Source organism: Mirounga angustirostris, unplaced genomic scaffold (genome assembly GCF_029215605.1).
Source record: "Mirounga angustirostris isolate CCGP_5_RB_7025 unplaced genomic scaffold, mMirAng1.0.hap1 SCAF_9, whole genome shotgun sequence".
Taxonomy (NCBI): domain Eukaryota; kingdom Metazoa; phylum Chordata; class Mammalia; order Carnivora; family Phocidae; genus Mirounga; species Mirounga angustirostris.
The window spans coordinates 117,779,481-117,923,002 of NW_026991717.1; the positions used below are offsets into that span (position 1 = coordinate 117,779,481).

General features: G+C 42.5%; 4 protein-coding genes across 8 annotated transcripts; 1 reads left to right on the plus strand and 3 right to left on the minus strand.

The window, feature by feature from the left end:
• Positions 1-256: 256 nt before the first annotated feature.
• ACYP1 (acylphosphatase 1) lies at positions 257-14,432 on the minus strand. Of its 2 annotated transcripts, XM_045901256.2 has the most exons (4): positions 14,155-14,294; positions 8,753-8,957; positions 8,240-8,337; positions 257-669 (listed from the first exon to the last, which is right to left on the minus strand). In XM_045901256.2, the coding sequence occupies exons 3-4, from the start codon at positions 8,327-8,329 to the stop codon at positions 454-456; spliced, it is 306 nt and encodes a 101-aa protein (XP_045757212.1). In that variant the 5' UTR covers positions 8,330-8,337; positions 8,753-8,957; positions 14,155-14,294; the 3' UTR covers positions 257-453. The 2 variants fall into 2 exon arrangements, with proteins under 2 accessions (XP_045757212.1, XP_045757211.1); XM_045901255.1 differs by lacking the exon at positions 8,753-8,957 and having other exon boundaries at positions 14,155-14,432.
• Positions 14,433-14,521: 89 nt separating this feature from the next.
• ZC2HC1C (zinc finger C2HC-type containing 1C) lies at positions 14,522-34,151 on the plus strand. Of its 3 annotated transcripts, XM_064571385.1 has the most exons (4): positions 14,541-14,688; positions 15,347-15,456; positions 15,549-16,869; positions 22,976-24,288. In XM_064571385.1, exons 3-4 carry the CDS (start codon positions 15,568-15,570, stop codon positions 23,237-23,239), a joined length of 1,566 nt encoding a protein of 521 aa, XP_064427455.1. In that variant the 5' UTR covers positions 14,541-14,688; positions 15,347-15,456; positions 15,549-15,567; the 3' UTR covers positions 23,240-24,288. The 3 variants fall into 3 exon arrangements, with proteins under 3 accessions (XP_064427456.1, XP_045757214.1, XP_064427455.1); XM_064571386.1 differs by lacking the exons at positions 15,347-15,456; positions 22,976-24,288 and adding an exon at positions 34,019-34,151 and having other exon boundaries at positions 14,522-14,688; XM_045901258.3 differs by lacking the exon at positions 15,347-15,456 and having other exon boundaries at positions 14,539-14,688; positions 22,976-24,287.
• NEK9 (NIMA related kinase 9) lies at positions 26,489-63,787 on the minus strand. Of its 2 annotated transcripts, XM_045901259.2 has the most exons (22): positions 63,419-63,787; positions 60,958-61,135; positions 58,758-58,813; positions 58,153-58,223; positions 56,703-56,808; positions 54,369-54,500; positions 52,698-52,808; positions 51,798-51,862; positions 49,401-49,451; positions 48,749-48,941; positions 46,782-46,926; positions 45,627-45,827; positions 45,388-45,434; positions 44,060-44,215; positions 42,289-42,397; positions 41,241-41,402; positions 37,741-37,911; positions 36,703-36,762; positions 34,156-34,358; positions 32,900-33,061; positions 31,455-31,664; positions 26,489-29,545 (listed from the first exon to the last, which is right to left on the minus strand). In XM_045901259.2, the coding sequence occupies exons 1-22, from the start codon at positions 63,635-63,637 to the stop codon at positions 29,423-29,425; spliced, it is 2,931 nt and encodes a 976-aa protein (XP_045757215.1). In that variant the 5' UTR covers positions 63,638-63,787; the 3' UTR covers positions 26,489-29,422. The 2 variants fall into 2 exon arrangements, with proteins under 2 accessions (XP_045757215.1, XP_064427454.1); XM_064571384.1 differs by lacking the exon at positions 37,741-37,911.
• Positions 63,788-69,032: 5,245 nt separating this feature from the next.
• On the minus strand, positions 69,033-107,599 carry TMED10 (transmembrane p24 trafficking protein 10). The gene is made up of 5 exons (XM_045901260.2): positions 107,215-107,599; positions 86,961-87,072; positions 81,571-81,644; positions 72,523-72,649; positions 69,033-72,136 (listed from the first exon to the last, which is right to left on the minus strand). The coding sequence occupies exons 1-5, from the start codon at positions 107,437-107,439 to the stop codon at positions 72,015-72,017; spliced, it is 660 nt and encodes a 219-aa protein (XP_045757216.1). The 5' UTR covers positions 107,440-107,599; the 3' UTR covers positions 69,033-72,014.
• Positions 107,600-143,522: the final 35,923 nt, after the last annotated feature.

The window sequence follows — 143,522 nt, forward strand, 5'->3', positions numbered from 1 at the left end:
GGGATCGAGCCCCACATTGGGCTCCTTGCTCAGGTGGGGAGCCTGCTTCTCCCTCTCCCTCTGCCGCTCCCCCCACTTGTCCTCTGTCAAATAAATAAAATCTTAAAAAAAAAAAAGGTGATTCAAAGTAACTGTTTTCTCTTTCAGCTCTCTTTAAATTACATCAAAATTCTCTTCCCACAGATGTTTACTGAATAAATACCTCTTATTTTGCCCCAAATGAAGTTCAGCAAAGATAAAGACAGTACCCTATGCAGAAGGTTCTAATGTATTTTTATTTAGAATTGTGTAGAGTCTGTCATCTTTCTATCATACATATAATATACAGTAATATTCAAATATCTGATACTAACATAACTTACTGACCAATTCTAATACTGAACACAGACTGTTCTATAGTAACAATAAAAACAAAACCAGTGAGTTTATCTTAGAAAATTTAAATTCAGGTCATTATTTCACAATCTGGAAATCTGAGTAATCCAACTTTACGATGACTTTCTCATTCCTGAAGTTTGCTCCGTCGATGTGTGATTTGGGACTTCCTCTTGTCTCAAGCCATTCCTGCATATGACGCACTTTAGAGATGGGACCTTGCAATTGTCCTTGCACTGTGCCCTCGTCAGTGTTCTGGACCCAGCCAACCAATCCCAGCTTTTTACCCTCAGCCTAAGGGAAAGAAAAATACGAGAGAAGAATCCAGTGAGATTGAACAAAACAGTGGGACTACAATGTGTTGTCAGAATCTTGGCCTAGAATCAAGCCACTGAAACTAATTTGATGTTGTCCAGAACAGTCACAAGAGAACTACAGCAAGGAGAATCTCACTGACCTTAACATGAAGTGTTGGCCATTTGACTCCATTTCCTTTTACCCTATAAAACCTAGGCACTAGAAATTTTCACTACGTAGTCAATTTGGTTAAGTACTAAAGACTTAAGTACTAAAGTAAATCAGATGCTTTTAAAATGATTCCCTAAGGCTGATTGTTGTTAGGATCCTGGGCTGTATCTTGCTCATTTTCCCTTCTCCTAATCAAGAATCTAGTGGGTATATTAAATAGAAAAAGCATGAAGTTATCTGATCCTTCTCTGTCTTCAGCCAGGACCACACCTAAACAAATCCAGATGAATGAGTGTCCATTGTATCTTTAAAGATCATTATTTCCTGGGCAACTCATTCCTTTGTTCTCACTTTAGAAAAATTGTCTAACCCAAGGTCTTTATGATGCATCCAAAGCCCACGTTCCGTCCTCCTCCTACAGAAGGAAAAAGCATGTAGTGATCAGCCTCTGAACATCAAAGTTTCATGAGACTACATAACTATTAGGTTTTTACTTGGCTTTCTTCTCTTCTGTCTAAATAATCACACCTTTAAAGTTGAATTTATGAAGACCATCTAATCATTGTAGTTGCTTTTCTCTTAGCCTTTCCAATGTTCTTTCCTTTAAGTCATGAAACTGTGGAATGACTGAAAACTGGGAAAGGTAGCAATGTTTAGAGGTAATTTTTTTTTAGTTTGCAAGCAGAAATATTAGAAAAGTTATCATTTAAGTAACCTATCTAAATGGAAGGAATTGGATTACAAAAGAAAATGGGAGTTACCATGACTGCATGCCCAAATGCCAGAGGAGTGACCTAGTAAATATGGGAAATTGCTGCAGTTGGCCAAAGAAAATGTTATGCACAGCAAAACCATGTTTGATGAGAAACTAAAGTACCTATCAAATCAGTTATGTTCAAAACAAAGACATGCTTGTATAATGAACAAAAGAGACTGCAGTCAAATAACAATTTAAGGAATACAGAGAAAATTAAGGAAGGAAGAAAAATAGAAGATACCTATAGCACGCATTAAGTGCCAAAGATGAGGGCATAAAAAAGGATGCAGAGAATGGATTTTAAGGAAGACTACATCCAATTTACTTTGTATAACAATTGCTCTCTTCTGCTTCAAATTAACTTAGGACAGTCAGCTATCCCCAGCTCTTCCATACCTTATATGGTAACTAGCTATAATAATGATTGTATTGAGTTTTGAGCAGGAGTTTACAAAGTCAAATAAGTTTTTAAATTGCAATGTGATTTATCTGAACTCCTAAGAGTGAAAAAAACACTCCCAAATTTGATTAGTGTTGAGAATGGGAATTTCCTGTAGGTTTTATTTGTGCATTTGATTCTGTTTTTATTTTTAAATACCATAATGTTGCTGACTCATGTTCCATTTTGAGTATCTATCTAAAGAAGCAAATAGTGTTTGTTCCTAAGAAAATTCAGAAAGCTAATTCTTCCTCATAACCATATTCTGGAAACATTATTTTAAGTAATATAATCACCAACTCCAGTTTCAATCTAAAAAGAAAGTCCCTTCAGATCAATAACCTAGACTTCCAACTTAGGAAACTAGAAAAAGAAGATCAAGCCAAACTCAAAACAAGCAGAAAGGGGGCGCCTGGGTGGCTCAGTCATTAAGCGTCTGCCTTCGGCTCGGGTCATGATCTCAGGGTCCTGGGATCGGGCTCCCTGGTCCGCGGGAAGCCTGCTTCTCTTCCTCCCACTCTCCCTGCTTGTGTTCCCTCTCTCGCTATGTCTCTCTCTGTCAAATAAACAAAATCTTTGAAAGAGAAGAAAAAGAAAAAAAAAAAAAAGCAGAAAGATAAAAATAGTAAAGATTAGAAAGATCAACTAAGGGCGCCTGGGTGGCTCAGTTGGTTAAGCGACTGCCTTCGGCTCAGGTCATGATCCTGAAGTCCCTGGATCGAGTCCCGCATCGGGCTCCCTGCTGGGCAGGGAGTCTGCTTCTCCCTCTGACCCTCCCCCCTCTCATGCTCTCTCTATCTCATTGTCTCTCTCAAATAAATAAAATCTTTAAAAAAAAAAAAAAAAGAAAGATCAACTAAATTGCCAAACCTCTAGCTAGACCAATAAAGAAAAAAAGAGAGAAGGCTCAAATTACTAAAATCAGTAATTAAAGAGGGGACAGTACCACCAACCTTACAAAAATAAAAAGGATTATAAGGGAATACTATAAACAACTGTGTGCCAACATATTAGAGAACTTAGATGAAAAGGGAAGATTCCTAAAAAGACTCAAACTACTAAAACTGACTCAAGAAGAAACAGGCAATCTGAATAGGCCTACGACAAGTAAAGAGATTGAGTTAGTAATTTAAAACTTCCTACAAAGAAAAGCCCAGGACTAGATGGCTTCACAGGTGAATTATACCAAATGTTTAAATCAGACTCTTTCACCAATCCTTCACAAACTCTTCCAAAAAAACAGAAGAAAACTCTTCCCAAATCATTCTATTAAGCCAGTATTACCTTCATATCAAAACCAGGCAAAGACATCACAAGAAAACTATAAACTAGTATCACTTGTGAATATTGACGCAAAACTCAACAAAATATGAGCAAATCAAATCCAGCAACATATAAAAAGGATGGCCCACCATGAAAAACTGGGATGTATCCTAGGAATGCAAGGTTGGTTCAACATAGAAAAATCAATACACTGCAGTTTAAAAATCATATTAACTAAAACACAGTATTAATAAAATATAACAAACCATATTAATAAATAAAACAGAAACCAGATGAAAACAGATGATCAACTCATTGATGAAAAGAAATTTTGACAAAATCCAACACTCAAACTAGGAATAGAAGGAAACACACTCAACTTGATAAAAAGGCATCTGTGAGGGCACCTGGGTGGCTCAGTTGGTTAAGCAACTGCCTTCGGCTCAGGTCATGATCCTGGAGTCCCCGGATCAAGTCCCGCATCGGGCTCCCTGCTCGGCAGGGAGCCTGCTTCTCCCTCTGACCACCCCCCAAGTGCTCTTTCTCATTCTCTCTCTCTCTCAAATAAATAAATAAAATCTTAAAAAAAAAAAAAAAAAGAAAGTAAAAAGAAAACCCACAGAAGAAATATATGCAAATCTTTTAAGTAACAAGGGACTAGTATCCTGAATATACAAAAATTCTTACAATTCAACAATAAGAAGACATAGCTCACAGCAAAGGATTTAAATAGACATTTCTCCAAAAATGATATATTTTCTTTCATGTGCCAATAAACACACAAAAAGATGCTTAACATCATTAACTATTAGGAGAAGGCAAACAAAATCACATACATACACCAAGTATCTCACATACACCAGAATATTATTCAGCCTTGAAAAAGAAGGAAAATCAGATACATGCTAGTGAAATAAACCAGTCACAAAAGGACAAATACTGTATGATTTCACTTACATGAGGTACCTAGAGTAGTAATTCATAGAAACAGAAATTGTGATTACCAGGAGCTAGGTAGGGAAAGGGGGAATTAGGAGTTATTGTTTAATGGATACAGAGTTTCAGTTTTGCAAGATGAAAGAGTTCTGTGGATGGATGGTAGTGATGGGTTGCACAATGATGTGAATGTACTTAAGGTCACTGAACTGTACACTTAAAAATGGTTAAAATTATAAATTTTACATTATGTATATTTTACCACAATTTTTTTTTTTTTTTTTTTTGAGACAGAGAATGAGAGAGAGAGAGCACATGAGAGGGGGGAGGGTTCAGAGGCAGAAGCAGGCTCCCTGCCGAGCAGGGAGCCCGATGCGGGACTCAATCCAGGGACTCCAGGATCATGACCTGAGCCGAAGGCAGTCGCTTAACCAACTGAGCCACCCAGGCGCCCTATTTTACCACAATTTTTTAAGAAAGTGTTTTGCACAGTTTCCAGGTATTTGAGATTTTCTAGTTTTCTTTCTGTTATTGATTTGTAGTTTAGTTCCATTGTGGATGGAGAACACGCTTTGTATGACTTCAATCTTTTAAAATTCATTAATACCTTAAAATGAAATAAAACAACAAAAAATCACAATGACATACCACTTCATACTCACTAGAATGGCTCTAATAATAAAGATAGACAATAATTATTGACAAGGATCTGGAGAAATTGAAATTCTCATACATTATTAGTGGGAATATAAATGGTACAGCTGTTTTGAAAAATAGTTTGGCAGTTCCTCAAAAAGTTATACCTAAACTTACCAGGTGACCCAGCAATCTGCTCTTAGGTATATATGCCAAAGGGAATTGAAAACAATGTTTACATAAAAACAAATACATAAATGTTCACAGAATCATTATTCATAATAGCCTAAAAGTGGGAACAACCTAGATGTCCATCAGTTGGTGAATGGATATATAAACTGTGGTATAGCCATACAGTGACATATTATTCAGCCATAAAAAGGAATGAAGTAGGGGCGCCTGGGTGGCTCAGTTGGTTGGGCGACTGCCTTCGGCTCAGGTCATGATCCCAGGGTCCTGGGATCGAGCCCCGCATCGGGCTCCCTGCTCGGCAGGAAGCCTGCTTCTCCCTCTCCCACTTCGCTTGCTTGTGTTCCCTCTCATGCTGTCTCTCTCTCTCTCTCTCTCTCTCTGTGTCAATTAAATAAATAAATAAAATCTTTTAAAAAAAAAAGGAATGAAGTACAGTAGTCCCTCTCCATCCGTGGTTTAACTTTCCATGGTTTCAGATACCCTCAGTCAACCACAGTTCAGAAGATGATCATCCCTCTGAAGTGTCATTAGAAGGTCAGCAGTAGCCTAATGCTACATCAAAATGCCCACATCATTCATCTCAATTCATTTCATCATATAGGCATTTTATCATCTCACATCATCACAAGAAGGATGAGTATAGTAAAATATTTTGAGAGAGAGAGAAAGACTACATTTACATAACTTTTATTATAATATATTGTAATTTTTCTATTATTTTCTATTATTAGTATTGTATTTCTATTATTTTCTATTATTAGTATTAACCTCTTACTGTACCTAATTTATAAATTAAATTTTATCATTGGTAGGTCCATATAGGAAAAAGCATAGTATATATAGGGTTTGGTACTAACCACAGTTTCAGGCATCCACTGGGGGGCTTGGAATGTATTACCTGCAGATAAGGGGGACTACTACACTGATACATGCTATGATATGGATAAACCTGGAAGACACTGTTAAGTGAAAGAAGCCAAATACAAAAGACCACATATTGCATGATTCCATTTACATTAAATGTCCAGAATAGGCAAGTCCATAGAGACAGAAATGAAGTTAGTAGGGGCTGGGGGGGAATGGGATTTCTTTTTGTTCTGGAATTAGTGCACAACTTTGTGAATACACTAAACACCACTAAATTACACACTTTTATTTAAAAGCGTGAATTTTATGGGATGTCTATTATATTCCAACTTTTAAAAAAGTTCCTTGAGTACTCTCATCATTCATTCCAGGAATGAGTGATTGATGGGATTGAATTCAGAGGCCAGATGATATCAACATATAGACTGTCATGAAAGAAAACTGTTAAAATGAACACATGGTTAAATGACCGTAAGTGGTAAAGAATAAGCTACAAGTCTAATTAAGAAGAAAAAGAGAGGGGCGCCTGGGTGGCTCAGTCGGTTAAGCAACTGCCTTCGGCTCAGGTCATGATCCTGGAGTCCTGGGATCGAGTCCCGCATCGGGCTCCCTGCTCGGCAGGGAGTCTGCTTCTCCCTCTCCCGCTCCCCCCTCTTGTGCTCTGTCTCTAAAATAAATAAATAAAATCTTTAAAAAAAAAAAAAAAAGAAGAAGAAAAAGAGATGGCATTTTTTTTTTTTTTAAGATTTTACTTATTTATTTGACAGAGAAAGAACACAAGCAAGGGGAGCAGCAAGCAGAGGGAAAGAGACAAGTAGACTCCCCGCTGAGCAGGGAGCCCAATGTGGGGCTCAATCCCAGGACCCTGGGATCATGACCTGAGCCGAAGGAAGACGCTCAACCGACTGAGCCACACAGGAGCCCAGAGATGGCATTTTCCTTGTAGTTTTCCAAATCAGTATTTGTTGTCTGTTTCTTTTATTGTCTCTCTGAACTGGGGGGTATGGGGACAGTAGAGAAAGAGATGGGCTATACTACTGTCTGGTCCTTTTCCCTCAACAACTTTAATCTCTGAAGCTGTCACCCCCATTTACTAAGTCACAGGAATTTACCCTGCATAATTGGTACCAAAGCTAAGTGCAACATAGCTCTTGCTATGATTTTTCAGCAATTCTCTTTCAACAAGCACTTCATATATGAGTATGAAACAGGAGGAAATGATTTGCAAGTGATTGGAAAAAAGAGATAATGACATGTATAATTCATTTTTCAAAGATTTCAGGATTGAATTTTATGTACCACAGTAAGGAATGTGACACTTGGAAAGTTCCGCAGTCTTAACTCATTATTTTTGGGATTGGCCATACATTGGGAAGGCAATAGCCTGATATCCCCTTAACAGAGACAGAAGGGAAATTGAGATTGCAACTGCATGTGCATGTTGTGGGAAGATTAGTGACATTAAGGCAGAGGTACAGGCTGTCCATGGTTTGTTCATCCCCACAGTTACTCCATATTACTCTAATAGGAACACTAGACTCCATGTTCAGTGTTAACCATTACTTACCCTGGAGTAAATCAACTATTTTCATGAGAAAAGCTTTAGCTTAAAGAGGTAACTCTTCTTTCAGAGCCATAATGAATAGAAAGGAATCAAGTGGGGGAATGGAGAAGGTTGAAGAAATGAAAGAGGTCTGAAGAAAATGCAGCAGCTACAGAGGAAGCAATTACGTAAATTTCATAACTATCATGAGTTCACCTAAACGCCATCTGATTGGGACACCTGAGTGGTTCAGTCGGTTAAGCGTCTGCTGTCGGCTCAGGTCATGGTGCCGGGAGCCTGGGATGGGGCCCAAAATCAGGCTCCCTGCTCAGCGGGGAGTTAGCTTCTCCCTCTCTCTCTGCCCCTCTCCCTCACTCATGCTCTCTCTCTTAAGTAAATAAATAAAATCTTTAAATGCCATCTGATCAACATTAGCCCTCCTACAAGAACTGTGATCTGGTTTGATGAGGCCACAACAGGGAGAACTGGGGAATCCCTTAATTCCCCTTGGGAAGAGAGAAGCTCATTAATATGTGTCTAGGTACCCTGGTGTCAGAAAAGAACGATAATAACAGCACATGATTCTGCCATTTACATTGTCTTTCATCCACTGCAAGGCATTTTCATTCCCATTGCTCTACAAACCACCATGCAGCTACCAAAAAGCGGGCTTCTCCCAAGGCACATTTATTCGTCAGGAACATGGTCTCTTGTTCCCCTACACGTAACCTAGGTATGTCCCCAAAGCCTGTAGGCCACATACCTGAGTGTACTTGCGGAAAAACACCCCTTGGACCTTCCCAAAAATTTCATAATCCACTGATATCAGGGTGTCCCCTTCTGCCATGTTCATGCCTACACCTGTCAGAGACCAGAAAAGTAAAGGGCTCATTATCCTATTCCAGGACCCCAAATCCCGAGGAAGAAAGGGCCAGACCCACACTTCTCCATCTGTAACCACTGCGACCTCACCCTGACATTATGGTCCTCCAACGCCAGAGCACGCAAGCGGACACGTGCAAGCCCGGGTGTGCGAAGTAACAGGAAGACACCTGGGCCAAGGAGCTTTGGGTCTCAAGTGCCCCCCAAGAGGCCCCCTTTGGGGCAATGACCTGCTTATCCAATTGCCTCCCCACACCCGTCCCCCGTCGGGCTTCCTCTCCATCCCTTCCTCTTCCCAGGGACCCAGCTTCCATTGGCCACCAGAATCCCCTTCTACTAACATTTTAGGGGTATCAAACTATGGACACGCTACGGGGCCCTATCTCAGGCTCACCCTCCTCGTCCTCCTCTCGGGCGCCCGTGATTACACCGGCGACCAGCACGCCAACGGTTCCCACAGCCGGGTAACCTCGGCGCCCGGAAGCCTAGAGAGCGGCTCCTCCTTCGCGGTCTCACGCCCATCACCTCCAGCAACCAATCAGAAATGGCGCGCTCAGCCCAGAGCCCGCCCAGAGGGTGGGATTTCCAAACGCTCTTGTCTGAAAGAAGTAGCAAGCCTCAGGTTGGGGATCTGTCCAGAGTCTTAGCTCCGATTCTACAGACCCAGGCCTCACCCCACCTCTGTCACTAAGCACATTTTTTCTCATTTTTTTCGTGGGGAGAAAGGCGTAGATGAAGAAGGACTTGAAATAAATTCAATCACTCAATAAATATTTACTGAAAGCCTTCTGTATGCCAGACACAGTTCTAGGTGGTTGACCTACATTAGTGGACAAAAAGGATCACTGGCCTGGAGGAACTTAAATTCTGGAGGTGGGAGATGGAAAATAAACATTAAATACATAAATAAATTGAATAGGACACATACAGGCATACCTTACCTTACTGCACGTCACAGATACTACGTTTTTTACAAACTGAAGGTTGGTAACCCTGCATTGATTAAGTCCAACACACCATTTTTTCCAACCACATTTGCTCATTTTGTGTCTCTGAGCTGCACTTTGGTAATTCTCACAGTATTTCAAACTTTTTCATCATTATTATATTTGTTATGGTGATGTATGATCACATTACAACTCACTGAAAGCTCAGATGATGGTTAGCATTTTTTAGCAATTTTTTTAAATTAAGGTATGTACATTTATAAAAAAAAGTATGTACTTTTTTTAGATATAATGCAAATGCATACTTAATAGATTACAATATAGTGCATGGGGAAACCAGTGCATATAAAAGCTATATTTCTGGGGCACTTCGGTGGCTCAGTTGGTTAAGTGTCTGCCTTCAGTTCAGGTCATGATCCCAGAGTCCTGGGATGGAGCCCCATATAGGGCTCCTTGCTCAGCGGGGAGCCTGCTTCTCCCTTTCCTTCTACCACTCCCCCTGCTTATACTCTCACTCTCTCTGTCAAATAAATAAATAAAAATCTTTTTTAAAAAGTTTTATTTCTATTTGACTCACTTTATTGCAGTGATTGGAACAGAGCCCACAATTTGTCTGAGGTATGCCTGTACCTTTCTGCCCTGACTTCTTTCAGTTCTCCTCAAATTTGGGGCCATGCCCCAGTCTGGAATTGGTAGCAAGGGAGATATGTGAATAGGAAGGCCCAGAGGAGGTTATTCCTCCTCCTGTGTTTCTGGAAGCTGCTCTACCTTACTAAGAAAAATCTAAATAATGCTTCTCTAAATCAATCAATCACAAGCACATGCAAAATAACCCATGGCTCCAGAATCACCATTGAATCAATTGAAGCCAAATGACCAAAATGCCTGAATTTCTTTTGAGAAAACGGAATTGTCAAGGGAATTGTGGCTGATGATTATTAAAGGTACAGTTACCTTGCAGGCATTTGAATCTAGCTACCCTTATGATTAAGAATGTATGCAGGAAAACTGTAGTATTTATTTTTCTTCTTTGAATTGCTTGTATACATTACATCCCTTCATAACATAAGGCTCCATATGTGAATATTCCAGGTGGGCAGACTTGGTGAAGTGAGATGGATTTGCAACGGAAGCCATAAAGATTAATCATTTCACTTGTTCCCCCACTGAAAAGTGAGGATCCAGAGCCTGAATAATCATATAACCTCAGTGCCAGAGTGGGGGTGGGGTGGGAAGCTGGACTGAATGTTATTCGTGGCAATATTTGAAAATAATGGCTAAACAGAGTGCCTGGCTGATGTTATTTCTTTCTCTAAAATTCACTTTTATTTTTATCTTTTTTATTTATTTATTTATTTTTAGAGGGGGAGGTGGACAGAGGGCTAGGGGGAGAGAGAATCTTAAGCAGGCTCCACATCCTGTACAGAGCCCAATTCAGGGCCTGATCTCACAACCCTGAGATCCTGACCTGAGCTGAAATCAAGAGTCCCTTATCTTTATTTTTTAAAGATTTATTTATTTTAGAGAGAGAGCACTAGCAGGAGGGGCAGAGGGAGAGGGAGAATCTCAAGCAGGCTCAATCTCTCATGACCCTGAGATCACGACCTGAGCTGAAACCAAGGTCAGACACCCATCTGACTGCGCCATCCATGTGCCCCTAAAATTCATTTTGAAAAAACAAGTTTCTTGATAGAATTAAAAAAACTATTGTCTACTACATATGAGACACTGTAGGCTATACAAAGATGAATGATATAATCTTCGTCTTCAAAGAGTTTTTTATTTAGTATAAGGGACAAATATGCATGCACATAATGACAATAAAGTACACAACATGCTAGTCAATCCCATGAACATCCATTGAGAGCTCATCATGACTCAGCCCTCTGCTACAATAAGAACAGAAAATACTTGAGAGTACAAAGGAGCAAAAAGATTCATTCTGACCGAGAAGATTGGGAAAGTGTTCTTGGAGGAAGCAGCACATTATCCAGGTTACACAACCACAACCAGTAAGTGATGGAGCTGGGATTTATTTCCAGGCAGTCTGAGTACAGAATGCACTCCCATAAATGTTATGCTCTACCACCTCCCAGTGCATGGAGCTTGGGTCAAGGTAATACCACTGAGAAGTAAGGAAGGAAGGGAGGAAGGGAGGAAGGATGGAAGGAAGGATGGAAGGATGGATGGAGGAAGGAAGAAAGGAGGAAGGGAGGAGGAAGGGAGGAAGGGAAGAAAAAGAAAGGAAGGAAGGAAGGAAGGAAGAAAGAGAAAGAGAGAAAGAAGAAAGAAAGAAAGAAAGAAAGAAAGAAAGAAAGAAAGAAAGAAAGAAAGGGAAAAGAAAAGAGAGAGAGAAAAAGAAAGGGAGAGGAAGTGCAAGCAGTCAGGTGTGGCTAGACCAGGGGTTCTCAACCCCGGCTGCACATTAGAACACTGGGGGAAGCTTTTAAAAATACCAATACCCAGGTCTCACCCCCAGAAGTTGCTTTCCAGGGAGTCCTAAAGCTCAGCTAGGGTTGATATCCACTGGACTAGACTCTGGGGAGGCAGGGCTGGAAAGGTAGGCTGGACCTAATCTGGCAGATTGAAATACCATGTTAAATTATGTGTTTCAGGGGTGCCTGGGTGGCTCAGTCGGTTGGGCGGCTGCCTTCGGCTCGGGTCGTGATCCCAGGGTCCTGGGATCGAGCCCCGCATCGGGCTCCCTGCTCAGCAGAGAGCCTGCTTCTCCCTTTCCCTCTGCCTGCCGCTCTGCCTACTTGTGCTCTCTAACTCTCTGTCAAATAAATAAATTAAAAAAAAATTATGTGTTTCAGCTTGAAAGGTAAAAGTAAAGAAGGTATAGGCAAAGAAGAAGCCACTGAGTAGGAGAATGATGGGCTCAGAGGTATTTAAGATAATTACCCTGGCAGCAGCATAAAAAATGAGCTTGGGAGCAGATGTTGAAGGCAAGAATAGCAGTTAGTAGAGTGATGCTGTCCCAAAAGAAAAGTGAGGAAGAACTCACCTAGGGCAGTAGAAATGCAAAGGAACAGTCATATATGAGACATTGCAAAGTACATTAAACAGAGCCTGCTGACTAATTGGACAGAAGGGGTGACAAAGAGAGGGAGGAGTGCAAGATGACTAATGCTTTCAGCACAAAAGAGAACACTGGACAAGGGGCACCTGGGTGGCTCAGTTGGTTGGGCGTCTGCCTTTGGCTCAGGTCATGATTACAGGGTCCTGGGATTAAGCCCTGGGCCCCACATCGGGCTCCCTGCTCAGCGGGGAGTCTGTTTCTCCCTCTGCCTTTGCCCCCCCACCCACTTGTGCTCTCTCTCTCAAATAAATAAATATCTTTTTTTTTTTTTAAACGGGAACACTGGACATGTAGATGGGGAAATGGGGAGATGATCATGAGTTTGTTTTCTGTCATATTGAGTTTGAGGTTCCTGAGGAACATTCATGTGGAGGTGCTAAATGGGCAGCTAGAAATTTGAGTCTGTAACTAAGGAGAGAGCTCTGAGTATCATTTAAACATAGGAGAGACCTGAAATTTCAGCATTTGGTTGAAATCATTAAGGAAGAGAATGTCTGGGACTGTGTGTATATGAGAAATAAGAGGGCTTTGGAGAACACCTAAATTTGGTGGGCAGGTGAGGAAAAGACATAAATGCCCGAGACCTGGAAGAAGATGGAGCAAAAACGTAAAGAAGAAACCAAGAAGGCACAGGAGCAAGTGAGAAGAGAGTTCCGAGGGAGTGAAAAATCAGTGATGGCAAATGAGTAGGCTAAAGAAATAGTAGCTTTTGTCTTTGGCCATTGGGAAGTCATCAACAGCCTGGCAGTTAAATAAAATGGAAAAGGTGGGAGCCAGACCACAGTGACTGGACACTGAGGAGCAGAGGAGGGAATGGGGACCCCAAATGCACAGTTGTCTATTAAGAAGGCTTGTGGAGAAGAGGAGAAATAAATGGGACCTTAAGATGAGAGGCAGCAGGTCACAGGAAATAAGTTTGTTTTGCAGGGGAAAGTTAAACATTTTAAAACAAAGAGAAGGGGTGTGTGGATAGATACAACTTGAAGTGAACAAGAGGGAGGGATAAAGTGATGGAGTCAATTCCTGGAGGGTAAGGGAAGGGACTAATTCAACAGAACTCACGGAAAGAGGAAGATTCTTTTTCCTCGGATACAAGAGGGAAGGAATTCAAGATGCAGGGAGGCATTCTGGGGAATTCAGCCAGATTGGAGGGGAGCTGCAGGAGTTGATGACAGGCAGGCCAGATGCTGAGATAATTAGGACCTTGAGAGTGGGGGAAATGTCTGAAACTGCGTATATAGAGAAGGCGACAGAGTCAGCTAGGAAAGAAAACAAGGACTGCCCTGGAGGGCCCACCAAGGAATTTCTCTGGAACATGTAAAACTGTAATAATGACATGTTGAAGCATTAACACTGACTACTGCTGTCCACTTTATTTCCCATGTGCCTGAAGCTTCTGAGTAGTTACAGGAAAAAAGTAAACTGCCTGTTCCAAACAGCTTACACAAACGAACTAAAGCATGAAGACAAACGCTCTTCTAATGTTAACAAGTTATAGAATATTATCTAGCGTTGAAAACCAGGTTATACAGATTTTCAATCTGGTAGTTAACTTTATTATCATTACACTTGGCTGAGTCACTCTCGGGCCCCACGAAGAGACGGCCAGAGTTACCACGTGAGAGTAAAACATTGTATCAAAATAATTAGATTGGCTATAATAACTACCTCGGAAAGATACTGAGTAGCAAAACCTAGCCAAGCTGCTAAAATTTGACCGCAAGCTCCAAACTGTTGGCTAGGAAAAGCACGGAGGGACAGCCATACCTGGGGCCCGTACCAAGCAGCCGAGCGTGCTAAGAAAGGCTAGCAGGCCCACTCCCGCTAAGTGGGCGGACACCGGAATCCTGCGGCAGGACGACTCCAAGGCACATCTAGGGGCGCCGTCTTTTGCCAGAGAAGGGCACACCCCAAGGTCTGCGAGCATCGTTCTCAGAAAAATACAAGCTCTTTGATGGAGCCCCAGAAAGCCTCTCCCACCCCCTCTCCCGTTCCCCAAGGGCAGGGCGGGACCGAGCTGCAGAGTTAGCGGGACACCGGGTCAAGCGACGCTCAAACTGACCACACCCCCCTCGCGGGCGGCTCCGGACCGCGTGCGGGCTGCGCCTGCGCGCGCTTCCGGGCGGCGTTCGCGGCTACAGAAGGGGCTGGGCGCGCACGCGCTCCGTCTCCAGGCAACGAGAAAAACAGAGGCCCGCAGAGAACGCCTGGGCGGCGATCGGTTGAGGTGGGGGGAGGTCTGGTCTGGAAAACTGAGTCCTGGGGTTTTCCCTGAGCAGGAACCGTCCGCCAGAGCCTCAGGTACGCGGAAGGGGGGGGCAGACATGGGGTCAGCACCTCGACTTCCCAAGGGCCCCATGGACAGAAGAGCGAGGGCTTGTTCCCAAAGCGGAGTCCCCAGTGGGGGCGCCCCGGCTGACCCTGTGGGACAGTGCGTGACTTCAGCGTTCCGGATCTAAAAGCTGCGGCGGCCAGGTCAGCTGGCCTCCACCTCTCAGGTTACAGACCTTTCGCTCTCCGCGCCGCGGGGACTTCTTGGGTGAGGGTTTCACAGCCAGGCACCTGCTGCAGGCCACGAGCGGCCTTTGTGTTCTTTGGAGTCAAGCACGGTTCCAGCAGGAGGGAAGCTGGAGAGCTCTTTGTGCCAGTCACTTACCTCTAGGCCGCAGTTTGCTCACCTGTGAACCGATAGGGCTGGACTCAGAGTCCTAAGGTTCCTAATTGCCAGTCATGTAACTCAGCGAAACTTCAGTTTACGGGTGAAGAAACCAGCCAGGAAGGGAAAGTTGCTTGTCCTGTGTCACAGGCCTAAAACCTGACTTTCGATCCAGTAAATCTTTCCCCCACCTAGGGAGTCTGCTGTGTATGGCAGGAATATCACTGCGTATGGCAGAGACTGGTACTGGAATAAAGCTAGGTGGCAGGAACACCCGTGTCACACTCGTTTTTCTATCCTCAGGACATAATAAGCACCCACAGGAAATAATGAGCATTCACCAAATGCTTATTGAAGGAAAGCTCTGGCAGACCCAGCACCACTGTCCCTAAAAAGTTCAAGAGAATATGTAGGTAGGACAAATGTAGAAACAGTTTTACTTTAGCAGTGGGGGGGGAAACCTCAGACAAACTCCTCACATATATCTGGTTTAAATCTCCTCCAGGCTTCAGTCCAGTCCCTGAATGGCTGGCCTCCAGTTGGCACCACCTCTGCCTGTGGGCGTTATGCTTCCTTATAATAAAACAGAAGCTCCAGGGCTCCTCTCAGCTAAACAAAAGCCCTATGAAAAAGGTGACTCTCCTCAGCGGTCCTCCATGGGGCATCTGAGGAACAATTCCCGGCAGAAGCTTTTGAGCAACAAAGAGCTGACACTGGATAATCTCTACACTCACTCCAAGTGGAACACCTGCACAAAAGCCCGGAACTACTCCTATCCCCACTGTGTTGGAATCAGCCAGCAAGATTCAAGAAGCAATCCCCAGGGCCAAGCAAAGGGTTTGTTTTACTCATCAAGTCCTCAGTCCCGGTATTCCAAAGCAAATAATCAGGAATTCATCCCCTTCACAAAGAAGCAAGTTGGGGTAGACCGGGCATACCCCCTGAAACCCGTGTTCCATACGAAGTCTCATAGTACACGTGAGGCTGGCATTGATGGGGACCAGAATGTCTCTCCAAGAACCCCTGAACCAAGAGAGTTTCCATACAGCAGTTTTGATTCAAGGAACTGGGTGAATCCAGCTGTGGCTCGTGCTGTTGTTGCAAACCCCAACAGGACTGAGTGGGTGCAGATCCAAAGACTAGAAGCTGCAGGGGAGAGCTTACAGGAGGAAATCCGAAGAAAAGAGACCCTTCTAAGGGAAAAGCTGAAGAAGACAGAGGAGGAACTCAGAAGGATCCAGAAAGAAAAGAAACAGGCTAAGGAAAATGAAAAAAGAGAGCTACAGAGAATGACACTCCCCAGGAGGAGAGGTAAAGGTAATAGCAACACCACATACAAACCTACCTTCTCCCCAGAATTCGGGTCTGAGGAGGTCTTCAGTAGAGACAGGGGGGAGGATGAAACTTGGGGACGGTCTCGAGAAAATTCTAGTCCGTTTCAGCTCTCTGATTATGGAATACAGAAGCTCAAAAGGGAAAGACTGGTGGCAAGCAATTACAAAATCCGAGACCTAGTCTCAGAGCCATCAGAGGAGTGTCCTCAGTCTTCAGAAGGGCCTGGCCACGCTTTGCGGGGAGCCACCAGCAATCCTAGTTTGTCTAAGGTACCAGACTCCTCGGTTTCCAGCTGTTCCACTGAAGAGCCCGAACTTGGCGAATGTAGCCACTGTGGACGCAAGTTTCTGTTGCTCAGGCTGGAGAGACACTCCAACGTCTGCTGCAGGATGCAGGGTTCCAAGAGGAAAGTGTTTGACTCCTCCAGGGCCCGGGCCAAGGGCACAGAACTAGAGCAGTACTTGAACTGGAAGGGACCAGCCTCAGTCAAGGTAACAAGGCAAGGGCCTTATGGATTTGACTTTGAGTGGGGATCATTGTAAAGGGGATGTTGTATCAGTTTTCTTTAGAACAAATTCATGTGTCATATAGGGAGAAAGTGAGAATTAACATTTATTGATTACAGCTGTGTGCCAGTCACTGTGATGGGAGCTTTTCATAAGATCTTCACCACAACCCTGTTAGGGCTTTGTTGTCTCTTATTCAATCCATTCAAAAATCAAGTCGCAGAGAGTTTAACTTGCTTAAGATCACAAACAGCTTTAAATGGCAGAGTCGGCACATATGGGGAGCCTGGCTGGCTCAGTCAGTTAAGTGTCGGTTAAGCATCTGACTCTTGATGTTGGCTCAGGTCATGATCTTAGGGTCCTGGGATTGAGCCCCACGAACCCCACATTGGGCTCCCGCATCAGGCCCCAGCCCTACATCAGGCTCTGTGCTCAGTGGGGAATTTGTTGGAGGATTCTCTCTCTCCCTCTGCCCCTCACTCCGCTTGTGTACTCTCTCTGAAATAAGTAAGTAAATCTTTTTTTTAAAAATATTTTATTTTATTTTTTTATTCTTATGTTAATCCCCATACATTACATCATTAGTTTTAGATGAAGTGTTCCTTGATTCATTGTTTGTGCATAACACCCAGTGCTCCATGCAGAACGTGCCCTCCTCAATACCCACCACCAGGCTAACTCATTCTCCCACCCCCTCCCCTCTAGAACCCTGTTTGTTTTTCAGAGTCCATCGTCTCTCATGGTTCGTCTACCCCTCCGATTTCCCCCGCTTCATTCTTCCCCTCCCGCTACCTTCTTCTTCTTCTTTTTTTTTTCCTTAACATATATTGCATTATTTGTTTCAGAGGTACAGATCTGAGATTCAACAGTCTTGCACAATTCACAGCGCTTACCAGAGCACATACCCTCCCCAGTGTCTATCACCCAGTCACCCCATCCCTCCCATCCCACCCCCCACTCCAACAACACTCAGTTTGTTTCCTGCGATTAAGAATTCCTCATATCAGTGAGATCATATGATACATGTAGTAAGTAAATCTTTAAAAAAATAATAATAAATGGCAGAGTCAGCATATAAATCTGGGTCAGAATGACTGCAAAATCTAGACTTAAAAAATATATGTCCTATTGATTATAAAAGTAATAAATGTTTACTGTAGAAAATTAAAAAGGTTTGAAAAATATAAAGAAAAAAATGATGCAGCACTTCACCCCTGGGAGAGAGTTCCTTGCTCTTTGCAATATACTCTGCCACCTCCCAAGATCAGGATTTGTTACAACTCCTATAACTGTATCTACCTTTTCAAGATTAGCTCAATTCTGATATACCTTCTTAGTAAATACATGAAACACAATTAAGTTTGCAACCCTTTTTCTCCCCATTTAGAGTGTAAACACCTTAAAGGTAAAGGATACTATTTTTGGTTAACATTCCAGCTGCAGAAAAACTAGGTTGTAAAGACTGTGAGACACTTGCATGGTAAGTTTAGGGGTACTTCACAGGCATATTTGGACAGTCAGATCTGGAGATTGTCTCATGAATAAGTCTACCACCCTGTCAACGTTATGCCCCTTGGCTTGTAAATGAGTGTTTCTCAAAGTGCAGTTTGCTGGCAAACATTTTTTATTTTAGTAGTTTTAGTGTGTATTCGAAAAATGTAACAAGATATGAAGCCCCATGGTTTTTAGGAATCATGAACTTAAAGAAAAATATTAAGTAATTTATGGTTAGGGGGATAAAGTGAAAGTGGTATGCAAATGACCAAAGTTTGGGAAAGCCTAGAACACATGATCTCAAAGTCCCATCCAACTCTAATTTTTTTTTTAAAGATTTTATTTATTTATTTGAGACAGAGAGAATGAGAGACAGAGAGCATGAATGAGAGGGAGGAGGGTCAGAGGGAGAAGCAGACTTCCTGCCGAGCAGGGAGCCCGATGTGGGACTTGATACCGGGACTCCAGGATCATGACCTGAGCCGAAGGCAGTCGCTCAACCAACTGAGCCACCCAGGCGCCCCAACTCTAATTTTCTAACAAAATATGAGAGCATATTCTGTTTTCATTTTTTTAAAATATTTTATTTATTTATTTATTTGAGAGAGAGAGCAGGAGAGGGGGGAGGGTCAGAGGGAGAAGCAGACTCCTTGCCGAGCAGGGAGCCCGATGTGGGACTCGATCCTGGGACTCCAGGATCATGACCTGAGCTGAAGGCAGTCGCTTAACCAACTGAGCCACCCAGGCGCCCTCTGTTTTCATTTCTTTCCAATCGTCCCTATGCTGCACTAGCACCTTTTGTCCGCTAAGCACTTTACAGTTTATGGGCTACAGTACTTGCTGGGGCCTTTAAAAACCCAAATTTATATGGTGGCTGTTAGGAGAAGTTTATTGTGGTTATTTCTTTCAGTACAGTTTGGAAGATAAACACAAAAACGTCCCTTCTGTGTTCAGAGATGATCTACCTGAAGTCCAGTTTCCAACAAGAATTTAACATTCTGCTCTTGCAGATAATGATATAATCACTGGTTCCTGTTCTTTCCTGTTTGCTTTCTGGTCAACCCAATAATCCACCGGGGTCTTCTCTGTCCTACTATAGTGTGTTTCTGGCAGGCCCCTGAAAGAATCTTGTGTTTCTTAAATTCCTAAATGCAGTAACGGTGAAGCAAAGGAATTGGATTTCTGAGATCAGACGCCTGAGCTTTGTGGAAACTAGTTTTGCGGGGGAATATGATGCATTGAGGACACCGAAGCAGAAAGGATCTGGATTGAGATGCACTCCCCTCCTTGGAATGTTCTAAGTCTTATTCCAAAGCTTTGTGCCTTTGGAAGCCAAGTGGTTGTGTCTCCCTGTTATTCCTCTAGTGTATTCACAAGAACAGGTGACTTTCCTTCTGTCCTTTAATTTTCACATAGCTTCCAGCAGACTCCTAGCTCTGGTCTCATTTGAGCACAGAGACCACATCTTTGTGCTTTGTGATTATAAGTGTTAATTGAATAAGATTTCAATATGATGAATTAATAGTTCATTCAATATGATGAACTATCATATACTTTTTTTTAAAGATAAGTTGGATTTTTTCTTTCTTTTTTTTTTTAAAGATTTTATTTATTTGACAGAGAGAGACACAGCGAGAGAGGGAACACAAGCAGGGGGAGTGGGAGAGGGAGAAGCAGGCTTCCCACAGAGCAGGGAGCCAGATGCGGGGCTCGATCCCAGGACCCTGGGATCAGGACCTGAGCCGAAGGCAGATGCTTAACAAATGAGCCACCCAGGCGCCCCAACTATCATATACTTGAGGAATTTCCCCCTAATTCTTTTAAAAAATTCTTGGATACCGTCTCTAACACACAAATTCTCTTGCCTTCTTGTCTATTTCAGTAACACTCTCTCCTGAAGGATCCTTTTGCTTTGATAATATCTCTTCCTGTCATTCATCATGAATGATATCAGATCACCAAACAGCTACTTGCCTTCTTTCTTTTTTCTTTTTAAAATTCATTTTATATTAATTTAAATAATATTTGAATACATTTTAAAAATCATGTACTAAGTGACTTACAAGGGCAACGAGTAGGATCCTGCCTCACCCTTTTCCAGCCTAATCGGGCCCCCAGTGGCAGTCTTCAGTTCCTGATAGATGACTCTTCTGGTATGCGTTTCCATATTTCTCAGTAATATGCTTATTTTCTTGATTAATCAGTTTTGCACATTATCTGTTGACTTCCTCCTATGAATGCTTCGGGTTAAGCTCTCTTTCACATCTCCTCTCCTTTTACTTTTCTCCTTCCTTCTCCTTCCATTGTAGTGGAATCACAATTTTGGGTTAAACCAGTAGTCAGCTTTTACATTATAATAACCATGTAAATTTTGTTCACCGATGAGTGAACACATGTACCTGGAATTAACAGCTGACTCATGTTTTCATTTGCTTGGTTTCCTACATACCTGTCTTTAATTTTTTTTTAAATAATTTTTTTATTATGTTTTAATTTTTTTTTTTCCTAAATGATCCGTCTGATGTCAGGCACCTATTAGTGTTTTTGTAAATGCTCAAACACCTAATCCATTGGTTTGATTTTTTTTTTTTCTTGTTCTGGAAACTTCCCTCCCATCACTCCTTTCTCCTCCTGCACCAGTCTGGACTGGTTATTCTGTAGGCCTGGTGCAGACCTATTGTTTCGGGACTTCTCTTTGCTTCTTTTCTGTCTTGGGTCCTGTTTCCAGCTTCTTAGGTCTTCCTTTTTCTTGTTTTAATCCTTGCTCTGCTGAAGCTTTCAAGAAACGTGCATGGGGGGGCGCCTGGGTGGCTCAGTTGGTTGAGCGACTGCCTTCGGCTCAGATCATGATCCTGGAGTCCTGGGATCAAGTCCCGCATCGGGCTCCCCGCTCAGCGGGGGGCCTGCTTCTCCGTCTGACCCTCTTCCCTCTTGTGCTGTCTCTCATTCTCTCTCTCAAATAAATAAATAAAATCTTTAAAAAAAAAAAAAAAGAAAGAAAATGCATGGGAAGCATTTTTTTTTTTTTTTGGTCTCAGAATGAATGAAAATATCTATACAATAGCTTTATATTTGATGGATGATTTGACCAGGTATAGAATTCTAGGTAGAAAATTATTTTCTGTTAGAACTTTTAAGGGGTTTTCCCACTAGTTTTTAGCATCCAGTGTTACTGTTGAGAAATCTGATGCCATATTGCTTCCTGCTCCACTGTATGAAACCTCTTTCAGTGTTTCTCTTTTTCTGAAAGCTTACAGGCTTCTCTCTCTATTCTGAAATTCTGAAATTTTACAATGATTATGTTGGATACTTGGTAGACTATTTCAATTTCAAGAGCAGTGAACTTAATTCTAGGAATGTTTATTGTATTATTTATTTAATAATTTCTTCTGTGTGCTTTTTTAATTCTTTTTGGAACTCCTTTTGGTCAGGTGTTGGACTTCCTGGATCGGCTTTCTAATTTCCTAATCTTTTCTACTTTCCATCTTGATCTTTTTCCCATTCTGAGTAATTTTCTTGACATTTTACATTTCTATTTTTATTTTTAGCTATCACTGTTTTTTTTTAATGGTCTTTTTTTTAAATAAAGGTTTTCATTTATTTATTTGAGAGAGAAAGAGCGAGAACAAGTGATCAGGGGGAGGAGCAGAGGGAGAGGGACAAGCACACTCCGCACTGAGCATGGAGCCCGACATGGGGCTCGATCCCATGACCCCGAGATCATGACTTGAGCTGAAATCAAGAGTCAGATGCTCAACCGACTGAGCCACCCAGGCACCCCTTAGCTATCACAGTTTTAATTTATAATAGTTCTTTCTGGTTCTCTGGTTTTAAGTTTTCTTTTACCTGTCTTATCCCTGTTTCCTGAGAGAGAGCGAGAGAGAATTCATGTACCTGTTTTGGTTTCTCTCTTGTTAGAGCTTTACTCAAATATCTGATGATCCCAGGTTGTCCATTCATATTTAAGCTTAAGTGGGGCATGTTGACTAAAGGCCTTCATATTAGGGTTATCAAATAGTGAGCCTTTTCACTGGAGTCACTCAAGGTCAGCATCTAATGGCTTTTCTCTCGACTCCTTGGTGCATTCAGAGAACTCCTATCTCCTATGAGGGTGCCAGTGTGTTTGATATCCTGGGAGCTGAGTGGGAGAAGGAGGCCAACAGTTCCATAATTCATCACGTATACTTGCACTTAATCCCAACTTTCAGCCTCAATATTACCCCGTTCTCCACTATGCCTGGACTCCCTGAGTCTGAAACCTGTCTGGTTCAGTTTCTCCAGAGAATACACCCCCGTTCTCCTGTGAGAGTGTGGGAAGTGACAGACACTTGGATGTGCAAGATGGGAGAGGGGCCCCAGGGATCCAATTTATTCTCAGCCCTGCACCTCTTCCCTCTCCACTGCCTGTATCTGTAAGCACCAAGCAGGCCCTTAGCTTAAGTGCCTCCACTCTGGCAAGTCAGCTCTGTTGCTCCCTTCCTGTTCTCTTTGATCTTATGGATGAACACCCTTTCCTTTTCCTTACTGTCATTCTGATGAAGACTCAGGAGATGCGGTAAACACCAAGTTGAATGATCAGTCTTCCTCACACTTACAGGCTGAACCTCCTCAGAAGAGCAACTGGAGACAGAAGCATGAGTCTTTCATCCGTACTCTCCGTCACGCTCGAGAGGTCCAGCAGGTCATTGCCAAAGGTGGAAACCCCTCAGACTTGCCTCCCATCCTGCCTGCAGAAAATCCAGATTATATTCAGTGTCCTCACTGTAGCCGACACTTTGCTCCCAAGGTGGCCGAGCGGCACATTCCCAAGTGTAAGACCATTAAGAACCGGCCTCCACCTCCAAGGAAGCATTACAGTTGAGTGGACAATGGTTGGAAGCCTCAGAAGGCTCTGCTTCTCTTCAGCAAGAAATGGGAGTAGAATAATTTGATGCAAAACAGAACTAAAACTTTTACATCTCCCACATCTGCCTGCAGAGCTTAAATCAGTGAGGAGAGACCCATTGCTAAGCAGCGGGAGGCAAAAGGCAGCTTCCCACGAAATCACCACCTCAGGCTGGTGTGCCTTGTTAGTGCCCTAAGAACTGATGGGCGAAGACTCAGGAGTAGTGAGCAGGCTACATTAAAGCTCTCTTCTCGCAAGGCTGACCTGTGGTTTGTGCTAAGTGCCTGTGTTTGCTGTGCCTTCCTGCCCGGCTCTGCATGTATGTGTGGTTCCTGTTCACTCTTCTTGCTCTTGCAAGACGTCGGTTCATGAGACTGAGTTGGTGTCAGAGGATCATGATTACCCAGGTGGTATCTCATAAAAGATAATATGATTTTGCTGTAAGGCAAATGGAAATTCATCCTTGACCTCCGTGATGTATGGTCCTGGCCAAAAGCCAATACCAGTATGTAAAGTTAGGGCGCCAGTATATCCTGAACCCTCCTTGCGTGTACTGTGCCATAAAGGGAACCTCATCTTTATGTGCTTTACATGGTAGGGCTGGGAGAGAGCATCCTGTATGCCTCAGTAGTTGCACTTGGCTAAAGGATTTCATATGTTCCCTCCCACCACCCCACAAAAAAAAAGGAAGGAAGGAAGGAAGAAACTTCAGTTTCAGCTATTGCTGGCATTCTGCTTTGAAATCAGGTTGGGTGTATGGCTTTTTAAATGCGGCAGTAAAATCTACCATCAAAGCAAGCTGGGACATTGCCATGTCACATGTCCCTGCCCATTATACCACAGTGAACTTCTCTTTTATTTTTTATTTTTTAAAAGATTTTATTTATTTATTTGACAGAGAGAGACAGCGAGAACAGGAACACAAGCAGGGGGGAGTGGGAGGGAGAAGCAGGCCTCCCGCTGAGCAGGGAGCCCGATGTGGGACTCGATCCCAGGACCCTGGGATCATGACCTGAGCCGAAGGCAGACGCTTAACAACTGAGCCACCCAGGCGCCCCTGAACTTCTCTTTTAGAAAGTAAACTCTGATGAAAAAAATACCGGATCTTTTAAATTTTTTCTGTGCAGAATTGTGCATACTGCAGGTACTCTTCACAATTAGACCTTCAATTAATGGGTTTGGGGATTTAAAATTAACTAATAAAATGAGTAAGTCCTAGATTGGTCAGATGGGAGAAATGATAAGGTAATGCCTGTCGGCAGTAGTATCAGTTGAGATAGGATGAAGATAGAACAACAGATCTGAAATAACAGTAGGATTATTGTCCTGAGAGCATCACTCAAATTGTTAGTTTAAGGGGCGCCTGGGTGGCTCAGTTGTTAAGCGTCTGCCTTTGGCTTGGGTCATGATCCCAGGGTCCTGGGATTGAGCCCTGCATCGGGCTCCCTGCTGGGCTGGAATCCTGCTTCTCCCTCTCCCACTCCCCCTGCTCGTGTTCCTGCTCTCGCTGTGTCTCTCTCTGTCAAATAAATAAAAAAAAAATCTTAAAAAAAAATTGTTAGTTTAAAATACTGGAGAAGGGGCGCCTGGGTGGCTCAGTCGTTAAGCGTATGCCTTTGGCTCAGGTCGTGATCCCAGGGTCCTGGGATCGAGCCCTACATCGGGCTCCCTGCTCTGCTGGAAGCCTGCTTCTCCCTCTCCCACTCCCCCTGCTTGTGTTCCCTCTCTCACTGTGTCTCTCTGTCAAATAAATAAATAAATAATCTTAAAAAAAAATTAAATACTGGAGAAAAAACACCCAACCTGATGTGGGCCAAGGTGACTAAGCAGACAATAAAACCATGTTCTACTAACAACAAATGACCACTCACTCTTGTTCCATTTCCTCTGCAGCTTCTGCTGAATGGTTGGGCTAATAGATCAGACCAATTTGAAATGTGAATTTAAGGCTTTAGCTGTGAAGCTACAGGGCTCTAGGCTGAAAAAAAAATGTACATACTTAAAAAACAGTACCTATTGAATTGCTTTATGCTCTTCTTAACTGTTGCAAAGAAAAAGAGGGATCACATAGTGGGGCCTTAGGTTGGCCACTTGAAGAAACCTCACATGCACACTGCATATTTAACCCAGTATATACACTCCCCAGGCAAGTCTAGTGAAGTACAAACTGTTAGGTTTCACACTTGATGGTAAAAGCAGTAGATGGCAAGAATGAGCTGTGGCCAAGGCCGCAAAGTGGTAGCCTATGGACTGCTTTGTCCTACAATTTGACATAGATCTGACATTTAAAAACTGGGATATGGAGAATCTCTTGAAAAGCCGGAAGTTCTGGAAATACCAGGCCAGCAACCCTGCATAGCCCCAACCGCGTGCTCCTTCAGACGGGCTGAGCCGATCACCACAGCCCCACCTGGCCCGCTGCACTTACTCACCTTTCCTGCCTGGCCCCACAGGCACTTGGGTTTGGGATCCTGGATGATGTGATTAAGTTCACAGGTCAGGGCCCTCTGGGGAGAACAAATATATGTGTGGGGAATGCCTTCTGTAGACACAGGAAGCAGTTACTCATTCTTATATTGCTGGAGAAGTAACGCAATAATCAATGCCTCAGTGTTCCCTCCAATCTTAATAATGCATAGGCCTTGATAAGATTAGGAATATTTATTAGTCTTTTGAATTTAGCTTGATCCGGTCTTTGGGAAGAGGTCAGAACCCTTTTTCTATCTAAGTTCCTTCCTGGATAGCAGAGGATGACAGTGGATAATGATGCTTGGTACTGTCCATGTGTGATACTTTATCCAAGAACCTTCAGTACAAGCAAAAGTTATAAATTTTAAAGTTCAAAAGATTAAGCAATGGGAAGAAAATCTCATGGTGAAACTCACTTCATATAAAAGTACATGCAGATGTGGTGAAATAGTACTTCTTAACAGCAGGGTATTTAATGCAGCATGGTACCTTTTGGCCAACATTTGCTTTTGGTCATTAATTTATCATTCTTCACGACTATAAAGGAAGTAGCAGAGATGTGATACAGTGTTTTTCTCTCTAATGTTCCTGAGTCTGTGAGGTTTAGTGATCAGCATGTTTATTTCCATAGTTAATCATTGAAGTAATAAATGATTTTTGGTTTTGTGGCAGGAAGGAATATGTTTTGTAGTCCTGACGACGGCTAGCCCAGTCTGCAGGACACTAATGAATAATACTTCTTTGGAGGCCCAGGGATACTCATTTGAAAGAATTTATTTATAATACATCCTTGCTCCAGAGTTGTTCTTTCTATTATGGATGTTTCCAAATATATGGCAAATCAAATGAAATGTGACTTTAAGGCCGCTTTTACTTTACACTTTAGTGAAATGCTCAGCCAAGAGAAGTGATAACTTGGCTGTGCTATGCCAGGGAGACCAAATACAGTTCACCCTCTTTGAGGGAAAACAGTTTTGTAAACACAGATACACATTATCACTTGAAAAAGCCCACTGTGATTGAGGAGGTGAGTACAAGAAATGCTCCTTCCTCTTTCAGTGGCTCATTTTTTTCCTCCCTCTGCACTTTAAGCACTGTATTTGAGAAGTTTGGGGGGAAAAAAGTTATAGCAGCACAAATGATTGTTAGCAAGAAAAAGAAACTGGAAAAAAAAGCAAAGATTATCTGTGCACATGTCCCTTGTGTTGTTTCTGTTACAAGGTCTTTTATTTATTTAGATAAAGACTCATTGAATCAAAGATTCACAAAGGCCTAGTATCTGGGTGTTTCATCCCCAGTAACTAAGGTCCATGCGCAGGCATAGCACTGATTGAGAGTTTAAATGTTTATTTAAAACAGAAATGCCAAACCACTCCACCCTCAACCTTTCAAACATCTGGCTAACAATGAGCTAGTTCTTCAGCAACAATGTCAGAGCAGAGGAGTAACTCAGGTTATACTATAACTCAAAAGCAATACTACTGGGAAACTGAAAACACCTAGCACTGCAGAAAGAAAAGCAGGACAAACTTCAAGAGAATTAGCTACAGAAAACCATTCAAAGGCATTTCTGCTGCCTTTCATTTTTATCTAATGCATGGCTGCCACCTTTGAACTGGTTTCTGTTTGCATAGCTATTTGGTGGGAAAAATCATATGGCTGTCCCAGGCACAATTGGGAAAGTGCAAATTGTCTCTAAGGCACAGAACTCAGATTCTCAGCCAGATTAACAGCAAACTAGACTTCCCGAGGGAACATGCTAGAGAAAATGAGCAGTGTTCCCCTGCTAGAGAATGGCTCCCCTCCAGAACAAGAGCAGTGCTCTCTCCTCCCTTCCATGCTCACTTCCATCCCTGTCTCAGCAACATGCCCCTGTTCCTCAGTTCCACAGCAGAAGCAATACTCAGGATTAACACCCAAACTGAGCCTGCCTCTCAGGCCTGCTGAGATGGTATAAGGGATACAGGAACGTGAAAAGCCAGTCAGTCCTTAAAAAAATCAAAGGTGCATTTACATGATGAACCAAAACCCACTGCTGGGGTTTACAGCAAACCCCCAAGTCCCCAGAACTTGTAACTTTAATCTGGGGTTGGCCCCTTCCCTTATTTTAAGAAAAGGCTTTAGTGATTACGTTAGTACCATTGTACTAGGCTTCCCAGAATTGAGAAAACAATGGGAACATCAAACCAAAGAAAATCCCATTGAACAGAGTTGCCCATCCCCAGCCATGGGGTTTTCCCCAAGCATCAGCCTTTATCTCACCAGTTTTAGGGCAATGGCAAAATTTCCATTGCACAGGTCCTTCCAAAATATTAAAGAGATATCAAACATTCATTTTTTGGTTTGGGGAAAATGAAACAAAAATTAATTCAGTGGTTTCTAAGGAGGGAGAATGTGAGACTCATCAAGGCAACTCCTACGGCCCAAAATACTAAAGGAACATTTCATAAGGTTAGGTGAAAACACAAAGCTCACATTCTTAAGTAAAAACCATCAAAAGCTTTGAGGACACTCTCTCTTTGGGAAAGCTAGCTTGCTCCTTGTCTATAAGGACATAATAATGACTATGGGATTAGAATGGAGCTCTCAGCCAAATTCCTTTCACTTGGCAGCTTCTACCTGTTCTGTGAGGCTTCAGGGACTACCAGGTTTTGGTGCTGGCTTTGGGCCACTCAAGTAGGAAAGATGATACAGATTCACTGATATAGCTTCATAAAACACCAAAAGGGGACAAATACTGACTAGACATACAGAAAGGGAGTGGTTGGGGCTGCTGAAGTCAAAGTTAGAACCCTAAGAGCCACGAAGGCAGAGGCATTCTAGACCTTCCTAAGATACCAAGTAGAGGCAGCTAAAGGAGGACCTCTCTCCCTCATGGTTTTCTCTTAAGGCCATTCCTATTGCCCCACTGATTCAATTTTCTAAGAGACAGCTCACCTTTTTGAGGTACCTTACAAAGTCAGGAAATCCTACCTGCATCGGCCACAGATGGCAACCCCAGCTGTGTGACGAGCAGGGACCCTAGCCTTCTTTCTCTCCTCCTCACTGAAGACATTTTAATTGACCCTCAGAGGAAAAGCAATCTAAGCCCACTTTTCCTCCTAAAGCATTTAGCTGCGCAAAGTAACTGAACTTTCTGAAAACAAGCCCTAGATCGACTCCACCAGACATATTTTCCCAGACTCAGGGCTCCAGAGAAGGCTTTACCACTTTACCACTCTCCAGATGACCCTGCCTGGGCCCCACCTGGTTCCAGCCCACTCGAGTTTCACACTTTTCTCTCCACCCAGAGGTGCAATGCCTGGTGCTGAATTCCCAAGGCAGCTTCCAAGTAATGGTGAAATGATAAATGGGATATAAGCTGCTACCAGCAAAATTAAGGTGAGCATTGTGTCTCCTCTTCGAAGGTGGGATCACCAGATGAGGTACAGAGCTGCTGTTGCTATGGCAGTCACTGAGGACAAAGCCAGGGCCACAGGGCCCTTCCATTCTCCAAAACAAAACCACTCCTAGATCCTATCTAATAGGCAATGCCACTCTCCAAGTGTACACGGAAAGTGCTTCAGAGCCTCCGCCTTGCACTCCTTGTCTGCAAGTGAACAAAGCCAGGAAAGCGCTCTCTGCATTCAGTAAGTGTGCTGTGAAGTTCTTTGGATCCCAGTTTCCTGGAGGCCATACAGGCTCAGGAGACTAGAGGCTGGGTCGACAGGAGTCTGTTCCCAGGAGGCACCAGGAATCTGAATCTAAGTCAGGCTTTGGATCCATTTCCATCTCTTCCTTTGCCGTCTGAGTTCCTCTGGAATGCATCCCCACCTGTCCACACAAAAAACAATACTGTCACCAGTCACAGAGATTCAGGACTAGGTTTCCAATGCTGACCTCTAAGGATCTGTAGCCACAGTTCTGTGACAAGCTCCTAATACTACTTTAGATAATACTTTAATACTACTACTTTAAATAAAATCCACACCTTTACACTTGCTGCAGGTAGGATGACCAACTGTTTGCTCAGGACTGTAGGATTTTCTGGAATGTAAACTCTCAATTTTATTTTGTTTTCTTAAAGATTTTATTTATTTATTTATTTATTCATTTGAGAGAGAGAGAGAGAGAGAGAGAGATCATGAGCAGGGGGCAAGGGTAGAGGGAGAAGCAGACTCCCCACTGAGCAGGGAACCTGATGCGGATTCACGCGACTCATGCCCTGAGCCAAAGGCAGACGCTTACCCGACTGAGCCACCCAAGCGGCCCAGAACTCTCAATTTTAAAACTAAGACAGCCCCAAGCCGAACAATCGTGTGTGCTATAGCTGCCGATCACCCCATGCTTACCTCAAGTGAGTGTATTACTTTCCAAAGGACTTTCATAGACATGATTTCATTTAATCCTCAAAACAACCATTCAAGGTAGATGGTGTTATTTTCCTCTTTCAGGTGAGAAAACAGGACTCATAGAAACCAAGTAATTTGTCCAGACACATAAAACTAGGAACTGGCAAAGCCAAGGGCTGAACCTTATTTCCCTTTCCTGGTTCACTCTAAACAGGGCAATATACTATGGCAATACTTTTAAAAACGATGCAAACGGAACGCCTGCGTGGCTCAGTCGGTTAAGCGTCCGACTCTTGATTTTGGCTTAGGTCATGATCTCAGGGTTGTGGGATCGAGCACAGCATCGGGCTCTGCACTCAGCACGGAGTCTGCTTGAGATTCTCTCTCTCGGTCTCCCTCTGCCCCTTCCCCTTTGCTTGTGCTCGCTCTCTCTAAAACAACAATGCAAACAGCAACACCTGTGAAATGTTTTTACAAAAAATGCTTAATTCAAATATAATCAAGCCTTAAGTCTAACTTCCAGTTTATAGAAATGACAGGGTGACAAAAGAACAAGTTAGATAATGTCTGATAAAGAAAACAGAGGACAAATCCAGAATGTGGCCCATTTTGTTAAACAACTGACCCTGCTTCTTTAGCTAGTCAGTGCCATGAAAATTAAAAAAAAAAAAAAAAAAAAAAAGGTGATCGTAGTAGAGGGGAGTATTCTAGATAAAAAGAAACGAGACATAACAATGTAGTATAGAGACCTTAATTGGATTCTGATCTGATAAAAACAGTCATAAAGGACATTTTTGTGGGAAAACTTGGAAAATTCTGGATACTGGATGAAAACTGAGGTAATATTAGCATAAACTGTGTTATGTATGATAATAGTATGGTGGTTATCTGGGAGAATAAATGTATTTTTGGGTGTGTGTAAAAACTATTTAGGGGGCCTATGTCATGACTTTTATAATTTATTTGAAAATGGTTTAGCAAAAGAGTAACACACACACACACACATATACCCAGATATATTTTAAATACAGATATATATCCTCATATATTTTAAACACACATACACACACATTTAAAACAAGCAACATGTTAACAACTGATGAACCCAGATGGTGGTATGAGTATTCACTGAACTGTAATGCTTAGTTTTTCATAATAAAAAGTAAAAGAAAAACTAGAGTAACAAAAAACCATGGAAGTCAGGTGATAAAGATAATTTAACGCAGGCACCTGAACAAGGCCCAGGGCTGCTGGGATTAATTACAAAAGTTACATCATCAAAATATAAGTACTTGCAAAGGAGTAAGTCTGTTTTAGTGTCTATTGGTGTTCTGTTTCTGTGATTTTTCAAAACAGAATCAGAGATTGAATTATTCTTTTAATGCTCTCACCTGCTGCCCTCCTTCTAATTTCTTGTTCAGCTTCTGTAGTTGAGTAAAAATCTGGAGGTTTTCTTGCTGTAGCTTCTGTTGTTCAGCCAGACACTTTACCACCAACCCCTGCAATCTCTCAACCTCCCCCTGCAGAGTGCTGCACGCACAGGTAGGAGTTAATGGCGCTGCCTTCCCAGCACATGTCTCTGCAGAATTCAGCCGAGGTGGCTAAGGAGAGGAGGAAGAGGTCATAGGCGGTTCTGCCTGGATGCCACAGCTCCCCAACCCAACCTCCCTCTAAATGCTATCAGATTTTACTTTTAAAGTAACATGATAAACCATACAGAAACACAAAGTAAATGCAACAGGAGCAGAAAACGCTGGGATTACAACAGCACTTCGCTCTAACCTAACAGGGCAAGAGAACTCTCAGTGCCTCAGGCTCTGTTAGGCTAAGGTAAAAGAACAATCCTCTGTTTTGGAGAACTTCTGCAAACAAATTTAAAGTGCACTGATATCATCCCATTGAAAATGCTGAAGTGGGGGAAGGCATGATTTGGCTTGGAACAAGTCTTTCTGATCACAGTTGAGAACACTGTGATCCAAAGGGTCAATATCCATGAAATGTAGTGGATCACACTTTAGAAGACATTTGAGAGGTGTTCAGTAAATAGTACTGCCAAAATAATTCAAGAAAGCTAATTGACAGAGGAATTAAAACATTCATCTTGAAGTTTCAAAGGTTTTATTACATCTTTTCTAGTCTGGATTTCTCTCCCTTCTACTGTACTTTGTTTATAGGAAGGGTCAGCAAATAATAGCCCCTGGCCAAATCCAGCCTACTGCTGCCTGTTTTTGTAAATGAAGTTTTATTGGAACACAATCATGCTCATTCATTACGTATTATCTATGGCTGCTTTTGTACAACAATGTCAAAGTTGAGTAGTTGCAGAAGGGACTGTATGGTCCATAAAGCCTAAAATAATTACTCTGTAGCCCTTTATAGAAAAAGCTTGATGACCCCTGGGGTTTGCATTTGATTGAGGCATTTACCACAATTTGATTTCTACCAAGGTTAAGGCACACAATTGTGCCTCCCTCACTAGACTACAAGCATTATTTCTTACTCATATTGAGAGCCTCCAACCCACACTAGCAGTGTCAAAAAAACTGGATTTGAATTTTGGAACTTTAATTTTGGTACTCCTGAGGCAGAGAGAAAAGACAGACAGTCCTCTGGTGTAGAAAGCTGTTAGCCCATCAGGAATCTGAAAGGGTCAATACTTTTTTCCAAGGCAGACTCAGGTAAGCCTAGGGCTTTAAGCACTACTGAACAGACAGTATAATGAGTTGATATAGGGCAGTGAGAGACCGAGGAAGCTAGGGGAAATGGCGAGGCCAGAAGAAGTGTGGAGAGCTCTCTGCCTACTTAGTTGTGACTTAAAGGCAAAAAGTTCAGTTACCCAGGCTCCTACTGGGGGCTTGTGTTCCACAGGAGCTTCAGAGGCCACTTTGAGTCCTTGTAGCTCTTCATAGGGCAGGGTATCTTTCTCAGATTCTGAAAAAGCTGCACTAAGGGGAGATGGGCTGTCAGGCATGGGGATGAATTCTGCATTTTCCAGCTCCTATGTATAAGAGAAAGAATCTCATCAGTTCTGTTTGAGCGGTTTATTTTCTTTCTCCCCAATTCCCATCTTGCTCCAGCTTTCCCTCTGTTGTGACATCAGCACCCTCTAGTGGGGCATGACAGTTGTGGGTTCAACACAGCTCACTGTACCTGTCAAGAGCAGGCAATCCCTTCCTCAGATGAGTAACAGCGATTCGAATTCAAACTCAAATTCAAGAACACAGTTTGGAGTGTGTGGCACTTCTCCCCAACACACTTATTCTACACAGCCTATTCAGTGATCTGGGGAGCTCGAAGGTGATGACAGTGAGGCCAGTGGCCAGGCTGCTCAAGGCTGAGACTGAAACTTCCTCCATTCCTACTCCTACGTGGCTATCGAGTTTAGTTGTCTTATAAGGGCAGCTTTAAATCTCTAGGTTCTTTTTTTTTTTTTGGTAAAAATTTAAAATTTCACAAACTACAAATGCTCAATGTAGAAAATGAGAAAATACAGATGGGCAAAAGGACTAGCAATTCCATCACTCATGGATAAACACTGTTAAAATGAGGAATACTGCTTTCAGTCTTCATAGCAGACATTCTTCTATGCATTTATATTTTCTAAGAGAATGGGGTCCTGAGGCTAAGGTGTTCCAACTTTTTCTGCCCAGTCATATGTTGTAACCAACTTTCCATCCAAATAAATATACTCTAACATTTTTACTGTCTGCAATTCAACTCTCATAACCCATCTCTCTACTATAAAACATTCTGACTGCCCCAATATTCCACTTCTACAAACCACAGTACAAAATCTCTAGGCTTAACCTTTGCATACATGCATTACAAAAACTGCCTTCAAGGAAGGTTTCCTTAATTTACTTACATTCATGTAAGTACTACAGGTATGAGAACATTTTGTGCCTCTCCTTGTCAGGAAGAAAAAAGGATTAGAGATTTGGTAATTTTGTTCCAGGTGGAAATCAGAAGACTCAATGCCTGCTGTAGAATACTTGAATGGGGCACGGGACACAGAAAGATGCCGACAGCTCCTTTCTAGTTGCTGCAAAGGGCCTAATGTTTTATCGAAGATACCTCTGCCAAAGGAATTACCTTTCGAAGCCAGCCAGGGCAGGAGCTGCTGGCCCCACTACTGATCCCCATGGCCTCCGTGGGACTGACTAAACCTTCCATTCCTCGGTCTGCTTCCATTGTTCCTCGGAAGCCTCCGCTCGGATCAGGAGTTTCAGATTCCTGCTGACTGTCCTCCTCTTCTCCCCCACCGCCGCCGCCTCCTGGGCTAGAGCTCTGAACCACTGACAGATACACAGCACAGAAAGAGAGAGCCTTGCTATGCAGCAAGAAAGATTTACGATCTTACAGCCCTGCTGACCCCTGGGGAGCTTCCTAGAGTCGCATGAAGTAATAGCAACAGTGTAAGTCAGATATTTGGGACTCAATTTTTAGCTTTTACACAACGTATTGAGTATCAGTATCTTCATAATGATAATTTATTTCTACATCCCAAACTTACTTATCTCTATGTTCACAGCAGATTATCAGTGTTCTAAAGCATTGCTGGACAATCACCCCAACCACAGCTAACTGAATCTACCACGCATACTTTGATACATCCAGACTTCGGCATTGTCCACCAAGGCTCAGCGAGGTTTCATATAAACACAAAGCTCTTTCACATTTGAGCCGAACACCTTTTAAAGCTGCCAGATAAACTCACCACTACCTTCCTTTCTGGAGAAGTCTTCAACCATTAAATTCATTAAGTTCTTTGATACCTACTTGTAAGAATTTTTAAACATGGCTGGTTCTTTCGCATCATGCCGCACATTCCAAGTAACTGTCACGAAATGAAGACTAGCTGATGTGTAGTCAGAAATGAAACTGAATTTTAGTATGGGCCAAAAATATATATATTTAAGAAAGTAGATTTGCCAAAGCTAAAAAAATAATTGTATGGTATATTCTAAAGTTAAACGTAAAGGACCGTCATGATCACTGGCTCCAGCAGCTTACAGACGGACTGCCACACTGATCCCACTGAAGCGGCAGAACCACAGATGCCAACAAAAGCTCTGAAGCTTGTTTTGTTTTAAATGGCTTTTAAAAATTAGGATACATTTGAAATATACATAAGACTACTTTTAACATACGTGTAAGTTTTGCTACCTAACAAAATAAACAAAAACATAAACCTACCACTAGAAGAACTAGAATTGTACTTTCCAATATGGTAGTCACTGGCCATATATGGCAATTTAAATTTAAAGAAAATAAAAAGTTCAGTTCCTTCAGTAGCTACTTTTCAAGTGTTGGATAGCACAGACATAAAACACTTCCACTGTTGTGGAAAGATTTATGGGACAGTGCTGAACTAAAACATTACCTGTATCGCATCTGCCTTGTGAACTCCTTCCTTCTCTGGCCTCCTACCTAAACGTAACTACTGATTTAATTCTGTATTTATCATTTCTTCTTTAAAAAAAAAGTCATCACATATTCATGTATCCTTAAGCAATATATTAATTTGGCTTGTTTTTTGACTTTATATAAAAAGGCACAGAGTCTGCTGCAACTTGCTTTTTACATTTCACATTAGGGAACTATTTGTAGATGTTCATTTCTACTCTTCTGTAATATTCCATTGGATGATTAGAACACACTCAACCAACAAATATATACTGAGCATTCACCATTTGCCGGGCACTCTTCTAGGCAATGTGGATAAAACTAATGAATTAAAAAAGACAAAAACTCCTGCCTTTATGGAGTTTACATTTTCCAGCCAATAGATATGTGCCTTTAATCTTATTTTTTCCATTAAATACTGTTCCACCAAAACAAAGCTGTAAGAGAACAGCTGTGTTTAGCAAAAAGATTGTCATTTGTGACAGATATTAACATGCACAGATAAATGCTGAGCAAGAGATTACTAAAGGAAACTAATAAAAGGTATGATGTATGTGTGTGTAACTAGAGTACAAGTCCAGATCAGATATTTACCTTTCTTTTTTGAGGATTAAACTGCTTTTATTCTGGGTCTTTATCTGCTTTGATTCTACAAACTATCAGAATCCAGGTTCTGAGATACCAAAGAGTAAAGGTACTTTAGAGCAAATGGAAAACCAAAAAGGAACACAGATTTAGTTTCCTGGCATAGTCCCAAATAACAGAGAACCATGCAGAAAGCAGCCAAAGGAAAACTATCAGAGAGCTCTGGGCTGATTTTTCTAACCACACTGAAAGTTTAGCCAACTTTTAATTCCAAGGGCCTGTTTTGAAGGACTATTTCTATAGACTGGAATAACCCTGTGAATATGGTGGAAGTAAAGAGCAGACAGAACTCATAGCCCCTAGCATGGTAAGGAAAGGAACAATACACAAGCCACATTACAATATTGGGCAAGCCACTTAATTACTTCCATATGCTTGGTTGGCAAAGATGTACTCTCCCTCTGACCACAATGTAATAAAAGTCATAACTTATTGTGAAATCCACCAAAATATGATCCTCTCTCTTGATCACCGTATTCCTCATTTCCCAAAGATATTTCCTATTTCCCTTTTTTGGAGACTACATGGAATCCAACCCAAAGACCCAAAGTGCGAAAAACCACTGGTACCTGAGACATTGCTACTTACCAGTTCTGATGGATAAGCCGCTGCTATTGGAACGGATGGTCTTAGAATTCAATACTTTCTCTGAGGAAAAATATTCAGTAGGTAAGCATTGTAAACAGCTATAGGCAGGAAAAGTGAGAAGACTAGAATAGGGGGTTAATCTACAAGATAACAGCTATCCCTCACTCCAGGTAACTTTATAATTACTTACTATTCTAGCTTTTAAAGCACCACTATATTCACTATGTAGTGTAGCAATTCTCCACTTTTAACTATTCTTTGGAATTACCTGAGAAGCTTTAAATAGTAACAACACCTAGGTCCCACCCCAGAGATTCTGATTTAATTGGTCAGGACAGTGGATTTCTAAAAGCTCCGTGGGTGATTCTAATGTGCAGCTAAGGTTGTGAACCACTGATCTAAAAGAATGGACTTGGAAACCCTCACACAGGCTTTTATTTTTATTTTTTTAAAGACTTTATTTATTTATTTGACAGAGAGAGACACAGCGAGAGAGGAAACACAAGCAGGGGGAGTGGGAGAGGGAGAAGCAGGCTTCCCGTTGAGCAGGGAGCCCGATGCAGGGCTTGATTCCAGGACCCTGGGATCATGACCTGAGCCGAAGGCAGACACTTAACAACTGAGCCACCCAGGCGCCCTTCACACAGGCTTTTATAATTCAGTTCATAACAGAGTAATCTTTATGCAGAAAACAGTTATGATTTAGTTTCTTTTCAAAGGTATCCTGAATGTTTCTCACAAAAGTATGAATACAGACAACCAATTAATTAGTGGACAACTAGAGATAACAATTCTATAGCAAAGGAGGCAGAGCCCAAAGTTATCATGTTAAAAAATGGTCAGAAGGTGGCAAACAACAACGCTCAGGAAATGACAGTGTTCTGTCCCACCACTAGGTAAGGTCACCATTACTACACTTATAGGAACAGCCTCTTTTCTTCAGGACACTTCTGTTTCTAAGAACGTGACCATCAGAATCTTAGGTGTGAGTCTACCCTCTGTCAAATCCACCCCAACCCTCACGTATGAAACCCTTACCAACAATGAGAATGGTGTGCCAACCACGGCAAGATAGGTCCGGGACGTGATGCAAAGATCCAAAAATAGGCCGAGGCCATGAAGTACAGATATCAGAGCCATGTGGTCTCTCTGTGGGGGTCATTGCCAGGCGACCATTACCACCATTGCCCCAGGCAAAAATGTGATTATCTAGGAAAAAAATCAAACAGTTTAATAGAAAACTAATTCCCCTACTCTTTGGGTTCCCCATCTTTATGTCCTAGAGTTAGAAAGATTTTCCACTATGTACAAAACAAGGAAAAGCTATTTATTTCCCTAAATAAAACCTAAACAATTCCTGATGCCAACCTGGTAAAAACGACCACTTCTCCTATGTACTGCCATCCATCCACCCATCCACTCACTCAACAACTTTTTTTGGTCATTCACTCAGATATAAGTAAATATCTGGGCATCTACTTCATGACGTGCACTGCTGGAGGTGTAGGAATAAAGCAGTGAACAAAACAAAGTCACTACCCTTGTGGAACTTACATTCTAGTTGGAGGAGACTGGTCAATCAACCATCTAATACTTCTGGTAGTCATAAATGTTATGAAGGAAGATAAATGGTAAAGAAAAGTGGAAATAAAGAATAACAGTGGGGTATCATTATTTTAGATAGAGTAGTCAGAGAAGTACTTGTTGACACTTGAGCAGAGACCTGCTTGAAGTGAGAAAGAGCGATGTGGATAGCTAGGGGATGAGTTTTCCAGGCAGAGAGAACAACAGCAAGTGCAAAGGTCCTATGTGGGTAACATGAGTATCATGAACAAGGAATATGAAGGCCCCTGCAGCTGGAGCAAAATAAAGGAGAAGACAGTGGTCAGAGAAGAGGTCAGGAGACAGATGCGGTCCTGGTCATGTAGGGCCATGCAGCCCATTGTAATGACTTTGGTTTTTACTGACTGAGATAGGAATTCATTAGAAGTTCTGAGGAGTAGGGGTGCCTGGGTGGCTCAGTCGTTAAGCGCCTGCCTTCAGCTCAGGTCATGATCCCAGTGTTCTGGGATCGAGCCCCGCATCGGGCTCCCCGCTTGGCGGGAAGCCTGCCTCTCCCCCCTCCACTCCCCCTGCCTGTGCTCCTCTCTCACTGTGTCTCTCTCTGTCAAATAAATAAATAAAATCTTTAAAAAAAAAAAAAAAGAAGTTCTGAGGAGTAGGGGCACCTGGGTGGCTCAGTCAGTTAACCAACTCTTGGTTTCGGATCATAAGATCATGCCCTGTGTCAGGCTGTGCACTTAGCATGGAGCATGCTTGAGATTCTCTACCTCTCCCTCTGCCCCTCCCCCGCTTATGCATACCTCTCTTGCGCATGCACACTCTCTAATAAATAAATACAATTAAAAAAAAAGAAATTCTGAGGAGTAGTATTTAGGTATTTAAAAGGATCCATCAGCCTACCATGAGGAGAATCAATTGCAGGGGACCAAGGGTGGTAGCAGGAGACCAGTTCTAGTAGTGAAGATGGTGGGAAGTGGGTCAGATATACTATGAAGATAATCAATAGGATATGCTGATGGATGGGATGTAGGGTATAGAATGAAGCTGCCATTTAGTGACATAGGAAAGCTGTAGGAGGAACAGATTTGGGCAGAAAATCAAAAGTCTGATTTTGACTATAGTAAGTTTGTCTGAGATGCCTATAACATCTTATGCAAATCAGAACACTTTTTAATGAAAAGGGGTACTATTAATGATTAAGCCTGGACAATAGGCATGAATGAGGACTGACTTGGGAAAATTGAGCTCTAAAGCCACCCTACCTTTAGACATCTAAGTCCAGGGGCTGATGAATAACCGAACCTGGAGTTCAGGGGTGGTGATATAAGGCTCTATCAGTGAATAGGGGAAATTTAAGGTAATACTCACTTAATGGAGACAAGGCAAGAAAGAAGGATTGAGTACTGGGCATTCCAGGGTTTGGAGGGGTCAGATACTGCTATCAATGGCACCCGATGTATCTGCCTGTGCTAGATTGTTTATATGACTGTCTCCCCTACCCTAGACTGTGAACTCCTTAAGGACAGGGGCTTTCTGAGACCCTCTTTTATATTCCCAGAGCCTAAAAGAGGACCTGGAGTACAACAGGTACTCAGTTTATGTTGGTTGTGTGAATAGGATGATAAGAGTACAGTTCAGAGATGTACAGAAACATTTATTAGGAGGTAATATGCCCAACCATGGAATTCAATTCTACATTCCTCATTCTGAAGTTAACCTTGTGAAGGACACAGATGTACTGAAAAAACATCACCTCCTCGAGGCCCTGTCAGGAAGTGCTACTGGACTTGCAGCACTTATTTAATCCTCAGTGACATTCTCACTCTGTCTTTGTAGGTAACATTTCCATTTATCTCCATTAAATTTATTTCCATTTTAGTCTGACCTTAACAGCTTGTCCCTAAAATCCCTCATTTTGGGACCAGTGGGGAAGGTTAACATGCCACCCCAAAAGCTGGTTCACTTAAATAAATATGGTAATAGATCACTTATCTGACACTGTCCCTGGATCCCTCATGTGTATACAACAGGCACACACCAAAAGGAAACAAAGACACCTTAGATCATGAGCAACAAAAAGAGCTGAAATGAGTCAAAAGATGAAATGTGATTTGTTGTTCACCAGTCACAAGAAAGAAGTGGCTACAACAATCAAAAAAGTTCAGAAGGGGGGCGCGGGCGCCCAGGTGGCTCAGTTGGTTAAGCATCTGCCTTTGGCTCAGGTCATGATCCCAGGGTCCTGGGATCGAGCGTGCTTCTCCCTCTCCCTCTGCCGCTCCCCCTGCTTGTCAAATAAATAAAAAAAATCCTAAAAAAAAAAAGTTCAGAAGGTGATACAGGAAAGAGAGAAAAGAAAAAAAGAAAGCAGGAGAGAGGGAAGGGAATAAAGACTCGCTCAAGTGGTAGTAAAGAAGAAGTGTGGTAAAAGGAGCAAGAAGATGCTGTGAGATGCAAGAAAGAGCAATGAGAGGAAAGAGAAGAAAATTTAGTTATGCCAATTCCAATTCTGGAAGCCAAGAGACACACAGTATTCAGCCCTTCAAGCCTTAGCAGTCCCTGAGGACATCACTGCAGTGTGGCTGACCCCGGCCAAGGAGCAAGGTTACATTATGTCATTCTCTCCAGTCACCCAGCCAACATTTATTGAAACCAACATGGTGCGGGGCCAGGTATATATAGAAATATTTAATAATTCTTAAAACATTTAACCAAAAAAGTTAAAGTAAAAAAAGTAGAGACTTAGAATATTAACTTTGCCATTATCTAGAAATGTTTTTTTGTAAAAGCAATCACTACGTTGAACACATGAGAAGTTAATGAAAGCTCCATCTGCATAACAATTGGACACCAATTTAGCGTAAATAAAAAGTAAACATACGATGCAGCTATATAAATAACCAGTCCACCTCCTTCCCAGGCAAACACTAAAATACAGCTATCGTCCAGAAAGCTTGGAATGGTGTGTACAGACTCACCATCTGTGGCAGCGATGGTAAACTCATCACCGCAGGAAACCCTGATCACTTGCTTCCCACCTAGGGGTCCTCCCAACAGGTTGATTCCTAGACGCTTCTTGTAATTCCCAACGCCCAGCTGTCCACACTTGTTGCAGCCAAAGGTCAGCAGCCGGCCTCGCTCTAAGAGAGAATAAAAACAAATAACCAGGCACAAATGGGGCATGGAACAGAGGGAAAATGCAGCCAAAGTAAAGTTCCATGGACTAGCTTCTGGTTGTTAAGAGCATACAAATAGAAAGCTAGCCACACAATCTTGCACTTAGGGCAGCTAGGGTATCTAAATCAATGACCAATTTGACTCAGGAAGTGACTCAATATCATATTTTCTCTCTACTACTGTATTTCATTTTTATTTTATTTACTTAAGATTTTATTTATTTGTCAGAGAGGGAGAGAACAAGCAGGGGGTACAGCAGGCAGAGGGAGAAGCAGGCTCCCTGCTGAGCAGGGAGCCCAATGTGGGACTTGATCCCAGAACCCTGGGATCATGACCTGAGCCCAAGGCAGACGCTTACCAACTGAGCCACCCCGGCATCCCTCTAATACTGTATTTTAAATGTGGAAAATGGGTACTACCTAACTTAGTAAACTCATAAGTGGTACTAATTAAAAGCAGTAGTTGTCTGGAATTATGGGCATGGCATTCTCATTAAGGGATGTAGTGACCGTGCATTTATAATGATTACCAAAAAAAACATTTACTTGAATGCCTAATTTGTTAATGAGATAATACTGGATGCCGGGGGAAAACAGGAGAATGTATATATTGTTTTTTTTGAGAATGTATATATTGTTAAGAAGAGCTAATACTTGCGGCACCTGGCTAGTTCAGTCAGTGGACCATGCAACTCTTGATCTTAGGGTTGTGGGTTCAAGCCCCACATTGGGTACGGAGATTACTTAAAAATAAAATCTTAAGAAAAAAAAAAAAAGGAAGAGCTAACACTTGAGAGAATAAAAAGCATGAGCTACTGAGGCCTGTGTATAAAGTTGTAAATCAACTCACCATCAATAGCAGCTGTGTGAGTCTTGCCTGGGGCAATTGTACGGATCTTATAAAAGGACAGTTGTTTGGCCAAGGTAAAGGAGGTTATGTAGGGAACTTCATGGTATGCCTGGAACAAGGTAAAACACAAAGCAAAGACTCATGAGGTAAAAATGAAGGGGTAGTAGGCTGACAATGTTGTCATGGTGACCAAAAGGGCTTTTAAGCTAATTTGTTGTTAAGAAGGAGGTGCCAGCTAGCTTTACATCCAGTAGAATACAAGATGAAATAAGCTCAGTACGTAGAGAATTTAATTAGTGTATGAGGCAGGACTTTCTGACAACAAAAGTTTTAGATACCTAATCTAAGAGTATACAAAACGTGAACTCTGTATCGCAGAAAGTATCTACGTGAGGATAGAGCCATTTACATTCGTCTTGGTTATAGATACTGCAAACCTAACAAAGGCAGGGCAAAGAACTAAAATCTTGAGGACTCTCCAGCCCATAACGCAACCAGTTTACTATGATCTAATTTTATCTACAAGGCAATGTTCTCAACATATTAAAACCCATGTTCCCTTTAGATTAGCATTAAAAAATTCCTCTCATGTACGTTTAAAATTTCACAACAAACCCAATGTTATAATAAAAACCCAAATCAAGTAATGGTAATTCTAAATATGCCTTTTCAAACTATGTAGACACCCTTCCCAGGCTTGCTCCAAATTGGTATTCTCCCAGTTGAGAATCATTACTTTAGAGATGGCTTAAAAATTCTTTTTTTTTAAAAGATTTTATTTATTTACGAGAGAAAGATAGAGAGAGACAGGAGACAGACAGACAGCCAGACAGAGTGGGAGAAGGAGCAGAGGGAGAGGGACAAGCCCAACTCGGTGCTCCATCTCAGAACCCTGAGGATCATGACCTAAACCGAAACCAATAGATGCTTAACGACTGAGCCACCCAAGCGCCCCGCTTGAAAATTCTTATTCACTGAGTCAGGAAACTTTTGTTTCTCTTTTTATTTTAAGTAGGCAAAATGCCCAATGTGGGGCTTGAACTCATGACCCTGAGATTAAGAGTCGCATGCTCCACCAGTTGAGCCAGCTAGGCGCCCTTGGAAACTTTTGTCTCTTAATTTGATTCTTTAGAACATAACAAAACTCATCATATTAACACAAAGAGGAAACGAAGACTTAATATCAGCAGTGAATTTCATGACATCCTTGAAGGAAGTGAATGGTAATTACATTCACTAAGCCTGTATAGGATCAGTGATTTGGGAGCAATAAATCTAAAAAAACTCTTCAAGGAGGTGATGCATGAAAACATTTCTTTTAATGTTAATTTTCTTGTACCTACTTCAATGATAGGGTAGAACCTGAATTCCATCACTTGGTTCTTTGTAATCAATTTATTTATTGAGGCATAATACATTATAAAATATTGTATAGCTTGAAAATTTTTCTGTATGCTTATAAGTGTAAAACCACCACCCAGATCAAAATAGAGACCATTTCTATGATCCTAAGATCCCTTCTGTTAATACCCATACCCCTTTTCCCAGAAGGAACCACTACTTTGACTTCTGCCATAAAAAACTCCACATAATTGGAATCACATAGTGTGTACTCTTACATGGCTGGCTTCTTTTGCTGAACATAATAATGTCTGTAAAATCTTTACTCTTAGGTCAAATTCCATGATCACTAACCAACGGCATTCCCAAAGAAATTCTAACCTAAGAGATGTTCTCACAGTGTGGTTAGGGCACCAAAGAGGGTACTTACTTCATGGTTGATGATTCCAGACATGCACTGATTCAGACCCAGCTTGTTGAACTCATTGAGTCCACAGGCCAGCACTTTGCCTGACTGAGTCAGCAGAAATGTCCCATCACAGCCACACTGAACTGCAACAATAATCAAGGCCTTGGGAACATCCACCTGTGTGAAAAAAAATCAGAAAAAAATAAAAATCCCCAAACATAACTTGCATTAGGAAAAAAACCTTAAATTCTTTCAAAAGTGATGTCCTGCATTTAGGAGAACTGCCCACAGTAAAGACTGCTATATCCTCTTCAGATTTTTCCAGCAGCTTAAAGACTATGGTTTTCAACAAGAAGCTCAGGTTTGATAATAAAATAAAAGAAGGCAATGCCAGGTTGGCTAAACAGACAGCCCTGTCAAAGTTTGTTTTAGAGCAGGTCCTACTTAGAAAGACTTCTCAGAAAACACTGGGAAAGGAGAGGCTTCAACCCATCGCTGATTTTGTCCTCTGAGATGGTAGGCCCCACGACAGCTATAGAAGGAACTCAGTAGCCCTAAAGGGTCTTAGTCTGGTCATATTACAAGTGAGGTGACAGAGTACTGAGATAGCAGCCAGGACTTCCAACTGCTCACATCCCTCTAAGCTAACTAAACAGGGCTGGGAATGGTACAAGGACAGGATGAAAGTCTGTGAAACCTGAAATCTCAAACCTCAGTGTTTCTACTACAGCCATCCCCCACAAATAATACAAGTTAACTTTTTAAACGTAAACAAACAGAGTTAACAGTGAATGGTATAGCTGATTACAGTCAACCTTCCCGTGGGCAGGAGAGCCAGATGACCACGCTCTCCTGCAGCTGCTTTCAGCTCCCGAGCTAGCTCCTGCAGGGCTCAGAGTAATTAGATATTCTGTTTCATACAACATGACCCCTAAATACAAACAAACACATATTTCATCTGGTGTTCAACTGTGGAAATCAGAAGGGAAAATGGCTGCATTGGGTAAAGAGATAATATATTGCTTTCCAGTGTCTTCCCAAGGAATTTTCTGGGGTGTATTTAGCTGATGTGACTTTTTCATGGTACATGCCGATTTCAGCTCTCATTCCTGAGGAAAATGTGACTCCAGAGTGTCCACAATGGCTGTATCCTCTCTCTCGACTACTTATGATTTAGTCAGATGACAAGGCCACATAGTGCTAAATCAGGAATTCTGGATTGTCAGTCTCCCAGATAGAAAATATTTCAGAAATAAACACCTTGACATGAGAAGTCAGAGAAAGAGGAGTCTGTGTTATTACTGAAGTCTGTGTGACCTAGTTTAGGAAGAAGCTGCTTCTGAGTTTACCTTTTGGGGTGTATAATAATCCTCTTCTGAATCCAAACCCAGTCGTCCTGAGACACACATAAGAAAGAAAACCATTAAAATGAGGTCCTCCTTCCCAATGAAAATGTTCTGTAACATTCTTTCTTACTGAATCAACACTTCTCAAGTACAGGCTAGCTACATGATGTGTTTAGAGACATAGAAGCTTGAAGTCAAGTTGGCTCCTGGGAATAAACGGACAGAGACAAGGCTATACCTACCATACTCGCCACAGCCCCAAGAATAGACTTCTTTGTTTCGTGTCAAAACCACCACATGATTATCTCCACAGGAGGCCTGCTCCACTGGATTGTTCAGGAAGAAGTTCAGCTGCATGGGTTCTAATACTTCAGGCCCAGCAACCTTGTCTACCCCCATGCAGCCATAATAATCAGAGCCAAAGGCATAGAGCTGACCCTCATCTGCAAAAGGAAGGAAGGCATAACCCATCAAAAGAATGACTTTGTCCAATCAGAAAGCTGGGCAGGGATAGAATGAGACTATCCCAGCCAGGGATCTCATATCAAATGATTACATCAGAGAAATCCAAAGGACACACTGTGCAAGTCTAGAGTTGTTTTTATTTAGGGGGTCACGGGTACTATTATAACAATTTTTAAAAAGTGGTAGTCATGTTGAAATTTTACTGTGGCCATCTCTATTTTCTAGAGAAAAGGAAAAGTAAGTAAGGGCAAGACGAAAACTAAACTTTAGCACTGGGTATGTATGGAAGTGATGAATCACTGAATTCTACTCCTGAAACCAACACTGCACTGTATAGTAACTAACTAGAATTTAAATAAAAATTTGAGAAAATTTTGAGGAAAAAAATGTAAACGGCTTAAAAAAAACTAAACTTTAGCTCTTTTTTTTTTTTTTTTAAAGATTTTATTTATCTGACAGCTCACAAGCAGGGGGAGCAGCAGGGAGAGGGAGAGAGAGAGAGAGAGAGAAAGCAGACTCCCCACCAAGCAGGGAGCCCAATGCAGGACTCAATCCCAGGACCCTGGGATCATGACCTGAGTCAAAGGCAGGCGCTTAACCAACTGAGCCACACAGGCACCCAAACTTTAGCTCTTGATTCCTGATTTGGTGTTATCCATATCTGAGGAGGTGGTAACATTACGTTCCCCCCCACTGGAACATACAACGTATTTCTCCTGATCCCACCTCTTCTCTGTTATCCACGTGCCTTTCCTTGCTTATCACCCACCCTAATACTACAGCAAATTGGGGATGTTGTTATTAATGTGTATATCTGCTGTCTTTGGTTCTTCAAATACTATCTTTTGCTATAAAATCCCAACTGAAACTGCACAGCATTAAGTACAAAACCCCATTTAATTGCACTGGGACGATTTCTGTTGATGGCTTACCTGTCACACAGACAGTGAAATCATCACCACATGACACCTGACGGATAGCTTTGCCTTGCAACTTTTCCACATGCTTTGGCTGTCGGTAGGAGGCTTTGTCTCCATGGCCCAGCTGACCATGGAGTTTAGTACCCCCTTGCATGTTCTGTGAAATAAAGAGGTCTTGTGAAGCTTTAACTTTTCATGTCAAAAGCTAATCTTCAATATAACTTCTTATCAAAAAACCATAGGAAAAAATCAGCTGGAAATTTAGAAATGAAAAAAAATCAGTAAGGAAATTCAACCTTTTAATGATAGGTAGTTTATACTACCCCTGCCAACAGGTAAAGATTTAAAAAGCATCCAAATTGATATCCCTCAAGACTTAAAAGAACACATTCTCAATTCTGTCTTTCTCCTTCAAGTCTAAGGTGAACTTTTATATTTAATTATGGGTGTTGGTGAAAAAAAATTCTTTATGTAGTCTGATTTGACTGTTTTCTATAGCCTCTTGGAAATCCTTACTAGAAGTTTTTCAAATTTTGGTCATAGTTTCCCTGAAATATGGAACCATTATAAAGAATCTGGCTGCATCAAAGAGGCTGCTGTATAGCACCGAGAATAGGTCTAAATGATGTTTCAACAGTTTTATAGAGAAAAGTAATTCTCTTCAACTGTAAGTCCTTATATAAATGTTTTTTAAGGGACAATAATTTCATTCCATCTGTGGCAGCCCCCCAGGGGCTAGTTGTGTAAGGGACAGGGTTTTAAGAAAGTAACAGTTAATGTTCTATAACAGAGGTCAAATCCTTCATTCATTCTTTCAATCTATCAATAACTGAGCATCTACTCTGTCACACACTGGGGACAAAGCCTGTCCTTGTGGAGACGTTATCTGAGACTACTGGAAAAAACGAGCTCTCTCAGGAAGAAAAGGAAGAGTGAGAAGAACTGAGAGCCTAACACAAGGCCGGGTAAAGGAAAAGCACCAAGTGAGAAGGCACAAAGAGACAGGAGAAAAGCCAAGAGAAGATGCTCTCGTTGGGACCCAAAGGTTCAAGGAGGGAGAGATCAACTACGTCAAATGCCGCCAGGAGGTCAAGAAAGCAAGAACAACATAGTATCTGTGTTTTAAAAAATATTTTATTTATTTGAGAGAGAGAGAGAGTGCACAAGCGGGGGGCGGGGGGCGGGGAGCAGAGGGAGAGGGGAAAAGCAGATTCCCCACAGGGAGCCCGACATGGGGCTTGATCCCAGGACCCTGCGATCATGACCTGAGCTGAAGACAGACGCTTAATCGACTGAGCCACCCAGGTGCCCCCAAAGTATCTGTTTTATGTTTACAATTTATAGGTCATTTTATTAAGAGTAGTTTCAATCAAGTGGCAGGGATGGAAGCTGCATTGTAGGTGAATGAGGAGTGAGTGGGAGATAAGAAAAGAGATAGCAAATACAGGCAATTTGTTCCAGAAGCTGAGAGACAGGGTGAAATCTAGAAGGGAACAAAGGAAAATTCTATTGAAGATATGCTTAGCTATCCTCAATCACTGATACAGGTCTTAGAATTTTCCTATGTGGTACACTGCTTCATTTGTTTATAAAATTATTTCACAGATACTAGTTGCTCTGAAACTCACGGTAATAGAACAGAGTAATTAAGTGACTTTCCGAAATCACCCAGCTGTAAATTAGAGTCCAGTCTCCCGAGTCCAAACCTCGGGCTCTTTTCATTCTTTCTTTCCTTCTTTCTCTCTTTCATTCATTCATTCAAAAAACATTTACAAAAGACCTAATATGTACCAGGTACTGGGGAAAGATACTCAGTGAACTAAACAGACAAAATCCCTGCTCTCATAAGAGCTTACATTCCCTCACCCCATGCTGCCATTACCGCAGCACACGTTCAACTAACAAAATACTTCGACAGCCTCGGCCCAGTAAACAATTAGGCTTCTATCACTGTTCTAAGGTACTTAGCTTTCACTTACCACCCAGGTGTACAGTTCCTTCTCCACTGTGACCACAGCAAAGTGAGTATTCCCTGCACACACCTGCCGGGCACTACAGCCACTCTTGATGACATCCAGTTTCTGGGGAGTGGATTTTCCACCACCCCAAACATAGACTTCACTGGTTCGTGATGTTACCACAGCAATGGGTGCTTCAGTCACAGTGCTTGACCTGTCAACAACCCCCAGAACAAAGGCACATTTAACATAAAAAACTATATCAAAGAAAAATGCTTCCAGTCTGTTCCCAGAGAAGAACTGCCAATTATGGTATGAGAAAGTATGTTCTTTCTCGACAACTTATTTCAACCCTCTATCATAGAGGCCTTGCAATTCCTGCCTCCAGGCTTCATCACAGCTCAGCCAGATCAGATTCCAGTCTGGTCCATAACACCTACACTTTTCAACTTCTCAACATTCATCATGGTAATGATGTTCACTTCAGCATGAGGATGAAATTATAGCCTTCTGTTTTCTCAGAAATGATTATCTGACATTTATGAAGATGTTGGCTTCTCAAAGGATGCCAAAGGCTACTTACTGGGATCAAACAATGCATGGACCAAAGAAAGAAAGACCCCCTAATGGTAATTTAAGAGATATCACTTTTTATCAGTCTCCTAGGCATTACCTTGGTCTTTTTGTAGGTGCATTAAGCAGTGTGACTTTTTCCTCCATCTCTCTACCAAAAGAAAAGCAAAGATACATGAGTGAAGGAATAGGTTCCTACATTGTACCAGTGTCTCTTTAATACAATTCACAGATTTAATCCTCTATAAACCATATGCCTCCTCAAACATGACAATACTTTTGGAAAAGTAACTCAATACTATTCAAACAGTTATACGGGCCTGGCTTTGGACAAATCATTAGATATGACGGGGCCAGCAGTTTGGGGCCATTTGTTTTCTTTCGCCAAGAAACATTCCAAGCCGGAACAGAGAACCTAGAGAACTTCTGTTGCACATTTTAAATACCTGCTGATCTCTCCATCCAGGCTGCCCACTGACTTCCCAACTCACCATCTCTAAACCTCAGCTCATTCTCTTTCTCCCATACAGCTTTTCTTTCTGACTCTCCTATTTCTGCAACTGGCACTTCCCATTCTCCCAGTGGACTAAGCTTAAAACCTCAGTCACCTTTGACTCAGCTGTCTCCCTCTCTTCAATATTTGAGTCCTACAGATTCTACCTATACAACGCCCTTTACATTCACCTCTCCTCTCCAGGCTTGCCACGTTAGCTCTGGGCAGCTCTGCTTCCCACCTAGACTGCAGTAGCACCGCCTAATAGGTCTGACTCACCACACTGCCAATCCACTTTACCAGTCCTATACTGATTTAACACTGAGATTAGTTTGCTAAATGAGTCTTCCTTAGGCATGCCCCTTATCACATGAACTGCCCTCTCATAAACATCCACTACTGTACTATAGCTTGAATTAAGCACAGACCCCTTTGTCTAGCATTCAAGATTCCTACCTATCTTTCCAGCCTTCTTTCCTTCTACTTACTCCCCATATTCTAGCCCAGGGTTCTCGTTCTGTCTAAAACACTTATAGCTGAATTCCTGGGGTGGTACTTAGGCATCAGTAGTTTTTGAAAGCTCTTGAGGTGTTGCTATCGAGAGCCCCAGGTCTAGAACCACTAATCTAGTGAAGTAGGACTTAGTGTTTCCTGAATATTTTCCACAGTTTGCTATGTCTGTGTTTTATCTAGAAAGCTCTGTCTTATGTTTTTTCATCAAGTACAAAGTTCTAATGAAATACTGTGTATAAATCTATAATTATCTCGATAAAAATTGCAATTAAAAATTATCAATGGAAATATTTGAAAAGAAATTAAAATAGTGATTATACTGTTGGGAAATAAGCCAGATAAAGTTAAATATGTTTAACCAGTAGCAAAGGGCGATACTGCTGGAATATGTGCCGAACATAAGTGGAAGGTCACGGTGCTGTTTCTGGAGTATTACATGTAATTCTAGACATTAAAACATTGGCTAGACCTTAACTGGAGGAGAACCAGAAAAGATTAATTAAATGACACAACAAAATAAAGGTACTGACCAAATGACAAAGATTATGGAATTAAATATATACTTAATGTATCTAAGGGCAAGACTTGAAAAAAGAGCAGAGCAAGTTTTGACTACTGGGAAGATACAGAAACAAAGAACTGGTAGGGGAGGTAGAAGGACAGTAAGACAAAAACAGTATAACAGGATGAGAATAATAAAGGGGTGCCTGGCTGGCTCAGTCAGACGAGAATGCCACTCTTGATCGCAGGGTCATGAGTTCGAACCCCATAATGCGTGTAGAGATTACTTTAAAAAAAGAATAACAAAGAATACATCTTCCTTTAAGTTTGGGTTTGAAGCCTCCTATAGGACGTGAGGGATAAAGGACCTCCCTCCTATCTCTAGAGACCTCTAACACAGAAAAAATCTCAGGAAGTAACATGTCAACAATCATGCAACCTTGATTTCTGAAGTAGACTCCTCCAACTGCAACATACCATCTAAACGAATGCACTGAAACAAAGGCCCACTTTAAATCCATACTACTATCTGATAATTCTTGTGCCAAGCCCTGGGCTGAGCACTTTATATGCATTCCCTCCTTTAATCCTTACCCTACCTGACTTTATAGAGGAGAAAACTAAAGACCAGAGATGTTGAATAACTTGACAAAGAAAATACTAGAACTCATACAAACCTAAGGATGTCTGAGTCCAGAGCCCTCCTCTCTTAATTACTACACTCTAATGCCCTAACTCAGATTAAAACTCACAGACGAGGGGAGTGCAGAGCTCTAGGCTCTCATCAGTATAAATTCAGAACAAAACAGCACAGGCTAAGGAGATGAGAGTCAGGAGCTCCTCCCCAGCAGCAAAAGCAGAGATGCTGGTAGAAAATGGTACCAGAGCAGCCAAGTCAGGAAACACTGCCCTCTCTTGTGGTCCTCTCATCAGGCCTTTAACAGTCAACCAACCATAGAAAGACAAAGAATGGACTTCTCTGTACTTTACCTCCTGCGTTTCTTGAGAAGGGGGCGATCCAAAAGTTCATCTGCTGTGGGTCTCTGCTCAGGATCCTAAAAAGTACAAACTGGGTTAGTTTTAATTTAAAGGAAAAGGGCAAAATGGGGTCTAAAGAGGCATTTTACTTCCTCTTAAAAGGCTGTATGCTAATTACTCAAAGATCACTGTATATTATCCTTTTGTTTCAAAAAACAATTTCTTATGTCACATTCCATGTTTGATGCATATCATCTCACTGTCAACAACACGTGTACATGAATGACAATGCACCTTCCTTATTTGCTCAGTTACGGCACTGCTTCTCAAACTGCAATATATATGGCACAAAAGAATCTCTCAGAGTGCTTGTTATAAAGATTTCTGGGCTTTATCTACAGAGATTCTAATCCAGTTGGTCCGGGGTGGGACTCAGGAATCTTCATTTTTTATTTGTAAAACTCTTCCAACCCCTAGCATTTCTAATACCTATGGTTCAAGAACCATATTTTGAATAATACCAATCTAGAGCTACACAGAATATATATACAGAACTATATATATTCTGCACACTAGGAACTCTAAATTATCTCTGACTATAATTTTGTAAAATCAATCTACGAAAATTAATCTTGATCATAAAAAATGGAGCACAATTTAGAAGGTAAAATCATTTCACAAATTGATAAAGTAAGAATAAAGCAGAATAAAGCTTAAGGATTTGTTGCCTGAAACATATAACTATCATTAATTGCCAATGCCTATTCTTCTGGGTATAGCCAGCCACAAATATATCCTACCCTGGGGAAGTGAATGTGGCTTTGTGCAGGTTCATCTATGCATACCATACTCCAAACACTATGGTGAGAAGGGAAAACCCTAAACTGAAATCAACATGTAAGTCACACTTACCTGGTCAAGACACGCGTGGACCATTTGAATCAGTTCCAAAGAGTACTGGCTAGAATCAACTTCCATGGCCCGGATTCCTTGTACAATCTTCACACACAAGTTGAGTGGATTCTATGACAAAATGATTATTCTTGGTTATATAAAGATTACAACCTACTAGTAGGGGCTCTGAAATGTCTATTTTTTTTAAAGAAATGGCAATAGTTCTGCATTAGGTCTGATTTCTTTTATAACTATTAGTATGCATCAGCAAGAAATGGCTAGGGATACACTGTTGCTATCAGAAGGAATGAAGCCAAATGGCCAACAAGGAGATATGACTATGGAGCCAATAGTATAATACTCAGAGTACATTATAATCTGATCCTTCAACTGAATCTCCCCAAAAAAGGCAAGCAAGATTAGCCATGCTTCCTGGCTTTAAGTACCTCCTTTGCCAAGTAATCTGCCTCCTAATTTATATACCCTAAAAATGGTTATTCAGGGGATACTCTGCTGCAACAGATAAGGCAGTAAATAATAAGATGACAATGTCAATAATATTATAATAATAATACCATTAACTCCTTTATTGAGAGACCACAGTGTGCTAGGTAGGCACCCTTGCAAACCCCCTGTAAGGAGGTTATTATGATTACCAATTCAGAGATGTAAAGTAACTTGCCCAAGCTACACAGATAGTAAAAAATGGCGTCATAACTCCAACCAAAGTCTGTCTTGACTCTAAAACTCATTTTCCTTCCACTATATTACTTAGAACAGTTAGATGATATACCAGAATAAACTTTAGAATTAGGAAAATAAATAGGTCTCATGAAAGGCCAATGAATTTGCATTATCTTACATTTGCATTTTTCATATACATTATCACAGCATCTCTATGAGAAAGATATATATTTTTTCCTTGTTATAGATAATGAAATAGAGGACCAAAGAAATTCTGAAACGATTTGCTTAAGTTCTCACACATGGTTTGTAGAGGACATTGGATGTGAATCCACTTTTGCTACTCAGATTGGTCCATGGACTAGCAGCACCAGTATCATGTGGGAGCTTGTTAGAAATGCAGAATATTGGGACCCACTCCGGACTTACTAAAAAAAAAGAGTCTGCATTTTAACAAGGTGCCCAGGTGACTTCGTATGTGTATGAAAGTTGGAGAAGCACTGCTTTACACTGGGCTTTACTTAGGAAGAAAAGAAAAAACACTAAAAGGATTTGGTGTCCATTACAATAACAACCTCTAATATAAGAGTCAGTGTATAATTTTTTATAAAAAGATCAAAACACTTTAATGAGTATTACATAATTTGCCTTAGCTTTAAAAAAAAAAAATGATGTAGCCTAAGCATAAGAAATGAAATGGCTTATCCAAACAGCAGCGTCACATAGTGGATCCTAGAGTCAATTTCAAAATTATAGTCAACAAACTCAAGTACAATGCTCAAAGCACTTGAGTAAGATTATTTCAGTGGGGAACTGAAGTTAAAGATAAATCTGGTATACACCATTTTAATAATATGCTATACCAAGCCACTGCCTGAATACTTTGTTTTTTTTGCCTACAGCTGATTTCTGATGAAGAAATCAGAAACTCAGGGATAAAGGAATTTGATTTTCTCAACCAAGTTATACCATTTGCAAGGACAAGGTGGGGATAATACAACTTACTGTAGCATCAAATGTTCTCTTTAATGTAAGCAGTTCAAAAATGACACAGCCTACTGCCCAGATATCAGACTTGAAATTGTATTTTACTCCTTGGCAGAGCTCTGGAGACATGTAATATGGAGTTCCCACAAGCTGAACAACAAAGAAAACAATCAAAGAATAACTTCATTTCTGAGGTAACTCTATTAATATTTCAACAACTGAAGTAAATTTCTCACAAACTAGTGATAACAACTATAAAATATTCATCAGCATATCCCAAAAGCTTTTTATGAGATGATGGGGAGAAATCTTTTATCTTATCAAATTTCTTAGATGAATTATAAAGGGTAAAGGCACTGTGGTAATTTGGAGAGGCACAACAGTGATTCCTAGATCACAAAGGCTTTAGGCCCACTGAAGACTTCATACAGATAAAGACATACTTAGTAAAAGTTCACCAATGGAAAAAACAAAAACAAAAACAAAAAAACTGGCAGGGAGGAGATGATAAGTAAATAAAGGGGTCAAAAGTTCTAACCGAAGTGCATAGTACTGAAACTCTGTAAATTGCTGTTTGACCTCTGTAATAGTAACACAACTAGGGAAATTTCTTTCAAATTTGAAAAAGATCTTCTGCCTTGAGGAATGAGTTTGGAAATCAAAATGTCCTGAATGGAGGTTGTGTCTCTCCCCGGATGAAATGATGAGTACCCCAGAAGTTCTAATAAAACTGATAGCCATGGGCGCCTGGGTGGCTAGTTGGTTAAGCGACTGCCTTCGGCTCAGGTCATGATCCTGGAGTCCCTGGATCGAGTCCCGCATCGGGCTCCCTGCTAGGCAGGGAGTCTGCTTTGCCCTCTGACCCTATCCCCTCTCATGTGTTCTCTCTCATTCTCTCTCTCTCAAATAAATAAATAAAATCTTAAAAAAAAAACAAAAAACAAAAAAACTGATAGCCATCTTTAACCAGCAAAGCAAAGCAATTTTTAGATGGATTGTATGGCATTTATAAATCTTCATATCATTCCTTCTTTACATTTAACTGGCTAAAAAAAGTCAAGTCTTGGTTTTACCAGATTATACTTGATGAGAAAAATCCATATAAGGACATGATTGCTTCCTCAGAAGCTCAATATGGCACCATCATACAAGCAGACTGAGTTCCTGAAGCAGACTCCCAACCCTGGCTATTAGCATGTCTCTAAATTGCTTACAGGCATATCTTGACATTATCAAAAAATACCAACGGGGGGCGCCTGGGTGGCTCAGATGGTTAAGCGTCTGCCTTCGGCTCAGGTCATGATCCCAGGGTCCTGGGATCGAGCCCCACATCAGGCCCCTGGCTCAACGGGGAGCCTGCTTCTCCCTCTCCCTCTGCCTTTCTCCCTGCTCATGCTCTCTCGCTCTCTCTCTCCCTCTCTGTATCTCTGTGTCTCAAGTGAATAAATAAAATATTAAAAAAAAAAAATACCAACGGGACAAAATTAATTTTATTAACTTACATTTTCAAGTTCTTTCAAGGACAGAGCACTGTGAAACCAGAAGAGTAATAATTGGGTTTTATAATTCCTAAAAGGATGAAATCACTATCCTTAAAGATCAACTTATGTCTACTCTTTACCAATGGTCTTTCTTAGGATCAGGTGAGAAGGGAGCCCTGCAGTTGGGATGGCGTATGATATTAACACCAGATTGTTCTCTGCGCATCAGCCTTTATTTGTAGTACAGGGCTTCTGAACCAGAAAAATTCAGAGGAAACACAAAAAGAGATGTCCAACATCCTAAGCTCAAACACTAAATAAGAGATAAATTGAAATCTACTAAAGATCCTAGGCCAGAAAAAATGGTAGAGCATTTTCCTGTTTTTATTTTTTTAATTATTTTTTATTAAAGATTTTTATTTATTTATTTGAGGGAGACTGAGAGTGAGAGAGAGAGCAAGAGAGCGAGAGAGAACATGCAGGGAGGAGGAGCAGAGGGAGAGAGAGAAGCAGACTCCCAATGAGCAGGGAGCCCAATGTGGGACTCGGTCCCAGACCAGGACCCGATCTGAAGGCAGACACCCAACTGACTGAGTCACCCAGGCGCCCCCTCTTCCTGTTTTTAGAAAGTGTTGGAAAGGGCTGTGAGGTCAGAGCTGTGATGTGGACAATGACTCCTGAAAGAACATCTGAGCATGTAAATGCCTATTAGTAAGCACAGGAAAAAGACTCCTGAAGACTTGCTTAAGTATGGAGAACTTGCAAGGACTACTGAGAAAAGTGTGTGAGATGTGGAGTGGTGTACGGTTATATCTCATAGTACTGGAAAAGAAAAGAAAAAAAAATTAACACAAGGCCAACACATACTTACCGTCTCAGCCATGGAATACTCAGAATTAAGTTTCTTGGCTAGGCCATAATCTCCAAGTTTTATTAGGTTTGCCTTGGTCAGAAAAATATTTAATGTCTTTATATCTCTGGAAAAAAAGATACTGTGTATTAAACTCCTATAGACAATTGTTTTGTTTCATCCCCAACTCCGCCCAGAATTAGTACAGAATAAAATGAGTGGTTACCACTGCTCACAGTTATGGGATCCCAAACAGTGGTCACCACTTTCCCATGTACTTTAACATTGAAAAGGGGATTTGGGGGAGTGGAGGCAGAGAATTAACTTCGTTCTCCAGGGCTTCATAGCACAAGGATGTCTCCTGTACCACTGAGGATGTTAGGAAAAATTGAGAGGGCCAGATGGAAAACACAGCCCCACGTAATCCTGTAATTCCTGTAAGGTGCAATGCCTCTTCAATTACCATTTATGCCTTGAATTGGTTGGTGTTAAAGCTTCAAATCTGTTAAGGCAAGGGAAGGGGCTGCACATCCCAGCAGCAGCATGACTAGGCTGTGTAGCTCACCTAAATAAACCACTAGCTATTTTTCTAAAGATGAGCTGGTCCTATATAACAAATAAGCTGTGCCTGGTTCACACTCTGGCTTCCTTAAGATGTGAAAAAAACAGAATACTCTTTGTAACTTTTGAAAAGAAAATAATATGCAACTGTAGTAGCCATTCAATAGCTATTGAGAAGCACATGTTAACTGAATAAACAAACCAACAAAAAAAGAAATACTGGTGAATCAACATTAATCTCTAGCAATTATCAATGACTCACTTAAGAAGGGTATAATGTGGAAATGTTCTAATAGCTCTTTCCTATACTAGAAATGAACAGAAAGCTGTTTTTCCCCAAAGATCTGGTAAAACTGTACAAAATAGCTTTTTATCTAAATCAAGACTCAATTATAAAATTAAAAATACTTGCCAATTATTATTGCTCATAGAAAACATTTACCATGAATTGCAACCAATCTAATACCACTTCTCTTAGTGGCTTCTAGAGTTTACTGATGAATTAATGAATTGAACTCTTAAAATATCTCTCAAAGAAGTAACTGAGCAGTACTTGGTTACTGAGACTCTTCCTAGATCACAAACATAATTTAACTTCAGGAAGTGAAGGTAACACCCCTCATTACTCACTCTTTCCTTCCTAAATTATATTAACGGAAAAGCCTCGACTGCTTAACCAAAAAAATAGTAGTGCTGATGGGAGGTACCCAAGGCGGGGTTTAGATTGGTGGGGAGGAATCCATCCTGTTTATTTTTTTTAAGTAGGCCCCACACATACCCAGTGTGGAGCCCAACGCGGGGCTTGAACTCATGACCCTGAGATCAAGACCTGAGCTGAAATCAAGAGTTGGACTCTTAACAGACTGAGCCACCCAGGTGCCCCTCCATCCCATATTCTTTCACTCATTACCTATGAAGGATTCCAGCTTTATGGATACAGCTCACTGCTGAAACAATCTGAAATAGGTACCACACCACCATCTACAGAAAAAAAAAATTATATTTGGACTGGAAACAAAAAAATTCCACTTAAATAAAGACACACACTAAAACAAACAAAACAAAGGAAGCTGCAACCAGAGGTTATGATTCAACATGACCTGACATCTCTTGCTTGGAGGTTGAGTAGGCAAAGAAAAGTGGTAGGGGTAAAAATAAAAAGCAGATCATCATAAAACAGTTCCAATGCCATTATAAAATATAATATGGTGAAGCAGAGTTGTGGAAAGAAATCCAAGAATGCAAAGGTATAGAAAACTGGGCATACCAGTCTGCAGTAATAGAACTGGGAAAGAAAGCCCATAGAGAATCATGATGTGGAGATAAAGCGTTTAGGAAGCAGCTATAGACAGCTTCCTTGTTAGAGGTTTCCTTTCTCAGGAATAGCAACCAGAACCTGGAAGGAGTCTGAACAAAAGGAAAAAAACACTCTTCATTGTTGGAAGAGTAAATACAGGCCTAGAATGCAAGAATCACAATACAATTCTAGCTTCCTTCCACAGAAGCATGAATTACCTCTTCCTCAAACAACTTGTCCTTCTGACGAAGGATTTTGTCATACAGGTTCCCTCCTGCAATTAAACAAGAGACAGGTGTGAACTGCTTCATAAAGATCAAAGCTTGGCACCTGTGGCTACTAGGGTTTTAACAGGTTTTAACTGCTTCTTCCCCAAAGGAATCCCCTTCTTCTCTCTTGGCTATTTATAAAACTCTCTCCATCCTTCGAGGACTGTATCCAAAGTCGGCTTCAAAGATTCCCCTCCTAACAAATGAGGCTCAATGCAAAAATGGGAAGTATGACATTTTTAGAAAAGAGAAGAATAAAGGCCATTCCTGTATTATACCAATTAGCAAAATACCTTGAATGTCTTCATAATCAGAAGATTTTCTTTTCTAGAACTCCTTTTAAAGGAATCTGCAATATTTTTGTAACAACTCTCTGGTGTGACTATTAGAACATTTGGGCTATACCTATGATGCAATGTTTTGTACATACAGGGGTATCTCATCGACAACTTCCTTTCTTTACTACTTCACACTGAAAAGGTTTCCCATAATTTAGGGGACACCCTAGACTGTTTCCAATCATTACTCCTTTTACTAACTCCTTTCTGCAGAATAAGTCTGAACGTGCTTCTCCCTTTCCTTTATCAAGTAACAGACTGCAAATGATCACCATTCATTTTACTTTTTTTTTTTTTTTAAGATTTTATTTATTTATTCATGAGAGACAGAGAGAGAGAGGCAGAGGGAGAAGCAGGCTCCCAAGGAGCAGAGAGCCCGATGCGGGACTCGATCCCAGGACCCTGGGATCATGACCTGAGCCAAAGGCAGATGCTCAACCATCTGAGCCACCCAGGCGCCCCATTCATTTTACTTCTTACCTAAAACTATAACTCACACCTTAGTTCTGGCTCAGTTTCACAGCTTCTTTTCCTCTGCAATTTAGTAACTCAGTGTTTCAACAAATTTACCATTTGTTCTAGTCCCTCCTAACCACAAAGGAAGTTAACTGCTTGAGGCTTCTGCTACTTTAGAAATCTCTAATATAATCTTGTACATTTAGGGTTGATCAGAACCAACAATCATGGTACACAAGAGACAAGACAAAAAGAAGTCTAACAGCTTTCTCTTAGAGATTTAAGTGAAGTATATGCTGGGACTTCTTTAGCATGTAGCTTAAGAAAGGGCTTTGAGGGTTCTCCTATGTAATAAGGATAACAGCTAGTATAGTATGTATTAAAGATTTGCTACACACCAAGTACTATGCTAGGGGGTTTACATATTCATTTAATACAACAGGAGACAAGTACTGTTGTTAATAAACCCATATTAAGATGAGGAAGCTGAGGCACAGAGGTTTCTTGTGCAAAGTTACAGAGTTAAGAAGTAGTAGAGCTTGGGATATGGGTTTAGAATATATTCCTAGCAACTGAGCTAATACTGCTATCTTACAAGCAAAATGGTCCAAAGAAATCAGAGACCAGATAAATTAAGGCCATGCTTTACTATGTGTCATTTTCATTCAACTATGAATGAAAATTGAACCACTTTTTTGAACCACTTTTCAATTGGATAGTTTTGGCTGAGTCAATATAAGTATCACTTGTAAGATTTCATTAAATATTACATCAAGCAGTGCCAAGCCACACTGTCTCTAGCACCTAATTAGATGTCTAACATTAATGCCTAACTAAAGTCAATTCATGTGAAAAAACTTTGAAAAGTGAATGTAGGGCGCCTGGGTGGCTCAGTTGGTTAAGCGACTGCCTTCGGCTCAGGTCATAATCCTGGAGTCCCGGGATCGAGTCCCGCATCGGGCTCCCTGCTCGGCAGGGAGTCTGCTTCTCCCTCTGACCCTCCTCCCTCTCATGCTCTCTGTCTCTCATTCTCTCTCTCTCAAATAAATAAATAAAATCTTAAAAAAAAAAAGTGAATGTAAAATTCAACTGAAAAAATAATTTGAAGATGGAACTGTAAGCATTAAGAGAAAATTTGAGTATGCAGGGGAAAATCCCTCCCCTTATTTTGTAAATCACTTCAAAATTCTCCAAGAACTATTCTCTTAAACTATATGAGCTATTTCTCTTAAACTCTAGAAATCCATTTAAAGTTTTTAATCAACGTATATGCCTCTTATTTTCTTCTCCCCTTCAAGGTAAGTATAAGCACAACAATGTCTTGCCAGAGGAGGTCCCACTGAATTCTACCTTACCATTACAATATTCCAGCTCAATCAGCAGAGTGGTATTGTCCATGAAGTGATTGTAGTAGGCAATAATATTGTCATGCTGCAGCAGAGCCAGAATAACAATCTCATTCAAGGCATCACGACGTTCCTTCTCCGACAGTCGGGTCAAATCAACTTCCTTCCACACAACCAGTGAGTCATCCTACAACACAGTAACAGAGGTATTGTGCTTTCCTCTAGCCTGGCAGAGAATGAATCCACACCTTGATCTGTAAGCCTAGAAAGAAAACTTCCTAGATGGGCAGAGACTGACTTCTTTTATTTTTTCCTTTAAAGAAAATGGGAACAGAATTTAAAGGTTCTTCATACAATTGAGCATTATAATTTACTACAGGACTGGGGAAAGTGAAGCACTAAGATCCTGTTACATTGTTGCTACAGTTAATTTACATGATGTCAATTCCAGATAAAAATAGGAGCTAGAGGAGCTCTCAAAAGATTCTATTGACAGACATCATGACAAAGGGCTAGTCATGATAAACACTGTAGTAGGGCTAGAATACTGGAGAACTGGAGAGAGTAGTTATCTAGAGCTGACCATAGTTTCTTGTAAAATGGAAATATTAAACCTACCTCTAATTTTATAAATTTAGATTTCTCTAGTAATTTCTGTTTACACTTTCTAGATAGGAATAAGTCATGCCTAAGGGCTTAGAGTTCACTTCCCTCACCTGCCCTATTTTGCAACTCTGTATCTCCTGTAACTTTTACAAGTCACGTGTTTTCCTCTATCCCAGACAATTTATCTGCAGCTCCCAATATTCACTCTCTTTTGTAACACCCAAATTCTTTACTGATACTGCTCTCCAACCAGGCCAGGAGCATCCCCACCTAAATCACTCTCCCTATCCTTTAGAATGATTCTGCCAGGACTTTTAAAAACTTTTTTGGGGGATATCCTGATAAACCTTCTACTGTGCATTTATTCAGTGCAACCATTCCTTCGTTTTCAGAACTCATACACTGATATGATATTTGTGCATCCTTTTTCATTTATATACACATACAACTTAAATGCTATTTTCTTACCAAGAGGGTTAACTTGTCTTCCCAGTGAAATATAACCTTCTGGAGGGAAAGGGCTGCTTCTAATCAAACCTTTGTTAATTCACAAACCTAATAAACATTTGGTGATATGGATAATGCTATGCCAATTTTGGGAAGTGTAATCAAATTTAACATAAACCAACCTCAGTAATCAAGTTCAACATGATGGAAAGGCATGGGCGAGGAGATGTGAAACTCTGTTCTAGCCCAAGATTTACTTCTAATTTAAGTGTCAAGTGATTTAAATATACTGTCTTAGTTTCTTTAATTATAAAACAGAAATAGCAATGCTCATCTCCTCTTTTTCATACTGAGTACAAGTAAGAAAAACAGATACTAACAATAACCCTAAAATCATACATTAATGTTGCCTTAAGATAAACACTTGAAGATTTTTTCTTGCAACCCCCCCTCCTCCATCTTTTAGCCTTAGAAATGTGCTGACTTGGAACACACCCCAGAACTGCAGATGGATCACTTATGGATGAATCATCATCATCCAAAGTCTTCAAGTTTAAGACATTAGGGATCAAATCCAACTGATGGTTAGTTTTTGGAAGTAGAGTCACCACTACAGGGTTTCAGATCAGTATATGTTCTGAACTTGGGGGTCAGTGATCCACGAATCTCTCCAAAGGATCTGTATATATGCAATAGGGGATGGGGGAGGGAGGGATTACGTTTACATCAGGTTTTCAAAGGAGTCCTTCCTTGCCTCCCGCCAACCCAAGTTAAGAAACAGTGGCTTAGAATATATCAAAAAGGTATTTCCCATGCATAAACACTGCCGGATAAACACTGATGAAGAAAGCAACGACGACCCAATGATCTTCTAGAAAAATCTCCAATTAAGTAAGTGTTCATACCTGAATTTAAAGATAACGGCAAAGACTGCGGAGTTGCCACTGACGTGGGAATTTTGAAGCTATGCCCCTCCTCTCCACCCCGACCTTGGAGAGTTATACACGAGAGGAAGGAAGTTTTGACAACACTTCACATTCGTATGCCACTTTAATTTACAGTTTGCAAAGTACCTTCGTTCGAGTCTCAAAATGAAACTTAAAAAATAAAGATTACTTTTAGGGTAATTATCATTAACCCCAATTTACAGATGGGGAGCCTAAAGCTCCGAGAAGGCTCAATGCCTTGCTCAGTTCCCCGGGTTCGACAGAAACGACCAGTCAGTAAAACCAGTGATCTAACAATTCCCAGTGCAGGTGAGCTGGAAGAATGGAGTAGACCCTGAGACATACACCCTGCGGCCACGCAAACCTAAGTGAGGACGAGGCGCAAGCCGCAGGCAAAGCCGGGACCGGGTCGGGTCTGGGAAGCGGGGCGGCGAAGGAGGGCTGGGGCGGCCGGAGCCAGGGGCCGCTACCTCTGTGCGGCGGTACAGCGTGGCCTCCCCGAAGGCGCCGCGGCCCAGGATGCGGATGGGGATGTAGTGCAGCTCCTCCTGCTCCGCCGCGCCGCCGCCGGCTCGCTGCCCCGGGCCGGCGCTGGGCCCCGGGCCCGAGTCCCCGCCACCCCCGGACTCGCTCCCAAAGTCCGAGTTGATGGAATCGCAGTGTCGCTCGTACTCGCCCAGCACCGACATGATGGCGGCTGCGGGACCGGCCTGCGTGTGCCCAGCGGCGCTGGCCGCACTACGACTCTCTCGCTTCAGACGCCGGCCCGCGGCTCCGACAGCTCCGCAACCCAGCGAGGCTCCATGGTGGCTCCTTCCCCCTGACCCGGAAACAGTTCCTGGTGCTTCCGGCCCGGCGGGCTTTCCTCCGCCTTCGCTGGCCCCCTTGCTTGGTCTCGCGGCCCCGGCTTCCCTCCCTCCGGGCGGGCGGCGCTTCACGGTCGCTGGGGTGCACGGCATGGAACCGAAGGCCTCTGGCCGCGGCAAGGGAGTCGCCGACCGGTCTGTAGACCCCATCCGCAATCCCTGGCCAGGTTCCAAACAGCTTCGAGGTCCGGAAGTCGCGCGGTCGCATCTTGGCGCCAGGCCTATCTAAAGGGCAGTGAGTGGTTCCACGTTGGACAGTGCTCTTTGTTTAGTGAGATACTGAAGGTACTATAGTAAGCAGAAATATTTGCCTCCTGTCATCTTAGTCAGTGGGCCCAGTTATTGCTCCCAGAACCACCCTAGGTCCCTCTTCTATACAACTCCAAAACCAAAATATTTTAAGTCAATTCTCCTGACACTCTTTTTCCGGATTTGACATTTTCCTTTCATGTATCTTTCCAAATCTTTGATCGTCTCATCTCAGGCAACATTCTTTGAGTACAAGTGCCAGTGTATTTGAGGGTGGGAAAGCGACAATAAGACTCTCCTTACCAGCAAGTCACTAAAAGAATTGTAATACAGTGAAAAAACATGTTCCATCAGCTACTGACCTTGGGCAACTTTACATCTCCAAGCTTCTTTTTAAATCTGTAAAGCTGTAGGAATATGACCAACATCACAGAGATTAACAGCTAACTTTTATTAAGTGTTATGCTCCTGACACTATGCTAAAGGTTTTCTTTCCTTGAGTCATCCCACTTAATCCTCCTATTATTCTCATTCTACAGAAGGAACTGAGATAACCCAGGTTAAGTAACCTGCTCAATGTTACACAGCTACTAAGGGGAGCTGGGAGTCAAGCCCAGTAATCTGGATCCACATCATTCAGAGAGCATGTTTTGGGACTAAGAGAAAGTCATGTAGCTGAAGGCCAGGGTGTATGTGGGGTAGAAGCAAGAGAAGACAGGGCCTCAACTGTTGTGTTTGGCTTTCCTGTGGGCAAAAAAAAAAAAAATTATTCAAGATTTTTAAGCAGGCGAGTATATTATTAGTGACTGCATGACCTAATTTGCTGGGGAAGTCCCAGTTCATGCCTTTCCCCCAGGCATAACTAACAGAGCTTTATTTTGCTCAAGTCCAGGTCAGACAATAAACAACACAGTCACTTTACATAAGACCAAAGTTATATTTTACAAAGAACTCTGATAACAATGTGGAGGACAAAGACCAGAGGCAGGGAAACCACTTAAGAGGCAATTTATATTCTAAGAAGAGAAGAGGCACTGATGTATTTATCAGTGTGAGTAGAAAGGAAGTCCAGATTTGAGAAATCCATCTGAAGAACATTTTTTTTTTTTTAACTTTTTAAAAAGATTTTATTTATGGGGCGCCTGGGTGGCTCAGTCATTCAGCATCTGCCTTCGGCTCGGGTCCTGATCCCGGGGTCCTGAGATCTAGCCCCACATCAGGCTCCCTGCTTGGCGGGAGGCCTTCTCCCTCTCCCGCGCCCCCTTGCTTGTGTTCCTGCTCTATCTCTCTGTGTCAAATAAATAAATAAAATCTTAAAAAAAAAAGTTTTATTTATTTACCTGAAAGAGACAGGGGGAGAAAGCACGAGTGGGGTAGAGGGGAGAGTGAGAAGCAGTCTCCCTGCTGAGTAAGGAGCCTGATGCAGGGCTTGATTCCAGGACCCCAGGATCATGACCTGAGCCCAAGGCAGACGCTTAACGGACTGAGCCACCCAGGCACCCCCCATCTGAGGAACATTTAGAACTTTGTGATCAGCTGGGATGTGGTTGATGAGGTAAATGTGAGTCCAGGAGATTCACTCTGTGATTTTTAATGAGGTGGATAGTGATAGCAAGGAGAGGATAAAGACACCTGGTAGAATGGGTTAGGGGAGTTGTGAAGGATGAATTCACACTCCTATGACCTCTCTACAGCTTGACCCTTGTAAAGTATGATATCCTACACTCTGCATAACATTCCACATTGGCTCTGAATAGGAGAGCACACGGGGACTTCTGTCTCCCTCGATCTGTATCTAATACTTCTATTAGTATACTAGCCTTTATAATGATGGTCTGCTTATACCATACTTGTACTTTATGAAGCCTCTTTTCCACATCCAAAGCAATCCAAAGTAACGCAGCTCTCCCACTAGATCACATCACTTCTTTGCAATGCTTATCTGTAAAATACTGATGTCTTGTTATGTTCTTTATTGACTATCTCCATTCATTAGAATGTAAACGTCACAAGAGCCTGGATTTTGTACTCATTTACAACTATGCATCAGTGCCTAGAAAAATACTCGATATTATAGGCTTAAAAATTATTTGATGAATAAACATCAGGTTATTATCACCTACATATAGAACACTGTTAAAACCTAAATGCAAGGGGCGCCTGGGTGGCTCAGTCGTTAAGCGTCTGCCTTCGGCTCAGGTCATGATCCCAGGGTCCTGGGATCGAGTCCCACATCAGGCTCCCTGCTCCGCGGGAGGCCTGCTTCTCCCTCTCCCACTCCCCCTGCTTGTGTTCCTGCTCTCGCTATGTCTCTCTCTGTTAAATAAATAAAATCTTTAAAAAAATAATAAAAAAAATAAAAAATAAAACCTAAATGCAAGCCCGATTGATAACTCCTATCATATTTTATTTTGTTGGTTTCATTCCAGTATGCCAGATTATACAGATATTTTTACATTTTTCAATTAATTCATTCAACAAACAGTGCCAACTTGTGCCAGGTGCTGAGTTACAGCAGAAAACAAAATAACATGGTTCCTACTCTCATGGAGCTTACAGTCCATATAACAAATCAGTGCTATAGTAAGTATAAGCTTCTAGAAAGGTATTTAGGAGGGTCATCTTTCCAAGCCAACTTGCTGGGTTGGTGAAGTCTTCCTGGAGAAATAAGCAAAATGTTAAGTCAGTGATGGCTAACCAAAGTAGGAAGATCATTCTGGATAGAGGCCATTTCATCTACCTCCGCCTATTCATTACAAGGCACTTTGAGGATAGGTATTGCTTCTTATTTATCTGAGTCTTCTCCAGAGTTTAGCTCAGCATATTAAAAAGAATGTATGTTCAATAAATGTGGGTTTTTTTCAGTTAAAAGAATGGAAAAAATAATTACTTAAATTCAAAAGTAAATAGGTTTCAGCCACAGCTTATTTTTTCTGGCATCTTTGCCATGAGGAATGATAGTTTTCTGTAGCTTGGTTAGCCTGGTATTATAAATTGTTTTAGTTATAATGCATAGATACAAGCTTAACAGACAAATGTCCTGTTCTCTCAGAGAATACAGAACAGAAACACTCATGCTCAGTTCTTCATTATACTGGATATATATGAAACATCTGGCCTTTGAATATTCAAGTCCACAAATACTGAACATTCTAAAGGTATAACTGATTTCAAAATGCCTTTGGACAAAAATGGGTATTTCCATGTTATATTTTAACAAGGAAATAGGATGCTATATAGCAGAACTTCCCAGTTATGAATGGCAGATCCCTGGGTCCATAGAGTCACTGTAAAGATTAAAAAATCTACCAAAGTACCAAGCAAAGTCTGTACCTTCACTTTCCAATATGGTAGCCTCTAGCTACATGCAGCTATTAAACACTTGAATTGTGGCTAGTCTGAATGGAGATGTGTTGTAGCTGTAAAATGCACACTGGACTTCGAAGACTTTATATGGGGGTAAAAAAGTAAAATATTCGTGGGGTGCCTGGGTGGCTCAGTCGGTTGGGTGTCTGACTTCAGCTGGGGTCATGGTCTCGGGGCCTGCTTCTCCCTCTGACCCTCCCACTGCTCATGCTCTCTCTCGCTCTCTCTCTCATAAATAAAATCTTAAAAAAAAGTAAAATAGTCATTAATCATTTTTATATTGACTACATGTTGAAATGCTATTTTGGATATGTAAGGCTCTATTATTAAAACTAATTTTGCCTGTTTCTTTTTACTTTATTGTGGTACTAGAAAATTTAAAACTACACATGGGGTTTATGTTATGTGGGATACCACTACAGCAGACTGAATATGCAGAACACATACTACCATTTAACAAGTATATGATACTGTTGAGACTATTAAGTTCATTTAAAAGTTTTGCTGAATTCATTCATTGTTTATGTTCTCTAAAAGTAAATCATCAGTGAGAATTAAGACAATTAAAAAAAATTTTTTTTAAAGATTTTATTTGACAGAGACACAGCGAGAGAGAGAACACAAGAAGGGGGAGTGGGAAAGGGAGAAGCAGGCTTCCTGCAGAGCAGGGAGCCCGATGCGGGGCTCGATCCCAGGACCCCGGGATCATGACCTGAGCCAAAGGCAGATGCCTAATGACTGAGCCACCCAGGCGCCCCAAGACATTTTTGATATTAAATAGTTATACTCAATTTGTGAATCCCTACTTTATAGACTTTTTAGATTCACCAACAAATTTTGTTTTTTGGGGGAATGGGGGTTGAGGATAAATAAGATGCCAGCCTGTGAATGTGCAAAGCACTTCAGGTTGACTCTTGGAAAGGAGCTTTATGAAAAATATTCAACTGTAAGTAAAAGGAAGGAGAAAATGGCCCTAACCTGCTGGGTTGGGTTTTAAAGATTTTATTTATTTTTCAACAGAGAGAGAGAGACAGTGAGAGGGAACACAAGCAGGGGGAGTGGGAGAGGGAGAAGCAGGCTTCCCGCTGAGCAGGGAGCCCGATGTGGGACTTGAACCCAGGACTCTGGGATCATGACCTAAGCTGAAGGCAAACGCTTAACGACTGAGCCACCCAGGCGCCCATGGGTTGGGTTTTATATAGATGTGATGGGCAAAAAAACAAGTCCTGAGAGGTTCTGAATTGGGAGGGGAATTTTAAGAATGGAGGGTAAGGGAGAGGACACTCTAGGACTAATTCCAATAGCAGTTTCCAAAAGAAGCTACAGAAAATGCTTGGCTTACATAACCCTATTTTGCCTTTCTGAAGATGTTAATTATTATGATTATGTTTATATACACACATTATATAGCTTACATACTTACAAAATATAATAAAATTGTATTAGCTCAAATAAACTTTATCCATCTGTAGTAAATTACATACAACCTTTTCTCTAATTTATCATGGATAATTTGCCATACTTTAAAACTGAAGAATATGGAAGAATTATTGCCAGTTCAGACAAAGAGATACTCAAGAGGAACAGAAAAATACACCTAAAATGGTTTCTGCTAGCATTTATTTGAGAAAATTTACACAAAAATCCCCAGTCCAACATTTATAAGTGAATCTGTAGAAATCCCACATGCCTCTTTCCATTAAACAGGAAAATGGCTTATGACAGGAGTTTATGACGATGATATAACAGCACTTAAACTGTATCATTCCTATCTATATTATATAGACTGTGTTGAAAAGGCTCAAAATGGAGGAAAGCAGATAAAATCCCAATTTTTAAAGCTGATTTACTCTTGCACTAGCCTTCTATCAAAGACAAATAATTTTTACTTTTTCGATAAAATCAAGGTGTAATTATCAATGAACTTTAAACTGAAAGCACAAATGTCTGAGTTGGTATTTTCGGCATGAAAGTAAAAGGGAAGGACATGGAAAAAATCCCAGTTTCACAAAGTCACATTCAGGAACAAAAACATCAGTAAAATAAAATATTCTCCTCTATCTTCTTCTTTGCCATTTTGTCAAAACAGAAGAATATAACCAAGTTAAGAACTGTCATTGCTTCTGAAAAAGGGGAAAGGCACCAGTCAGAAATATGAAAGTTTCTTATTAGGCTAATGGTACAGAACAAAATTTGACCTTTAGATCCCTAAAAATGGATCTGACCCACAAATTTGGTTATTCTCTTCCCTACTGGGATGTATCCTCCGTCATCTACTATACGTAATACCACAGGTGGACTTTCTCAACATCCACTGTCCTTATGTTGAGGATTTGGTTGCCAGTCTCAGAAGCCGTACCTATCAATTCCTACCAGCAGATGGCAATGTTGCACAAATTAATGAAAGAACCACTCTGCCAGGCCGGAGGAATTCACACAAGGGGGTGGGGGGGTTCAGAGTAGCTGGAACATTAACAGAACAGCCTGAGATTTTAACAACATAACTCACTCCCTCTTCTACTTTTGTACCTTACCCTAGTCATCACAGCGGTGTTCTCTGTTAATTCTAATACATCTGCTTCTTAACTGCAAGCTATATGCCCTAAGTCCTGTAATTCTTGCCACTGCACTTACTTAGACAAAGCCCTGTAACAGTCAGCAGGGGTTAAAAGAGATTACAGAAAGGACAGACTCCTATCCACTTTCCTGGGCGAAATGGAGTAATTTTCAAGTGACAGTATTTTTCCTGTTCACAAACATGGTCATTTGTATCCATACCTTTGCTTACTTAATGGCCTTTAGGCACCTTATATTCCCACAGCAGTTCTTGGCTTTGCTTTTGCAACATTCATTTTCAAGTATTTACTCTATTCATAATCCTCCCAGATGTGTTTTTTTTAATACCCCATGTCTTAATTTGCTAGATGGAACACATAAAGGACAGGAATTAAGTCGGTGACTGGCCACATAAGAAGAGTTGGTAAATTTTACCTGTATTTTCCTTGCTAGAAGTTATATTAAAAATTCAAGCAACCACATATCTGACAAAGGACTTGCATCTAGGATATATAAGGAACTCTAGAAACTTAGTAGAAAAAACAAGCTAATTAGAAAGTGGGCAAAAAGGAGAGCAATAGATACTTCATTGAGGAAGATACATAGATGATAAATAAGCACATGAAAAGATGTTCAGCCATCATTTGCCATTAGGACAAAGCAAATTAAAACCATAATGAGGCATTACTAGACACACCTATGAGAATGACTAAAATAAAAAATAAGAACAATAGCAGATACTGGTGAGGATTCCGAGAAATTGGATTGGTCACACGTTGCTGGTGGGAAGGTAAAATGGTAGTCACTCCGGGAAAAGAGTAGGACAGTTTCTTAGAAAAATAAAAACACGTGCTTACCATACAACCCAGCAGTTGCCCTCTTGGGCATTTATCCCAGAGAAATGAGAATTTATGTTCACATAAAAACCGGTACATCAATGTTCACAGCAGCTTTAGCAGAAATGGCCAAAAACTGACAATGACGCCAATGTCCCTCAATGGGGAATGGTTAAACAAACTGTGATACATCCATACCATGAAATACTACTGAGCAATAAAAAGAAGCAAGCCATTGATAACATGTAACAACATGGATGGATTTCGAGGGAATTATGCTGAGTTTTGAAAGCCAATCTCAAAAAAGGTTACATACTATATGATTCCATTTATAAAACATTCTTGAAATGACAAAAGTAGAGATGGAGAACAGATTAGTGGTTGCCAGAAATTGGGACTTTGGGGAAAAGAAGGGAGGTGGCTGTGGTTATAAAAAGGTAGTAGTACAGGGATACGAGAATTGAGACTGTTCTGCATCTTGCGGTGGTGATCACACAAATCTACACTGGATAAAACTGCATAGAACTAAACACACATAAATACACAAAAGAGGTTCAGGCAGCTGAGCACAAATATTTTAATTCTCTAAAATGAAGTCCTCTTTAAGAGTTATATACAGTTCAATGCTCATTTCTATGAGGTGTCCCATCTATCACCCTTTGAAGAGACATAAATTTATGAAAGGATATTACCAGAAGCTACCTAAACATTTCAGCTAAGGGTCAAGAGAAAGTGAAGTGTGTTTTCACAAAGAAATCCAAAGAGGACAATCAGAATGAAACAAGTTCAACATGGTCATACAAACCTTGGTAAAGGAACTAAAGTGGAAGCCCAAGCTGGTGAGCTAGTAGGAAAAGGAAAGAAAACATGGTTCAAACAGATCACAAGAGGAAACCCAGTACAAATGCTGACTTTGGCATTATCTAGGTAACCCCTATTTTTTGTCATAGGTGACTCTAATAATAGTCCTATTGTTGCAAAACCAGTCCAAATGCTACCAAGTTAAAAAGAAGTCCCTCATTGACTTGTTGGGTGTAGGTGGTAACCCCTGTCCTCCCACACCAAAAGAGATCAGTTCTGGCAAGAAAGCTTCAATGTGCCTTGATGGTGCTGTTAGTAGGATGCCTTAGGTCAGACATGTCCCAGTGATGTTCAGCTGGCTGAGATACAAGGTGGGAGGAGACTGGGCCTTATTACTCAATCAACTTCTTGGCCTTGAAGAAGCGACGCAGGTAGAAGACCTGCCAGGTGGCTAGTCCAATCAGGCAGAACATTGAAAAGATGCTGAAGTACAGGACCCGAGTGTTTGTTGACTCTAAAAAAACAAAAGTGTTATAAGACAATGAAATGAGGCTCAGCAGGCTATACAGTGGCCAGGGGGAAAAGGCAATTAATAAACTTCACTCAGTCTCTAGGCCTGACAGTAGGATTTTGGATTGTTTTTTCTTAAAAGTTCACTGTTCTATATATAAATGTTAAAAATTAGTACTATCAGTTTGATACACAATAAACTGAGAATATAGTCAACTGCCTATCACAGAAATTTCTATTCCCTTGAACATCTAACAAAGCTCATTTACCTGGAGAAACAACAACACTGAAGTGATCATCCCATCATCCCATTCCACTATCCCCATTTGGCAAAACTGAGAAAAGAGCTCTGTCTCCTTTATGAAGAAACAAGAGCTGCCTTCCCCTCACCATTGGTATCTCGCATCTCCTCCTCTCGCTTCTTCATGTAGGCAAAATCATTAACGATGGATTCTGAAAGGTCTTCTAAGCGTCGGAGCTCCACCTCTAAAGGTTTGAGCTTCTCAACCTTGGCAATCTGGAAAAGAAAGGAATTATGAACCTACTCCTTGAAAAAACTGCTCTGGTCTAGAACACAAGGCAACAGATGAGTCTTTTAAAAGTTTCACCAAACCCGAAGCACCTGACTGGCTCAGTTGATAGAGCATGTGACTCTTTATCTCAGGGTTGCGGGTTTGGGCCCCATGTTGGGTGTAGAGATTACCTAAAAATAAAATCTTAAAAAAAAAAAAAAAAAGTTTCACCAAACTTAAAACCTCTTCTGTTATCACTCTAACATATTCTAAAATCTGGGCTTCTGCCCTTCCCCACAAACTGTTCATGTGTTTCCATCTCAGAATTTTTTGATACTTTGATTAAAACCTCCTTGGAAATACTGTAATATAGTAGGCTATAAAGTAAAATATGTTATTTTCCTAAGATTTCTAATTTGATTTGATTTGATTTATTATTATTATTTTTAAAGATTTTATTTATTTATTTGACAGAGAGAGAGAAAGAGAGATAGCAAGAGCAGGAACACAAGCAGGGAGAGTGTGAGAGGGAGAAGCAGGCCTCCAGTGGAGCAGGGAGCCTGATATGGGGCTCGATCCCAGGACCCTGGGACCATGACCTGAGCTGAAGGCAGATGCTTAACGACTGAGCCACCCAGGAGCCCCTAGGTTTCTGATTTTAATAAAGCACTTTACTTTGCCCTTCTACTCATGTCCAAGAAAGAAACAATATTATCAGCATAATAAGTGTTAGAGTCATAGTCAGACATGATTTTAAAAGAAAACCCTCTAAATTCCCAATCGACAATGCACAGGAATGAGGGAGTATATGACTGTAACATTAAGATAACTCAAACTATAAAATTAGAGAATTCTGCTTTGCTCCTTTAAATCCCACAACAGCTTTAGGGTTTATATCAGAGCTCCAGAGCCCAGATGAAGCCTAGCTTTGCTAAAAACAAAACAAAACAAAACAAACCACTGCATTTTTTTTTAGAATTACATAGCCAGTTACCAAAAGAAATCTTCAAGGACTTCCTTGTATGCTAAGGAATGAAGGATGTGAGAAAGAAATGAACTGTTTTCCTTTCTCAACCCAGACCACTGTGAAACCTCCAAGAGTGTCTAGTAACTAGAGGCAGATATGACAAAAGCAAAGATTTCATTAGCCTATTTTTGTTTTTTTCCTATCAATCTTATATTATGATTTACTTTTAAAATGAGGATATACCACCAGAGTTTTCTAGATCTTAAAACTCATATACCAGTTGCTCTTAAATCTTTCCTTAAGAATTCATCAAAAATTCTTTTTCTAAGGAGCGCCTGGTGGCTCAGTCGGTTACACATCTGCCTTCGGCTCAGGTCATGATCCTGGGGTCCTAGGATCGAGCCCCGCATTGGGCTCCCTGCTCAGTGGGGATCCTACTTCTCCCTTTCCCTCTGCCCTCCTGCTCATGCTATCTCAAATAAATAAAATCTTTAAAAAAAATTCTTTTTCAATAACTACCTCTTTACTCTCTATTTATTGTATGTTCTCTATAGAATGCCCTTTTTCTTCTCTTTTGTCCAATTCACCTTCTTTGTTCTTTTTCAGCTAATGTTAACAGCAGTTAACGTGGGATGAACAGCAAGAGTTTAAGAGTGTTCTTATGTTCTCTTTGCTCATCTATATTCCTCACTGAACATGTGAAATTATTTAAAATAAAAGTTATTTGGGGTGCCTGGGTGGCTCAGATGGTTAAGCATCTGCCTTCGGCTCAGGTCGTGATCTCCAGATCCTGGGATGGAGGCCCACGTCGGGCTCCCAGCTCAGCGGGGAGCCTGCTTGTCCCTCTCCCTCTACCTCTCCCCCTGCTTGTGCTCTCTCTGCCTCTCTCTCTCTCAAATGAATAAATAAAGTCTTAAAAATAAAAAAATAAAAAAATAAAAGTTACTTAAAATAAAACTAGAAATTGCTGTTAGGATGGGGATATAAAAAGTAAGTTTATATTTAAATAAGGTACATAAAATGTACCTTATGAATTTGCAATGATCCACCTAAGTTTTCTTTCACTGGATGTATATTTTCTTACATTTGTAAAATGTTGGCTAGAGTTAATGGCATGACTGACAGCTACAAACAGAATGAAGCTAATTGACTATAACATTTAACTAATGGTTAGTTAATGCATTTAGCTAACTCTCCTAGCTTAATGCCCAAATGCCAGATTTTGCCATTACTCTAGACTATATACCTGTTGGTTGATTTCGTATAGAGCCACAGAGCAAAGAAATTCCCCAGGGAAAAGATATCAATACAAGACATATATAATAAGCTCAACTTTAGTCTGTTTAACATTTTCCCTCCTGGTTTATACTTTCATCTCCGAAGCTTCCTGAATGAGATAGTATAAAAACAATGGCATGAAACTTCTTTAGTGATAAATGATTTAAGGCTCTCTAAATAGAAACTTGCAAAAAAAAACCTGGAAGTGAAACTATGGGCATGCCCCTGCCAGCTGAAAAAATATATATTTTTTAAGATTTTATTTGAGAGAAAGAGAAAGAGAGAGCAAGCACAAGCAGGGTGAGCCACAGAGGGAGAGGGAGAGGGAGAAGTTGGCGTCCCGCTGAGCAGGGAGCCTTACTCGGGGACTCGATCCCAGAACCCTGGGATCATGACCTGAGCCGAAGGCAGAAGCTTAACCAACTGAGCTACCCAGGTGCCCCTGAAAATATTCTTTTAAAAAATTACTTTGAGGGGCGCCTGGGTGGCTCAGTTGGTTAAGCGACTGCCTTCGGCTCAGGTCATGATCCTGGAGTCCCAGGATCGAGTCCCGCATCGGGCTCCCTGCTCAGCAGGGGGTCTGCTTCTCCCTCTGACCCTCCCCCCTCTCATGTGCTCTCTCTCATTCTCTCTCTCTCAAATAAATAAATAAAATCTTAAAAAAAAAAAATTTTTTTTTTAAATTACTTTGAAGGGCGCCTGGGTGGCTCAGATGGTTAGGCGTCTGCCTTCGGCTCAGGTCATGATCTCAGGGTCCTGGGATCGAGTCCCGCATTGGGCTCCCTGCTCCTTGGGAGCCTGCTTCTCCCTCTGCCTCTCTCTCTCTGTCTCTAATGAATAAATAAATAAAATCTTAAAAAAATAAAAATAAAAATAAATAAAAAATTACTTTGAAGACTACTCCTAACCCTCCCCATCTTTTTTGTTAAATGACAACAGGCCAAATGCCTAAAACCTGAAAAGCCCTAAAACCTGAAAAACCAAAGAAATTTAGTATTGAGGATGGCCTTATACATGCCTGGAGGAGGGTTGTTGGTAATAGCAAACATAAGGCTCAAAAATTAGGGAGGAGTTCAACTGAGGAAGAGGATGAAGAAGGCAGTATAATGAATTAGACCTATCAGTATATATCCATAATGTGTATGTATTTTATACCTTATAATCTTACTTAATCCTCATAACCCTATATAAGGTGAATATTATTATCCCTAAATTTTTCAGATCAGGAAATTAAGATTCAAAGTGTTAAATAACCCTTGCCCAAGTTCTGAGCTTGGTGGATCGGAGACTGGAATCCAAGTCTGAGTTTATATTTTATTCTGAAGGTACTAAAACGTTGATGAAGGAAACTAGTAGGCTACACTATTTTTTTTTCTGGATCAAAGGTGAAATGATCAAGCTATATTAGGCCACAAGGATCTGGGTAAGTTGTCCAGTTTATTAGTCAAACTTCCCTGGTTTCATACTGCTATTATTCTAATTTTTACAGACTAACAGAGTAAAAATTTTAAGGAAATTATCATCACTATTCTCAGGAAGACCCTCTTCGCTTGCCCAGGACTAAGTATTCAATGAGTTTATCACCAAGACTTTTATCGTAGTCAGTACAAAAAGATGACAAGAACAACTATATCAAAATCCCCACTGACTGTTGTTCTGCTCTTCTGAACGTCTGATTTAGTGTTCACAATGTCTGTAAGAATGTGAAATTAGGGGTGCCTGGGTGGTTCAGTCGTCAGGCGTCTGCCTTCGGCTCAGGTCATGATCCCAGGGTCCTGGGACTGAGCCCCGCATTGGGCTGCCTGCTCCGCAGGAAGCCTGCTTCTCCCTCTCCCTCTCCCACTCCCCCTTCTTGTGTTCTCTCTCTCTCTCGCTGTGTCTCTGTCAAATAAATAAACAAAATCTTTAAAAAAAAAAAGGGAAATTATAAATGTTTCAGGACAGCAGGCCGTTATTCCAGTCTATTTCTCTCTTCTCAGGCTGGAAGGATGACATGTATTTTGCCAACAGCTTGATAAAAGCAAAGCCTACTTGACAATGTTATGTACCATAGGTTCTCCACTAGAGGGTAGCATTCCCCCTGTAAGCTGCATTTTAGCCATTCAATAAAGACTATTAGAGCTACAAGGGACTTCATTTTACAAATGAAACTGAAGATTCCATAGTAATCAAGTCCTTTGGGTGGAAGACCAGGACTAGCAGAACCATGGTCTCTTGAATCCCTACCCAAGGTCACCAAAGCATTTATTCAGCATCAGAACGGCAAAGCTCTGCTGCTTTGTAAAATGCAAGCAAAACCGTACCTTTGACTTTATATTCACTCAGTGTATCCAACCCCTACCTATCTTTCAAGCCTTAACCATGAAGCTTTCTTTAACAACTTCTGTCCACACCGACTCCCTCTTTCCTAAAGTCCTACAGCACTTAGACTGTGCCACATAATTAACAATCATACATTGTCATATTCACATTGTTTTGATTTTTATCCTTTATCCCCACACTAGTTCGGCCCTTGAACTCAAAGAAATTAATACAATGTAAACTTCATATAGCATGCCCATTCAATGCCTTCTTCAGAGGAGCCAACTTTCTCATATGAGATAATAAGTGTTGTTGGTCCCCTAAAGCAAGGCTTCCTTAGAGCACTCTGTATCTATTTTCACCCACTGCCCAGGAGAAAGTCCTCCCTACCACACTATCACTCTCATCTGTGGTGGAAGGGACTGCTTGGAAAAGCTACAAGTCAGAAAGCCTTTCCCTGCACATGTACAACACCTCAAAAAAACTGAAATTACCCTTCTTAAGCCATATCCAAATCTCCCGCCCCCTAGTGATGATTTAAACCTAGAATTCAGAGTCATATGTAACTGCACCTAAAAAGTTTTAACTCTGCAAAACTGCTTCTTAAAACATACATGTAAAACCGACCTCTAGAGAATCGCTAGATTGTTTTCCTTGGTGGAGCACTGAGACTTAAGAGAAGCTGCTTGTGGTAAGCCAAATTCAGTCAAATTGCTGTTACCTCCACACTCCCCACCATAGCCCCCCAAATTTTAGAAACACAGCGGTAACAGTGCAGATCGTCTAGTCTACACAATCAAGATAAAGAAGGCAGACCTATAGCCAAGGACAAGTTTACTTGTGTGGGGACGTATGTGAATCACAAGCCTCTTCATAGAAGCTCAAAAGGTCAAGAATGTACCAAAATAAGGCCAGATAATACTGCCAATCTTAGGGGCTATATGAAATTTAGCATGATTCTATTTACTCTGTCATAGTCAGTTTCCAGAAAGGGTAGGAGAAGGAAGCCAAAATCTACTGAACTAACCAACAATGTGTCAGGTGCCTTGCCCGTTATTTCATTTTACTCATGTCGAGAAAGGATTTTGGATCTAGTATGCAGAACCAGAGTTCCTCCTTCCTGAGGGCATTCAAAAAAGTAGAACTTTTGGAAAGTCTTAAGCTGTTGTTCCAACAAGGGCAACTGTGTTTCTGGTATACATGCTGATAGCAAATGACATACTAATAGAACCCACAGGCACAACAGGATTTTAGTTGTACTGAAAATGCTGACCTCCACATCAAGAAGGGACATATACAGCCCCAGAGTTTGAGGATGTGTCAGATAGCTCCTTCTTCGTGGGACAGTTACTGCCTTCATTTCCACAACTGCAGGATTAGACAATTAATCCTCACAAGCAGCTGCTCTGGTACCACAGACCACAAAAAAGATGCCGCTGCCCCGCCCCCCCCACCATGGGCAAAAGACAGTGGTGAAAGGTCCTTAAAATTCAACAGAGGGGATCAAAAGTGCTTTATTTCTGAGGACATAAGCATTCTAAACTCTTTAAAGAATTCAAACTACAAGACTCTATGCTTCTTTACAATAGGACAACCATTCTAGCTTCTAAATACCATCTTACATTTGTATTGTTTACATAGCAATTCCACATGCACTAATTAAGTAAATCCTCTCTAACAATTTAGTAGGCATTGTAGTACTCTGCCCAGCTACTGAAACACTGACTACTATTCAATTTTACAAAACCACAAGGGATTTCAGAATCATGAAGCCCACAACTGTGAGGAAGATACTTTGGATATGAAAAAACTTGAAGAAAATGTGCCACCTCCCCAAAGCCAAATGCTGATACCAATAGGCCCAAATCCTCTGGAGATAAAAACTCTCTATTACCTCAAGGGCCTGAAATTAAATGCCTCAAAACCTCTACATACGCTCAGTGCTCGCTGGTAATTAACCAGAGAACAAGTGCTTCTATTATTCATGTTCTTGTCACAGGCATTTGCTGAGAGACAAGTAACAGCTATTTCTAAGCAAGATTCAAGGGAGCCTAGCCATTGACTGCGGAAACGGCTGCCTCTGGCCTGTGTTGAAACCACTTCTTCTCTGTCTCAGTTTGCTCTGCCTTTTGGGGGGGAGGTGGTGGGGTTGGTGGTAAGATCGCCAAAGAGAGTAGTAGCAGGAGTTACTTGGTTAAGAAACAGAATTTAGAGCTGTGTTGTAACCATGTGCGTAACGACATGCTTAGGACGTTCCAGACTTCCAAAGCAGGAAGCAGGCAAAGGAAGTGCTGTGGTTTCCTTTCTGCTAGGGATTCCCCTCGTGGGTTAGGCAAAAGGTCAGGAAAGATAAAGGCCCTTCCCCAATGTCAACAAAGTCCAAGGATGGTAGAAATTCCAGGAGGAATAGGAGTTCCAGCATGCTCTGTGACAGAGATGTCCACATCATTTTCTATATAAACTCACAATAATGCCCTCTGTTTTAGAGGGAAAAATTATGTCTAATGTCTAATCAAATGCCTTATTATTTAACAAATGGCAGCCATCATATCAGGAGGAAAGACTTACAACAGGTAAAATTTCTATTGTAACAATGCATGCTGGCTTCGAGAGTGGTCTCAAGTTGAGGATACTGCAGCAGTCATCGAAAACTGAAAATCACCTTACCTATTTTTCTACCTCAGAATAACTGCAACATTTTTCTCTTTTATACCTTAAAATAGCATTTTAACATACATTACCTTATATAAATATAATTAAGATTCTTCTCAACCATCAAAGCTTAAAAGGATTATTTCAATTTACTCTTCAGTTCATCAAGTAAAGGCTCTCTTGCTTTCTTTTAAAAACCAGCTTAGAGGGCGCCTGGGTGGCTCAGTCGTTAAGCATCTGCCTTCGGCTCAGGTCATGATCCCAGGGTCCTGGGATCGAGTCCCACATCGGGCTCCCTGCTCGGCAGGAAGCCTGCTTCTCCCCTCCTACTTCCCCTGCTTGTGTTCCTGCTCTCGCTGTCTCTCTCTCTGTCAAATAAATAAATAAAATCTTTAAAAAAAAAAAAAAACCAGCTTAGACACAGAAACAAGCAATTCAAAGTCTCTACCAGGAACTGTCTTCCATTCACTACCTCTACCATATCCCTCGCTCTTGTTGATCACCTACAAATAACTCAGTCTGGTGTTATTCTATTGGATATCTGAACTAAGAAACAGAGGAAAGACTTAAAGAGCTGCAATTGTTGTATGACTACTTCCTGTTGCAGAATTAGCCGGTCACTTCCAATCTTCTTCCATTTTAGGACATTTCCTTCCCAGGTCCTGACCAAAGATGGAGCAACTTTCTGTGGGTCCATCAGTCCTAGAAAATTCTCTTAAATCAACTTTATTTTGTTTACTTTTTTTTTTATGTTTTATTTATTTATTCATGAGAGTCAGAGAGAGAGAGAGAGGCAGAGGCAGAGGGAGAAGCAGGCTCCCCGCCTAGCAGGGAGCCCGATGCAGGACTCGATCCCAGGACCCTAGGATCATGACCTGAGCCGAAGGCAGACGCTTAACCATCTGAGCCACCCAGGAGCCCTTTTTTTTTTTTTTTAAAGATTTTATTTATTTGACAGAGAGAGACACAGTGAGAGAGGGAACACAAGCAGGGGGAGTGGGAGAGGGAGAAACAGGCTTCCTGCCGGGCAGGCAGCCTGATGTGGGACTCGATCCCAGGACCCTGGGGATCATGACCTGAGCCGAAGGCAGACATTTAAGGACTGAGCCACCCAGGCGCCCTTGTTTACATTCTTTAAAAACCATTTACATTTCCTGTCCCCCACCTCTACTTCATACCTTCAGGTACTGTTGTAAGAAGACTCTGATCTGGGTAAAAATACTCTTACCTTTCTGTAAAGATCAATCCTTCAGTCTTGAATAGTTCTTGTGGTTTTGGGTTTTTTTGTTTTTGTTTTTGTTTTTGTAAGATTTTATTTATTTGAAAGAGAGAAAGAGAAAGTGCACATACAAGCAGGGGGGAGGAGGAGGAAGAGAGGGAGAAGCAGACTCCCCACTGAGCTTAGGAAGCCCAACACGGGGCTCAATCCCAGGACCCTGAGATCATGACCTGAGTCGAAGGCAGACGCTTAACCAACTGAGCCACCCAGGTGCCCCTACACACTAACATGTCTGTGGGATAGCTGGTTCGGTCATTTGGCCGAAGGCACAGTCAGAATTATCGTTCAAGACTGTTAACACAACTTTTTGTATCAGTAAGATTGTAGCTGGTTGTCACATGACTGCTGAGAAAACAAAAGCCTTCTGGACAAAGCACAGCCAGTTGGCCTGCCTAGGTCACAGAAACCTCCTAGCACAGCACACTACCGGCTGTTACAGCAGGACATACCTCTTCGTAATTTTTCGCCTCCACTCCGTGCTTCATGTCTAGAATCACGAGTTGATCAGGTATCCGCCCTGTTCCTGAGAAAGAAATCAAATGATTCATTGTGTAGAATATTTAAAATTCTGGGAAATCACCCACCCACCCTCCCTCTCTCTAACCCTCTCCTCTCAATAGAGGGAAACAGCCACAACTCCTCCCCCTACTCAGCTGCAGAAAATTCCTGGCTCTGGCTAAAATCACAAGCATTCCAGACAAAGCCTCTATCTGTGTGGGGTGCCGGAAAGCAACGAGAACATGCTGCTGGCAAACATCTCTGAGCAGGCAGGACACAAGACACTGCAGCTTGGTACTACAGAGGGACAGAACAGCAGAAGAGACAACATACAGGCTTACGGGATTAGGAAATAACACTCAAGTCAACACAGTATAAAACTGAGTGGCATATAGACCAATAGGTAGTGGGCACCAACTAAGATCGAAAAGGTACATTTCCACATCTGAAAAGGGTGCCCTGTCAAATTTTGGAAAAAAAAAAAAAAGGATTATTGGGTATATGCTAAGCTTGGATTTACTTAATATAAACATGAGTACTGAAAACAACACAGGATTTAGCTAATATTCCACTTTAATTCAAACATTTTGGTCAATGTAAGGCCATTTCAGTAGGTTAATACAATGTTATAGGACCCACAAAACACTTAAAAGAAAAGAAAGAAAAACACTTGTAAAGAAGAGTACAGTTTTCAGGGATGCTACTTAGAAAGAGAAATGCCTATTTGGGATAGTAGGGCCAACAGAGCTAGACTTATATCAGAAAAGGTAAACTGATTCAGCTTGATCAAAAAAGAATTTAACCTTAAATCATCAAGTAGGAGAGAGAGAAAGACTCAGGAATCCCAGAAAATTGCTCAGCCCCAATCCCCTGGAATTTACCTAATTATTTATGAAATAAAAAACTGCCTGCATGGGGGACGCCTGAGTGGCTCAGTCGGTTAAGTGTCTGCCTTCGGCTCAGGTCGTGATCTCAGGGTCCTGAGATCGAGTCCCACATGAGGCTCCTTGCTCAGTGGGGAGCCTGCTGCTTCTCCCTCTGCCTGCCACTCCCCATGCTTCTGCTCTCTCTGACAAACAAACAAACTGCCTGCATGGAATTAGGAGTTTAAGGAAACCGTGCCACTTAAGCCTTGGAGTTCTTCAAAGTACAAACCAGAGAGAATGGTACTACACTCCCCGCTGCCTGAAACTGGAGGTTTCTGAAATGGACTGAAGTCAATTCAATAACTACTCAGTGAGAACTCACTAGGTGACTGAATTACAATCTCTGCCTTCAAATAATTCAGTAGGATCTAAGACAAACATTCATAACAGCTACGATGAAAATGCAAAGCATTAAAAACCTTAAGAGAAAAAAACCAGTTCAAATAATCCCAGCTATGGAGTAAAGGTTAGAGAAGAGAAGGGTTAACTTGTGGACAGACTTCACTAAAGAGAGAGCACCTGAAGGCAAGGACAAAGTACTCTAGGCAAAGGGCACAACACAGGCAAAGGCTCAAATATTGAAATGAGTACAGCATGTTTAAAAGACAGTAAAGAGGGGCACCTGGGTGGCTCAGTCATTAAGCGTCTGCCTTGGGCTCAGGTCATGATCCCAGGGTCCTGGGATCGAGCCCCGCGACGGGCTCCCTGCTCCGCAGGAAGCCTGCTTCTCCCTCTCCCACTCGCCCTACTTGTGTTCCCTCTCTCACGCTGTCTCTCTGTCAAATAAATAAATAAAATCTTTAAAAAAATAAAAAAAATAAAAGACAGTACAGAAGTTCTTCTGGATAGATTAGAAAGATCAACTTGAAAGCAACAGAGGGGCGCCTGGCTGGCTTAGTTGGTGGAACATGTGGCTCTTGGTCTTGGGGTTGTGAGTTCGAGGCCCATGTTGGGGCTTAAAAATTTACTTAAAAATAAAAAAATCTTAAAAAAAATGCACATCAGGGGCGCCTGGGTGGCTCAGCTGGTTAAGCATCTGCCTTCGGCTCCGGTCATGATCCCAGGATCTTGGGATGGAGTCCCACATCGGGCTCTTTGTTCAGTGGGGAGCCTGCTTCTCCATCTGTCTGCCGCTCCCCCTACTTGTGCTCCCTCTGTCTCTAACAAATAAATAAATAAGAACCTTGGGGCACCTGTGAGGCTCAGTCATTAAGCGTCTGCCTTCGGCTCAGGTTATGATCCTGGGGTCCTGGGAACGAGCCCTGAATTGGGCACCCTGCTCAGCAGGAGGCCTGCTTCTCCCTCTCCTGCTCCCCCTATTTATGTTCCCTCTCTCACTGTCTCTCTCTGTCAAATAAATAAAATCTTTGAAAAATAAATTGGTAAACAAATATCTTTTAAAAATGTAAATTAAAAAAAAAGAGAGAGAGAAAGCAAGAGAAATAAGACTAGGTAGGACTAAGAAACTAAGTCACAGATGCCTTCTGAGCATTAAACCAGTAAGTCTCCAAAACAAAACAAAAACAGCGGCACCCAGAGAGGGAGGTCTCTTTTCCCAAATCCAATGTGTAATCCTGATCACGGCATTGGCCCATAAGAGATGCAGTGCAGATTTCTGCTTCTCCTTCCTCATTTAAAAAATTATGAAACTGAATCAGCTCACAGCCCACCTGGCCCAAATGATCAAGATATTCTCTTCTTAACAGACTCTTCCCACCATCTCTCTGTTGCCATAGCACAGCATTAGCATTATTCAAACACAAGTGAAACCACAAAACCACAGACCTCTGGCTACTCTCAGTCTAGACCATACAGTTTCTTGCACAGACCAGCTAGCCTATCCCCTTAGCTGACATCATGGCCCTAAAGGGTCCCTTTTGTTAAAAACAAAACAAAATTTTAAAAAACACCAAACTTCTCTGCATTTCTCTGTCAAATGGACAATTTTTTAAAAGGTGCTCCAAAGACTACAAGGTATCGCATTTCCATATCAAGATAAATGAAACCAGAAATTGAGTGCTGACTATACTGTGTGTATACATTTATACACACACACACACACACACACACATATTTAGGGGGGGCAGGGGCAGAGGGAGAGGGAGAGAATCTTAAGCAGGCTCCACGTCTAGCACGGAGCCCAACGCAGGGCTGGATCCCAGGACTCTGAGATCACGACCTGAGCCAACATCAAGAGTCAGCCACTTGACCAATTGAGCCACCCAAGCACCCCAACACAATCCATGATTTAAAAGATTAGAGTTCGGGCGCCTGGGTGGCTCAGTTGGTTAAGCAACTGCTTTCAGCTCAGGTCATGATCCCGGAGTCCTGGGATCGAGTCCCACATCGGGCTCCCTGCCCGGCAGGGAGCCTGCTTCTCCCTCTGACCCTATCCCCTCTCATGCTGTTTCTCTCTCTCTCTCTCTCAAATAAATAAAATCTTTTAAATAAAAAAAAAAATAAAATAAAAAAAAATAAAAGATTAGAGTTCAGGGGCGCCTGGGTGACTCAGTCGTTAAGCGTCTGCCTTCGGCTCAGGTCATGATCCCAGGGTCCTAGGATCGAGCCCCGCATCGGGCTTCCTGCTCGGCGGGAGGCCTGCTTCTCCCTCTCCCACTTGCCCTGCTTGTGTTCCCTCTCTCACGCTGTCTCTCTCTCAAATAAATAAATGAAATCTTTAAAAAAAAATAAAAGATTAGAGTTCAGATTTGTGTGGTGACAGATACAGAAGATATTTTGAAAGAAGTATCAGTGTAACTTGATGATAGGCTGAAAAAGGCAAAAAGAATTTCAAAATGTGAGCCCAAGTAACTGGAAGGATAGTGGTAACACTGATAAGAGGGGAATTAGTTTGAAAGGGAGGCTTGTGAACACATCTTGGTTTTAAGGTAAGAGTGGCACAACCATGTGGAAATGTCTAGAATATAGTTGAGACATCCTGGAACTGGAACTGGCACTGGTGGGAGCAGAGAGAAGGGTATCAGTCATGAAATCACCATTAAAATCCTTTAATTTTTGGGCGCCTGGGTGGCTCAGTTGGTTAAGCGACTGCCTTCGGCTCAGGTCATGATCCTGGAGTCCCAGGATCGAGTCCCCCATTGGGCTCCCTGCTCGGCAGGGAGTCTGCTTCTCCCTCTGACCCTCCTCCCTCTCCTGCTCTGTCTCTCATTCTCTCTCTCAAATAAATAAATAAAATCTTAAAAATAAATAAAATAAAATCCTTTAATTTTTTTTTTTTAAAGATTTTATTTATTTATTTGACAGAGAAAGACACAGCGAGAGAGGGAACACAAACGGGGAGTGGGAGAGGGAGAAGCAGACTCCCTGCCGAGCAGGGAGCCCGATGCAGGACTCGATCCCGGGACTCCAGGATCATGACCTGAGCTCAAGGCAGTCGCTTAACCAACTGAGCCACCCAGGCGCCCAAAATCCTTTAATTTTTTATTTTTAATCTATTAGTCCATTTACTTCTGGCAAACTCCCTTAGCTTTTAGGCTGAATTGACCAACTTTAGATCAAGGGAGTCAATTCTTGATTACCTATCAAAAGCAGCTGGGTCGTCTGCCATTCCTGGGCATCTACTGGCATTGTTGGCAAAGGCGCTTGCTCTTCTTCTAGGATCCTATATTTTGAACATTCTACAAATGTAAAACTGCCAGGAGTCCTTTTGCTTCTACACAGAGGAAGCCTGAGACTAAAATTAAATGGAGGCAAGGAATGGAAACACTGAGAGAGATATAAAAACCCCAAGATGCAGCTATGCCTGAGGTCAGCACCATGTTGCAAACTTCCCAGTTCAGAGAGTCAAATGACCTATCCCTTCTTTTTCTTTAAGGCAGTTTGAGTTTTTACGTCCTGCAGCCCAAAAGAGTCCCAACTAATGTAACAAGTATAAATGCATTAAGCTTTTAGAGTCTAGTGTCCTTTAAACTAATGAATAGGGAGTAAAAAGGAATCTGCCTTTTCCCCCATTACTGAGCACAGAAGCCATCAAGTAATCAGACTAAAGGGGTCTTGACCTTGAGACGCACAGAAGAATCCACAGCAAGACAGAACTAGGAAAAGTGCTCTGGAGACCAAAAATATTTCTAACTTTGCCATATATTGTTTGTCAGACAGACCTTATTTCTAATTCCTGAGAAAACGTGTCACTAGCATATATATAAATGCACTATTTTCCAGCATCTATATGAAATTCAACTGTATCATTCAAGCCAAATAGGTCACAGCATTTAAGAAATGCCTACTCCTGTACATGAAGAACTCAGCTGATTAGCCAACTTTCACTTATATGTATGAAAGACATATAAACAATGTAGTTACCATTTCCTCTTCCTAATAGCCCAAGAGAGAAAGTTCATGCTCTAACTTGAGAGGAGACACTTAATTCAGGGGAAACACTCTTGATTACTTACCCTTGCTCTCAAAACACACTTCAAACATGTCATAATCTTCAGTGGTAAAGGCAAATTTCCCCTTGGTTGCATCCTCCTTGGAGTACAGAATATGACCAGCAGAATCTGTGATCTAAAATAAAAAGTAAGTAAGAACAGGAAGCAAATAACACTGGGGAAGAGAACTTATAGAAACTGGAGAATGGAAAGAAACACTGTCTATAGAAGACAGTTGATATTTCTCATGATGATGACTATGTTCAGTTCATTCTTAAAGACAGGAATTGGATTAGAAGATGAAACTCAAATACAGCAAATTTCATTCATTCAAACAGTATCCACACTAAAGGCTAAAATATGTTGCTGCTGGGGTGCCTGGGTGGCTCAGTCATTAAGTGTCTTCCTTCAGCTCAGGTTATGGTCCCAGGGTCCTGGGATCAAGCCCCGCATCGGGCTCCCTGCTCAGCAGAAGCCTGCTACTCCCTCCCCCACTCCCCCTGCTTGTGTTCCCTCTCTCACTGTGTGTGTCTCTGTCAAATAAATAAATAAAATCTTTAAAAATAAATAAATAAAATATGTCGCTGCTATGGAATGTCTTGCCATACCAAAAAGGCAATACAGTTGATATAAATTGGGCTTATTAGCAAAAGTTTGCTATATAAAATGTACACCAGTATCATTACCTAGAAAGGGACAGGTCACAAAAATGAAGTGGACAATTACCAGAAGAATGTACTACAAAAAGGAGAAAGACACATAAGAATGCATCTCTTCTGTAAAACAAATCTTGATGGGGTGGAGGTAGGGGCAGAGAATGGAAATGGGACACCTGGTGCAAAAAGAGAAGGAAAGAGGACATGCGTGGAGAAGAAAATCTGGAAGATCTATTCCTGCAAATTTCACATCAATTATGTCAATGGTCAAATGGGGTAGCAGAGAGGCATGGGGAATGAACAAGAAATTTGTCCTAAAAAAGACATCCTTGGCTTCCACCAGTGATAATTTCTTTCTTCTAGGTTGTTAGCTTTAGTTCTCCAAACTGAAACTGCTCCATTTGTAGAGAATGGCCTGTAAGCACAGATGAAGTGGCATACATTGGTAAGTGAATGGTCATATTTAAAACAAGGGAATGACAGTAATATGACACACTGGATTGCAACTTTTCTAGGGTTCATGGTTGTCCTAGCAGAAGGCACATTTCATTATTTAAGACAGGAAGCTACTTGCAATGTGGAACACAAAACTAGTAGCTTCCTTATATTAAACTAGATGTTCTAATGCTCTCTGTCAAACAAGGTTCATTTATAGGTGCGATTTTAAATATGGAAACTGAGCAGCACACAAAAGTCTATGCATTTAAAGCACTTTAATAACACTAGTTTTTTTCTTAGTAAAACTTCTTTATACTTTTATTTTTCTTTTGATTTTCTACAAAGGCATGTATCACTTATGGTCAGAAATAAAGGTATTTCATTTTGAGGAAAAATGTAATAACTAAAGAATAGTTTTCACTGCTAGACTAATTTGAAATAAGGGGTAATTAAAAAACGTTTTATGGCACATCTTCTAAATTCCCTAAAAGTAACAGCAGTAATATTAATCAAGTATCTTCTGCCATGAATGATGTTGATCCTTCATTAATTTGTCAATGCTTAGATCTGTGCTAGTCATTGGAGATACAGGGATATGTAAGATAGTTCCTGTCTTCGAAGAACTTAAAAGTCTAAATAAGACGAATAAGAAATGAGACCTCACTGTAATGTGAAAAGTGCACTACTAGAGGAAAGCAAGGTGCCATGGGATATGGAGGTTCGGGGAGTGTACCGTGGAGGTGACACATGAGCTAAGTCCTAAAGGATGAGCTGCAATTAAGGGAAAAACAGGGGTGTAAAAACATTCAGGGTAGAAGAAAAGGCAAATATGAACACCTGGGGTCCAGAAAAAAACAAAACAAAAATATAGTAGTACCATAATACTATTAATATTTAATATTTATTGAGCACTTACTAAAGGTTGAGTATTACACTAAGTGCTTTATATGCATTTTAAAATTTAGTCTTTATTATAATGCTATAGGTAAGAACTATTATTTCTCTTATGTTCCATAGCAGGAAACTGAAACACAGAGAGGTTAAGTGGCTAGAGAGGTACTGGCCAGATCATGTAGAAATGCAAACCATGCTAGGGAGTTTAAACTTCATTTGGTACAAAGTGGAAAGGCAATGAAAATTTAAAACAAGAGAGTGATGGGATTCAGTCTGCAATTTAGAAAGATGAATCTGATAATACTGTGAAGACAAGTCCCTTGAGAGGGACAATACTAGCGATAAGAAGATGGATTAGGACACTATTCCAGTACTCCAGGTTAGTAATAATGAGGGCTTTGAGTATGAGGAGAAGGGGGCAAATTTGAGGGATTTTAAGGAGGGGGAGCCCATAGGACAAAACCAAAAAGTCAATGCCCACAAGGATCAAGTGAGCAATGTAACTGAATCTAATGGGCCAGTGTAGGTCCACAAGGTTGTGGACAATTTGGCAAAGTGAAAAGACGTGTCTGTCTCAAGAGAGAAACCAATGAGTGCCATGTCATGCTGGGTTTTCAGAGCATCCGATATTTCTTTTTTTTTTTTCTTTTTTTTTAATTTGTATTTATTTATTTATTTGACAGAGAGAAAGACAGCGAGGAGGGAACACAAGCAGGGGGAGCGAGAGAGGGAGAAGCAGGCTCCCGGCCGAGCAGGGAGCCTGATGTGGGGCCCGATCCCAGTACCCTAGGGCCATGACCTGAGCCGAAGGCAGACATTTAATGACTGAGCCACCCAGGTGCCCCCAGAGCATCCGATTTTTCAAAAGAAGCTAGACATTTTAACTTTTATTTGAAACCTCCTAAGTTTTAAATCCTCACAGCCAAACCCAACATATGAAAAACTATCTCAAGGCCAAACAAAAGAGGCCTATAGAACCGAGTTCTTTGGGGCCACCAACTTCTGACCTCTGCATAAGAAGAAAGCTGACCAAAATCACATAAAAGGGGGTGCCTGGGTGGCTCAGTCAGTTACCCATCTGCCTTCGGCTCAGGTCATATCAGGTCATGATCCCAGGGTCCTGGGATCGAACCCCGCGTCAGGCTCCTTGCTCAGTGGGGAGCCTGCTTCTCCCTCTCCCTCGACTCCTCCCCACCCTGCTTGTACACACTCTCTCTCAAATAAATAAATAAAATCTTAAAAAAAAAATCACATAAAAGTATTGCTTGGTAGCACTGAGGTCTCAGCTGAGATTATAGACTATGGATTTCGAGTGGCAACACTTAGCAGCCAGGATGCGGGAACAAAGAAAAAAGTATTAAGTGATTTAGGCTTGAGGTTCTGCAACTGAGTGGTTTGGAAGGATAAAGGGATTAAGGAATTATGCTAGTAACTTTATACATAATATTTATTTAATCTTCACAACAATTCCAGAGAGGTCTGTCTTATTATCCCCATTTTATTGATGAGAAAACTTAGTAGTTTTGCCCACCATCACAGTTAATAAATTGTGTGGATTTGAAGTAGTCTAAAATCCATGTTCTTCCGACATTCCATGTTGCCTCCCCACAAAAGGAATGTCTGAAAGAATGGGTTGCACAGAAGCCAAGAAAGACTAACAGAATGTGATGGATTCTTTGGGTCAGTGCAAGTAAGAGCACCTGAAGAGTCCTCTCAAGTGGGACACTGCATTGTTCAGTCTGCCATTCTCCACCGTGGAGGGGTTAGCAGGCACTCACAAGGGAGAGGCCCTGAAGTCAGCAATAACTAAATAATCTGCAAGGGGGAAGGAATATTTAGCCCTGAAGATTCCTAAAGGCCTCTTGTTCATGTGAAACTTTTTCTGAATCAATTAAAAGAAAAGGCTTAAGAACAGACTTCTTTAGAGCCTTGAACACACACATATTATAGGGCAAAAAGTCCGGGAACTAATAAAATTTCAAAGTAACATGTAGTCACCAGTATGGTGTCACTCTTCCTTTATTCAGAATCTGTTCACCAATCAGATACTCACACATCCCCACTCCCTAGCCCCCAAAAGCACAACGACAATTCTTAAGAGCAAGGAGGAAGTTCAAAAAGGTAGATTGCAGGAATAACATATTTTCACATTCCAAGCTGACCTAAAAACTCTAACTTAGGTTTAACTCCTATGAATAAAGTTGCAGAAAAGGTAGAACTTCTCCAAGGCATATTTGGGTAAAAATAAGCTTCCAGATTTGCTCACCACACTAGTTTAATTCTTTAAAAAAAAATTTTATTTTTTATTTTTATTTTTTTCCCTGCCCCTAAAAAGATTTTAAGCATTCACTACACCCAATGTGGGGCTCAAACTTACAACCCCAAGATCAAGAGTCACATATGCTCTATCGTCTGAGCCAGCCAGGCACCCCTAATTTAATCTGTAAAGCAGAAGGAGAGGATTACAAATCGTTAGAAATGTTTACTGTAAATGAAACCAGTAGAGGACAGCAAGGAATGGCATCAAGAATACAGCACTGAGGGCGCCTGGGTGGCTCCATTGGTTAAGCGACTGCCTTCGGCTTGGGTCATGATCCTGGAGTCCCGGGATCGAGTCCCGCATCGGGCTCCCTGCTCGGCAGGGAGTCTGCTTCTCCCTCTGACCCTCCTCCCTCTCATGCTCTCTGTCTCTCATTCTCTCTCTCTCAAATAAATAAATAAAAAATCTTTAAAAAAAAAAAAAAAAGAATACAGCACTGAATAGTCATCAAAGATGTCATCATCTCCACAGTCAGGCAAGGACCTGGGAAAAACCACCCGGGGCGCCTGGGTGGCTCAGTCGGTTGAGCATATGACTCTCGGTTTCAGCTTAGGTCATGGTCTCAGGGCTGTGGGATCAAGCCCTGCGATGGACTCCACACTCAGCAGGGAGTCTACCTGGGATTCTCTCCCTCCCCCTCTCACTCTGCCCCTCCCCATGCTCCTGCATGTGCCCACACTCTCTCAAATAGATAGATAGAGGGACAGATAAAAAATTTTTAAGTATTTTATGTATTTATTTGACAGAGACAGAGAGAGAGCAAGCAAGCACAAGCAGGGGGAGCAGCAGGCAGAGGGAGAGGGAGAAGCAAGTTCCCCGCCGGGCAGGTAGCCCGATGCAGGGCTCGATCCCAGGACCCCAGGATCATGACCTGAGCTGAAGGCAGACTGAGCCACCCAGGAGCCCCTAGACAAAAACTTTTCAAAATTTACTAATTTAAGGACAGGAGCCTCTCTAGATGACAACAAAAGCCTAGATTTAAGTCAGAAAAGTCTTATTAAGGGGCACCTGGCTGACTCAGTCAGTGGAGCGTGCAACTCTTGATCTCAGGGTTATGGGTTTGAGCCTCACGTTGGGTGTAGACATCACTTAGAAAATAAAAAATCTTGGGGCGCCTGGGTGGCCCTGTCGTTAAGTGTCTGCCTTCGGCTCAGGTCATGATCCCAGAGTCCTGGGATCGAGCCCCGCATTGGGCTCCCCGCTCAGCGGGAAGCCTGTTTCTCCCTCTCCCACTCCCCCTGCTTGTGTTCCTTCTCTCACTTTGTCTCTCTCTGTCAAATAAATAAATAAAATCTTAAAAAAAAATAAAATTTAAATTTAAAAAATCTTTAAAAATAGAAAACTCTTATTAAGGCATTAGCAAAATCCTCCAATGAGCACTTCGCAAAATGAATTAAGAAGTCTGCCATGTTTTTCGGAAAGTCTCTGGTACTCAGAAGGAGTAAAAATTGCTTAAATTATCCCTTGCTACATTGTACTGAGTAACTACAATTATGGTAGAATCACTTGCTTTGGTGAAGGGACATCTGAAAGATGACATCTTTCCATGACATCTGAAAGAAAATGTATTAAAGATTCATCCTAGGTCAAAGACTCAAATGCTTTACAAGAGGCTGAAGGCAAAGGACCCATCACTGCCAACACCTTTTATTAGCATGAAATTTACTCCCCAAAAGTGTGTGATAATGACCACAATTCCCTAAGGGCCTTCACATTTCTATATTCCCCATGACCTTCAGTTGACACAACTATATGAGGGTTGTTTATCCAGATATCTGGAAATCCAGGCAGGCAACATGACAACTTAACTTTCATTTTAGGCTCCTAAGAACTGCTAGGCATTCTGAGATCCTAGAATTTTTCTAAGAATCAGTAGGTTTCCCATGTAGTTCATAACTTTGCAGCTATTTAGGAGGTAAGTCATTGATCTTTGTGTGTGTAACCCAAGCCATTGATCTAAAAAAATAAAAAAAAAAAAAAATCACATGCACTAACCCCAACATAATTACATAAATCAGCAGGTAGCTAAAATTAAGAAGTAGAAAACTGAGCCAAGCTCATGACTAGCCAGAGCTGGCAAAATCTAAAAGGTTGAAATGATGGTTTTAAATTTCCTCTAATAAAAATGTTCTAATTACAGATCACCTTAAAAGATCATCTGGTTTCTCAAGAATTGAGAGATTCTATTTTTTCTTCTTAAATTCTACTAAAGTACTTTGGTATTATGATAAATAACTGCCACTTTTACCTCCTGTAACAGCAAGTCCTTAAAAGAGTACTTCTCTTTAAACAATAAACACTTGTAATATTTATTATAAAGTTCTTAATTAAACAAAGGTAATATGAAACCATTAAAATTTGCTCATATGACATCAAGGAATAGGAAGTAATACAGATTTGTTCTAGATAACACCTTCTGAAAAGCAAACCAAGTTCACAACTTAGTAAGGAAAAAGTGTTAATTGTATAAGCAGAGTAGCTGATGTCAAGAATATGTGAATACTCACACTGAAACTGTCAAATAAGTGAAAATACATGTCACTGGGAAAATAAACTCATTTAGAATTGGATTCTCTTGACCATTCTAGGCAGCAGCCAGAAAACAGGTTCTTGAGTAGGTCCTACTCCTATTTCTTCTATGGAAGCCTGCTCCCATTTCTTCTATGAAACAGTCAAGATAATACCCTGCCTACTTGAAAAGGATCTTTAAGAAGCTTAGGCCAAGGCCTCCTGAGTGGCTCAGTCAGTTAAGCGGTTAAGCTCTGCCTTTGGCTCAGGTCATGATCCCAGGGTCCTGGGACTGAGTCCTACATCGGGCTCCCTGCTCAGTGGGGAGTCTGCATCTCCCTCTCTCCCTCTACCCCCTCCCCTGCTCATGCTCTTTCACTCTCTCTCAAATAAATAAAATCTTAAAAAAAAAAAAAAAAGCAGCAGCTTAGGCCCAAACCAGGTAAATAAAGCAATTAGGATTAAAAGAATATAGAGGTCACCTGGAGGAAGAAACAAATAGGTACTATCAAGAACCTGAACTGAGCAAATGATATGCACACAGTATATTTGACTAAGTTTTCTGGAAGCCAACATTAAAAGACTACAGAGAGAACCAAGTTGGTTATACATCATTTGTTTTCTGATGAAAGCTCACAAATTTACCTTCAGAGATAATTTTCCTGGAACTAGACACGAAGAACAATATATCAGGAAGGTCCTTTTACAAGGACTGTGACCAATATTAGACTCTCCAAATTCAACTGTGGCCTTGCTAAAGATACAAAGCTCGAATGAGTGTTTTTAGTGCTCCTCTATAATGATGTGCCTGACCTAATGCAGAGGTGGGCCCTGAAGGATCTAGACAAAGGCTCCAGTGCCCTGATTCTCTGCCCTTTAGCACTACCATCTCTCTCCTAATCCCACCTCTCTTCTTACACCTCACAGAATTCCCAGACTTACTAAAGTTCCAAGAAGGCTGGGACTACTTTTGGCCACTTGCTGAAATCGCAAGTGTGTTAAAAAAAAAAAAAGAAAGAAAAGGCCAGGAAGACAGGTCTTAAAAATAATATTATCTACCCAGATCTCAGTTTTTAATACCATTCTCCAATAAAAGGAACCAGGGATTCTTGGAGAAATGGTTGGTCCTAGGATTGAGGCAGAAAGTTATACAAGATGAGCCTGCAACATTTTGTAGTGCCAGAAATTAAGGATGTGTTCAGAAACAAAACAAAAAACAAGAATGAGGGTATGTCAAAGGGACATAGAAGCCAAATAAGGAGCTTCCAATAGCCAAAGCTGAAACAATTTGAGGAACAAAATAGTATTTGACTGTAATCCAAAGTGTAAGTATAAAATAAATATCCACAAATCCATACTGATACAAAGGATTAAACAAAGGAGAAGAAACAAGTCTCCCATACAGAAAACTCAAATAATTTATGTAGAAAACGGCACCCTCAAGAAGACTGGGACTAAGCAAACCTCCTCACTCCTGAACTGTGGGCTGCACACAGTGATTTCCTTCCAAAGAGTACAGTATGGGAAGGGGGACAAAAGTTAACTTTCCAGTGGAAAAACCTAACCAACACTGCCTCAGCCAGATGATCAAGGTCAATAGCAACAATGATAAATCATGTTGATAGCATGCTCCCTTAATATGATGTAATGAAAATGGCACTTTACCTGTGGGCTTCCTCCCCAAAACCCATAATCCCAAATTATCATTAAGAAAACATCAGACAAATCCCAATAGAGAGGTATCCTACAAAATACTTGACCAATATTCCTCTAAACTCACAAGGTTGTCAAAAACAAGAAAATCTGAGAAACTGTCATAATCTAGAGGAGTCTAAAGAGACATGACTAAATGTAATATATCTTGGATGGGATCCTGGAACAGAAAGGACATTAAATGAAAACTAAGGAAATCTGAATAAATATGGACTTTAGTCAATAATAATGTAACAATACTGGCTCATTCACTGTGACAAATATATTAATGTAAAATGTTAACAGTAGGGGAAACTGGCTGTGGGGAATATGGGAGCTGTACTATCTTAATTTTTTCTGCAAATCTAAAACTGTTCTGAAATTAAAAGTTAGTTTAAAAAATAGTATTCAGAAAGATGAAATCAAATGCATATATACACACACATCTCTCCAGATTCTCAAGAAATTTACGGTCTACTCAGAGCCAAGCAGGCATCAAGCATCTTTTTTTTTTTAATTATAGGGTTTTTTTTTTAAGATTCTTACTGATTGATTGGTTGAGAGCACATGCAAGCAGGGGGAGGGGGAGGGGGAGAGGGAGAGAGAGAATCTCAAGCAGACTCCATGCTGAGCAGAGCCCGATGTGGGGCTCAATCCCACAACCCTGAGATCATGACCTGAGTGGAAATCAAGAGTTGGATGATTAACAGACTGAGCCACCCAGGCACCCTGCATCAAGCATTTTCATAAACTTTTTTGAGGTATATACAAATAGTTACTTTGGACAAAGTCTATACTTATTCCTGTAAAATAACATATGATGCATGGGGAAGATGGCAAGTCTGTCTTTGTACTGGTACAGACCACACACTGCTTTCACTTGCTCAATCAGCTCCATACCCCACCGGTCGATGAAAATCTTAAAAAACAACAAACAAACGAACAAAACCACTTCTTTTCCAGGAGGCCTACCATAGCAGCAGAAGTCAATTAGCTTTCAGCTTTGGTGTAGCTGGTGAAAATCTGAAGATGTAATTTCTTTCAAATGGGCTCCTTCTTGCACTGTCTTCCTCAGGTTTACAATCAGTCTGTAGTATAACATTTGAGTATATAATGTGTACATATTATTTTAAGGACAACTATCAACCTTTGTAGCTCTTGAATGACTAACTCAGGAATTTAGAAACATCAGGTCCCTTGTAGAAGCTCTGTACACTGATAAAAATGAACTGAAACAGAAACACCTATTCTCTTCTCCCTTTGAGAGACAGCACAGTATAAGAGACTGAATGTTCTAGAGTCAGACCTCAGGTCTGTGTTCAAATCACAATTGTGTCACTTACTAGCTGTGAAGTTTGGGGTATATTCCTTAACCTCTCTGTTCCTCATATGTAAAATAAGGACAATAGCACACACTTTATGAGGTTATTGTGAGGATTAAAGTTAATACAAGTAAAGTGCCTAGAACAGTGTCTGGCACATGGCAAGCACTCATTAAGTGTTACTAGTATCATCATTGTTGTTAGCATTATTATGGTAACTATTTGTTAGTAACAATTCAGAACTCCATAAACATTTAGGTCACTAACCATACTTCCAACCTAATAGTTCTAATGGATGGCAAATTACATAAAATACACTACAATGACTAAACCCAGGGATAATTAGAGCCAAATGGTTACTACATAGAAACAGAAAGACAAAAAGGTAAACTTTCAAGGAAACAGCAGCAAGATTTAGAAACTGAAGGGATACAAAATGTCTAACCAAGCAGGTGTTCAATGATACCTTTTAGCTGCTAACACCAGATAGTAAGAAATACAAGAGGACCCCAGCATTTCCTGCATGTGTTTTTTAACCTGATAAGTAATAATCTACATGCAGGACCCAACACTGGCAAGGAGGGGAGAAGAGAGTATTGCGTGTGCATGATTAGGGGTTGTAGGCCTATACCCTTCTTTTGGTAAAAGTTCATGAGTGAATCTTGAGCCATGGGGTCTATTACCCTAAGACATAAAAAATGAGAAAGAACACCAAATCACTGAAGATGCTGTAGTTTTAGACTAGAAAAATAGTACAGTAGTCTTCCCATATCCTTGGTTTCACTTTCTGTGGTTCCAGTTACCTGTAGCCCACTGCGGTATGGAAGCAGATGATCCTCCTTCAGATGTATGTTCAGAAGATCAGTACTAGCCTAATGCTACTTCACAATGTCTACGTCATTCACCTCACTTCATCTCATCACACAGACATTTCATCATCTCACATCATAAGAAGAAAGGTAAGCTACCACAAGTCACCACTGTTTTCAAACTTGAAGAACAAGGGTAACTGATGGCCTAGAAACTATGTATAATGGGCAAAACATTAATTTACCCTGATCTTTCAAACAAGAGCAAGTACCAACCGAGTCTACCAACTGCATCCCTGAAATCAGGGGATCACAGCTACATTATACCCAGAACAAAGTCAAACTTAGAAAGGCTATAAGCAGCATTTAGCAACTCTTAATTCTTTCAAATTTCCAACACAATTCAACAATGACATAGCACAGCACAGAAGTATTGCTTGAGGAGGCTTGTCGAAGTGTTGAAACTTGGGGCACCTGGGTGGCTCAGTAGGTTAAGCATCTGACTCTTGGTTTCGGCTCAGGTCGTGATCTCAGGGTCCTGAGATTGAGCTACATCAGGCTCTGCACTCAGCAGGGAGTCTGCTTGAGATTCTCTCCCTCTGTCCCCTGCTAAAATAAATGAATAAATAAAATCTAAGATTTTAAAATTTATTTGTCAGAGAGAGCACACACACGAGAGCACAAGCAGGCAGAGAGCAGCAGGCAGAGGGAGAAGTAGGCTCCCCGCTGAGCAAGGAACCCGATGCGGAACTCGATCCCAGGACCCCGGGATCATGACCTGAGCCAAAGGCAGATACTTAACCGACGGAGCCACCCAGGCGCCCCTTCTTTTTTTTTTAAAGATTTTATTTGGGATGTCGGTTAAGTATCTGCCTTTGGCTCAGGTCATGATCCCGGGGTCCTGGGATCGAGTTCCGCATCGGGTTCCTTGCTCAGCGGGGAGCCTACTTCTCCCTCTCCCTCTGCCTGCTGCTCTGCCTGCTTGTGCTCTCTCTGTGTCAAATAAATAAATAAAATCTTAAAAAGAAAAGAAGAAGAAGAAGTAGTGTTGAAAACCAGAAATGGAAAATTTCCAGGCACTGGGTATGGTAATGGATAGATGCTCTCCTCCTGCTTCTATCAACATTTGTTACATTAACTCAACACAGGCAAAACGTCATGCTTGACTGGGTGGGGGGAGGGGGAGGAGTTGGGAAGAAGAAAGGAAGAAAGAGAGGGAGGAAGGGAGGGGAATGAGAACGAAAAGACCAGTTGCTGCCCTAACAATACTACTGCGGGGGTGAAGCCAGATCAAATGTTTTTTTTCATACTGTTCCAAAGTTATTTACGGTAAAAACCTCCAGCGTGACCCTTTTAGGCACAAACAAAGCCTTGTTCTTTCTTAACAACTAGTCCCTTGATTTCCCACACGTTACGTTGAACAATGAGGTTGGGGGCACAGGATAAAGCAGATGACATCAACCTCCCTCAAGTCGGAGGCTTGTTTAGGAGTCCAAATTCTGGTCTGTGGCCAGCTAGCTGATTTCACAGAGGGCTCTACTGTCCAGACTGCCAGGCTGAGTATGCATATGGGGGCAATGGCTCAGATCAACCACCAGTCAGCAATTCACACAAGAAACAGCAGAGAAGTCACTGTACTCTGCTGGATTACCTTCATAAATCTGTTCCATTTTCCTAGAAACTAGGCTCAGTCTTCAGAAGTCATCATAAAGACATGGAATAGCCATTTCAATTTCTAAGCAGCCCTCTTCTCTACATCAGTTCAAAACAGAAGGCTGCAGGCAACTGTTCACCCAATAAGAGAGATTTAAATGAAGTAACATACTGTTTAACTTTTACAGAGAAGGAAACACAAGGTCAGAAATCTTATATATGATACAAAAAGAAACTAGCTTTTAATACTATCAAATGTTAATGTATCAATTAGCCTTCTGTACTAAACCACCTACTGATTGAACTGTTTCTAACCCATTGGACAATAGTCACATCAAATGTCAATTTGAAAGAGACAGATTTTTCCCAATAGAAAAAGATCAGCTCTCACTACAGATGCCAGTAATAAACCGAAGTAACTGTTCTAAATAAAAGAATCTCAAAACTATAGCATATATGTGTGCATGTGTGCGCACACACACACAAATCCTTCCAGAGCTTTCAGTGGGCAAAAAAAAAGTTAAAAGCCAATGGTTTCCCAGCTGCCAAGATGCTCCTTGATAATTTTTAGGCTTAAACTGTGATAGGCCTATGACTCAAGGCTGAACTCTTCAAATGATCTGTTTGGCTTTCTATAAGCTAGTTGGGAGAGAGTGGCACCACAACTGGATATAATGTCCAGGGAAAAATAATTGCACTTAGCAAACTGAATTGTTAATTAGCATTAGCACTCTTGAAAAATGACAATGAAAAAAAGTTAGACTGATTATATTATTTGGAAGAGGCTATAAAAAAGCATAAATCATTTCAGTTATCACCATTAAGCTTTTCTTTTCTTTTGGGTGATGATTAGGACAACTGCTCACAACTGCTTTTCTCTCTCTGTAATCTATTTCTAAAGTATAAATCGCCCTTAGGCAACAACTCATCTCATCCCCTAAAACTAATTCATCCTCCAATTTCCACTATTAACAAGCATTCTAACTAATAAATGGTACTGGAGCTTATTAAACTATTATGATATCATCTAGTCTTAATGAAAATGTGGTTTTCAGGGCGCCTGGGTGGCTCAGTTGGTTAAGCGACTGCCTCCGGCTCAGGTCATGATCCTGGAGTCCCGGGATCGAGTCCCGCATCGGGCTCCCTGCTCGGCAGGGAGTCTGCTTCTCCCTCTGACCCTCCTCCCTCTCATGCTCTCTGTCTCTCATTCTCTCTGTCTCAAATAAATAAATAAAATCTTTAAAAAAAAAAGAAAGAAAAGAAAATGTGGTTTTCAATTAAAAAATCAACAGAGTTGAGATTCTGAGCCCCTACAAGAGGCTTTTTATGGACCTGAAACAATGAAGAAAATGTATACATTCACTATAAATGATGAGTCAATACTTCTGTTTCAATTTCGTGTAGCAAAGTCTTTAAATCTGATACTACTTAACCTAAGTTAGCCTCACTTTGTGAAAAGAACAGGGATTGGCTATATGGGATAAATTCACTGGAAATCCCAACACAAAACACATAATACAGGCCTGAAGCAGAAATCTTAGCAGTAGAGTCCCGCCCATCATTTCAATCCATTTCTCTGTTCAGAAAGGCCTTCCCTGACCACTCAAATACTCTTTACCCTTCAGTCACTCCCTACCCACTTCTGTTTGATTTTTCTTTATAGTACTTATCACTACCTGCAATTGTGTGTATTTTTTGAACTTGTTTTTGTTCGCCAGTTGAGCTCAAGGACCTTGTCTGCTGTTCATCCCCATTTCCCCAGCTAGGTCTGGCATATACTAAATATTAAAATATTTCTTGCATGAATAGGAGAATCACAAACAAAATCCTCAGAATTCTCATATTATACTTTATCAGGTCACCACAATGACATAAAACAGGGGAGTCAGATTAGCAATTCAATTTTCATTCAGTAGAGAGGAAACAAAAGAATACTCATATATATGACCTATTCCCTGAATAATGAAGAACCACCTCAATTAGTCCTTCCAACAATTCTATGAGATCTATCATCCCCATCTTACAGATCAGAGACCCAAGGAGAAGAGTTAAGTAATTCCCTCAAGACCATATACCCTTTAAGTGGTGAAGCTGTTGAGATTTGAACTCAAATTTGTCTGACTCCAGATCCAGGTTCTTTCCACTATACTTCTATTTAATAAGGACTTCTATTTAATATGACTAATATATTTAATTCAGCTGTACAACAATAAGTACACAGTACTTAAACTTAAGACACAAAGATGAATGAGACATTAGACTTCACAAAATAAGCACCATACTACATCAAAAGTGCCATGTCAAACAGGTTATAATGGAAACACATAGGAGGGGTGTACAGGCAAACACCAGTCTAGATTAAGAGAACACTGTATTCAAGGAATTCATGGGGTTCAGTATGGTGAGAGTCAGGAGTGGGAGAAAAGTGAAGAGGGAGAAAGAGGAGAAAAAAATTAGAGATAAGGCTAGGACACTGCCAATTCATTTGTTCATTAACTCTTTATGTTGAAGTCCTACTATGCACTATGTGCCAGGCACTGTATTAGACAGGCATTTCAATGATGAGACATAGTCTCTGCTCAACTACATTCACAAAAATCCTTATGAAAGAGACTGCCTCATTCAGAGCAACAACAAAACATCAAGTCCAGTTGGCTAGGTTTTGCACTTCAGAAAGCCTCCAGCCCCCCTCTTAACCTCAACCCAAATGCTGCTTGAACCAAGGGTGGACAAATGACCAAAGAGAAGACATCAATAGGCTGTAAGAAACCTAGAATGTGGCCTGACACATAAAAAGAGTTAAACCAATCAGATTCTCTCACTCAAGAGGTGTACTTCAGAAGCAGAAATGATGTACAAAGAGAATCCTTGAGCAGTTTGGGACATGAGTGGTCAAAAGGTAAGAGAAAGTGAAGAGATGCTATGAAAAAGGTTGCAAACTATGATAAGGGACTGGATCAAGCCCACAAAAATGTTCTGTGGCCTGCACAGAATATCAAATTTTTTAAAATGACACCCAGCTTGCGGTCTCTAAAATACTATTCCCCACAAAATGGACCAGAACGCCTTGAAGGAATAACTGCTTCCAGGTCAGGGGTTGGACAAACAAAAGATGAGCCTAGGATACCCTGTTCCACAAAACAGGGAAGCTATCAAACCCTAATGGGGTTGTTGTCAAAAGGATACAGGAGTCAAAGGGACACCTGAGTATAAAGAAAGAACGCAACTGATAAAAACAATGACAATAACAAAAAAAGATTTCAGTGTAATACTTAAAATAAAACAAAATAAAAACCTGGGGCACCTAGGTCAGTCAGTTGAGAGTCCGACTCTTGATTTCGGCTCAGGTCATGATCTCAGGGTCTTGAGATCAAGCCGTGTGTTGGGCTCTGTGCTTAGCAGGGAGTCTGCTTCTCTCCCTCTGCCCTTGCCCCTGCTCGCTCTCTAACATAAATAAATAAATCTTAAAAAAAAAAACAACCTTCTTCAGACTACATCGGAAATGACAAGGGCAACAATCTCACTCTGAAAACTGTCAAGAAGGAATGAATTCTGTGTTTATCCTATAAATTTTAGGGTAACCAAATGGTCTTAAAAATTGATGAATTCTTGGGGCACCTGGGTGGCTCAGTCGGTTAAGCCGTTGCCTTCGGCTCAGGTCATGATCCCGGGGTCCTGGGATCGAGCCCCACATCGGGCTCCCTGCTCAGGGGAGAGCCTGCTCCTCCCTCTGCCTCTGCTTGTGCTCTGCCTACTTGTGCTCTCTCTCTCTCTCTCTGTTAAATAAATAAATACAATCTTTAAAAAAAAAAACTGATGAATTCTTGGGGCGCCTGGGTAGCTCAGCAGGTTGAGCATCTGACTCTTGATTTTGGCTCAGCTCATGATCTTGGGTCCTGGGATCAAGATCTGTGCTGGGCTCCATGCTCAGCAGGGAGTCTCCTTGTGATTCTCTCTCCCTCTCCCTGCTTGTCATGCACGTGTGCTCGCTCTTGCTCTCTAAAAATAAATAAATAAATCTTTAAAAAAAATCGATGAATTCTTTAAGACAGCTAACAGGAGCCTGGGTGGCTCAGTCAGTTAAGTATTTGCCTTCAGCTCAGGTCATGATCTCCAGGTCCTGGGATTGAGCCCCAAGTCAGGCTTCCTGCTCAGTGGGCAGTCTGCTTCTCCCTCTCTCCACTGCTCATGCGCGCTCTCTCTCTCAAATAAATAAAATCTTTAAAAAGAAAAAAAAGAATTCCAACTAATAAATACAGAAGGAATAACAAAATTAGAAAATCGTCATTACACAACCTTAATGAAACAATAAATTCACACAGCAGTTATCAATGGACTGATAGGTAAAAAGATCGATAAGAAGCTTTACAATGGAGGCTTTGGGCTGTCACCACCTTGGTAGGTAGAATACTGCCCATCTCTCCAAAGATGTCCACATCCTAATCTTTAGAACAGTTACGTTACATGGCAAAAGGGGTTTTGCAAGTGTGATTAGAGACTGAGATAAGGAGATTATCACAAGGGTCCTTATAAAAGAAAGAGAGAAGCAGAGGAGAGAGGGAGGGGTGGGAAAGAGGGAGAGAAAGAAAGATTTAGAGATACTAATTACTGGCTTTGAGGATGCAGGAAGGGGTCACCAACTAAAGGATGCAGGTGGTCTAGACCCTGGAAAAGGCAAGGAAACAGATTTTCCCCTAGAGTCTTCAGAAACAACACTGCCTTGTTGACACCTTGATTTTAGATAAATGAGCCCTGTTTTAAGTTACTGAGTTTGTCATAATTCGTTCTAGCAGCAGTAGGCCACTAACGCATACGTGAACCCACCAATCAATCTTAGCACTAAGAGGCATGAAAAGTACTGTGTGCTCTGCCATGATGCCACATGAAGTACTCTCACCCAAAAGATAAACCTGAATCTAATTACATCTTTACAACTGATTCCTTTTACAAGAAATATGGAGGAACTGTTTAAACGATACCTCAAGGAAGTAAACAGACAAATCCACAGTGTAGGACATTCTTTACAGACAATTGACTCTAACAATACAACTGCAAGCATTAAAAAAAAAAGGAGGCTGAGTGAATTGCTCTAAATTAAAGGGACCTGAGAGAGATACAACAAATTAATTTAAAAATATATTTCTGAGACAAGTGGAGAAACTTGAATATGACCTGAGTATACTATTAGCATTACTGTTAGTTTTGCAAGGTGTGATTATAGCCACATAACATTGTGATTATGTTCATATTTTTAAAGAGATTCATGCTGAAGTATGCAAGATTGAAATACCATGATATCTGGGATTTACTTTAAAACAATTCAGCATAAAATGTGAAGGGAGAGGCAGTTCCAATGAAAAAGGTGTGGCCACATCCTGATAATTACTAAATCTGGATACTGCATTTACAGTAGTAGCCTGACCGTACTCTTCTCTATAAAACTGCAAACAAACCAGGGTGTCTGGCTGGCTCAGTCAGTAGAGCATGAGACTCTTGATCTCAGGGTCCAGAGCTGAAGCCCCACGTTGGCAATGGACCCCACTTTAAAAAAAAAAGGAAAAAAAAAAACCTGCGAACAAACCAATGCCAAAGCCAAATTGAATTAGTCATATCTAAAGATTTTTTCTATTTATTTGACAGAGGGAGACACAGTGAGAGAGGGAACACAAGCAGGGGGAGTGGAAGAGGGAGAAGCAGGCTTCCCGCAGAGCAGGGAGCCCAGTGCGGGGCTTGATTCCAGACCTGAGCCGAAGGCAGACGCTTAACGACTGAGCCACCCAGGCGCCCTGAATTAGTAATATTTAAATATCAGGAGCTTTCACATCAAAATCTGGATTTCTGACTTCATATGAAAAATTAAATGTGGCAACAAGGTCTACATCAAGAGATTAGTACTGGCTACTCCAAATTAACAGTTTCTACTACTCCCGGTTATCCCCCATTTATTGTCACTGCTGCTGTTTTTATTTTTTTTTAAAGATTTTATTTATCTATTTGAGAGAGAGAGTGAGAGAGAGAGAGAGAGCACAAGAGAGAGGAGCAGGAGAGGGAGAAGCAGACTCCCCGCTGAGCAGGGAGCCCGATGTGGGACTGGATTCCTGGACTCCAGGATCATGACCTGAGCCGAAGGCAGTCGCTTAACCGAGCCACCCAGGCGCCCTGTCACTGCTGCTGTTTTTAAACATACCTGGGCCAATTCACTCATTTAGACTGCCTAGTGGGCATTTGGGTTTAGGACCCCAGGAGTAGTTCAATTAGGCTGACTAGAAGCAAGAGAACAGAGCAGACATGGGGAGGGTGACTGAGTGCTAGCGTGTAGATGTACAGACTCCTGCTATTGAGGTCTCTCCAGCAACTTTGGAGACAGATTAATTCCCATGAGGCCATAAAGCTACACTATGCTTCCTGTGTAAGTGCTCACTAGAAGCAGGCCATATGCATGATATTCTGGAAAATACGAACATGAAAATAATTCCTGCCCTCGGGATAGTAACAGTCTAATAAGATAAGGTATAAAGAAAAATAGCTACAATATAAGATGAAAATAAGTGAGTTTAGGGTATTGTTCAGGGTGGCTCATATAAAATGCAAAGTGGAGAGTAACAAAGTATATAAAACTTCAGAAACCGATCATAAAGAGTACTACAGAGCACGTTGGGAAATTTAAACTTTATCAGATTAGCAATAGTGAATCACTGAAGGATTTCAAATTAGAAATACAAATCAGAACGGCAACACTGGAGATGAGAGTAAAGTCTCCCTCATTGCTCAAATTCTCTTATTCTATGTACTATATCCTTTGAGGAGCCAGCAGCATGACCCCCAAAACGTCTATTTAAACCTCTAAAATTATACAATCACAGCTTTCTTGGTCAGACAGAAGTTTGGTACCTGAAGAGAATAATAAAAAGTCTGTATCTCCCAAATAAAGCATAAATAAATTGCATTTATTACCACTACTGGGTTCCAATACCTTAAACATAAATTATAGTCTTATTACACCCTAAGCTCTATTAAAATATTTCTTCCTATTTAGTCTAAGACCCATTTTGTTAAAAAAAAACAAACAAAAAAACGCTTATTGCGAATAAATAACGCACAATCAAATCTTGACTAAGATCATGTTACATTAACATTTCAAAGATCGGGCTGGTCAACCTAATGGCAAAATAGGACCAAACTGGCATTATAATAGTAGTTGTCACCATCCAAGAGTATCGCTGAAATTTATATAGAAATTGGCCAAATCCAGACTCTGGGGTACCATAAAAGAAAGTATTACAGACTGAGACCATTTTGCGATCGACTTTAATCAATCACAGGAATTACAAATAAAAAGCAAGGAGAGCATAAAATTGCAGTACTTTTCTTTCACCTTACTTAACTCCCAAAGTAAAAATTCCGGCTCTGACATCAATTTATTCTACACGTCTTTGAGCCTCAGTTTGCTCAGGTGTAATATGAGGCCAAGAGTACCTACTTCATAGGGCACAGTACGAACTAAATGGTATCGCATATAAAGTGGCACAGGACCTGACACAGCTAATGCTCAATAAAAACAGGTTTCATTATTACAGTAAGCTTCAGTGCCTCCATGATTTTCCTGCAGGTCCCAGTCTGAAAATACCCACGAATACTCAACACCCAGAGACTTCTCTGGAGAAACAAGTCACAGTTCAAGATACCTAACACTGCAACTGGTATGAGAGCCCGACCACGACCCAAAGTCGAGGCGGCCCCAGCTCAGCTGTCACCACATCCGCCAAGGCTTCGCGGTCCTTCTAAGGGTTCCCTGGCATTGGCGCCCGGCCCCGCCCCGCGAACGCCAACGAGCGGGGTGAGGGGGCGGTCTCGACAGCGCACCCTTTGTGCTTCGGGGAGACTAGGCCGCCCCCGAGGCCTCCGCCCGCCGGCTCCCCTCCCCATCCTCAGCCTCCCCTAGTCGACGCCTACGGCCTTCCGTCCCCGCGCCGCCCACTGCCGCACCTTGAGGTGGGTTCGCAGGCCGCCAGCGCCCCCAGACTGGTCGGTGATCTCGTACGCGCCCGTCACCAGCAGGTCCTTGTGGATCTCCTCGCGGAGGCACTTGCGGGAGTTTACGGGCAGATGGAAGGAGATGGCGAGCACCGAGCTGGGGCCGAGCAGGAGTAAAAGCAGCAGTGCTAACGGGCAAGGGCCACGCTGAGCTGGTGGGCCAGACAAACCAGACATGGTGCCGGAGACTGTTCACCCCCTCGGGCCTCTACCACGCCGGAACCGGGAGGGCCCACGTGATTCACCTCTGACCTAATGCCGTGGGCGCCATTTTGGAGACTGGCAAATGGACGAGGGCTATATTATAAGTCTTTTGAAAGGGAAGAAAGGATACGACACCACCCAGTATCCACAAGTTAAGGTGGTTAAATAAGATTTTCTAGACGGTAACCTCAAAGGTTTTATTTTTGTTGAGCTTAATGACCGCTCAGTCAGCCGTAACAAGTATGGGCAGCCCTGGAAGTAATTCTCCTTTAGCTTCCGGAAGTAGTACCCGGGAGTTTTTGTTTTTTGTTTTTTTTTTAAGGTCGGTGATACCATAGCAACCAACCCCCAATAGGAAACAGCCACAAGGCCCTTCGTAGGGCCCACCCACCAGCCGCCAAGGTGCTCCCGACGGAGGCAGATGTGCAGTCCCAGCATCTTGCAGCCTCAGTGACAACTGGGACTTTGAGCACTTAAGAAGAAAATTTTGAGAGGCTGAGCGGAAAGACTCCAATTTGGCTATTAGGCGAGCGGGGCCAGTATCTCAGATTAGCTATACGGGTTACCTGGTGAATGTGAGCTGGGCGGCATCCGGTTCATGCACTTGAGCAGAGTATTTGGGCTAAAGTGACGGCCTTCTGAATGTGCATCTTATTTAGTAAACCTTAGGTGCCTACTATGTTAGGTAACATTAAAACAGAATTTGGGTTTTGTATTTTTTTTAAGATTTTACTTTTAAATAATCTCTTATGTCCAACGTAGGGCTCGAACCCACAACTCTTGAGATAAAAGTGTTGCTTGCCCCACCCACTGAGCCAGGCGGCGCCCCTGTATTTTGTATTTAAATTGAATAAAACAGTGTTTTAGTTCAGTCTAAGAGATGGAGCTGATGCGGTTTACCAGATAAGCGCTGTCAAGTTATTTGTGTGTTTTAAATGCATAAACACCTTAGGGATCAAATAGGCTAGTCTGTAGTAAGTAAATTTACACTATAATCATTCATGTGTTTCTTTAACAAATATTTATTGAGTACCTACTATGTGCCGGACACTATACTATGCATAAATACTAACATGTATTGATTTAACAAATCACTATTGCTGTCAAATATTCAGGGCTGAAGAAAATATGAAGATGAAAAAGGAATACACAACAGTCTATGTTTAGAATCATCTATTTTGATTAGTGTTCATTGAGCATCTGCAGAAATACCCAGAAGATGGACTATCTGCTTTTAGCGATTTAAATGATTGTTCAGTATTTAATATCTCCTTTCAGCCCATCTAGTTCTTCTCCCGGAACTGAAGTCCCACAAGCAAAACAAGAACAAACATAAAGGAGCTGTAAAGCATTTTAAAATTTGACAAATGTCATGTAATAATTATTTTATGAGGTGTCCTTTTAGGATCATTTAGTTTGATTATTTTATCCCTGATCTAAGATAAGACTGCTAGTCTACTCAGTACATCATGATAATTTGCATTGGCCTTTTCCCTGCCAGTGCAGGAGATCAGTACCAAGGAGTCATCTACTTCATTGTTTACTCTCAGCCCTTAGGATCTGCTGACCATCAGCCAAAGATTTGCAACCCATAAAATCCTGGGTATGTGTGTGCGTGTTTTAATTTCCATCTTACATTTATATAATAGCTTATATGTTTTTAAATATCTTCACATAATTATCTCGCTTGACATTTTCAAACACCATAGGCTAGGCAAGTCTGTTCATTTTACAGATGAGGGAAACTGAACTGAGGTCCTCAGAGGCCAAAGAGCTTTCAGACCCAAATCCCATTGTTTAAAAGTGACAAAGTCAGTCTGAGGGTCCGAGCCTTCTTCAGGAAGGCGCTATTATTTATTATTTTACAGATGAAGAAACTGAGACTTAGAGAGATTTATTCACTTTCCTAGGTCACAGCCCACATGTACTTTCTTGTCCTATATTCTCATATAGCCTGCCTCCACCTATTTCCTGTTCCCCTTCCCTCCTTCATATTTTTCTCCATAGCACTCACCACTGTTTCATACAGTATACGTTTTACTTATTTGTCGTGTTTATTAATCTGTGTCCCTAGCTAGGGTATCTGTTTTGTGAGAGGAAGAGCTTTTTGTCTATTTTGTCCACTGCTTTATCTTCTGAATCTAAAATAGGGCCTCGTCTACAATAAATACAGGCTCAGTAAATTCAAGATTGATTCCTTAGCTCCTAGCAAAAGGCCTAACAGCAAATTCCTTCCATTATTCCTTAGCTGTTTTCACGCAAATTTATTTAATCCATAACGTATCTAAAGTGTAGGTATGATTTCAGTTTTGCCAACAAAATGGGTATCTTTTTTTAAAATTGAAAAATGTGTTATTGTTTTCATATAAGAACACAGAAAAAAAACCCCAAACCATTCTCCCCTGTATACTGTGCACCTAGAGGGCTGAGTAGATACTCCTGGGGAGCCCAGACTTTAAACTCTGTATCTGCATTAAAGAAGGTGCATTTTACATCTGTTGTGGGGAAAAGAGAGCAAATGGAATGTGTCACAAAACCAGAAAAAAATGTTTCTTCTTAGCCTCACAGTCTTTGACATCCCATCAGCCTGAAACTTCCCCAGCCAGACCCAGGTTCCCAAGATTCCCAAGACCCTGGAGGTAAACAGATGTACCAGGACACACTCTTTACCCAGACTATCCCTTAGCCACAGGTTTCTCAACCTTTCGTTGATATGAGAGGGAACAGGCTTAAAATACACCTCCCCCTCCCAGACAGTGAATCAGAAGCTCTTATTAAAAATCTGCATTTGTAATAAACTTGCTGGGCCATTCTGTGGTCAGAAGTCCTTGGAAGCACTTCTGCCTTCTGCCTTCTCGATGCCTCCTTTAACCAGCCTTATCCTCCAGTGTGGCTTGAGGCTCCCCACTCCAATGCAGAAGCAGTCAAGACTTCCTAACTCTGTGTCCCTGCCCATTCGTGTGTACAGTCCCACTAACAGTGTGTACTTGTGTAGTTTTAGCTAAAACAAGATGGGTTCTATGAAGATGCCTGGGTGGCTCAGTTGGTTAAGTGACAGCCTTTGGCTCAGGTCATGATCCTGGAGTCCCTGGATCGAGTCCCGCATCGGGCTCCCTGCTCGGCAGGGAGTCTGCTTCTCCCTCTGACCCTCCCCCCTCTCATGTGCTTGCTCTCTCTCATTCTCTCTCTCTCAAATAAATAAATAAAATCTTTAAAAAAAAAAAAAAGATCCTTTTGGAGAGCAATTTGGCAATATTTGTCATGTGACATACTCTTTGACCCAGAGAGTGATTTCAAGGACTACTATGGGTCCTCTAATTTCTACAGTCCCCCTGGACCTGTTCCTGGAACCTTTGTGCTGCCCTTGGGGGTGATCTCATCCAGTCCCATGACTTTAAATGCATCCATAGGCTGATAACTCCCAAATGTGGATTTCCAGCCCTGACCTCTCCTCTAAACTCCAGAGTCTATATCAGGCTCCCTACTTGACATCTCCAAATTGGATGACTAATAGGCAACTCATACTTAACTCTTAATTTCCCCCTCTCCCCCCACTCCCAAATCTGCTTCTTCCCCATCTCAGTACATGGCACCACCTTATACTTCTTCACTGAGGCCGTCCTTGTTTCCTCTTTCTCTTACCCCATGCCCACACAGAGCCAATTCATCAGCGCGTCCTACCCGTTCTGTGTCCTAAATATATGCCAATCAGTTTCTACTTCTCTCTAAGCCAAGATTTGGCAAACTACTCCCCAGCTAGGTAGGCCAAGTCCAGCATGCAAACTCCTGTTCTTATATCACCCAAGAGATTATGTGGTTCACAAAACCTAGAATGTTTATTATGTGATCCTTTACAGAAAGAGTTTGTTTCTCTCACCTACATGAGAAAACAGCCTCCCTACTGTTGTCTCTGCTTCCGTTCTTGCCCCCACTATGCTCCTTAATACACCTTTAATGATTTTTCAAAAAAAAAAAAGTAAATCAGATCAATCAGAATACAGTCCATATAACTCATCACAGCCCCAAAGCCCACTGTGGTCTGGCTCCTGCCTACCTTTCTAATCTCATTTTACCCAGTGATCACTCCCTCCCACCACCCAACCATTTACTCTCCTATCTATGGCATCAGGGCCTTTGCACTTCCTGTCTACCTGGAGTACTCTCTCCCAGATATTGTCCCATGGACTCTAGACTCTGCAGGCTGCTCTGCATCATTCAGGTCCCAACTCCAAGGTCTCCTCCTAGAGAGCCCACCCTGCATAAGTAACACTGTCCCCAGGTTATTTTCTGTCCCACGATCTAGTTTTATTATCTATATAGCACGTGTTGCTTTTTGTTTTGTTTTGTTTTTTTAAAGATTTTATTTATTTGATAGAGAGAGACACAGCGAGAGAGGGAACACAAGCAGGGGGAGTGGGAGAGGGAGAAGCAGGCTTCCTGCCGAGCAGGGAGCCCGATGCGGGGCTCGATCCCAGGACTCTGGGATCATGACCTGAGCTGAAGGCAGACGCTTAACGACTGAGCCACCCAGGTGCCCCTAGCACATGTTGATATTTAAGAGTATCTTGAGATTTCTTATTTATTATCACCCAGCCCTACTAGCATTTTAGCTCTAAGAAAACAAGGTCTTTGTTTTGTGCCTGATATATCCCTAGGCCAGGTACAATACCCTGTAAATACTGGGTGCTCAACAAATATTTGGTGAATGGATGAAAGAATACAACATAAAATAAAGCATTTAGCACATCAACATAGAGCAGTTGCTCAATAAATGCCAGTTCCTCTATCTAGTATTTTAATTGCCATTTTTCACATGGAGAAGCTGAGGTCCAAAGCTGTTAAGTGACTTGCCTCAAGCCATACAGTGAGTCAGTGTTAGAGTTGAGAATAGAAACGAGAGCTCCTAACTGCACACCAATTTTCAGACATAGTTGTCATTACATTTGATAAAACACGGCATTTTTATTGAGTTCCCACACTACTGAGAAGTTTTAGGTTCCTTTTTTCTATCCTCACTTATATTCGTAATACAACTTTTGTGTTTAAGCGAATTTAAGTCTCCCAGAATATCCGTGAAGTTGTCAATAGTTGGTGTGAAACCGGTAGCATCTATTAGCATCTCCCCTCAATTCACTTACTTGGGAAAAAAAAAAAAAAAGATTTGTCTTCCTCTCCAGATTCCCATGGTGCTAAATTTTTATCTTCCTAGGTGGGAAACAAGAACCCTTCACCAATTCTCCATTGAAATTAATGTCAAAAAAAAAAAAGAAAAGAAAAAAAGAAATTAATGTCTTTCATCAATGTTGTCCCTAGAACATGTCAAGATAAACTATCAGGACCCTGCCTTACATGTTACAGCCTGTAAACCCTGATTACCAGGATTAACATTCTAGTAATATATGTGAGCTGAGAGCACTCAGAAGTCTGGATTTAACAACAACAACAAAAAACAATTATTAGGAAGAATTTTAGAGATGATGCAAGTTAAGGATATAAAACGTATCCCAAAAGAACAAGTTTCAGAAAGCTTAAGGGCCATCACATGAACCATCACCACTACCCACATGCCTTGAGAGCAAACCAAAGTTTTGGGAGTTGAAGATGGGAGGTATCTCTTCTGCCCCATAGGCATTGTTTGTTTACGGAGAACACCAGCCCTAGAGCCCAGTGCAGAGAGGTGAAGTCCTGGAGTCCTGGAAGGCAAAATCTCAAGGCAGGTATAAGGTGAAAAGAAATCTACTGGACCAGTTGGAGTGGAAGAACCAAGGGACAGAAAAGAAGAGCTGTGAAGGTGGGACTCTAGGAGAGAAGGAAGTAGGGTCAGGGAGGTAAGATGGGAACTGCAGGGGCCCCTTGTTTACCTTATGTCTATGGCCACATATGCTACAAAGAAAAAAAGTATTGAGAAAGAAGAAATGGGAAAATTACTCAGTGAGTAATTTGTCAAGTAGCCCCAGAGTTGAAACCCTCCAAAGGAGGATTAACAGAGAGCCAAATGTATCTACCTCCAAATGTTAGCTACACACTGCATCTGGACACAGCCATGCCTGAAGCTTGTCCATATGCAGATCCTCAGAAGGCTTGGGATTACTTCAAAAGTACTCTAAGACCTTAAAGCTGGGTGACGTGGAGCATAGGACTACACTGTTTTTGGCCTTCTCTCTTGATTCTGAGAACATTTTGGGTTTTCTCTCCAATGTATTTTCTTTGATAGGCTACTAATCGGCCAACATCTGGTGTCCGCCATTACCAGTTGTCTCTGAAATCCACCAAAACTCATTTTTCAACCAATGCTCCATCTTGTGAGAGACACAGACAGTACGGATGGGACAAGAGCACCAGCTGCAGGAACCTTGATAATGCCTGTATGACTTCCCTGTTCTTACTTAACTGGAATCACCCAAACAGCTCTTTAAAAACTGCCAATGCCTAGGACTCACCTAGAACCCACCTCATACCACTGAAAACAGAGTAGCTGGGTATAATTCCTAGGGATACCATATTTCAGTGGTTCCCTGACTTTGCTGCCCACTGAAATCATCTGGGGATGTTTTAAAAATGCTAATGCCAGACTCTCACCCTCAGACATTCTCATGTAAATGGTATGGGCTGTAGCCTGGGCATTGGGATTTTGAAAAACTTCCTTGGGACCCAACATGCATCCAGGGGTGAAAACAAATGCTCCACCCTCACCCTTTCTAACCCAGTTCCTATTTTCAACACCTCACCTTTCAATGCCTTTTAAGTAGTGTGCTCTCAGTAAATATTTCTTAGCTTGATTTCTCCTGCTGAAGCCCTCTGCCCTCTCTCCTAGAACACAACACAAAATTAGTCCTCTGGTAAGTAGAGTACCTGGAACACCAGCTTGGGGACAAGGTTCATTCCTCGGCTGGCCACGTTCTACCAGCTCAAGTGTTATAGAGAGGGAGGAATGAGAAGCCAGGGCTTCAGATGAGGAGGAAGCTCTCTGCAGGCACATGAGGGAGCCTTTTTCTTCTCCCTTGCAGAAAATCCTTGTGGCACGTGGACAAGGAAGTATTAATAACCTTTCTAAAGAGGTACTTCTCCAAGATTTGGTGTTTCACAGACCACATCCAGTGCTCTCAGTTCTACAGATGGCCAACTTCTGCATTTCAGATAGCAGCTGCCAAAGATAGATCAACTTGCATCCCTAAAGCAGAAGACCCAGCTATGGGGAAGGGAACCATCAGAATCTCTAAGCCAGAGGTCAAACGCCACCACCCACATGTTGGTCAGGGCCAAGAATACCGACCACCAAGCAAAATCCTTGCGGAGTCTTTTGGATTGAAGTTAAAGTAACAACATCACAGCATTATAATAATCAGGGCTTCATCACAAGCCCACATGGAGAGCCATGGACTGAACATCCCATAGATGTATGTTCTAGACAGGGGTCCTGGCTCTGCCCTGCCACCACTTACTGGGTGACCTTGGGCTGGAAATTGTGCTTTCTAGGTGTGACTTCCTCCTTTGTAAAATGTGAAGCCAGAAGACTGAGCCTTTCTTTGACTTCTCACAAGTCTTCATCCAAGGAGAAATGGAGAAGATGCAAGCTTGCAAAGGTGATGCCCCCAAGTCACTAACAGGTGTGCTCTACCACCCTCCTTTAGGGCCTGGTGTCCTGCCTGGGGATTCAGCAAGCACAGCTGAGTTGTCTGCAGGCTGTGACCTCCACAGCTCAGTGTCTAATCACCAAGACCTCCCCAGGGTGAATGGTGTGAGTAGGATGAAAGCGTGTGTTAGTTTCTGAGAGCTGCCATAACAAATCACCAGGAACTGGATGGCTAACAACAGAAATGTATTGTGGAAGCAGTCTGGAAGCCAGAAGTCTGAAACCAAGGAATCAGCGGGATGTACTCCATCTGAAGACTCCAGAGGAGAATCCTTCCTCACCTCTTCTGGCTTCTGGTAGCTCCACGCATTCCTTTGCTTGTGGCTGTGTAACTCCCATCTCTGCCTCTGTCTTCACATAGACTTCTCTCTGTGTCTTTCCTGTCTGTCTCTGGTAAGGACACTTGTCTTTGGATTTAGGATCCACACAGATAATCCAGGATGGTCTCATGTCAAGATCTTTAACTTAATTACATCTGCAAAGACCCTTTTTCCAAATAAAGTCACGTGGACAGGTTCCCCGGGGGTAGGACTTCAACATATCTTTTGGGGGACACAATTTAACCCAATACAGCCTCCAAATGGAGAAGGGTAGAAGGGTGGACAAAATCCTACCCATCCTTAAAGCCCAGGTCATCATTTCGCAATGTATGCAAATATTGAATCATTATGTTGTACATCTGAAATTAATATAATGTTATATGTCAATTATATCTCAATAAAAAAAAAGCCTAGGTCAAATGCTACCTTATCCGGGAGACCTGGTCACCTCATGCCACTCAGATATTATCCCCACTGGACCATCTAGTTATTCCTGCACTGTTCATGTGTTCTCTTCCTACCTCCAGACCACCTGCATCAGAATCACCTAAGGAGCTGGTTAAAAAATACAAATTTCTGACCTCCCTGCTCCAGCCCCTATTACCGTCCCTGCTGCCAGAGGCAGGCTTTCTGGGCAGGGCGTGCTGGAATGTGCATTTTAGATCATCTCCTGGGAGAGTCTGATGTCCCAGAGGTTTGAGAAGCCCCATGATATGCTGTGAACTCCATGACCCATTCTCGGCTGTATCTCTGATGTCTTACATATATTTAAGCTGATGAGAGGCAGGATGTACGGGTATGAACCTGGCGTCTGAGTGCCTAAGTTCTGAAGCCCACTACCTGTGTGACTTCAGGCTGCTTACCTAAACCCTCTGTGCTTCTGCTTCCTCACGTAAATGAGGTTAAGTATAATGCCTACTTATAAGGTTGTGGGGAGGATTAAGTGAAATAAAACACCTGCAACATAGAACCGTGTCTGGCACATACGACGCACTCAGTGAACTTAAGTTGTCATGAAACAGAACAGGTTGCCAGGGGCTTCTTCTTTTCACTATATTCCTAGATCCCTCCTTCCCAGGAACAAACGCTGATCGTCCCACCATCATCAGTTACTGCTAATATTTCCTGAGCCTTTCTCTCTTCCAGGCACCGTGCTGAGCTCAATACGTGCTTTATCTCATTCCATGAGCACAACAATGGTATAGAAAGCTGGTATTACTACTAATCTCTCATTTTATGGCTAAGGAAACTGAGGGTCAGACAGGTTAAGAAATTTCCCCAAAGTCCCACAGTCAGCGAATGCTTCCGTGCACTCCTACCCCACCCCACCCCCCAGCAAGGCACTCCCTGTGCCCTCAGTCCCAGCTTCCTAAAGCTCCCTCGCAATTTCCCCACACCAAATCCCATCTTTTCTGTTCCCTCCAAGCCATGCTTCTATGCTTTGCTTTCTTGGTATGGGGTCCTTCAAGAAAATGTCCTCTTCTCAGAGGTATTGAATCAAGTCATATTTCTCCTCCATTTTCCTGGAAGTCCCTTCAAATCCCAATCGGCCCTCAGGTCTCCCAAACCCAAATCCCAACCCTGCCTCTCACACAGCCACTCTGACTGGTTTCTCCCACAGCCTCCTGGTGGCCCTTGTATCCACCGAGAGCGTGCCTCTCTTCTTCCCTTGCTTCTGTCGCTCCTTCAAGTGGGGGAATCCTATAGGCCTGGATGTCAGGGAAGCCAACAACCAGTCAACCCTCAAAATGTCCCTCCCATCCTTCCCTAAGTGCCAGGTCTCTTTGCCACCCCTAACTCAGCCTCTGTCATAGAGGGGCCTTTTACCCTGCCCCACTCTGCTGCCCACCCTCCCACTTCTTGTCCCTGGCCCAGGGCATGGGGCCACTATCAGGCATACAGGCCTTATCACTACACAAACACTTCCTCTTTCCCCAATACTGGTTCTCACACAATAGGTAATCAGGGTAAACTTCCTCTGACAATTTACTGAGCAAACACTCACTATGCCTCTGCCCTATGCTAAGTCCTGTGGGGAATCCAATCCTGGTCTCCACCTTGAGGAACCTTGAATCTGGTCGAGCTGAAGCACAAAAATGAGTGTCAGATGCTCTGACGCTTTGTGGGCCAGCACACCTGGGTTCTAATCCCATTTCTGCTCTCTATTCTATTAGCTGTCTATACTTTGGAATAAGTTACTTACCCTTCCCGATCTTGAGTGCCCTTAGCTCTGAAATGGGAATAACACGGCCTAGGCGTGCTGCGAGAATGAACTAAGATAAGATCCACAAGAGACCTGGCAGAGTGCCCGAGATAAAGACATTAGCTCCAGGGCTCCTGGGGGAGGGCGAAGGGTCTGCCAGGAGCCCCAGGCTTCCTTCAGGTGGTAGAGGAATGTGGTTATAGGAGTGGCCTCCTCCAGGGACTGAATTCTGCCTTGAAAGCAAACACGTGAAGAATGGCTTCTTTCTCTAGTCCCTACTTTAGGGAGGTCTAGGAGTAGATATGGTGCCACCTTTCAGGTGTAAATTGAGTGGTCCCTGCATATGACAGGATCGGCCAAACGCATAGTCAACAAGAACCATTAGCAACTCAGGGTGCTGAGGAACACAAATGATGTATAAAACTAACACCTTGAGGGGTGCTTGGGTGGCTCAGTCTGTTAGGTTAGGCATCTGTCTTGGGCTCAGGTCATGATCTCAGGGTCCTCGGATGGAGCCCAGAGTCTGGCTCCCTGCTTAGCAGGGAGTCTGCTTCTCACTCTGCCTCCACCACCAACTCCGCTCATGCTCGCTCACTCTCTCTCAAATAAATAAATAAAATCTTAAAAAACAAAACAAAAAACTAATCCCTTGGGGCGTCTGCCTTTGGCTCAGGTCATGATCCTAGGGTCCTGGGATTGAGCCCTATATCAGGCCTGTTTCTCCCTCTCCCACTCCCCCTACTTGTGTTCCCTCTCTCACTGTGTCTCTCTCTGTCAAATAAATAAATAAAATCTTAAAAAAAAAACAAAACTAAACCCCTTGGTTTAACAAGGGCTGGGGGTGGGGGGTGGGGGTAGTTATAACATGTCCCTAAGTTGATTTCCTATGTAAGTACTAACTCTGGGGGCACAGCCTAAAATGAGAGGTCACTGTAGGCCTTGAGTAGTTGGGAAATTTCTCACTGTTGAGTATGCATGCAAAATCACAGCAACCCAGGCAAAGCAATCAGCGATATGTCAAAACACAAGAGTAAAAACAGTTTCCTGTCTCTGCTTCTCCATCAAAACATGTCAGCAAAATGGACCACCTTTTAGGGGACGCCTGGGTGGCTCAGTTGGTTAAGCGACTGCCTTCGGCTCGGGTCATGATCCTGGAGTCCCGGGATCGAGTCCCGCATCGGGCTCCCTGCTCAGCAGGGAGTCTGCTTCTCCCTCTGACCCTCCTCCCTCTCATGCTCTCTGTCTCTCATTCTCTCTCTCACAAATAAATAAAATCTTAAAAAAAAAAAACCACAAGAGTAAAAACAGTTTCCTGTCTCTGCTTCTCCATCAAAACATGTCAGCAAAATGGACCACCTTTTAGGGGACGCCTGGGTGGCTCAGTCGTTAAGCGTCTGCCTTCGGCTCAGGACATGATCCCGCGGTCCTGGGATCGAGCCCCGCGGGGAAGCCTGCTTCTCCCTCTCCCACTCCCCCTGCTTGTGTCCCCTCTCTCGCTGTGTCTCTCTCTGCCAAATAAATAAATAAAATCTTAAAAAAAAAAAAAAGGACCACTTTTTAACCTCCATACTTTGTTTGTTCTTAATACTGTAGGGTTGTTTTGTGCTCTGGTCCAAGTTTGTAGGAAACATGGGGGGAGGAAGAGGACAGAGGGGACAGAGGGGTGGGGTACTGGTAGGGGGTACACAGTGCCAGGCGAGGAGTAGCAGGAATTGGAAAGCTGGCTCCTAGACTCAAATGGGGTAACATGGGGAAAGGGGTGATGCTGATTATCCCTCCACTGAAGGAAGATTCTAGAGAAGGATACCAAGAGGGAGCACAGTGCAGTGGTGGACAGAGCCTCAGCATTGGTGCGAGGCTGACTCAGTTTTCTTCAGGCCCTCAGCACTGACCAGCTGTGTGACCTTGGCCAAGTTACTTTCCCTCTTTGAATCTCAGCTACCTAATCTCTAAAAGAATAACCACATCTGTTTCATGGAGCTTTTGTGAGGACCGTAAATTATAGAGCACAGAGCCTGCCAGAATGTAGGTGATTAAGTTCCCTCCCCCTCTCAAGCTTCTAAGAATGCTCCAGAAATACAAGACTGACCATATTTAGTGTCTGGTCCCCTCCTCCACCCCTACCAACCTGGGGTTAAGTTAGAATTTAACTACTTATGTGAAAGCCCCTTCCAGTGCTCAAATTCTCTGGTAATACATGCGGACTGGGTCAGGGAGGATACTCATCCGGTCACCTTCCTTCCAGGGGACTTGGTCAGAGACTGGGCTCTGAGTAGCACACGCAGTGACCCTGGGTATAAGTATCTGTTAGAATGGAAACCTGCAGGGGGTTGGAGGGCATACCCAGAAGCCTGACAACCTCTTTCCTTTTCTTTTTTTAAATTAGGTAATTTATTTGAGAGAGAGAGAGAAAGTACGCATGAGAGCAGGGAGAGGGGCAGAGGGAGAGAGAATTCCAGGCAGATTCCCTGCTGAGCAGAGAGCCCCACACGAGGGCTTGATCTCAGGACCCTGAGATCATGAGCTGAGTCAAAATCAAGAGTTGGATGCTTAACCAACTGAACCACCCAGGAGCCCCCTGACCACCCCTTTCCTATCCAGGGTTCCTGCATCTGCATCCAGGTTCTTTCCCTCCCTTTGCTGAGATTTGCCTTGGGTGATGGTGAGTGTGGCCACGGGGGTGGAGGGAGGGGTAACTTTAGTAGGAGAAGGAGAGTTGCTGGCTGGTCCCATGAGTGGGTGTGCAGGGAAGCTCCACTGAAAAAGAACATTGTAGTAATGGGATATCTGACACTAGAAAGTGATCTCAGGCCCTGGAGAGTTCACCCAGACACCGTGATTCTCAACTCTGGATGCATATAAAAATATCCTGGGGAGTTTTGTAAAGAAAATCCCATAAGTCTGGCCCCATCTATGAGATTTTGATTCTCTTGGCTCATGGCAGTGGCTGTAGATCCTTGGAATTTTAACTGTGCCTCCAGGTGATTGCAGTGGGTGGGTGCAGGTCAGGACCAGTGTTTCCCAGGCTGGTCACTGCCCCCCCCATTCCTCCCCCCTCCCCCGGAATTCCCATGCCTCTGAGCCAGAGCCGCTCTGCAGTCCTTTCTAACTCTGGCAGTCCACATGCCTGGTATCATGTGTACGTAGTCATGTGCACTTGCTTACATCCTGGCCCTTTGCAATCCATTCTGAGACATAGCAGCCAGAGTGGTGCTTTTTTTTTTTTTTTTTTAAGATTTTATTTATTTGACAGAGAGACAGCGAGAGAGGGAACACAAGCAGGGGGAGTGGGAGAGGGAGAAGCAGGCTCTCCGCTGAGCAGGGAGCCCGATGTGGGGCTCGATCCCAGGACCCTGGGATCATGACCTGAGCTGAAGGCAGACGCTTAACGACTGAGCCACCCAGGCGCCCCCAGAGTGGTGCTTTTTAAACCTAAATCTGATCCCATTCCTTCCCTGCTTCAGCGTCTTCCAGTGTGTCCCATTTCAATCCCAACACCTCACCATGACCAACAGGGCCCTGCCATTCCCCCCTTCTTACTCTCATACCTCCTGGCACTGGACCTTTTCTGTTTCTCAAAAGCACCAAGCTGCCTCCCCCCAGGGGCTTTGCACTTGCTGTGCCCCTCTGCCTAGGGCACTCTACCCCAGGCTGGTTTGTGGCTAGCTCCTCCCATCCTCTGGCCTCAGAGCCCTCCTTCCCAGAGAAGCCTTCCCTGATCAGTCCATGTGGCCCTCCTTCCCCACACCTGTGGCTCCTCATCAGAGGGAATACTCCCCTACTAGAGAATAAGATCTATGAGAACAGGGCACTTGTCCAGCTGGTTTATCACAGTGCCCAGCACAAATGGATTCCCAATAACTATTTGCTGAACAAATGAGTGAATATGTACAAAGAATATGTTTACAAGTTAAAATCATGTGTTTTTATGTATCTATTTCCTGTATATAATGTGATCAGAGGTCTGGAATGGAAATGAATGGAAGGTTTTAGGGAAGAGAGCATCGAAGGAGAAGGGAAAGGAACATTTATTGAGCACTGACTTGGTGCCCGGCACTGTTCTAGGGCTTTTCATACATCTGATCCTCATAACAACTCACTGTTAACAAAGTTCCAAGGATCCACAGCCACCAACAGAATCAGAATCTTGGAGATGGGGGCCAATGTTATTGTCCCCATTGTACAGATAAAGAAACCGAGACCTAGAGAAGGAAAATTACTTACTCCAAGTTAAACTACTAACAAGTGCCAGAGCAGGTTATAAGCCCAAGTTTATTGGACACCAAGGCTGTCTTGTACATTGCATCATTCTGGAAAGAGAAATTACCTTAATCATTTTCTCTCTCTACTCTCAGGGAATAAAAAAACCTCTGGCGAATATGGACCCAGATAACAATGGCTAATTGGTGACTGGAGCTAATTTAGCAGAGGGAGCAGAACAGATAAGGGAAGGAAAGAGAATTTGTTAATGGTTTTGCCACTAGATCAATTTAAAATCAACTTAAAATCTTGTTTCTTAATTTTATTGGTGATCAGTTAAGAATTTGCACTCCTTTTCTTTATTTAAGAAAAAAATTATAGTTTGTTTAAGTTCTCAAAACTTACTACTTATGAGTAGGATTTCCTGGGTCATCAGAACGTCCTGAGAGTACAAATAACCTTTCTGAACATTAAAATGCATAACCCTGAGGGTTATGTTATGTAAACCCAAAGGCATTTGGCCTCATTGACCAACTCAGTGGGCTAGGTCGTTTGAGTCCTCTATCTTAAACTTCCAAATCTAATTTCTGGCCAAAGGACTAGAACATACCTTTAGAATATGCTTTAAAAATATCCCCAGAGGGGCACCTGCGTGGCTCAGTCGGTTGGACTTTCTGACTCTTGATTTTGGTTCAGGTCTCGTTCTCAGCCCTGGGATCAGCCCTGCATTAGGCTCCCTGCTCAGCAGGGAGTCTGCTTCTCCCTCTCCCTCTGCCCCTCCTCCTGTACATGTGCGTGCACTCTTTCTCTCTCACATAAATAAACAAAATCTTTTAAAAATCCCCAGAACTTGGTTTATATACAGATTCTCTATAATCTTAATCTGTGGCAACCATTTCTGCTCTGAGGCACAGAATGCCTTTTGTTATTTTTAAATGTCAGAGCTGGTTCTCAATTAAATCTGATCAAAATATATCAAGCCATCTAGCATGGGACAGAGATGAGTTAGACACCCTCCTTGCCCATAAAAATGCAAGTAGTATAAGAACTAGCCTGCAGGGATTGTTATATAGAGGCTTAAGCTTAGTTAGGGAAAGACCCTCAAGTGAGATATAAACACAATGTGGAGAATCTGTAACATAGGATGAGAAGTTTGCATGCCTCATTCCGTAGACGATAAGCTGTATTAATTAGGGCTCTCTGGTTTCAGAAGGCAGGAACCACTTCTGGGTTAACTGAAAAGAAAAAATGGGCAACCTGTTAGAAGGACATTGGGGAGTTTACAGAATTGAAGGAAGGACTGACCAGGCAAGAGGGGATCTCCAGAGGATGACCTCGTGACTCAACTTCAAACCTCCCATTCCTGAATCCCCACTCAAAATTTAAATTTCCAGAAGAGTCTGATTGCCTTAGCTTGGGTCATGTGCCCACCTCAGAGGATCTGGGATGGATTGTCCTCCAGAATTTTGCAGAACAGGGAAAGGAAGAGAGTTCCTGAAGGAAGAGCAACCAGCCAGACAACCCCTGGATGCTCTAGTAGGCACTGGATGCTTCTAAGCATAGAAATGAGGTGATTAACATAGATCACATGTCGCTAGGTGCTTGAACCAATAGGTTTGTTTCATCCTTACAACAACCCAGTAATGTGGGCACATTTATTAACTCCTATCTTTAAAATGAGGAAAACTGCAGATTAGAGAGTTTCCATGGCTTTTCCCAAGAGGTAAAGCTCTTTTTGAACACTAAAGCCTGTTTCTCTTTCGTGTATGATTTTTCTATCCTTTACAGTCATTGGTTTGGCTTTAAAGTGTTTAAAGAACGAGAGAGGTAGGAGATGGGTTAGTAAGCTGTCAGAGTCACCCAACATGGAAGGAATGAGCCAGGCTGGGCCAGTGGGAAAAGGAAGGAAGCAAGTAGACGTGAGGCACAGAGGCTCAAAAACTAGTTTGCAAACTAGACTGAGCAGTAGAACCATCGGGCACCTTGTTAAAAACTCCGATTCCATAAGTCCATTTCTAACCTGAACCAGAATGTGCCCTGAGTGGTGCCGGGGAGTAAAACACACACCCTTCCTATGGCGGTAATCATTTTGTAATATGTAAGTATATCAAATCAACACATTGTACACCTTAAACTTACACAATGTTGTATGTCAATTACATCTCATAAAGCTGGAAAAAATTTTAAAAAACACACACCCATCCCCGACATAGGTGATTATTCTGTAGCCAGCCGGACACTGGTCTGGAGATGGGTATTGGGAAATTGCTGACCTATTAGACCTTTTTTTCTAAATGTCCTCTAGTCCAGTTTCTTGTCTTATCTCCTTGCTGTTGCAGTTAAGCATTATCAAGGTATAGCTTTGGAGTAGTTGCAATTTGTACTCATTACATTTGGAGTCATATATCTGCAGTATCTCTTCTGAGGTCTGAGGGATGAAAATAAGGACAAAGAGGTAGGGTGGCTCCTAGCTGTCCCCTATTTTGTCAGTGTGTCTGGGGCTGGTGGCTAGTGATGGGGACCCTTGGGAGATGACTTTGCCAGTTTTCCCTTTGGGGAGAGTAATCCTGGGTTCTCACCCTCCCTTTCGCCTTTTCAGTAGTACGTCTCCATAACAAACACACCCAAGTCTGGTATTTCTGAACTTATGGCTTTGTGCTGAATACATGCTGTTCCTGGAGCCAGGCTTCTTTTGCAGTTTCTCCTCCCCACCCCACCCTTTGGTGCCGCTAATGGGCTGACCCAACCTTGACGTGTGATAACCTACTTAATAGGCTCTGGGTGTGCTCTCTACAACACTGCAGAGCAGTTTAGACCTTTCAGTGATATCTGGAGTTAAAAGGAATGGTGGTCAAAAAAAAAAAAAAAAAAAAGGAATGGTGGTCTTTGGGAGTGGGCGCTGGTATAGATTGGAGAACAGGATTTTTTTTTTTAAAGATTTTATTTATTTAAGAGAGAGAGAGAGAGCACGAGAGGGGTGAGGGGCAGAGGGAGAAGCAGACTCCCCGCTGAGCAGGGAGCCTGATGCGGGGCTAGACCCCAGGACTCCAGGATCATGACCTGGAACGTAAGGCAGAAGCTTAATCGACTGAGCCACCCAACTGCCCTGAGAACAGGATTTTTGATCTCAAGTTGCTCTCTTCCCTTCTTTTTTACAGTGACGGGACTCATAAGAATGAGTCACTGGGAAAGAGTTTCCCAAACCTCAGTCATTTGAACACCATCCTCATGGTTTTTGCCAAAGCTGTGTGCCATCTATCTGTTACTTACTAAGTATTTTTCATAAAATCAATTAATATGTCCTGCTGGAGTACTTGCTATCCACTCTAACTCTAGCCTTGCCATAAACAGTAATGTTTGTGAATAATTGTTTATGAACAATTAATGTTATGTAATTCATCAAGTCACTGATTCACGAAATCAGGTCTGATATGCTACCTGTAAATTTTCTTCTAGTATGCATTAAAATGAATACACAGCTATTAAAATTCTGTAAATGTTCACCTCTGTATGATCCAAAATCCTTCCATAGAGGGAGGTATATGTATCATCAGGGATATATGTATCAGACTTTGGGAACATTATCCCAGAAAAGCCCATGTGCTAAGAGGCACATGGCTCCAGACCCCTCAATACATCGCAGTTTGGATGCCAACCATAGAATATTTTTTGAGAGTCTATTTAGTGAAAAATTATGCTTTTACAGCCTCTTGCTGCAGAAGTTAAGCGTTAGACTCCATGCTCAGTGTGGAGTCTGCTTGAGATTTTCTCCCTCGCTCTCTGCCCCTCTCCCCTCAAATAAATAAACTCTTTAAAAAAAAAGAAAAAAGAAAGAAAGTGAAGAAGGAGCACAGAATTGGACCTTGAAAGAAGATTAAGAGTCGAGTAAGTGGAGAAGAAGAGGAAACAGCTTTCCAGGCAGGGTCCTGTCAACAGAACGGCAGAAAGGAGGACAGCCTCTTGTTCCTATCTAGACCTCTTGGACCTACTTGGGAGGTGCTCCAGCCCTGTGCCCCTGTTACACTCGGCACTTCCGTCCACAGCATGTGAAACTAGAAGAAGGGAGCCACCTTCACCCTCGCTTCCCCGGGAAGACAAAGACTTGGGAGGAGGGTGGTCTTGACTTGAGGACTGAATCTGGTAGATACTTCCACGCAGTGACACCAAAGCTTTAGCCAAACCATCAGCTGGGCAAAGAAGGTCTGGAGCTGGGAGAAATGGAGCTGCTATGTATATGATAAAGGGAGAGACCGGTTGGCTCCTGAGAGCAAGGAAGAAGTCAAGCGGTGTGAGAAGAGAAGTTGGAAAGGAGAGGGGGAGACAGCCAAGCGTCACGAAGGACCTCACAGGAGAGGGCTGTTTAAGCGCTATCAGGGGGACTCTAGGGTCTGTGTCTCAAACCTCAGTAAGGTCTGCTGTTCCCACCACGGCCCAATGAGTGGCTTTTTGTGCCAGGGCTGGAATGGGACTGAGCTCCAGATCTGGACTGTTGTGGGACAAAACGGGGCCCCTTTATCAGGGTGGTGAGAAGATTCACAGACTGATCCAATTCAGGGGAAGCAAGGGTTTGGCCCCGGAGGTAGCCATGATCACCAGAATCCCACAGGAGATCGGCTAAAACACGGGCGGGTACGAGACCTCCGCCGACCGTGTGTAGTCACAGCAGTGCATAGGCATGCCGCCCAGGGGCTCATCGGAATGCAGACTCCATTTCTGCCCTTGCCACAAGTCTCTTTTGAAACTTTGGCTGCTGACCAAGGCGTGCCAGTTAGGATTCCAAACCTCCATTTACCTTCCTAGCTCCTGTGGCAGGAAACATTTCTGAAATGGCCCCCCCCCCCCACCCCCAGGGATGTCCTAATCCCCTGGACCCCTGGAGAGGATGAAAGATCACCTGTGGTTGTCTGTGTTCTATGGCACAGTGGACCTGAAGACAGGGAGATGAGCCAGGTGGGCCTGATCTAATCTCATGGCGCCTTGGGAGAGGAGAGCTCTCTGTGGCTAGCAGCAGCAGAGGAGGTGGGAGACTCAGAGCACAAGGGAGATGGGACGCAGTGTTGCTGGCTTTGAAGATGTAAGGGCCCGCTTGAGAAAGAATGTGGGCCCTGTCTAGGAGCAGAGGGCAGACCCTGGCTGGCAGCCAGCGAGGAAACAGGGACCTCACTTCTACAGCCACAGGGAACTGGGTTTTGCCAACATCTGGAGGAGTTTAGAGGTGGGTTCTTCCCTGGGGCCTCCAAATAAAAGCTCAGCTGCTTGATACCTTGACTTGTGGGAACCAGAGAGCCCAACCACGCCTGCGGGACTTCTCACCTGCAGAACTGCCAGCTAATACACGGGTGTCATTTTAAGCCACTAAGTTTGCGGTGATTTGTTATGCAGCAATAGAAAATTAATATATGTACCTCCCATCTCCTGCCTGGTGTTGACCTTGGCATCACCTCCTGGCTCTATGGGACTCACATACCCTTTTTCTTTTTTAAAGATTTTATTTATTTATTTGACAGAGAGAGAGAGAGAGCACAGAGGAAGAGTCAAAGGGAAAAGCAGACTCCCCCCGCCTGCTGAGCAGGGAACCCAATGTGGGGACTCAATCCCAGGACCCTGGGATCACAACCTGAGCTGAAGGCAGATGCTTAATTGACTGAGCCACCCAGGCACCCCTTACATACCCTTTTATTATAGGATGCTTTAGCTGGGACCTCTCCCTTTAGCCCCTCAATATTTGTCATACTCTACTGACCCTATTTGAACACCGGCCTGGCCTCCTTTGGACTGTTCCATCTGGAGGGATCCTTGAGTAGTGGGTAGGAGGCCTCTGATGTATTGTGCACCTCTTTTCTCCATTTGTTTGGGTAATTACAATCTCTAACTGACCTGGACCAGAGTCTCATATCTAATGGGATTGCGACATTTATTATCCATATCCTCAACACTTAGCACGGTGTCTAGCATATAGTTCGTGCTCAATAATATGTGTTGATGATGCTGTTGAATATAGAGAGAAGGAAATCTCTGGATCATCCTCATCAAACATTCCCAGTGTTGGCATTCAATGTTGTGGCACGTTACATTATGTGTAATTCTCAGGAGACACCATGGTCTCCTTCTCCTCAGAGTCCTCTGCTGCACCCTGCTTTTCCTCCACCCTCACCCCCTGTACTTCCTCCCTCTTTCAAGTGGCTAAATCTTTTATTCTTCAGGTCTCATATGATATTCTCTGAAAATCCTCTGGTCCCCCAGTTCAAGATTAGGCCCTCTCTTGTTCTCCAGCAGTACCCTATCATCACAGATGCCTTTGTTGTGTGTGTTTTCTTCTGTTTTTTTTTTTTTAAGTAGGCTCCACACCTAGTGTGGAGCACAACCAGCATGGAGCATAAGGAGCAAGGAGTACAATGCGGGGCTCAAACTCACAACCCTAAGATCAAGACCTGAGCTGAGATCAAGAGTCGAACTCCCAATGGACTAAGCCAACCAGGTGCCCTGCAAATGCTTTTGTAATTATAATTACCATTTTGCTTGTCTAGAATCCCTACTAGGCTGTATGCTCTGTCATAGCGAGATACGCTTCTTTTGTCTTCTGAGACTCAAGTACTTACACGGGGTAGGTTCTCAATCAACATTTATTGAATGACCATGCTTCTTCATCACCTGGGGATCCTGTTAAAGTGCAGATTTTGAGTCTTAGATCCAGGTGGGGCCTGAGAATCCGCATTTCTTTCTTTCTTTTTTTTTTTTTAAAGATTTTATTTATTTATTTGAGAACGAGAATGAGAGAGAGAGAGAGCATGAGAGGGGGAGGGTCAGAGGGAGAAGCAGACTCCCTGCCGAGCAGGGAGCCCGATGCGGACTCGATCCCGGGACTCCAGGATCATGACTTGAGCCGAAGGCAGTCGCTTAACCAACTGAGCCACCCAGGCGCCCCGTGAATCCGCATTTCTAACAAGCTTCAGGTGATGCTTCTGCTGCTGGTCCATGAACCACACTTTAAGTAGCAAGGTAACAGTATAGACCCATCATTGCCCCATTCTGGCAAAAAGTTCGCATTTAAGAGAAGCTGGACAGGGTGGAGGGAGCAACTAATGGCCACAGGTCAAAATTTCCCCTGTCATTGCAAAGCCAGCTGACTCATTGACAATAACCTTGGCCTTATTAGCAACTGAGCTAATGGCCACCAACCAATAAATAACAACATTTGGCTGATTTGCATTTCAAAATTGTTTCCTTCCCCTGCTCACACTGTAGAGCAGGTGCTAATGAACCATGAAATGGCTAAAGCGTTGGCAGCAAGCAGGAAAAGAGGCAGCCTTGACCCATGCCTGAAGAATAATAGTCCTTAAAAATCAAGAGGTACAAAATGCATTTGCACTGGTATGATGGGACCCTTCCAACCCCCTTCTCCCATCCTGAGCATCCATACCCTGCAGAAGGTCCTTAAGGGAAGGAGGAAGAGGAGAAGAAAGAAGGACATAAGAATCCTAAGTGGCCTCTGGCTGAGTAATCATGCTATTCTCTACTGAATCTGGTTGATATCCAGGTATTTGGAAACTGTTAGTAAATCATGTGCTCACTTGGGTGGGTAGTTCATCAGCTTCCATCATTGTGAAACTCACCTGTAGCTCAGTGAAACTGTGTTTGTAACATTCATTAAATGATTATAAACTTCAAAAAAAGAGCTTCAAAATGCAATGTGGTATCCTGGACTGGATCCTGGAGCAGAAAAAGGGTATTAGTAGAAAAACTGGCAAAATCGCAGTAGAGAGTTTAATTAGTAATGTACCAATGTTGGTTTCTTAGTTTTGATAAATGTGCTATTAGGAGAAACTGGGGGAAGGGTATATGGGAACTCTCTGTATTATTTTTGCAACTTTTCTATAAATCTAAAATAATTCCAAAATAAAAAGTTTATTAAAAGAATCAAGAGCTAGGGGCGCCTGGGTGGCTCAGTTGGTTAAGCGACTGCCTTCGGCTCAAGTCATGATCCTGGAGTCCCGGGATCGAGTCCTGCATCGGGCTCCCTGCTCAGCGGGGGGTCTGCTTCTCCCTCTGACCCTCTTCCCTCTCGTGCTCTCTGTCTCTCATTCTCTCTCTCAAATAAATAAATAAAAATAAAATCTTTAAAAAAAAAAGAATCAAGAGCTAGACTGTATAGGTTTTCTCTACTTTGTGTAATAATAGTATTATAAGTTTATGAAAATGTAGGACAATTGCCACTGATTTAACAATAAAAAATTGGAAATGTGTGTTCTTGGGGGAAAAAAATCTCCAGCCAAAACTAAGTAGCGCTGGGAGCCAGAGGGTGGCTTGTCCAGATAGCAAACCTGGCCAGGTAGCATACCAGTGATACCTACATTCCAGAAGTGTTTTGCCATCCATCATGAATTTCCTCCTGATTCCTACCTTCCCTTCTTTAGCATCTCAGGAATTTCTTCCATTCTTGAGAAGCCCTTTATTCCATACTAGGGACTCAGGGTGTCTTTTCTTTACTTGTTTGTGTAACAATGTTATCTTGCAGACTTGGTCATGGTATCACATTTTGCCTCAACTGTATTTCCTTATGTACTAGATAGAGACTCTATGCCTGCTGAGGCCATGGACCTTGAAATTAGCCATCATTGCAGGAGTAGTAACACCTGACTCCAAGCTGGGCACATTGCAGTTTCTTAGTAATTATTTGTTGGATGGATAAATAAAGGAGGTCCTTCAGCATTTGAAGTAAATTTCTGCCTGAAAAACATGCGTTTTCCAATGATATTTCATTTTGTCTATATATATTCTTTTGGTGGAACTTGACAGAACTTACTAGGTCTTCAGGTCTTGTAAAAAAACTTAACAATGGGCCTTTTCCAAGTCAGGTGAATTCATGGGAAGTCATGAAGATCCTATCATGTCTTATGGAAACCATGGCTTTGACTAAAATTGTGCATAGTGAGTGCTCTGGTCTCAGGAGGCTGCTTCCTGGGACGTACACTGAGGCCCAGACTCTGGGCTGACCACGGACGTATAATCAGAGGCTATGCAGTCAAAGGTTTGTGTATTTATTGCTTTCTCTGTTCTGCAGTACCTGCTTCCCCAAAGAAGCTGCTTCTCTTTCACTCTGGTGGGGTGGGAAAGGAGCTCATAGTTGATCACCTCCCTGGTAATCCTGTGACCCCTGCCAGGCCAATCAGCCTTCTCTGTGGCTTTTAAAGCTTGGAGCTGGAGGAGGTTTGCCTTTGAGAACATGGAACTGGGAGGATCTGATGCAAGGGTAGCTGCCGGCCGCCTTCTCTGCCATGTGGAAAAAATCTGTAGAAGGAGCCTTAGTCAGGATATGGAAATGGAGAAAGAGGGGCCTAACATCCATATTTGTGTCTGGATCCAATTGTCCTTTAGGCCACTTCAACCCCCTGAACTTGCCAGTTACAAGAGCTCCAAATGCTCTTTTTTCTTAGCTGATTTGGGTTTCTGTCAGTTGGTGTGGAGAGTTCCATAATCCTGGAGAGAAGTGCGCACCTCCCTTCCTACACCTAATGGGACCAGTACCAGCTCAGCCAGAGAGTTACCCACCTAGGCCCCTGCTTGGACTGTGTGCTGGCCAGAGATCGCCCACTGCCCTCCCACAGCTCAGGCTCTCCCTTTCATAGCATGACTCTGGCCCTGGGGGGTGGCACCTCACCCACAGACTACATATCCTATCCTTTCTGACATTTAGCTGGTGACAAGTGATTAGCTCTCAGCAATGGCATGTGAGTGGACATGGCCAGTGTTGCTTCCAGGAGGGAAGACAGTTAAGAAGCAGTGGTTCCTCATCAACTCTCTTTTTTTTGCTACCCACTGGCTGGATAAGGAGGATTGTGAGGCCCTCAAGGATGGCAGAGCCACAGTTGGAAGGAGCCGGGTCCTGCCTTTGGGCCAGAAAAACTCCTGTTTGACAGTTATAGGAATGAGAAATAAACTTTTATTATGTTCCACCCCTAAAATGTTGGGATTTGCTTGTTACAGCAGCTAGCGTTACACTGACTACTACACTTTCAAGAGCTGGAGCCAGATTAAGTCGAAGATTTTGTAAGTAGGAAGAGTCACAAGCAACGCTTAAGAGAGGGGGACTAAGAGATGAAATAAGAAGAGCTGGACTCTGTAGTCAAGCCCAAGGGATGATTTCAAGGATGGAAATAGGAGACAAAGTTGAAGCAAACAGGGAGGCCTTGAGAGAGGTAGTAAGTGAGGAATAAGAGCAGAAACAGATCCAGAGTGAGAGCAAACCAAGCGGGGGGTGCCCGTGGCTTGGTTGTATGGCTGCCAGCAGCATGGAACATGGGTGGGTGTTCCCAGTTGAGAGGAGCAGGGGCAGGACGGGCAGGAAGCACAGGTAACATGGGGGAATGGTGCCCAGTATTGGGCCAGGGGGGGATGAGTCAAATCCACAAACAGGAAATCAGTGGAACATCCAAGGCTTGGGAATATGTTGGGATGTAGAACGGGATGTAGGACGGGAAACAGGTCAAGGCAAGTGGTTTAGAACTACTGACCAAGGTATTTTGGAAGCCTCATTCTCTGTGGAGTCTCAGGATGAGCCTGGTAGGTAAAGGAAGGTAGCAGGCCAGGTGGGGATGGGGCCAAGGCAAGGGCTCATGCCCTGCCCAAGGGGGCAGCTGCCCCTCAGCTCCTGTGGACTGTTGCCATGTGGACACACAGCCCCAATGTCTTCAGGTCTTCTAATTTTTTCAAGAAAAGCAGGAAATCCTAATTTTTTTTTTCAGTGAAATCTCTTGATATTTTTAAGTGCTGGCAACTAATCGAAAATTTAAAAAAACACCCTGCGGGCCAAACAAAACACATTCACAGGCTGAATTGGCCCACAGGCTGCCAGCTTTTGGCCTCTGGCTTAAGGGAAATGGGCAGAACCAGAAGCAAGTAGAAAAACAAAAACAAAAAACATGAATATCATTCAGAGTTTCCCCGGATTTCCAAGCACCACAGGAAACTAATAGAAGAGCTTTGAGACAATCACCCACAAAACACAGTACATCTGGTCTTCAGAAAAGCTATGAGCTTCTGGCAGTTGCCAGAGATGTACCTTGTAGTTCCCCAAATCTGTTGCAGTTTCCTCAAAATTGAATCCATAGCCCTGATGGAGTGAGCTCATTTTCTTTAATCTCTCTCTCCGGTATGTCAGTTTTTAAGGTAACTTTCTTTTCTGAAAGGCCATCAACTTTATTTTGACAGCTGAGTTTCCAGTAAAAGCAATCACTTGAGTGAAGGCAATTTAGAGAAAGAGAACCGGAGGCAAGTAAGAGTTTGGATAACTAAATTTTATGATAGGAAATGCTTCCAGGCCAAAAAACCTCAAAAAGTGTTCAAAGGTTTTCAAAGACTGGATCCAACTAGTTCAGTTTATTAACCTTGGCCTGTGTCCGAGCCAGGGTCATGCTCAGAGGATGTGGCAAATGCATAATCTGATTATTTTTCAAATGTGGTCTCTTAGAGGGTATGTATTAACATGACTGGTGCTGAACTCTTCATTGGTGCCCCAACTTAGACTCTAACTCAGGGCTTTGCATACCCCAACTGTCCTGTTTGGCCAGGACTGACATGTTTCCTGAGATGTGGGATTTTCAGGACTAAAACTGGGACAGTCTTGGGAAAACCTGGACACCCTCCATCCATAGGATCCTTTCTTTTCCTCAGGGTTCATGCTATAAAGCTTTGACAGTTTCTTACACCTGAAACTAATATAATATTGTGTGTCAATTATACTACAACTGGAAAAAAAAATTTGGACATTTTCTGGTTGTCCCTTAAAAACCAAAACCAAAACCAAAAACCTCTCCCTCCTCAACTGCAATAATGCTGTACTCTCCTGGTTTTCTTCCTATTTTATTCTAATTGTTCTTACTCATCTCCTTTGGCTGCATTCTCTTCTTCCTCCTACCTCTCAACTATGAATTGCACCTCAAGGTCCAGCCCTTGGGCTTCTGTTCTATTTTCTGCCATCTCAGTGGACTCCTCTTAACGTGGAAGATGTCCACATTTAGATCTTGAGCTCATATTCTCACCTGAGATCCAACCCTCCAGCTCCAACAACTTCACCAACATTTTCCACTGGGATGTCCTTGATCATCTCATGCCCTGAGGCATTATCTTTCATTCTGATCCACCTCCCACTCACTCACCAAGTATCCTCTTCCATTAGAGGCAACACCATATTTCCAAGCCTTCAGTCTCAAAATCCTAGAGATGCTAGTCCCAAATTAGCCCCCGGGTACTATAACCTAGTACCATAACACAGCTGTTATGTGTCCAAAGCAACTACCAAACTGCTGGGTACATGGAAGGGCTCAGTAAATGCTTGGTGAATCAAATCAGATCTTGGGGAAGGAGTCTAAGAAGGAGGACATGCAATAGCATGCTATCAGAGGCTCATGATATCCAAGGAAGTACCCAGAGTTTGTAGGGAGAAGCAAAGTGAAGGTCTGGCAGAACCTCTGCACAGTTATTTTAAATCTTCATTGACGCGGGCGCCTGGGTGGCTCAGTTGGTTAAGCGCCTGCCTTCGGCTCAGGTCATGATCCTGGAGTCCCGGGATCGAGTCCCGCATCGGGCTCCCTGCTGAGCGGGGAGTCTGCTTCTCCCTCTGACCCTCCTCCCTCTCATGCTCTCTGTCTCTCATTCTCTCTCTCTCTCAAATAAATAAATAAAATCTTAAAAAGAAATAAAATAAAATAAATCTTCATTGACGCAATCTCAGCCATAGTGTCATGGGCACGCCATGAAGGTGCACACATGAGTTGTGTCTTTCCACAATGTCGGCTTTATTCAGTTGCAAAGCAACATAATTATTAACATAATTATTTATATTATTTATATTTATATTATTAACATAATTATAAAGCAGTTTCAGGATTCCAAATTCAGTGACATTTTGCCATGTGATTAACTTGGCTTCTCACAGGGTGCACAAAGCAGGACCCAAGACAAGTCACACAACAAACAAGATAGAACAGAGGGTAGGAAGTTAATGAACCAAACTCGAAGTCAGTCTGTGGGCACACAGTTGAGATGAGGCCTCAGTCCCGTCTGGGTCAATTCTCGGCACTTACTGCTTATTATGCTCAAGCAGTGAAGGATCTTAGGTCTGTTTGGAGATCAGTTGGGCAGGGCCTTTGGTGGCAGCTGCCTTTTTGAAGTGGTCACACATAGAGGGGTCAACGTCTGAAGAGTCTGACAGTTTGCTGCAAAAATCCTCCCTTCGTAAAGGGGTTAAATCCATCTTGAGCCCCTGTAGACCTCCTCTGCTTCTTCTGGTTATCAGTTCTGAGGGTGTCATCAGCTGACATTGGTCTCGGTGATAGGCTGGTAGCTACAGTCGCCTTAACTGATGGCGCCACTGCTTGACACAGGCCCCTGCTTGACATGAGTGACTCCATCTTGCTCCCTACACGTAGATATTTGGCCACCCATTAGTTAAATTAACTCCAGTGGTATTAAATTTCTAGCTCACCTTGATCGTGTTGCTATATTTTCAGGCATAGTCAAAGATATTTCCAAGGTTCCAGACAATTATAAGGGTTAACATGACAAATATGGATTTTATTCTTTGCTTTATTTGCTAAATTCCTGACAGGGAGTCTGTCTGTAATTACCAAATGCTCACAATCAGAGCAAAAGCTAGGGACCAGAATCCAGATCTTTTTCCTTCTGTCCTCTACCCTTTCCTACGTTCTTAGAAGACAATCACTTTAAAAATGCTTTATGACTATAGGGGAAGGGAAGGAAAAATTAAAAAAGATGAAAATTGAGAGGGAGGCGAACCTTAAGAGATATTGAACTCTAGGAAATAAACTGAGGGTTGCTGGAGGGGAGGTAGGTGGAGGGATCCGTAACTGGGTGATGGGCATTAAAGAGGGCACTTGATGTATAACAAGCACTGGGTGTTGTGTGCAAGTGATGAATCACTGAATTCTACCTCTGAAACTAATAATACAGTGTATGTTAATTAAATTGAATTTAAATAAAAAATTTAAAAAATTTAAAAAAAAAATTTTTAATTTCGAAATAGAACTATAGCATGTTTTGATTGGGGCCAGCAGTTTGGAAACATTGCTGCTTAGGGAAATCCTCCACCCTGTAGGTCTTCCTTTTCAGAGATCCCAAAGTCTGGGGATTCCCCAGGACCCCTTTTCTTTGCATTTATAAAGCACAAAAGTGCCTTAGATCTGAGTTTCTCAACCTTAAGCACTATTGACATTTGGGGCTGGACGATTCTTTGCGGGGGGGTGCTGTCCTGTGCATTCTGGGGTGTGTAGCAGCATCCCAGGCTTCTGCCCATGGATGCCAGCAGAGTACATAGACACCCTCCACTTGTAACAGCCCGAAATGGCAGATGTTGCCCAATGTCTCCTGGGGGACAAATTGCCCATGGTTCATTCTTTTACTCAGAAACAATAAGGGAGCCTATTTACCTGTGCTCCTGAAATGTCTCTTTGTTATTTGAGAATCTCTCTGGCCAAGCCCCAGACAATTGCATTTCCAGGGTTGAGAGGAGAGAATTATCTCCAGGCAAGGACCCAAGGCTGGACCAGACAGGCCCATCAATCAAGGAGGCTCTAATTGGACCCATTACCTTATCTGAGAGCAAATTCTCCTTTGAAAGATCACCCCGGCCCCACAGTGCCTCTGGGATAATTTGCCTTTCCTTAGGGGGATGGAATGAAGCTGGGTGCTGGAGAAGGAAGGTCAACTGGGATCTAAGGCCCTGGCGGAATGGGTGGCCTGAGTCAGCCGAGCTGCTCCGGACCTTGGGGATTTCCAGGGGGAACTGGGTGGGCAGAATTCCCCCTGGATGATGGTCTAGACAGGGCTCACCCTTCCCTCTGCTCATCAGGGGCTTCTGCTTCCCCTTTAGGAAGAGGAAACACCCTGGCTGTTTATTTTTGGGGCTGAGGATCTGTTGTGAATAAGCACCAGGATTGGGCAGCAGGACAAGCCTTCTCCTCGTGGGGCATTTCAGGAAACAGGCTGCAGCCCTTGCCAGAGGGCTCCATGAGGGCCGCTAGATGAATTAGGAACATGAAGGACAGGGCCCATGATCAAATCCAGTAAATAAGAAAATGTAATTTAAAAGCAGTTTAGAGGGGCACCTGGGTGGCTCAGTCAGTTAAGTGTTTACCTTCGGCTCAGGTCATGATCCCAGGGTCCTGGGATCGAGCCCTGCATGGGGAAATCTCTGCTCAGTGGGGAGTCTGCTTCTCCTTCTCCACTGCCCCTCCCCCCCAGCTTGTGCTCTCTCTCTCTCTCAAATAAATAAATAAAATCTTTTAAAAAATAAACAAATAAAAGCAGTTTAGAGTTCTTGCTAACTTTTCCAATCTTAAAAAAACAGTTTACTTGTTAAAAAAATAGAATGCCACAGCCATTGACAGCCATTTATTGAAATAAGTTCCATGTGCAAAGAGCTGGGCTTATATACATACTATTACATAATTTTTTTCCACTTAAAAATGTCTTCTCAGCACTATTTCATGTTAACAATTACATACGCCCTATCAACTTTCTTTAAGCAATCGAAACACCCAACGTTGGGCTTGAACTCAGAACCCTGAGATCAAGAGTCACATGCTCTATCAACTGTATGCTCTATCACTTTTAAGGGCTAAGAAGTTTTTCTATGGTACAAATATGCCATAATTATTTTAACTAAAATCTTTACCCAAACATTTTAGTTGTTCATGTTTTTGCCACTATAAAGGATGCCTACAACAAACATATTTGTACAGAAATTCTTCTGCTTTTCCCAACCGGGTTCTCTAAAACTTTTCATTCATTTTCTTTCTTCTTTTTTTCCACCTTCCTTCTCTCTTTCCTGCACCCTCCTCCACCCAAACGAATGCTGAGAGCTGGTATATATTTTCGTACACCTTTCTCTGTGCCCAAGCAACAATGCGCGGCCTAGGGACACATAGGAGGCTGATTTGTTCTGTCACTTGTTTATGAGTAATGGAATGCTGTCCCATATTTTTAGTGATTTGGTTTTCTCTCTTGGTGGGAAACCCTCTATGTCTAGCAGGTTCTTTTCTTCCCTAGATGTGAGCACCCATGGGGTCAGAAAATCTCAGAACTTTTTCTTTCAGGATCTTCCTCTGCTACTCGGAGGCCTTGGAGAGAAGCCAGTGTGCCCTTATACTTTCAGTTTCCCCACCTATGAAATGAGGGCATGCTACTGCTCACAGGATTACTCTGAGCAGAACTCTCAAGTGAATCTATCTATCTAGCTAGCTATCTGTCTATATCTATCTATCTATCTATATAAATCTGTACTTGTTCTGTGGTAGCCAAGAAATACCAGTCCTTTATTTGTTATTTTCTGTTCACCTTGCCTGGAATACCCTTCTACCTGCTCCACTTATCCAAGCTCTACCTACCCCTTAAGGCCCAGTTCCAATCCCGTTTCTTGTCTGTAATTGTCTCTGACACCTCCAGCTGGAAGTCATCTGGTCCTCCTCAGGACCCTTAATTTCCTGCATTACTCATTCATTTCCTTGCAGTATTCAAGCTTTAAGTTTTTAAAATCTGAATTCAAAAAGGTCTTGAGGACAGGAACCGTGGCTTCTATGTCTTGTGTTACCGCGGGGTTCAGCAATATTACCCACAATGCGCTCAAATAGCTGTCCAATCTGAGAATGAATGAAATGAATGCCTGGTGAATGAACCCATCCTACCCTCACTCTCACACAAACATTGCCCATGGATCCGTTTCAGGAACAGATTAGAATCCGGCAAGATTCTGAGCACTTGGAAAGAAAGGTATTTTAAAGGTTCTTTAACTGTAATATTTTGCCCTCATTGAAAAGTGCTACATTGTGGTAAATACAAAAGAAGCACAAAGATAAAAAGAAGGTCACTAATAGGTTAGCTGCCCAGAGAAAATTCACCGTTAACATTTTAGTGCATATCTTTTTAGTCTTTCTATGCATACATGAACTTATAAAATCTGACATATCCATGTGTATATGCATGGGTGTGTGTATGCACCCCACACATCCCCACAACTTTAAACATTGGGGCAGACCTAAGATGGGAGGAGCAACTCTAGGATGCTCTGGCCCCAGGTCCTGGGTTCTCGCCCAAGGGCACGTGGAGGCAAATTCCTGGGGCTCTTTGTGCCCACGGGGCTGTTGAGGCAGGGGAGAGCGGCAGGCCCCTGGGGGTCCTGCATCCCTGGGCCGCACATGGGATAGAGAAGCAGGGTCTCCTTCTCTTTACCACTCCCTCTCATTCTTACCCCTCTCCGGGGAAGTTCAGTTACGCCAGAGCTCTGGGTCTCATTCATCCTAGAAAACCTCAGCCCTGAGGCTACAATGTCCCTGTTGTCCCAGTCGCTTCCTATTGGACACACCGAAAGTACAGGAATTAACCAACAAGTGAGTGGGTGAATGGGTTCTCCCCGGGAAGTTCGACACTCTCAGAGGAGGGAGGGAAATACACCCACTCCCCGGGATGGCTCCTCAGACAGACTGTGGCTAATCTGCTGAAGGCTGTTTCCGGCTGGGGCGGTGGATAAGAACTCTCATTGTGCGTTGACTCGGTGCCCACTGCGGGCCCTTTACACACCTTCTCATTTAACTTTCAAAAGAAACCCTCAAGATGGTATCACCATGCCCATTTGACGAAAGAGGAAACTGAGGTGGGTGCAGAAGCTCCTGAAATAAAACTCTGTGAGCATAGCTGATGCCCCCTATGTGGCCACACTACTGTTCACTTGCCAGCCCTTCCTGGTCACCTCCTCCCCAGCCGCTGAGGCCTCCCGCATTCTGTAAGAGTGACCTTTCTCCTCCCAGGAAGCCTCCTTGGCTCTTGCTGCCTCATGTCCGCATTCGGTCCTTCAGCAAGACGGATGCACACCCGCTCCGAGACCTCTCCTGAGCCCTCAGTGCCTCTCCATCCCCGCTGCTCCCACGCTGGTCTCAAACACTACCCTTCCCTCCGAAACTACTGTCACCGCCCTGCTCACCTTATCGTTTATTTTCCACACCCTAACCAAAATGATCCTAAATCACAGCATTCCCCTGTTTAAAAGCTTCTAATGGATTCCCAACAAACCTTCAACAAAACCCAAGCTTGTTGCCTTGGTTTAAGAAGCCTTACAGGATGTGGGCGGCTTCCTCCTCAGACCTCAGCTCCAGCCACTTTCCCCGGCCTCCTCACTCAGCCACACTTCTCTCTGTTCCCCCAACAGTCAAGTCAGCCCCACCTCAGGGATACTGAGGTCGCTGTTCTTTACTTCTGGCGTGCTTTCTCCCCTTAGCTCCCCAGGTTAGTTCCTTCTTGCCATTCAGGACTCCGTTAAAGGACACCTCCCCACGGAGGTTCTCCCTAAGCACCTGTTCTAAGTAGACACTCCATCACTTGCTACCACATTGTCCTGTCTTAAAGATCTGCATAGCACTCACCACTATGAGGTGCTTTTAAAAGTCATCGTTCATCCATCCATTCATTCATTCATTCCTTCATTCCCTGTGTCCTCCCACTAGACTCTATTCCCAGTGCCAACAACAGCTGGCATATAGTGGCTGCTCAAGAAGACTTTGTGGAATAAATTTGCAAAATGAATGAATGAATGACATTTCTTTGGAATTAATTAATTCACTGTGGATTTATCATCTGCTAGAGGCCAGATGCTGAGCTGGGGGCTATGTGAAAAGCAAAGATGAACAAGACACATCAACCCTCAAGAAGTATTTGACTTATTACGTCCGAGACATGCTTTAAAATAATCTAGAGAAAACAGAAGGGAGCATATCTCAGTAAGGCTGAGCGAATGTTGACGACTGTTAAGGCAGCATGATGGAAAAAGGGGGGTTATTCTATTATTCTCTTGACTTTTGTGTATCTTTGAAAATGTCCAAAATAAAAAGTTTCTTTTTTAAGAAATAAAAAAGCGGGGCATTTGGGGGCTCCATCGGTTAAGCGTCTGCCTTCGGCTCAGGCCATGATTCCGGAGCTCCGGAATCCAGCCCCGCATCGGGCTCCCTGCTCAATGGGGAGTCTGCTTCTCCCTCTGCTCCTCACCCGGCGTGTGCTCTCTCACTTGCATGTACTCTCTCTCTCAAATAAATAATAAATTAAATTAAATTAAATTAAAAAGCTTATGCTCAAGATGGGGAGAGGTATACACAAATGACTGGTTTGCTGCAGGCTGCTGAGAATGCCCCAAATGAGGGGGTTATTAATGCACCAGCACTTATTACACTGACTGAGTCTCTAGTGAGCACCAGTCACCGTGCTAAGTGCTGGGGTGTAATGATAACCAGGACACATATAGGCCCTACTTTCATGCAGCATACGGTCTAGCAATAGACATAGGGACAGTAGCTGAAGAAAAGGACAAACACAGGGTGTTGGGAGAGTGTGTTATAGAGAACACTCACTTGGTTTGGGGTTCAGGAAAGAGAGGGAGGTGAAGGGCAGACAGGCACATCCACCCAGGCAGAGGGAACAGCTTGCACAATGGCTCAGTGGTGCGAAAGAGCACAGCGCATCCCAGGAAGCACAGAAGACTAGCATTCCAGGGCAGACAGAGCAAGGAGGAGAGTGGAAAAGGATACGGTGAGACCAGGGAACAGGGGCCAGACCCCACAAGGACATGAAGGTCCTGTTAAATGGTGGACTGTTTATCCCCCATCACCAAAGGAGGATGTAGGAAGGTTTCTTGAAGTGGACGCCCAATGAACTAGGTTTGAAGTCGGGGAGCATTGCAACAGGGTGCCAAGGGTAGCCCCCAGTGGCGTTCCTGGTGAAGGTAACAGAGTGAACTCTGATCCGGAGGGAAAGAGTTCAAGGTACTGAGGAAATAGTGGGTGGCCTGGTATGGGAGGGGCACATGGTATGTGCAGAGGTGTAGTGGGCAATAAACCTAGATAGGAAGATCAGAGACAAGCTCCAGACAGTATGCTAAGGAGTTTGGACTTTATTCCTCAGACAATGGGGAGCCACTGAAGACTTTTTGATCATTGGACAGATGTGATCAGAGCTGCCCTTAGCAAGGATGGATTTAATAGGGAAAGCAGGCAGGAGATTATTATCTATGCGAGAGGCAAGGTGGGTCTGATTTTATTTTATTTTATTTATTTATTTTTAAATGTTTTGTTTATTTATTCATGAAAGTCAGAGAGAGAGAGGCAGAGGCAGAGGGAGAAGCAGGCTCCCCGCCCAGCAGGGAGCCCGATGCGGGACTCGATCCCAGGACCCCGGGATCACGACCCGAGCTGAAGGCAGACGCTTAACCATCTGAGCCACCCAGGCGCCCCGGTGGGTCTGATTTTAACACTCAGCCATGTATTGAGCACATACTATGTGCCAGGCATTGTATTGAAAGCAGAGAATGCGAAGAGGACAAAGAGACTGCCTCTGTCCTGCCCTACAGCACTCATAGATGGCTAAAATGACAATGAGAATCCAGTGTGATGTGACAGTAACGTGACCAGGATGTTATGGAAACCCTTAAGAAAGGGGCCACCGGACCTGCCCGAAGCGGGTGCAGTAGTCAGGAAAGGCGCTCAAAGTGATACGAAGCCTCCTTGAGCCTTTCTTGAGGGATGGCTTACAGAAAAGAGTGGAGAGCCGCATTTCATTTCAGGTGGTGCCAGCACAGGTAGAAAAGCTTGGAAGTTTTGTGTTTTTTTTAAAGATTTTATTTATTTATTTGACATAGAGAGAGAGAGCACAAGCAGGGGGAGCAGCAGGCAGAGGGAGAGGGAGAAGCAGACTCCCCGCTGAGCAGAGAGCCTGATGTAGGACTCAACCCAGGACCTTGGGATCATGACCTGAGCCCAAGGCAGCCACCTAACCGACTGAGCCACCCAGGTGCTTGAAAAGCTTGGAAGTTTGAGAGCGGAAGGACCACAGGCTTGGTCTGAGGATGGGGGCGGCAGTGCTGTGTCCAGAGGGAAGGCCAGGCAGATAAGTGGGCGCCACAAGGAGGGTTTTGCGTATCAAACTAGTTTGTTTCTCATCATTAAGGTAATGGAATAGGGACCTGGGTGGCTCAGTCAGTTAAGCGTCTGCCTTTGGCTTGGGTCATGATCCCAGGGTCCTGGGATGGAGTTCTGCATTGGGCTCTCTGCTCAGTGGGGAGCCTGCTTCTCCTTCTCCCTCTGCCTGCCGCTCTGCCTACTTGTGCGCTTGCTCTCTCTAATAATAAATAGATAGATAAATAAAATCTTTAAAAAAAAAAAAGGTAATGGGATAAATTATCCCAACCTCTTCTGTTCGTTCTCTCAGCCCTGGCGGGGGCCAGTGCCCCCTACCGATGGTCGCCACCTCCTTGGTACTTGAGCTCTTTCTGTCTTTTCAGTGTCTTAGCTGATAACTTTAGACTTCGTAAACGATTGATCTGAAAGACTAATCTGAAATCTTAACCGAGCTCTGTTAGAATTGCTGGTGTGATTTCAGTTCCCTGGCTGGACCCTGACTGACCTAGAGGGCTTGAGGGATTTGAGGAGGAGATCTGCATTTTAGAAAGATCTCTCTAGGAACAATTATATTTTTATTTTTATTAATCTATTTTTAAGTAATCTGTACACCCAACATGAGGCTCGAACTCAAGACCCCATGATTAAGAGTCACATGCTCTACTGACCACACCAGCCCCGTACAGGCTAGAACAATTAAAGAGAATGAAGCTGGGAGGCAAAGAGCCTGTTCAGGCAGTGGTCTCAGT

What these genes read in the sequence shown, in the direction of transcription:
- ACYP1 (XM_045901255.1), bottom strand. Translation starts at nt 14,314, where the DNA reads ATGCTCGCAGACCTTGGGGTGTGCCCTTCTCTGGCAAAAGACGGCGCC. An exon ending in CTGCTTGGTACGGGCCCCAG is followed by an intron (nt 8,338 to 14,154) that starts GTATGGCTGTCC and finishes GGTCTCTGACAG; the next exon opens with GTGTAGGCATGAACATGGCA. An exon ending in TTTTCCGCAAGTACACTCAG is followed by an intron (nt 670 to 8,239) that starts GTATGTGGCCTA and finishes TCTTTCCCTTAG; the next exon opens with GCTGAGGGTAAAAAGCTGGG.
- ZC2HC1C (XM_045901258.3), top strand. Translation starts at nt 15,568, where the DNA reads ATGGCTGGCCTCCAGTTGGCACCACCTCTGCCTGTGGGCGTTATGCTT. An exon ending in AGGGACCAGCCTCAGTCAAG is followed by an intron (nt 16,870 to 22,975) that starts GTAACAAGGCAA and finishes TCACACTTACAG; the next exon opens with GCTGAACCTCCTCAGAAGAG.
- NEK9 (XM_045901259.2), bottom strand. Translation starts at nt 63,637, where the DNA reads ATGTCGGTGCTGGGCGAGTACGAGCGACACTGCGATTCCATCAACTCG. An exon ending in AAAGCTGGAATCCTTCATAG is followed by an intron (nt 56,809 to 58,152) that starts GTAATGAGTGAA and finishes CTTTTTTTCCAG; the next exon opens with AGATATAAAGACATTAAATA. An exon ending in GCACCTACAAAAAGACCAAG is followed by an intron (nt 48,942 to 49,400) that starts GTAATGCCTAGG and finishes GGTTGTTGACAG; the next exon opens with GTCAAGCACTGTGACTGAAG.
- TMED10 (XM_045901260.2), bottom strand. Translation starts at nt 107,439, where the DNA reads ATGTCTGGTTTGTCTGGCCCACCAGCTCAGCGTGGCCCTTGCCCGTTA. An exon ending in AGGCGAAAAATTACGAAGAG is followed by an intron (nt 72,650 to 81,570) that starts GTATGTCCTGCT and finishes TTTCTTTTCCAG; the next exon opens with ATTGCCAAGGTTGAGAAGCT. An exon ending in GGAGATGCGAGATACCAATG is followed by an intron (nt 72,137 to 72,522) that starts GTGAGGGGAAGG and finishes TTGTTTTTTTAG; the next exon opens with AGTCAACAAACACTCGGGTC.